At 49.4% G+C, this 141,701-nt stretch overlaps 2 protein-coding genes across 9 annotated transcripts; one reads left to right on the forward strand and one right to left on the reverse strand.

Annotated features, from left to right (window-relative positions):
• Positions 1-20,426: 20,426 nt before the first annotated feature.
• SCMH1 (Scm polycomb group protein homolog 1) lies at positions 20,427-93,966 on the forward strand. Of its 8 annotated transcripts, XM_084497468.1 has the most exons (16): positions 20,498-20,562; positions 36,000-36,061; positions 38,668-38,752; positions 41,647-41,715; positions 47,054-47,124; positions 47,813-48,047; positions 51,309-51,397; positions 52,367-52,610; positions 72,925-73,157; positions 73,730-73,856; positions 74,906-75,106; positions 75,772-75,957; positions 82,732-82,863; positions 88,249-88,452; positions 89,619-89,761; positions 91,965-93,966. In XM_084497468.1, the coding sequence occupies exons 3-16, from the start codon at positions 38,728-38,730 to the stop codon at positions 92,088-92,090; spliced, it is 2,085 nt and encodes a 694-aa protein (XP_084353594.1). In that variant the 5' UTR covers positions 20,498-20,562; positions 36,000-36,061; positions 38,668-38,727; the 3' UTR covers positions 92,091-93,966. The 8 variants fall into 8 exon arrangements, 6 of the variants coding, with proteins under 6 accessions (XP_084353595.1, XP_084353597.1, XP_084353594.1 ...); XM_084497469.1 differs by lacking the exon at positions 36,000-36,061 and having other exon boundaries at positions 20,427-20,562; XR_014685721.1 differs by lacking the exon at positions 82,732-82,863 and having other exon boundaries at positions 20,491-20,562; positions 88,249-88,574.
• Positions 93,967-96,795: 2,829 nt separating this feature from the next.
• Positions 96,796-116,348, reverse strand: CTPS1 (CTP synthase 1). The gene is made up of 19 exons (XM_084496830.1): positions 116,195-116,348; positions 115,680-115,857; positions 115,152-115,322; positions 114,289-114,389; positions 112,960-113,076; positions 111,521-111,604; positions 111,196-111,276; positions 109,305-109,456; positions 107,905-108,037; positions 106,993-107,081; positions 105,496-105,590; positions 104,845-104,907; positions 103,947-103,990; positions 102,943-103,039; positions 102,613-102,668; positions 102,432-102,528; positions 101,970-102,114; positions 99,900-99,990; positions 96,796-98,498 (listed from the first exon to the last, which is right to left on the reverse strand). The coding sequence occupies exons 2-18, from the start codon at positions 115,843-115,845 to the stop codon at positions 99,906-99,908; spliced, it is 1,776 nt and encodes a 591-aa protein (XP_084352956.1). The 5' UTR covers positions 115,846-115,857; positions 116,195-116,348; the 3' UTR covers positions 96,796-98,498; positions 99,900-99,905.
• Positions 116,349-141,701: the final 25,353 nt, after the last annotated feature.

The following is a 141,701-nucleotide window of genomic DNA, read 5'->3' on the forward strand; positions in this document are numbered from 1 at the left end:
GCTCACCAGTTGCCAGTGTTTAAAACAAGCCCAGATCTAGCCCGATGCCTTGCCTCGCCAGCCACACCAACAGCACCCTGCTACACTGCTGCTTGTGCACCACAGCCTTGCGTGGCTGGAGCCCAGCTGCAGGACTTTGGAGCCCGCTGCTCCCCAGGCACCAGCCCCATCCCTGCTGGCTCCCCGCAGTCTGCTGACACCCAAATTTGTCCCTAAGCAACAGGGGGACCCTGCCAGCTGGGCGTTCACCCCAAACCCTCCAGCAGCAAGGATGATGTGTTTGAGGGTTGTGTTTTCTTGCAGTGTTAAGAAACCATCCTCACTTCCCTGCCTGCTCCAGGGGAGAAGATGAATGGTGGCTCTAAGGGATGCATTACCCTGACCAGGCCCCCCAAAACCAGGAAATTGCCTTATGATAAGAAAGATGTTGGTGCCTTTGCTTTGTCTGTTTGTATTCACAGCTTTCTTCCCCTTCATAGAATCAGAACACTGCTTTTATCCAGCAAGGAAAGCTGAGATCCTCCCATCACTTCCAAGAGCTGGGGTTTTCAACAAAATCCCCAGGACTGCAGAGTCTGGCAAGCAAGGCAGAGCCCTGGCCAAGCCTGGCCAGAGAAAGGAGCAGGGCACGGTCTGCCTGCGCTGCGCGAGCCCTGGCACAGAGCAGGTGGATACCTGGTCTCCAGCAGTGCCACGCTGCACTAGGACAGCAGCCAGCAGAGGAGGAAAAAGGAAGAGGAGAGATAATTATTAGTGATTGAAACTGATTGCATGAAAGAAGGACAGATGTTTCTTGTTGTGCTTGTGTGCCTGAGGCTACAGAGCCATGCAAGGGACCGGGGAAAACTCCTTCTCAGCCTGGGAATGCTGGGGCACTGATCTGCATTCAAATGAGGACTGAAATCTGTACACACTTTCCCTCTGACTCTTGCAAATGCACACAGGATCTGGATAAAACACCCATCACCAAGTTTCCCCATTCAGGCAGACCATGTCCATGGATGACAAGGTGCTGCAGAGACGCCCCAGCTTCCACCATGCCCCCAAACATGTCACCATCCCAGGACGTAGGCACTGGGAGCCGATGGGACTGGAGATGGTGCAGCCAGTCCTGACAAAGCAGGCAGGGGTAGAAAGTTTGAGCACAACATCATATAAAGGCTCAGGACCAAAAGCAGGAAAAGCTTCTGGCCATTCTGCTGTTAAGGCAAAGCAGGCCTCCCTGGGAGCAGGGGGATCCACCACTCATCAGCCATCCTTGTAGCACCCAGGGTGGGGGATCCCACTGGTGATCCTTTGGAGAGGCTGGGTCACCCAGGGGAGAGCCAGCTGAGGCCCTGCCAAGCTGAGGAGTTGCTGCTGAGGGGACAGAAAGCCCCTGTGGTGCGGTGTGTGGGCTGCGGTGCATGTTTAATGCTATAAAATATGTAAATAAAGGGCTTGTCTTAGCGATGTGACTGATGGTGGTGATGTGCATTTGGCACCAGTTCAGATGGCTTCAGTGCCAAGGCGGATGGGGCTGGAGAGGCATTAGGGGAGCCGAAAGGGGGCTTTGCCCCACGACGGGAGGAACTGGCCCTGCTCCAACGGCCCGAGCAGCACCCCTGGGAGCACAACCAGCAGGAACGAGCACCCCGGGCAGAGCGGGGCCATCCAGGCTCAGGCTGAACCCGTTTCTCTTGAAATAAACGCTCCAGCGCCCTACAGGGGGCTTTAAAGAAGGCCCGCGGGGGGCAGCAGGGCTCGAGGTCTGGGTGTCACTGCGGGGGGTCGAGGGGCAGTCGGTCCAGCCGGCCGGGAGGGGGCGGCTCAGCCCCGGACGCCCCCGGCCCCGGCGGCGGAGAACGGCCCCGGGCGAGCCGGGTGCGTGCCCACCGGCAGCAGGGGGGCACCCACCGCGGAGCCCCTTCCCACCGCCGGCTGCAAAGGGCCGGGGGCGAGGGCTGTCCCCCCGGGCTGAGCCCCCCCCCGGCCGAACCCTCCCGGCCGAGCCCCGCCGCCCCCCGGCCCCGGCGCATCCACGGGCGCCCACTGCCCTCTGCTGGGGACGCCGCCGCCGGCGGGAGCCGCTCGGTTGCCACGGAAACGGGGCCGTTCCGCACCTCCGGAGCTGGGGGGGCCGGAGGGGGCTCGGGGGGAGCCGGGGCCGGGGCGCGGTCCCGACCCGTCCCCCCTGGCAGCCTCCAGCCTCCCCGTCCCCCCCCTCGGCCGTGGGCAGGGGGCGCCCAGCGCTCTGCGGGACCCCCTCCGGCCCCAGCCACATTCCTGGGGCACGGACGAGCCCTGGAGAAGGGGTTGGCCCCCGGGGCTGCGGATCCCCCTGGGCACCCCCAGGCCCGGCCCCATCCCCTGGGTACCCCCCGGTCGCACCTTGCTCGCACTGCCCCGACCCAGCCCCGTGCCCAGCGAGGGGCTGGGGGTGCTGAGGGCAGCTACAGGGGGTCGGTGCCACCCCTCCCGCATGGCCCAGGACCCACTGCTGCCACGACCCCAGCTTCAGGAGCAAATGTGAAGTGGATGGGTGCAGCCACGAGAGGGGTGGGAGGGCAGGGGGAGCAGTCGGAGAGGGGGAAAGGGGAGATGTCTTGCCCCTGCCAAGTGTTTCTTGTTCACCCTCCCCTCCCAGTGGCCACCAGTCCGGTGCCTGGGCTGGACTGGCAGGAGGAGGCAGCAGGCGCAGGTGACATGAGCCACCAAGCCCTCCCTTCCCCAAACCTCCCGTGGGTGCTGAGAGCCACAAGATGGGGGCCCAGCACCCTGGTGCCCGGGACAGCCCCGATTCTGTCCTGCTGTGTCCACTGCTGGCTCCAGCCCTCTCGCCTTCTTAGAAATAAAATCCTGGGTGAAGAGTACCCAAAGTGCAGGAACTGGGCTCCCTGTTTTTTTGCCAAATATCACCCCAGGGGAAGGGGCTACTGGCTCCTGGTACAAGCATGCTTGGGCACTTGCACGTCTCTTCCCTGCACCCCAGCCCAAGGATGATCCTCCCACTACATGCTTCTTTTACCCTGTGCTGTCTCCTGTGACGCGTGACCAGCTGGGAAGGGGGGAGAGGGAGGAGGGATCCTGTGCCCACATCTTGCCTCCCCCAGCTGCTGCCCCACAGATCCAGAGCAGTGGGGTGGGGGGAGCAGCCCTGCTGGCCTCATTCTGGGCTGGCACCAGCTGCATCCTGCCCGTGCATCCTCCATGGCACAGGCACTGGGTCCAGGCAGGGAGAGCCTGGCTGCCTCTGGCAGCTGCTCAGTGGGAGCCAAGCTCAGTCCCCAGCTCTCTCTAGGTCTCACTGATGGCACAGGGGGGCTGGTGGGCAGCAGCTGGGGGGCTGGAGAATACAATGGCAGCAAAGGCTTGGATCATCCCCAGGGCATCCCTGGGATATTCACCTCCTCTGCTCTTGGCTCGGAAGCAGGAACTGCAGCTCTGCACGCCAGCAGCACCATGCACACCATATGCAAGGTGCTGGGGAGGTCTTGGTGTAGATGTCCCACGTGCTGGGCATGGAGAAGAAGTGCTGTGAGCCACACTTGCTTCCCTCTTTCCCCACCCTTGTACCCTGTAGGACAGCTGGGCTGGCACTGCCCGCACAGCCCCACACCAGCACCATGGGTCCTGCCCAGGGCAGCCTCAGGGAAGGCTCAGCCCATCACACTGCGTCCCCACACAGGCTGACACCGCAACAAGAGCCTGAGCTGAGCTTTGTGTGTTGCCAGTTTGTGTTTTTTTTTTCCTGCCAAATCACAAACCATTGGCAGAACCACAGAAAGGCTGACACTGGAAGCAACCTCTGGAGACCTCTGGCTCCAGCCCCTGCTCAGAGCCGCGGTGTGTGAGCGCTTGTGTCGCCGAGCGCCCGCCTGTGCGTGCGTGGCTGGCCATGGCGTGTGCCTCCATGTGAGCGCCTCTCCCCCTGCAGCTCTGCCCGGCGTTGCAGCTCTCAGCACAGTGAAGGCAGCCAGAGAAGTTCTGTAATTTGAAAGAGCTGCGTCTCCAGACATCAGTGCTGCCTTTGAAAGCACATGAAAGGCAGGCAGCTCGTGAGCAACCAAAGCCTAGCTCAGGGAGACAAACGTCCTTCTGCGCACCCCCAGCCTTTCCCCGCGATGTGTGTGATCTTCCCCGCTCTCCTGGGCACGGGGCTTTGAAAGGCGGCATTGTACCGGCGGCTGGGAGCGCCGGAGAGGATCAGTGCTGGGAAGGGGCCCGCCGTGTGTCAGGACGCGACGTCTGCCGTGCAGCCCAGACGGGGACGGCAGCCACGCGCCTGCAGCGGCTCGTGTGTGGGCATGGGGGGGACGAGAAGCCCCCTGCAGTGGGTGAAGGCAGGGCTGTGCCCTCCCCAGGGTGGGGGGCACACACCGCTCTCCCTCCTGAACCTCCAGCAGACGAGGCTGTACCCACAGCACCTACCCAAAACCACGGCCCCAGCCCCTCAAACCCTGCAAGTTCCCAGACACAACCAGCGCCTGCTCCAACCTTGGCTAAGGCCCTCTGCAGTTTCTTGGGACCACAAATCATACCCTGGACCAGCGGGAAGCTCCTGGAAATGGTTTAATCACAACTGAAACTTCTTTTGCAGGAAGTTTGGGCTTTGGGAAATCGCTGCTCAACCTTTGTCCTGGTGTAACTTGGTGTTCCCGGCTCATCTCAAAAAGCCTCTTGTTCTTTCATCACTTCTCCCCTCACACTGGAGAATAATATTTTCACTCACGCTGAAATTAGATCCTGATGTTTCTGCCAGCAAAGCTTTTCAATAACTTGCTTATGTTCCTGGATGTAATTGCCTGGCAGACTTTCGGCCCCTGTGCTTTCGGGGGCGAGGGTGTGCGTGGAAAGAGACCCATTAATCTCCTCGAGCAGCCCCAGACCAGGCCTGTCCCTGCTGCTGGAGCCCAGAGGCACGGCAGGCGGGGGAGCCTGGAGAACCCTCATGCAACCAGAGGATGAATGGGGGGACCATGCTCCCAGCCACGGAGATGGGAGAGCTCTGGAGGAGACAGGGCACCCATCAGGAGCTTGGCACAGAGCCGCAGAGCCTCCCAAACCCCCTCCCCATGTTCCCTCCCTGGGGGGCTCCTCTGGAAGAGGACAGCAGCGTCCCTGCCTCAGTGGCACGGGGAGCAGGGGGAGAGCCAGGAGCCACCAGGCACTGAGTGCCACAGATGGGATTTCACTGATGGGGCTCCCAGCACTCGCTGCCATCCTGCTGTACAGCCGCCGGCCAGGCAGGCGTGGGGGTCCTGGTGGTCCCAGCTGCTGAGCACCCCTCCAGGGCACCGCAGCCTCGGGCCAGGGCTCCCCGGGGTTTGGGCACGACAGCCCGGCAGGCGGGCGGCGAGGGGCAGGCGGTTCCTGCCAGCCCGGCGGTGCGGCTGGCGAGCTGCGGAGCAGCTTGGCAATCCCCGCTCTGCAGCAGCCCGCGTGGCAAGCTGCTGAGGACGCAGCGAGCCTGGAAGCCGCGGGTGCCCATCTGCCGGCCTGGCAAGCACTGGGCAGCGGAGGAGCCCAGGCTCCCAGCGCCAGCTCGGTGGAGCTGGAGACAGGCAGAGCATCCCGCAGGTCGCTGCCAGGAGTTTCAGCAGCTTGGCAGGAGCCGCAGAGCCCCAAACGCTGCCTGAGCCGCTCTCGTATTTCAGGAAACCAATTGAGAGAGGAACCTTTTTTGCCCATCAGGAAAACACAGTTCTCCAGGCTGTAATTGCAGCACATCTCCAGCACGGCCAGAGCAGCTCTGTGCCATACCGGACTTGCAGCCCCGTGGCTGTGCACCCTCTCAGGGACCATCCCTGCAAGATCCCAGCTTTCCATCAGTGTCCTGGCTGCACCAGTGGCACTGCGCTCACCCTCCCCAGGCACAGGTCACCGTGCCACCTCCATGGCCCTGGTTTCACAGGGCCTTCCGATTTCACAGCTGTCACCTACCCAAAGGGTGAACTCCAGGTGTCAGTGCAGAGCTGCAGAGCTGCTGGGAGAACCAAGCCCCTGGCCATGCTGAGCCCATCAGCACAGCCCACGAAGCGCCCTGGTGCCAAGCTATCCATGGCCCTGCAGAGAGGATGGCATCACTGATGACCTCCAGCATCCCCCCGTGCGCTTTTCCAGCTGTGGAGCTGAATTTTTTTTTGTTTTGTTTTGTTTAAAGCACAAAAAGTTGTTTATAAACAGTGGGGAAATAATACCTTCCTCCTCGTAGCCTCAGAAGTATCATGGTAATTTTCCTTTGGTTTTTCCAAAACAGCTCATCCTCTGGCACAGGCAGCACATGGGAATCTCAGCTGGATGTTTCAGACAGTTACGAACATACAAAAAAATGGATGTCAGTGGTCTCCGGCATTAGCTGCAGCAGTTTCTTAAACTGCTGATGGTTTACTTATATGCATCAGGACGGTAGCAGCTATAAAGCAGATCCTATTGATCTCCTACACCCAATTAACCTGAAGGGGGGGGGGGGGGAGGGGCACTCATCTGGGCACAGAGGTGCCCTCCAGCTTGGGGCTAGCAGGGTGCAGGTTTACCCCCCAGCGGTGCTTGAAGTTGAGGATGGAGCCTGAGCCAGATCAGGCTCTGCTGCTCCAGTTCAGAGAAAGCTTTCCACGATCTCCAACGAGGTTTGCAGAGCCGGGGCTGGCTGCAGCCCTCCCCTCCCGCGCAGCCAAGGCGCGCTGTGGGCACTGACCCCGGGTCCCTGCTGCATGTCACAGAGGTCAGTCTGTCTGTCTGTCTGTCAGTCTTCCTCCTGCCCTGTCCCCTCCGCCGTGCAGTGAGTAATGAAAGACAAAGCTGGCATGGCAGTTAGTCCTTCTTCTGGTTCTGAAAGAACAGACATTGCAAGCTTTTTTTTTTTTTTTTTGTATCAGCTCTTGGAAGCTGTTTCTCTTTCCACCTCCAACAGCCTGAATTCCTGTCCATGTTTCTTGTGGTTTCAGCTGGCTGTAAAAATGCCTGCACTGGGGAGAAGAAGCCGTTCGCTCTTCTCCCATGAACAACACTTTCCAACAATGGTCACAAATAATTTGTGCCACGATCAAGCGTGTGCAACTTGGAGACATCTCACCTTGCGGGTGAGCGCTGCAGGGGAAGAGGCCCCCATGGATGGCCAGAGGAAGGATCAGGCCCCTCACCCAGTCCCACACAGGAGCTCTCAAGGGCAGGGCTGTGGTGCACAGCAGGCTCTGGCAGCCCCAAAAGCCCTCATTCAGGTGCCCTGAAGGACAGCCTGCCCTCGAGGCAGTGCGTGGATGCTGCTGTTGGCATGGGCTGCAGTAGCAGGGGCATTTACACACAGGTGTCCATTCTGGTTGTCCCAACCAGTGTTTCTGCCATAAAATGTGCAAATCAAGAAGCAACAGCACTGCTCAGAGCTTGGAGTGGATCCAGAGAGCCTTGGCACCTGGTGGGACTGATGGGCAGGATAGCAGGGATCTGCCCAAATCCTCATGCTGCCTCAGTTTCCCTCTCTTGGGCACTGAAAATCATCCAGCACCAAAAACTCAAACAAACTGCTTTGTTTCCTAAAAAACAACCTTATCGTCGTGTCAGAATAAGCCTTCCAAACCCTTTCCTTTCTCTGGCTTTTAATATGGCCCGTGTCCTAGGCTCTGCAGTCAAAATCAGCCTCAGCTTCACACAGCCCTCACAGCCAGCACAGCCCCCTCCCCAGGCTGTTGCACCTGAGGAGGGAGGCGGAGGCCCACCAGAGCCCTGCTCTCACCACCAGCAGCAGCACGAGGCTATCGCTGCTGCTCGGTGTGCCTGGCCAGGGAGGAGCACAGGCACCAAGGAGCCGAGGGGACTAAAACAGAGCTAAGGGAAAATGCAGCTTTAAGAAAAGCTACCTCAGACATGAAAGGGATGGAGCGCACCTTGAAAAATGCAGGAAAACAGCAGGTTGGGTTTTTATTTCCTCCAAGATTAAAAGAAAGCACCTTGTGAAACAAGGTCAGCAAGCGTGGCACCGCTGCAGCCATGGGAGCTGGCGCACCTGAGCACAGTGTGCAGGGTCTGGGGGGCTCCGGTCGAACCCCGCTGTCTGCAGGGGCTCTGCCACCGCCACACAGCACCAAGGGGCCTGGGGCGCTGGCAACGGTAAGGACAGGCATGGAATGACCTCGCTGGGGTTAGGTTTTACAGCACCCAGTTGTGCCAGGTCAGCACCCACCTGGGTGTCAGCGCGCTGCCAGGGCTGGTCCCAGCTGTGTGCTTTGGAGCTGTGGGGGGGTGGCAGCGACCGTCACTAGAGCCTTGGAGCCTTGCTGCCTCTACCAGAGCTGCCAAACCGTTGTTCTCTGTTTATGCCCAAAAAGCGCCCTGGGATGCTTCATCACACTCCAGACCCAAAGTGCAATGAACCCCGCTGGCTTACAGAAGCCCCACATCTGTGCAGCCCCTGGCCCCTACCTGGGCACCTGGCACAGGGAAGCAGAGGCCCGCAAACACCCCGCGGTGCTGCTGTGACGGGGGGGCAGAGCCAGCTGCTGCCCCGCGGGGGGCTCGGGCTGACCACGGCACCCCGCAGCCTCTCCTTGCCTCCGGGTGCCTGGTGGGAGTGGGCTCAGCCAGGTGGCATCGCCCATGGCAGGGCTGTGTCCTGGGTGCCACCGTGAGGGCAGCCCCGGGCCGGCGCTGTCCCACCATGCGCGGCCACCTGCACAGCGGGACAGGGCATGGCATCAAGCCCTCGGCATCCCTTGGACCATCCCTGAACCCCGAGGCCGGGCACCAGGTGGGCACAGCCGGACACAGCTGGCCCCTTACCCAGCCCTGCACCCCCAGGTTTCCTCTGTCTGCTCTCCACCCGCTTCTGTCTGCCTTTCCTTCACTGGGACTAAGAGGGCAAGGCCAGGCCTTTGAAGGATGCTTTAGCTGTAAGGGAAAATAGTGATCCTTTTTAAAACTTTGATACCACTAATTTAATTGGTTTGAAAATACACGGGGTTTTCCTACCCAATGTTTCATACATTGTTTTCCCTTTCCCTTCTAAGCATTTTCTCCTCCTTTTCCCCATTCTGTGCCTTGCCACTGAAACACAGCACACTGAAGCAGATAAAAGCAAGACCCCAAAATTCTCCTCTTTATTTCCAATATCTTCAAAATGGAAACATAAAAACCTGAGATTCTCCAGGCTCTTTGACCTCCTCCTGCAACAGGCTGCCAGGGGAGCCTTTGTTTGAGCCGCTGTGCTTCCAAGCCATGTCCCCACCTTGGAAAGCAGATGAAGAACCACAGCACCTGGCACCTATGAGGCTTCCATCTTGTGCCTGTTTTCCCCTCTCTCTTTCTCTCTCTCTTGAGTACCGTGTTTCTTTCATCTTTTAGACTTGCGTGTCTCACTGGAGTTGTCCCATGCGTCACTGTATCTCAGTTCTGCCTCATAGATATCTTTCCCACATGCCTTCAGCATCCTGGTACGAGCTTACACAACTGTAGATCACTTTGTCTAGGATATTTGATGGGTTTGTTGCTCCTCTCTTGCTAAAATTCCCCCAGGTTGTCTCCTCAGCACTCAGACAGGCTCTCGTATCTCTTGCCATGCTCAATTTGCAGCTCTCAGAAAAGCTCTCCCCAGCTCTGCACCCGCCAGCAGGGGACGGTCCCTGCCCTGAGCTGCCACACGCTGGTGAGGTTGTGCTTCCTTCACACCAGGGCACCCTCACTTCCTCTCCATTAGGCTTATTATGCCAAATAATTGGAGAACAAGAGCAGGAGCTTAAGGTGCAGGCACTGCCCGGCCTCCATCCTCCTGCATGCCAGCCCAGGCCGTGAGGCTCTGTGCTTGCAGCCCGCAGCTCCCACGCCTGCTGCACAGTTGGTGACACGGCAATAAGCAGTGAAGCCAATTGCAGGTATGTCTGAGTTATAGTTGGTTCCCTACGAAATGTTAACAAAGAAAATCCTGTAGCACATTGCCAGGAAACCCTTTTCTAGCTTATTTCCGGAATCCTCTAACATCAGTGCATATCTGCAATTCAATTAACTTTCTGGGAGAGGCAAATTAGCATGCCCAGCTCCCCGTGAGCTCAGGAAAGCCAGTTCCTGCTGAGGGAGAAAGTCTTTGGCTGCATTTTTCAAAGGCTCAGAGGAGCTCAGGATAATCACAGAGCTGGGGGAGGACCTCGGATGCCTCGAAGCGCCCCTCGCATCACGCTGCCCTCGGCTGCCCCTGGGACACGGGGTGCAGCCTGGCACTCCCTCCCCAGACCCATTTGCTACCAAAGGCAGCGTGCCTGGGCTCTGTGAATTAGATCAGATGACATTACGCAGCTGTACTCATGGCCTGTGGGTTGCATGCTCACAGAAGCAGTAGGATGCTGTAATTACACAGCCTAACGAGGGAGCTGGTCTTAAAAGGCACCCAGGGCCCCGGGCAGAGCACAGCCTCCTGCTCCCGCTGGGCTGATGTGTGCCAGCACCAGGGCTCTCATTCAGCGGTGCTTCAGCAGCACCCAGCCTGGCCACCAGTGCCAGCACAAAGCACAGGAGGGCTGATATCCAGTATTTTCTGACAGATACCAGCTTTTCAGGAAAAAGGTGAAGCTCTTCACTCCCAACGCCTGCAAGTCATGATTCTTGATTTGCAAATCAAGATGCAGAGATGGTGTTTTCCTTGCAGCCCATGCTCGTGCCAAAATGCCCCTGCATCCAAGGATCCCAGCTCCCTGCAGAACATCTCCAGCAGAACAGGAGGGCTGAGCACCCAAATGCAGGGAGCAAAGGGCAAAAGCAGGGCAAAGCAGGGCATGGCATGGAAAGGGGGGCATGGTACAGAGCTCAGCATGCCGCTGCAGGCAATGGATGGTGCAAGCAGCACACGGTGCAGAGTGCTGCATGGAGCTGCAGGCAGTGCCTGATGCAGGCAGTGATGATGCAGGGCGGCACATGGAGCAGAGCCATGCCAGTGCTGCAGGCAGCACATGGCACACAGGGTGACAGACACGGGACAGTGCGTGGTGCAGGCAGTGCATGTGTTACAGGGTGGTTCACAGCCAGGATGGTGCCAGCTAAGGCATGGTACAGAAGTCTGGTGCCTGGTGCTGCAGGTGCTGCACGACACAGCTGGAGCACAGGGCTGCAAGTGACGCTCAGGGCACGCAGTGCACAGTAAAGACAGTCCATGGCACTGCAGGCGGTGCACAGAATAAGAGGTACACAGCACAGAGGCAGTACAGGATGCTGTAGGTAGTGCGTGATGCTCCAGGCAGCACACAGAGCATGGTATGCATGGCCCTGCAGGTGGTGCAGTCTCCCGTGGGCAGTGCAAGAGGCTGCAGGCAGCATGGGGTGCAGGCCATGTGTGACACTGTGGGTGGTGCACAGTGCAGGTGGTGCACTGCTACCAACCGTGCACAGTGCAAGATGCAGGAGTGCAGGATAAGGTGGTGCAGAGAACAAGCACTGCACAGTGCTGCAGGTGGTCCATGTCGCTGTAGGAAGTGCAGGGTATGAAGGGAGGTGGTTCATGGTGCTGTGGGCAATGCACAGTGCTGCAGCAGCGCACAGCACCACGGGCAGTATGCAGTGCACCAGGCGATGCGCCATGCAGGCGCTGCATGGTGCTGCAGGTGGCACACGGCACTGGCAGTGCAGGGCACAAAGCAGCAGGTTGTGAGGTGCTGCTGGTGGTGCAGGGCGCAGCACAAGCAGTGCACAGGGCTGGCAGCGGGCAGTGCAGAATGTGGGCAGTGCAGGGTGCTGCTGGCAGTGCACGAGGCAGGCGATGAACTGTGCTGCAGTCAGGGAATGCTGGAGGAGGCACAGGGCACTGTGGGCCCTGCGCAGGGAAGGCAGCACAGGGTGGTGCAGGCAGGGTGGGTGCAGGCAGCGCCTGGTGCTGCAGGAGGCGCACAGGGGGTACACAGCAGGCAGCAGCCAGGGCAGGCGGTCCACTTATAAAGGCAAAACTGCTCCATCGCCACACTGCACAGCCTGATTCACGAGTTCATGTCCTGAACCCTTCCTGTACACCATTTGCAAGCAGCATTGCAGAGGAACACACCCCCCCCCCCCCCCCCCCTTAACGTAATCTCTGCATCCTAATAAATATAGATGGGCAGGAAATAAGCACGTAGCATTTCTTGCAGAAAATGATGTGGTGCCCTGGAAAACACCCCTACGAGCCTGGCCCAGGAGCCCCCACGCCCCTGGCTGCCAGCCCAGAGCTGTGTCCCCGCAGAGCCCAGCCGCCTGGCAGTAACCCGAATGAACAAATTGCACAAATTAACTCACTGAAGCAATTTTTCCTAACCAGCTACAAGTGGAGCACACATCTGAGGATCTGTCACAAGCGGTGACAAGGAAAAGGCAGACTTGGGCTAGAAGAGGTTACCAGATATCGATGCAGTGTGGGGGCAGGCTCAGCGGTGCACTGCTGCCGCACCACTGGTGCTGCAGGAGCAAGGTGCATGCAGGCAGGGCTTCCCAGCACGGGGAGGGCAGTGCTGGTAGTCCCGCAGGACTGGCCCCTGCTTTTCCATCATCATCAGTTATGGAATTTACCCACAGCAGGACCCAGCACTGCTGCAGCAAAGCAGGAAAAGTGGCTGAGATCTGCCAGCCTGGGTGACACACTCCATGAAAACGGCAAACCATTTTATTTAATTAGAGGGACTTAGAGGTAAATGGCTGAGCAGCTATTCCACCCACCAAGGGACTGCAAACCTTAAAGTCAGCATAGCTATTAGAGACCAGTTATTGCAACTTCTATCTGACAAAGGTCATGGTCTCACCCCAATATGCTCCACTAAGCCCAAAGACAGCGGCGAGGCTCAACATTTCATAAATCATAGAAAGGTTTGGCTTGGAAGGGACCTTAAATATCACCTGGTTCCAACCCCCCTGCCACGGGCAGGGACCAGTAGAAAGGGACCAGCAAAAAGGGACCATCAGGGCCACCAGATCGGGTGGGATCTACAAAGATGACCCCCCGGGCATGATAGGTCTTTCTGCAGATAAAAGCAGAAGCTCAGAGCAAGGTGTTTAAATACAATTGCTGCTATAGTGCAAGAATTTCCGCTTTCCACCAGGGTCAGCAATGAAGTGGTAAGCCCCCAAACATCACTCAGACCACTGCAATAGGGAGATGCCTGGCTCCAGGCCCTGGCCAGGCCACCCTGGGCACCGGTGGCTGTTCCTGCTCTGCATCGCCCTGCTCCTATTGCAGCCCCCGCATCACACCGCACCAGCCAGCTGCTCGCCAGTGAGAGGGGCACCTCACGGTGAAGATCCTTCAGCTTGCTGTGTCGTGTGAAGAGCTCCTTGACCTTGAGTCAGAAGGATGTTTTTCAGCCCCTGGAAGACTTTTGTAGATTTCTTCCATCCCTTTTTTTTGCTCCTGCAAGCTTCGTCAGAGGCTGACAGCAGAGCTGCTGCGGTGTTCCTGTAATAGCTTTTCCGATGCGGTGTGAAGGATCTAGGTCACTCCTGACTTCTTGCTACTCCCCTTTCATACATCCAACATCACGTGGATGCACACAATGACTCTCAATCCGTTCTGAATGATGCTTTGTGAGACAGGATCTCCTGCTCCAAGGAGCATGCGCTCCTGGCTCCCAGGTGTGGTCCTGCGGATGCCTCTTCAAACACAGCAGCTGGGCTGTGACTGTTTAAACCAACAAACCTGATCATTTAGTAGCAGTGACCCGTCCTGCTTGGTCCTAGTGTCATCTGCAGACATTACCATAGATTTTGTGGTTGTCCTCTTCATCTTTAATAAAATGACCACATTGCTCTCTGCTTCCAGTTTCCAGTCCAGCAGGAGCAGCATCACCCTTCATCTCAAGGAGCTGGTGATGGTGAGGAGACCTATCACGAAGCCAGAGACAGCTAACATAGCCTGTTATCCCTCGCTTACATTGCCAGTTCGAAGCATTTACTGATTTTCTTGGTGGGACTGTTTCACATTGACTTGTACTCTGCCAGTCTGCATGGTGCTGCCAAGGCTCCTGCTGAAAACTGCATGGGCCTGCACGGATGCTTTGACCAGCCCCAGTCTCTCACAGCAAAGACCAGGAGTTTGTCTAGCAAGGCTGACTTTCCATGCCAAAAGCCATTAATTACAGTGTTTAGCCAACACTTAGCCATAGAAACTCAAATTATTCTTCCCGCTGTTTGATCTGGGTTCGTGGCTTTCCTTTCTCAAACCATCACGATGATTTTGTAATCCCCCAGTGTCTTGGGATTCTCCAAGTTTTCGAGACTTGCTAAATCTCACCATTCATGACTCAGCCAGCTTCCCAGCTAATTCCCCTGAGAGCCCCAGGCTGAGGCTTTCCAGCACATTGATTCAAAAACATTCAGTGTTATCAGACACCGCGCCTGCGCCCCGCTCACTGCAAAGTGACAGCGTCTCCAAGGACACCCAGCGGGGCTGGGGCAGGACGTGGGTGAACGCTGCCAGATTTACAAAGAAAAGCTTCCCAAAAAGGCACGCAAAACCTTCAGCCACTGCGGAGCCTACATTCTGGTTTGTTGGTCCTGTATTCTTTAGATTAATGTAAAATAATGAACAAACTCCTATATTCTGAAGGGAATACTCTATTGTGTGGAGAGCAGGAAGGCACCAACACAAATGCTGTGCTCAGAACAGGACGGGGCTGCTGGTTATCGGCTGTCGGCTGTCACCATTCCCTGGCTGGAGCTAAAGGCACAAGGGGTGACCCCAGCCAGCACTGCTGGGGCTTGTGGCTTTGAAGGAGCTGCAAGCTACTGGCTGAGTGCCAGGGGAGGAAAAACCTGGCCAGAAAATTGTACGGAGATGGGGGCTTCCTGGAGGGACTTTCCTGAGATACTTGGGGTGATATCAATTCTGGGAGCAGAGCAACAGCAGGAATCCTATCCCATCCCATGGGAAGAGTGGGGGAAATAAATAAATAATAAACAAATAAAAACCAGCAAATTGATGATCTCAAATCAATAGGTATGTGTCAAATAGCAGTAATGGCAAACAAACACAAAAAAATATGAAGTCATAGCATCATAGATCCATTGCAGTTGGAAAAGGTGCATAATATCATCGAGTCCAACCATCAGCTAAGATGACCAAGTCCAGCAGAAAGCCACATCCCTAAGCACTACATCCACACATTTCTTAAATATCCCCAGGAATGGCGACTCCGCCACTGCCCTGAGCAGCCTGTTCCAATGCCTACCCACCCTTTCCATGAAGAAATTCTTCCCAACATGTAATCTAAACATCCTCTCCAGGTTAAATGAGTGCAAGATGGCCCTAAATTTAAGACATGCTATAAATATGAAGAGCAGTTAAAGAAAAGATGGATTAAATTGAATCAACAACCTGAACTGTTTCCTCATTCCCATAGATAGTTACAATTCTGAAAAGAAGAATCTTTTGCTTGAAATTTTCCACGACAACTTGAAAAGCAAAGCAAGCATTGTTTGGGGGAAAATGACAGACGGGAAAAAATGGGAGAAAATGCCCTGCCTTCCTCCCGGCCCTGCCCCAATGCAAGCTGGCAGCTGCCCCGCTGAGCACGGCCCCCGCAGCTGGGTGCGTCATGGGGCAGAGCATCGCTCTCCTGTGTGTGGGGCAAAGACGATGCTCGAGTCCCAGTGGGAGGGTGCGGGGTTTGCTCGGGTTAAGACATGCAGTAATTTGTGAAGGGTGCAAACAGGGTATTAAATGGAGTGTTTGTGGCTGGTGGGATTAAAGAGCAACAGTAGGAAGTGTTTAAAATAAGGCCGGAACAAGGGAATTCAAACGCATATGAGTTCCTTAATAGATGCAGAATTTATTAATAGAGGTAGCAGATCAGGTGTTCAATAACTTTCAAAGTTCTGCTTATGCAGAAACCGGATCTTTTTTTCTTGTAATATGTAAGGCTGGTGAGGTACTTGCAAGCCTGCTATTAGCCGAAAGGTTTAAACAACATATGCTCAAAACAGACTTATCTTTACACTTAGTCCTGGAGTGCCCAAACAGAATAACTCCCAAAGAGGTGAGAGAGGTACACAGAGGGCTTTTGAACTACTCTTTTTTTGAGATCAGAAGGGTGCTGATGCGGAGCCACTGCAAAAGCAGGAAATCAAATAATTTTGGGCTGGCTAGTTTGATATCACAGTAACGACAGGTACAAACCAGGCAAGCCCCAAGCACAGGGTGCAAGGCATGGGCACTGTGCCAGCAAGGAGCGGGTGGGAAGAGGAGGTGTGAGCCCCGAGCGTGGCGCGGTGACACGGACCTTGGCACCCAGGCTCAGTGTCCACCTTTTTTAAAGGCTGTGGGCAAGGCAGGAAAGGAGACATCAGAAATGGGAGAAAGAGAAATGTGCCATAATAAGGAAATTCACTGTTTTGCCTCAGAAGGAGATCGAAAGGGGTGGGTTTGCAGTGTGCAGCCTTCTTGTAAAGGTCTCTCTGTAATCTGGCAAGGAGAGGCAGAACTGCCCACAGACGCCTGAACAGGATGCCAGGCAATTTCACACCACCAGATGAGTTTCCTTGTGATCGCAAAGATGATTCCTTGTCCCGTGATGCCTTCAGAGCAAACCCAGACCCTTTTGGGAAAATTTAACCCTAGTGAAATTCAATGGCTGCTCTCAGTATGAGCCTGCTTTGGGAAGGAGGATGCACAGGAGGTGCTGCAGGGTGACCTGCTGCTGCCTGTTGCTCTGTAAATAACCTCTCCTTCTGCCCTTCTGAGGCCTGGGGGATCTCCTCCCCTCCTGGAGGGAGCTGTCAGGTTGAGCAATGAATCAGGACAGCCAGGATAGCACTGCACATGTTTCCTTAGATTTCCTTCCCTGTGCCCTGTATTCAACTTTTTATTAAATACCAGATTCCGGAAAATAAGGTCATGAACCACGAGACACCAACATTTGTTTGTTTGTTTTTTTCTAGCAGAATATGGTCTATATTTTTATCATCCATGCCAGACTCAAGTTCAGCAGAGTGGAACCAGCCTGTTAGGAAAGTTGGTCCCAGAGAGCTGAGAGGCACTAATGAGGGAGGAGGAGAGGGGAGAAGCGCAGACAGCAGATGTATTTCTTCTTCTTTATTGTGCTACATTAACATACATCCTCTCTCTCAGAAGCTGCTGCCACCAGCGAGTCCAGCACCACAGGCACTAGGACATCAGTGCCCATCCTCAGTTGTTGGTGATGCTGGCAGCCTCCAGGAGCTGGCCCAAAGCAGACTGCAAATGTGCTGGAGCTTTTTTGGCAACACTTCATAATAAATGGCAAACCGTTTCTGCAGCTCATTTCCATTGTAATATTAATCAAACTGAATTCCTGTGGTGCTCATATGGATGTCATATGTAAATCCTTCAGAACTCTGCTGCTGCTAATTCCAAATTAAAGTCAATGGGGAAATTTCTCTCCTGCCTCCATCTTGCAGCCCTTAGCTCTTGCGCATTTATTCCATTCATGAAATCCTGTTTATTGTAGAAATGAGGAAATACCAGAGCTGATGAAACCCATGAGGAGCACTGATACTTCTGATTTTATACGGAAGGTGCTCAGATGCCATGTTGACAGGGAGCACCGTGAAGCCCGATATGGAAAGGAACATATCCCTGTGCTGTACTGCCGTGACACAGTACTCTGTGTATTGGTTAAAACAAAAACACTCACCAGCATTTCCAAGTGCCCATTCCCTCAGTGGGAAAATTTTAGGAACAGGCTTTTCAGTCCACTGCTCATCTTCAGCAGTTGTGGAAAAGGCTTCAGAAAAGAGCATGAGAAACTTCCCAACAGCAGTTCTGGAACAACTCTCTCTAGAAGAGTTTTCTCCCCTGACCTTAGAAATCCTGCCCTGTTTGGAGAAGTGTATATCCTTATTTGCCATTTTTTTGTGGGGGGAGAAGCAGGCAAATACAGGTTGTATTTTGTTATGGGGATACCAGCCCTTTTTTTTTTTTTTTTTTTTTTTCCTTTCTTTCTTTGAGAAGGGGATAGAAGAGCTGTGAATTAGTTGCAGGACCCCAGGAGTTAGCTACTGGCCAGCCAGAAGCTCTTTTGGCCTTGGGCAGGATCCTAAACCTTGCAGAGGCTGGATCGAGCCAGCATTTGAGACAGGACAGCATTAGCACCTCCGTTGTGTTGTCTCTTGCCTCCACTAGTTGGAGGTCAGCCATCCAGTTCTACCTGCTGCCTTCACAAGGCAGGGAATGGCATTAGCTGCCTCAAAGGAAAAGAGAAGAGCACAACGAGTGGGCCAAGACAGTTCACACCTTCCTGCAAGGGTGCCCCCGGGGGCAGCGGTGTGACGATTCCCCCTCACTCTGCACCACCACAGACCCTGGCTTTTTACTGGGTTCCTCTCTGCTCAGCATCAGCGTGGCTTCCAGACCAGGACAAAGAGCATCACAGATTTGACAGAAAGCAGTAAATGGCTTCATCTTCCCTTTGCTGCACATGATAAAGCTACCAGCAGGAAGCCTTTGGGGCTGCCAGGACTAGTGCCTGGGTGAGGAGCAGGTTGCTGACACTGCACTGCAGCAGGGCAGAGGTCATACTGCCTGGCAGAAGGTTTGGCCAAATCCTTTGGCTGAAAATGCACGCTGACAACCGCACATTCCCAGGGGCACTCACATCCCTGCTGCCAACGTAGCAGCAACCTGCTTCCCATCCCATCCCATCCCATCCCATCCCATCCCATCCCATCCCATCCCATCCCATCCCAGTAGGCTGCAGAGCACTTGCTGTGGTTCAGGCGATGATGAACCTACCCTCTGCCTTAGTCTCACTTTCTCCTAGTGTGCTGGCTCCAGCTGTGTCTCAGCTGTTTCAAGTGTTAACTGGCCTTAAGCTGTGGGACATGATACCTGACAGACAGGGGTGGGTAATTCTAGTCTCAGGCACAAGAGAGCTCTCCCTGAGGACAGTGTCTCCTCACTGGGCAGAGCTCTATCAGGCACAACCTTTCCAAACACAGCCAGGCCCCGTCTACACCAAGGGTGCTTCCTTCTGATCTTTTGCTTTGGTTTTGAGCTAAAATTCATGAGTTTCCATGTAATCCCACAGCACAAGAGAACAGTCAGGGAGAGACTCAGATGTTCGTCATGTCACTACATGTCACTTTGGAAAGCATTCAGGTGCTTTTTTCCTGAGAAGGCTTGTCACATATGTCCATGAGTCACTCCAAAGTGATGTCTCCATATTCTCAGTGAAATATCTGTATTGTGAGAAGTCACAATTACCCAGCAGCAGTCCTTTACACTCACTGACCATTGACTCGAGCAGCTCTGAAGATAACTGGATCTCCAGAATGCAATATAGGTGTTGGTATTTTTCAGGCAAGCCAGCACACAGAGAGAGGACACAATCTCTTGCTCTGTAACTAGCTGCAGCACGATCTAGTTGATAATTAAGATGAATGGCTTTGTTCAGTTGCAGTATCTTGCAATGGAAGCAGGGTCCTCAGCATGGCCAACCCAGCAGCCAGAACATTTGTGCAGAACAAGGGGGAAATGGCACCCTCAGCTGGGAACCTGGCTCCAGGACCACCGTGTGCTGCTGACTTCTGGCTGCACCGGGGCTTCTGCTGCCTGCCCACCCTGTGGGGCACGGAGACCTGGGGACAGGACAGAGGCAGGGGTGAGCGGGTGGGGGGCTCTGCTGTGGGTAGAGGTGGCTGTGGCTGTGTTGGTGCACAGGGGGAAAGAGGACAAAGGTGGCCCTTAGAATAGCCGTGTGTCGGACTGAGTTTTCTCTAGCTGAGGGATGCTAGGGGATGGTTCAGGGTACGCTGTGTAGGCTCTGCTTGCACTGCAGGACAGGGCACGTCCACCTCTGGTGGGGGTTGGCTTGCACAAGGGTTGGTCTGCAAGCCGTGAAGGATGCCATGAAGGTGCTGAGCACCTTCCGTACCATATTCTGCGCTCTCTGCACTGAGTACAGCGGTGGCTTGAGGTGCCCTCTGGCTGGGGGCAGGGAGGTTTGGGGCACTGGGATCCCTCTGTGGTGTCCCCACCTGCAACGAGAGCCTGGTCGGGACAGGAGGCCAGGGGGCATCTGGGGGCCCAGCGAGAAAGTTTGAGGGTGTGGGGGGAACAGGATGCCCCTTATCCAACGGCACCACTGTCCGGGTGTGAGCTATGTGCGGGACACATCTCCAAGCACCGCCACGAAGCAGCAGCAGGCTGGACAGAAGCATGGCTCCAGCTGGCGAAGGGGAGCGCGGCGGCCCTGGGGCCCCTCTCCCGCTCGTCCCACGGCCGGGTTAGGACGCGAGGTCCCCGCGGGTGCCCCGCAGCCCCCCACAGCCGCGGCGTGTCCGCGGGGGGCCGAGGGGAGAGCCGGGGGTCAGGCCCCGGGCCCGGCCAACACCTGCGTGCAGCGGGCCCGGGGCCCGGGGAGCGGGGGAGAGGCAGCGGAGGCCGCGCAGGGCCGGGCCCCGCCGGGGGCCTCCCCTCCGTGCGGGCCGGGCCGGGCCGGGCCCCCCGCGGCCCCGCAGCCCCCGCGCGGCGCTGTCCCGGCGGCAGGGGGCGGCGCTGGGCCGGGCCGGGCCGGCGGCCGCCGCGCTCCCTCCCCCGCTCCCCGCCTTCACTGCGCATCGGAAACATGGCGGCGGCGAGGGACTGAGCAGCAGCGCCCGGCGGCCGCGCAGGTGAGGGGGGCGGCGGGGGACGGGTACGGCGCGGCCCGGCCCGGCTCGGCTCGGCCCGGCCCGGCCGGGAGGCGCGGCGCTGGGCACGGCCCGGCCGGCACCGCCCGCGGGGCTCCGGGCACGGCGCTGCCCGCGGGGTGGGCGAAGGCAGCGCGGCCCCAACGCCGCCCGCGGGGGCAGCCCGGGAGGCGCGGCCCGGCCCGGCGCGGAGCAGCGCGGAGCGGAGCCCGGCTGTCAGCGCGGCCCGGCCGCCGCCTGGCCCGCAGCGCCCCGGGCTGGCAGCGCTCCGGCCCGGCCCGCCCCGCGCTGCCCGGCCCGGCCCGGCCCTGCCCGGCCCCGCCGCCACCTGTTGGTGCCCTTGGGGGCCCGGCCCCGCTCCTGCCCCGGGCCGCGGGGGCTGCGGTGCCCTTGTCGGGCCCGGGGCCGGCTGCCCGCGGAGCAGCCCCGGGAGCTCGGGGCTTTGTTGCGCCCCCTGAGCTGGCTCCGGGCAGGGCTGGGCGAGGGGGCCCCGTTAAGTGCAGGGGGATTCGGGTCCCGAGCTGTTCCCGCAGCGCTTTGCGATGCCTCGCGTCGGCCCCCGACGGCCCGTGAGTGCTTTCAGCAGGCTGCCCGAGCCCCTGGCCCGCCCTGGTGCTGTATGCTGCCCGCTGACACCCCGGGTATGAAAAGGGAGCGGGGACACGGGAACGTGCTGCCGGAGGTGCCGCAGGCTCCCGCTGCCAGCCCGCGGTGCTGCCTGACCCTGGCCGCAAGCCCTGGACGACAGCAGCGAGCCCATGGTGCGGGGATGGACAAGGACAGAGCTGGGAGCAGGAGTGGGCATCGTGCACAAACCTGCCCCTGGGACGCTGCTGGCGAGGGCTGAAGGGCAGTCCCAGGGATTGGCCAGAGATATCCCACAATTACTGTCCCCGGGGGAGCATCTGCTTCTCCTTCGTAGCCCCTCTGAACCAAGGGTTTGAGCGGAGCTGGAATTCGAGCAAAATCGAGCTTTTCATGCATAGTAAGATGTTTAAAAATAAATACAGTGGCAGGCTGGCTTCTACCGCACGTTGCTCAGGTTCAATCCACACGCTCTTTGAAGCACCGGTGTAAAACCGTGGCAGCAGTTTGGAGTCTTGATGACTGAAGGTAGAGATAATAAATCCAAGTCCGTGGCCTGTATTTTGGGTATGCTCAGTAACATCGGCTTTGGCCTTGGCCGTTTTAGGTTCAGCAGCTCTATACTGAACTTAATTATCTCCGTGGATAAAATAAGAAAGCAGAGACCCAGCTCCAGGGTACCCAGCTTTGATTTTTGGCTCCATTTCTGTTTACTGTTGTTGTTTATAGTAAACACTGTGCTCTGAGTGGCTGAGAACAGCCATGTGGCAGCTCCTCTCCAGCAGCCAGTAATATTGGGGAAAACGCTCTCCCGTATCACTTCAATTGCTGGAGTAACGGCGTGCGGCTGCCTGTGCCGAGCTGCTGGCAGAGGGACAGCTGCCTCCTCGCCTCCTCTCTGCTGGCCTCTTCCCTTTCAGGTGTTGCTCTCGGACGTTAGCTGGCCAGGGTGAGGTGTCCCAGCACACATTCTGGAAATATTTGGCATACAGGGTGATAGTTTCATACCTCCCTTGTGCTTCAGAGCTGTCACCAGCAGCAGCTGGTGACTCGGCGCTGCTGTAGGGAACGGAGCCCAGCCTGTGGGCAGCCGGCGCTTGGGACGAGCTGCTGTGAGGGTCTGTGCTGCGTGGTCGGGTAGTTCAGGGTCTGCCCAGTAGATGGTATGAAAATGCAGACAGAAATAGGAAGAGACTTTTACAGTGGGCGAGATGGAAATACACACGGCTGTGCTATTTCAGATCTTTATTTTAGTAAAGGTTGAAGTGTGATTTGTTTTGAGAGACAGACGTTGACCCAAGGTGCTCCTGCTTTAGCATTTACATCTTAGGAAATGACAGATCTGTGTCTTGATAATCCACTTTTTAGTCAAATATTTGGTATTAAATAAATCAGGTGATTAGCTAATTAAGAGAAAGTAGATGTAGAATCTAGAGCAGGCATGTGAGTGGCATCCCTGCAAGTTTTGAGCCTCAGTTCAGGTCAGTCTGTCTCCTCTACCTTGTTTTTCCTGTGTATAAAATTTTAGCAATATTTAACTCTGAGTCACTTGCCTGGAACCTTGATGAATTTTGCAGCACATTTGGTGTCTTTAAATGAAAGGTGATGTTAGGGTGTAAAATGCTGATATTATTCATCAACTGGCAGTATTTCAAACTAGGGTGTCAGTGCTCCAGGGGTTGTGTCCTTGCCTTATATTTAATTTAAAGGAATCCATAACGCTTTGTGTCATAGCCTCAGGCACAGTGTGCCCAGAGAGAACCTCAGGGGATCACGTAGTTCTTTCCCAATTCAGAGTAAGATCAGGTACAGATCTAAAACCCCTCCTGGTTAACGTTTCTTCCTTTAAGGCTTTTCCTGCTGGCCGTCGCGCATCCTGTACAGGTGCAACGCTCAAGCATCCTTGCTATTAGAGAGATTTTGATGCTGTTTAAGATAAATCTCCGTATTGTACTTTAAGCCTGTTCCTGCTTTTATGGTCAGCAGGGCACGTGGAGAACACTGTACTCCCAACATCTCTGCAGCTATATTCGAAGTATTCAAAGACTTTGCTCTCTCTTCCTAAGCTGATGTAGCTCCCTTTCTATTCTCTTTTCATATGGACTTGTTTTCTGCTCTGCTGATCTCTGCCTTTCTCTGCGCTCCGCTGTCGATCCGTGCTTTTCATGTGATGCTGTGGTCAGGCTGGGCTAAGCAGGACTGTATTAGCTGAGCTTCTGTGGAGCAGTAATAATGAGTGGGCCCAAACTATCGCATTTCAGGTATGTCTAAGTACCATTACGTGCAAAAGGAAGGCAGATCAGATGTTTGCATATTTGCACGCTGAACTGTGCTGTTTGTGGCAAAAGACTTGGCTTGCTCTGCAAACTCCTATTTGCAAAATCTGGAGTAGCATGTTAGCAGTGTGGGCTCACTGCTGGTGTAAGTTAAAACGCGGCATGTTTGGTTCCCTTAAAGCCATTATGCTTGCATCTAGCCCCCTGTCTCTCTTTTTTCTTGACTGAAACTGAAATTGAAATTCAGTTTGCAATGGGACAAGCGGATTTTGAGTTGTTGAGTTGCCCGTTTCTGTTTAAAAGCTTTCCCCATAAGATGACCAGGAGAGGTCCATGGGAAATGAAGCAAGATGCGCTGAGGACAGAGCAGTAGCTGCAGCTCCCACCTTCTTTTGCAAGGTTGTTAATCTCCTACATAAGTCAGAAACATCTCAAGGTAAAAAACATCCCCACAAGAAGTCTCTGGGTGCAATGAGACTGTAACTCCGAACCTCCTTCACCCCTGCCGTACACCCTGGTGCAGCATGTGCACTCCAAGCCATGGGACGTGAGCAATGTTTTATCCCAAAGATGGCAGGACCTAGTTCTAAAGGCAAGGTGTTGTGTGTTTTTTAATGTATTCATAAAGAACTCCTTTATTTCCAAGCTTAAAAAATATCTCACTGTGAAGACTTCCCTAAATTCTTGCTCAGTGTTTGAAGTGATAATGCAAATCTGAAAGTAGTGGGAAGCACGTGAGGTCTTCTGTCTCTTTATCACCAGTTTTTGCTAGGCTTGTTCATGGATCAAAGGAGACTCATTCGTGTCTAGTGGCCTGAGCTGGCAGTGTCAAGCCACTGAAGTGCCACCAAGCTGAAGGAGAGTTCAGAGCAGAGGCATCGCTGCTGCCTGCCTTGTGCTGAAAACTTTAATTCCTAGCAATCTCTCTCTGCCTTAAATTACTTTAAAAGAACAGCACAGTGCTGAGCTCTTTTACAAAGGTTTCTGACAGATGACCTCTGGCAGATTTAGATGCCGTGATATATGGCATTGCAGCCAGCAGGGTTCCTTCAGACACCTACCAAATGTTTCTGTGGCTGTAACAGGGATTTGAGCAGAATATATGCCTCAGCTTTCCTTTTGCATAGTCTTGTGGTTTAATGCAGACTCATCCTGAGCAAAAGTTCAAGGATTTGGCCGTGAATGGAAGGAAAAGATGACCATCCTGTTCTGCTGCCGCTGCTATTTGCATGGCAGCCTCATCCCAGAGGCCATGCAGGTCGGTGATGTCCTACAGTGCTGCAGATGAGCCCACCAGATCTTTTCTTCCTGAGATCTGACTTCATCGGGAGTGGGAAGTTGTCCTTGCGGCTCCCCTGTCTGGCTGGAAGCTGCTCGGTGGTGGTGAGGAGGCTGGAGCTGAGTCAAAATGGCCATTGCCAGCACGAGGGAGCTGGTGTGAGAGTTCAGCACAGGGCTCGTTGTTTTCCCTGGCACTGTGCTTGTGCCTCTGAAATACATACACCGTGCTCCATTTCTCGCTCAGAATTTTTTTGTGTGTGTGTGCTGTAAATCAAACAGTATTAGCACCAGCCAGAAGCCCACCTCCTCCTGGAGATACCTCCCCCAGCCGATGTGCTCCCAGTTACCCAGCTGCAGCTGTGTGTTCCAGGCTGACACAATGCGAACAGCCCAGAAACCTCCCCGCAGCTTGGTTTTGTTTTTAACAACGGAAACCGTAGGAGTAGATGCCAGTGGAAATTTGTGAAACGCCGCTTTTGCCCATTGAGAAAAAGACAACTTCTACCCCGCCTCGGCTCTGCCAGCGTTGTGCCAGAGGCTGCGTCGGGTCCCTTCCTCGTCAGGGGAGCGAGGTTGGTCCAGGTGCTGCGGGAGCTATGCTTCGTGCAGTTTGGTCAGGCATGCTGAGGGTGGACGTGGAGCAACGCCTCTGGCTTCCCCCTGTGTGCTGCTGACGTTTGGCTCTGGGGAAAGGTCCTGCTATGAAGAACAGCTGCTTTCCAGCAAGGACTGCATCCCTGCAGGAGCTGCAGCAGGAGGCTTGTGCTGTTTCTCTCAGTTTGGTTTTCGTGGGGTGCCGTGCAGGTCAGAAAACTGGCATCACTCCAGCCCACCACGGATGGGCACGGTGTAAGCGGTGCTGTTTGTCACATCTCCCAGCTGCCTTGTACACTGCCTGCATGAGGGAGTCCCACGGTGCCTCTGCAAGTGCCAGCAGGGCGCCGGCTTTTGTCCTTCCTGACCTCTCCATGCGCGACAGCCGCACCTTATCCCCTCTTTCTGGGCCTCTCCTTTCCTCCCCTGCTCCAAATAAGCCTCTGCCTCCTCCCCCAGCACTAACCCTGCGTTCAAGGCAGCGGGACGCGCATCCAGCTGCGTCTCCGCAGGCGGGGGCCGCGTGTTCCCCGGCCGCTACCTCCTGGCCGCTGGCAGCCGCGACGGCGCAGAGCCTCCCGGGCTGCCTGCCAGCGCCGGCCCTGCGGCCTGCAGCCCGAGGGAGAGGCCGAGGGGGAGCCCGAGGGAGGCCAGCGAGCGGCCTCCACGGGAGGCTTGTCCGGGAGGCACATGGGCAGCAAGGGATGGGGACACACAGAGCTGCTCCTAGGCCAGAGGCTGGGCTCTTCTCTGGCTCCCGGTGCTGTGCAGCAGATCCTGCGCAGCCAGGTGTCTGCCAAACCTCTCTCAAACGGCCGTCCCTCCCTCTGGCCTTGCCCGTGCTGAGCACAGGAGGCAGGAGAAGGTTCTGGCTGGTACGCGAGGAGCGTTACCCACGGGGAGGCACAGCGAGCAGGCAGAAAAGCTGATGAATTCTGATGTGGACAGAGGAGGAAGTTGCACCAATTCCACTTTCTAAAAATAAGTCGAGTTAATGTTCCCGCAGCCCAGAGGCTGCCGCTTTTTACATGCTGAGTTGTGTTTTTTTTGTCTTGTTGTGGCAAATTTAAAAAAAAAGACGTTACAGTCCATCAAAATGCTGCACTGCTTGTGCAATCAGATGTACACGCCAATAACAGGCTTGGTTATTCCAGTGTTTCTAGAAGTGACCTTGAAGGATTACCCACACGTAGTGTTTCCTAGAGGTTTCTCTAAGCTGTTCTTAAAGATTTTCAATACTGGTGATTCAGACTTGCTTCAGCAATCCACTCCAATGCCTGACTATTCAATGATTAAGAAGCCTTGCTTGGTGTCAGACCACTAAGGCTGTCTTTTGACCTCTTTGTTTTGGCATTTCACCTTCTCCCTGCCAGGCTGCCAAAGGGAAGAAAGATTCTCTAAATTCAAAAGCGATCATATGTCTAGGGCTTGGTCCTTCTTTCTGCCTTTTGCAGCAGTGTTCGAGTGCCTGCTGGCTCTTGTGTGCTGCTCTGTGTTTAACTACATGTGTGTGACACTCGGGGAGCCCTGGTCCTGACTCCTGTGCCGTGTTGGCCATGACTTGCAGACCATCATCGGTGCTGGTGTCAGTGGGAAAGCGGTGCTTGAGGTGAAAAATGTTTTACTGAAATTGTGCATCATGAATTCCCCAGTTGTCTCTTACTTCTATAGAAAAATGCACATCTCAAACACCATACAAAGTTTTTTGTTAGTAATACATTTCATAAAAACCAACAGGATGGCATTAAAAGCTGCTGATAAAACTGTTGCTGAGAAGGAAAGAGCGGAATATTGTTATCTGTCACAGGGCTGGGTTTTGTCTCCTTTGCCTGTGGTTGAGCATTTTATGAAATACGCATTTGCTATAGAAGTTCATGATCTGCAGCTAATTTCCTATTGCTTTCCATGCTAAGATGGGTGTTTGCAGTATCTTCAAGGCATTACCATAACTTTTTCATTTCATTTGTTGATAAAATCGTTATAATGCATTTCAGGGAGAGGTCTACAATTGCAATAGGCTGTGATTTATTCAGAAAGGGAGGAAAAGGACTGAGGCACCCAGGATGAGAATTTCTGCCTTGCAAAGCCTGGCTGGGCTGGCCTGGGCTCCCAGGTTCCTTCCAGCTCAGAATATTCTGTGGTTCTGTAAGATTTCTGTACCTCAGTTATCCTGCTTCCTTGCTGTGTTTTCTGCCATCAGTTATCTCTGGGGCTCATGTCTTTACCCAGGTGTTGTTTTTGTGCTGGGAACGTGTGACTGCTCCTGCACTCCTATAAGGAGAGGCAACAGACACGTGCAACTCCTTTACGGTGCCCTCACCTTGCAATCTGCCAGCTCCTGGAAAGAGTCAGCGCTGTAGTATTCAGTCTCGTGTATTAAAACTCCAATTTACTTTCCATTTCACAGAATCCCTTGGGGAAACTGTTCACTGTTGCATGGACCTAGAGCAAGTTTGCTACTGCCTGACCAGCAACGCCTGTCTGTGCGTGCGTACGCTTGCTCTGCATGTCCGGGGCTGTGGTGAGAGCTCGGTGCCGGTGGCCTTTCCATGGCAGGGGTGGCTGCCTGCTCTGTGCCAGCAGCTGGCCCTGAAGTGCCCGGCACTGCTGTAGAGCAGCTAATGCAGCATGTGTGCTCTGCCCCCAGACATTAGTTTTTTTGTTAATTTAGTCTTAGTGGCTCTTACCAGCTCGGAAACAGTGTAATGCTTGGCTCCTACCTTGCTCCCTAGAGAACAAAGCTCACAGTGCCCTTCAGGTTCTTGGTGCCCTGCTCTGTGTTTCTGTCCTTGTGCACAGGTAACTCAGCATTCTGCCCTGTAGTAGGGTTTCTTCTGCAGGTTCTGTCGCATGCAGTTGGTGTGGTACAACCCAGAAGGTGTTGGTGACTGATGGCCAGTAGGTGCCAACTCCAGCCAGGTAGGTCCCAGCTCACTGCCCGCCTGCAGCCTGTCTCCCTCCCCAGAGAGCAGTAAGCCGCAGCAGGTGAGCAGTTCTGCTGCCTTGTCACACATCCCTGGAGGTGAGCATCACGTTGTCAGTTCAGCAGTCCCTGACAGGGTTTTGGGCTGACCACATGGTGCCGCGTGTCCCCAGCACGGCAGGAGCCCGCTGGCCGATGCCGGGGTCGCAGCTCTCTGGTGCTCGGCGGTGCAGCAGGGACGGGCTCTGCTCTGGCATCGCCCAAGCCCCCGCAGCGTACGGCTGGGCCGTCCTGCTATTGTTCAGGGATTACAGCAAGGCTGAGGGATGGCTTTGTTGTCTTGGCTCGCTTTCCATTACTCTGAGCTTCGCTCTCATCTTGTGTGCTGCTGGCACGATTTCTGTTTGTGGCCGTATACACTCACTGCTATCCACTGCGCCTCACCAGAGGACTCGGTCTGGGTCTGTTCAGTTATTTCATATTGTTGTCAGCTGGAAAATCTGTAAATGCCCTGTGATATTTTATGGCTTTATAAGCTGTACAAAATGTCCAGCAGGTAGTTTAATGTCTAGCAGATACTCTGTAAGAGTGCGTTTTTTTCATTAGCTGTTTGGCAGACTCTGAACATACTTTCATAGCTGCAGGATGGACTTTTGGTTCCTTGTGGTCATGATTTTTTTTTTTTACATTGGCGTCTACCGTATGTACATGTTATTGCCAAAATAAGAGATTTAATGGTGTCTTGTACAGAGGACAGTGGAAGGCCTTGCAATATACTTGTTGTTTTCCAAACTCTTGGCCGTTCAGGAATGTAGCAACTTTTTCTTTACATAATCAAAAGCAATCTGTTCAGGGTTTCTTGCAGGAACCGGCTAGTGAATTTTCCTCTCTGGGCGTAATTCTCTGGGGATAACATTTCTCTGTACTGCTAGATTGCTCTTTCTTTTCTTATTAAAATTTACAGAAGTTTTGATGAGGATTTGTTAGAATTCCTTTATTTCCAGAGTTTGCAGCTTGTAGAGGATATTTCACCTATTTCAGTAGATTTACAGTTTTGACTCCTGGGATTTTAGCTCCTTCAGTCACAGATGAGACCGGAGTTATACACAGGATAAAAATAGAAAGCAGTAATTAATACACATCCTCAGTGAGCCTGGCTCTTCTGGTCTCTCTTGACATGTTGCACTGCTGCAATTTCCTCTCCTTTTCCTATGAAATAGATGAATTAATCTCTCTCTACACGAGCGAGAAATAAAACAAAGAGGCTCGCTTCCTGCCCTTGTGCGCTGCTGCCTCGGGTCGCGGCGCGTTTCTGCAAGCTTCCCACACTCCGTGGCCCTGCTGCTGGGCAGGGGGAGCAGTGGCACGGCCTTGGCCTCTCCCTCTGTCCACTGTCTGTCTGTCCATCCATCTGCCCAGGGCTGGCTGACCTGCGCTGACTCCCTTCTGCAGGAGCACACCTGGATTTGTGCAGCAGTGCTCTGCACCGTGAGGATGCGGGAGGGTTTTTCTCTCGCCTTTTGCAGGCAGGGCTGAGCAGTTGGAGCTTGTTCAATCCTGCTGCCCATTCGCACAGAAGGATTAGGGCTGCAGGGGCTAGGGGGAAGAGCTGGGCTCATCATCTCGCTCTCCAGCTTGATGTGGAGACCTTGGGGCATTTCTGAGCCCTAGGGAATGGCACTGCCTAGGGCTGGGTGAGGGATGAGAGCACCTGAGAGGCTGCTGTGGTGCCGAGCCGTGCTTACAGGAACAGGTTTTCAGCGTGTGCTTTTTCCCAAGGGTTATTGCTAAGCACTCAATTTAACTATTAGCATCAGTTACAAAAGTAAAGCAGATGACAGGAAAAGGCAGCTCTAGGTTTATGTAAGCATTGTCTTCCCACATGCCTGCAGTACCTCAGCTCCCTAGAGAGACCAGTGGTTTTACCCCTTCCCATCAGGGCTGGTTGGCTTTCGTCTGCTCCCTGAGCTCCCATTTCCCTCTCTGCAGTTTTGGTGGAAACACCTGGCCCTGTGTACCTAGCCCTGGGGAGCGTCCTCCTCTGGGCCGGAGTACTTGGAAGTTGGAAGCTGATGTGGGGATTGGGTCATTTGCTTCCCCTCTCCTTCCAAGGCTCTCCTCACTTCCACTTCTGTTGTCCCCCACTTTCATCCTTTTCATATTTTTTTAATTCCCCCTCAATCTTCCTTTTCCGGCTTACTGTTTCCTGAGAATATTATGCTGAGACTTTATCAAACTTGCGTTATGAGAATTAGTTAGTGCAAAATCTTCATCCAAGAATTTTCGTATCCAGCTTGCAGTATCATTGCACAATCAATGGTGACGCTTCCAGCAGAGACACGACTGGAAGTCAGACCTTTCTGCTTCTGCTTGCTAGGGGCATGGGCATCTATTGTCTCTATGGAGCTAAGGTACATTCATTTCATTAATTAGTATTACAAATCATGGATGTATTTATCCACCTGATCCTTTCTTCCTGTTTCTCCCATCCCATAAGGAGCTTAGTTTTTAAGTAAGATATGACCCAGGATAGAATAAGAATAAGGCTAATCATCAGGGTTTTGTAGAGTATATGTAATGTGTGATAAACATAGGCTTATGAAGAGAGTGCGTGGTGGGGCACGTTTCTGCTGCCACCTGCATTCTGAGCATAACTGCTCTCTGGAAAAGCTGCCACAATTCTCTACAGGACAGGCTGCTTGAGCCTGGTGAGAGAAGTTTGTGCCCGTGTTACAGCCAGATGACAGTGATATGGAAACGCTGCACTTCTTTTCTACGTGCTCCTGTTTAAAGTCTTATTTAAAGACCCTGAAGCATCCTGTTGTATGCTTTTGTAGGGGGTGACTTTGTAATGGTCATGGGCAGAATCCCATCTGAAGGTCTTCTGTAAGCCATCTGCTTTCATTAATAGCTTTTGGATTTGGCACACAGCACAGTGCAGATTAAAATAGCCACATTGCTGCAAAACTTTCTGTACTGAGTTCAGCCCCTGTGCCTGTGCCACAGAGCGTGTCGGTGTGCGCCCTGCTCTGCACCGCTCCCAGGTGGGGCTCCCTGCCTCTAGGGTGTCAGGATGTGTCCATAACACGGCTAGGGTCGGGGACTGCAGAGCACACACATGCCTGGTAACTTCTCTTGTCTGCTTCGAGGTGACCCCAGGGGCTGGGCTGGGTGTGCTGGCACGCTGCTCAAGGCAGTTCCCGCTGCTGTCGCCCAGCCAGCACTCTCCTAGGGGCAGATGAGTGACTTGGGGCTGTGTGAGCCCTACTGACACCAAATAATTACAGCCCAGATGGCTCAGTCGCAGAAACATTAGCCTAGGGCACGCGGGGCAGGTTCAGTTCCCTGCTTTGGCACGTTCTCCCGTGCAGCACGTTTTAAGTCCTTCGGTGCTCTGTGTGTGAAAGGGGCCTCACCACTCCAAAAGGCCTGCCCCCAGCGATGGCTTCTGTCACAGCACATCTGGGAGAGATGCTGCAGGAATGGTGGCGGTGTGGCTCGGAAATCTCCACTTAACACCAAGAAACAGAGACCTCCAGTTTTCCCAAAGCTCCTTAGGGAAATTTATGGTGAGCCGTGCTCTCGATGGCCTTGCTGACTGCTGTGCCTGAAGCCTTCCCCGTCCAAGGAGGAACAGTGGTGAGGCAGAGGCTGAAAGCCAGCAGCAGGACCAGCAACAAAGGCATCTGCTGGAGTAACTCAGGAACATAATGAAGCTTCGTTAACCCAGCCCTAATGAGAGGGATTGGTTCTGTATGATTAGCCTAAGTCTGCTCCGTACAGCCACCTTTGTGGTGGGCCATCCCCGGCCTCCTCAGCCCAGGGCTTTGCTGCAGGCCTCAGGCCGCGCTGACTTTGCTGGGCCTGGGGGGGGGATGCTTAGGTCTTGCACCATTTTGTTGTGTTTGTTTTCTTTAAGAAGCAAAGCAAAACCCAGCTTAAAGCAAAAGAGTTCTAATTTTTCTAGGTTTAATGTGTGCATTTCTTGCAGTGGTCGGATCCTGCACCCGTTCTCAGGAGGATTTGAAGGGCCAGCTTTCTCACTCCCATTTCCATCGAAATGGCAGATGCGCAGCAGGCCGGCTTTAACTCCCAACTCATCAGCAGAAAAGTGTGTGAGAAGATGAAACGTGGTTTATAGGGGCTTCCTATTAGCAGTCTCAAGCCAGACTTTCTAAACTGGCTGTTTGTTGGTGTTTTTTTGTTTGTTTGTTTGGTTGGTTGGTTGTTTTTGTTTGTTTGTTTAAGTTCTTTTCTCCCTCTGCTTCGCAGCCTGGATATCCGGTTCCTAGAGTGTACAGAAAGTGTAGATTTTATTGCAACCTTTTGAAACTTCATGGAGAGCAAGGTCTGTTCACAGTGACACAAGGCAAGATGTTTCTATTTTGAGCCAAGGCCCACACTGTTGGGTCTTTTTTTTTTTGAGAGAGAGAAATAGAACAGTATTGGAATCCTGCAAGGTTTTATTTAATTTCCTTCACAGTCTTGAGAGGTGGTAACTCCTGCAGCCTCCCTCGTGGTGGTGAGTGATTCCTTCCAGCGGTCTCTGGCTTTCACCCCCATCCTGAGCTGTTGGCTTTCCCTTGAACTTGCCTCAGCAGTGTCTGATGATCTAGCTGTCATTTTCCAGGAGGCTGACCCATCTCCTCTCCCCTCCAACCTGAAGGTGTTCAGGAGGAAGTCATAAAGTTGATATTTTCATTGTAGAGACACGGCCTATCCAAGTTTTTTACATGTTCTTTTCTCTCTTAAAACATGTTCTCCCCTGAGACTTGGCTCGGGGCTAGAGAAGTGTATTGCTTGTGATCACATCTTCGAGACACCTCAGTATCTTAACATCTTTCACAAGAATGTGTTTCTGAAGAGCCAGTCGTGAGGTCTGGAGTTTATCAGTCCACTTCTTACATGGTAGAAAGATAAAATTAGTTCCAGAGAGAGAGAGAGATGTTGGAAATGACACAAAATCCTCCTGGTAAAAAGAGAAGTAATGGTTTGCAGCCATCGGGTATTTCAGATCACACGAAGGGATCAGTACTCCAGATGGAAATACTGACATTCATTGTTACAGTGTTTCTTTGAGAAATTTCCTAGCATGAAGCATAAGGACCCTTGAGACTTAACAAGGGGAGATGCTCCCAGAGGTACTGTCACTCCATCAGCCTGCGCTCACTGCTGCCAAAAGGCAGCTTTGCACAGACAAGAAGAAATAAAACTCCAGGCTTGTCCAGGAGGACGATGATAAGGAGGTGGAAGGAGATAAATTCTGGCTCACCTCTTCAAAATTTGCAGCTATTCCCTCTTGAGAGCTTTCCTTCCTGGTCCAGCACAAGCATGTTCGTGTTGCTGCATTTCAGTACCCATTACTGGCTGTTGCTGGCTCCTTGGAGGCTGGTGTTCATGGGCTGGGAGCTGTCTGCTCCATGATGGTTTTAGACCAGCAAAACTTGTGGTGTCTGCAGGTCAGGCAGAAACCTGAGGAGCTAAGTCTGGTGGGAAACTGGAAGAGGAAAGAAGTGCTATAGATCGCATGCTCTCTTTTTCCAAGGAGGCTGGATGTGCTTTTCTCCACTTAGAAATTAAAATTGGTTTAAAAAAAAAAAGTGATAGTAATGGAGCAGGCTGGCATGGTTATATACATGGTTGTACACGTCTACTGATCAGGTCTCCGTGCCTGGTTTCCTGCTCAGGTTTGGAGGAATCTGGCCGCAGTGTGCATGCGGGGCAGCTGGGCTGGAGCAGGAGCCGGTGCCACGGGGAGCATTGCCCTGGCACCGCCGCGGGAGCTCCTCGGTGATAGCCCCTCGCTGTGGGCACGTAGATAATGTTTGATGGAAGGATTCCCCTGCAGAACAATCAGTGGAGGCAGAGGTTGTGAGGAGGGGGTTTTTACCAGCTGGGCCTGTCGTGGTGCTCAAGAGCCGTGCTTTTGGCAGGGGGGATCAGTGACTGCAGGCATTTTGCATTATGAGAAGCCCTCGGGACTCTCTTGTAGCTGTCCCATGGGATCTCCAAGAAGCGTCATTCTCACAGTCCTCTGGCAATACGCAGAGTTTTCTTTTCTTCATGACCTTAAGCTGTGGGGTATGTATCCACCCTACTAAAACCATTTTTCAGCTTCACTGTTGGTAGTTTTCTTCCTCTTCTCTCTGAAAACATCTTGCCTGCTGGCAACTTCATTGTCCAGAGAGGTCTGAAGCTTGGCACGCTGTCAACAAGCCTTCAGTTACCCATTCAATCAAACATGGTAGCACTGTGAACTGACTTGGCTTCCATCCCAAGGTTCACCATAATCTTCCTCATATAATAGGAAGTCCAAACAACCCTAGGAAATAATTCAGATGCAAGTGGTGCGTTTAGTAGAATAAAGAAGTGCCTAGAAGAGGCACTAAGAATCTCAGCTATAACTCCTTTCATAATTATGCACTCTAAAGGAACAGAGGCTTTGTAGATAAAGAGTTTACATGCATTTTATGAGGTCTGTATAGCTGTGACAGTACCTTCCATCCACATTTTTTTTACTTCTTGTTTTATTGACATCACAATTGCAACGTTTAGTGCAAGAATATCACAGAGCAGGCTGCCCACAGCCCTTGAGGTCCCTTGCAATCTGGCACAGGTAAATTGAATCATCCTCCCCTTAGGGATGATCAGATTTTTTGGTAAGAGCAGTGGTTGGGGGGGGGGCAGAACTTAATTAGATTAAGGAGCTGTTCAACAACGCTTAGGATGAGGACTGCACAGTGTGTGTGCTGAGCAAGCGACAGCCTGAACCAGAGCCCTGGGATATCCTTCCCAGCTTCCTAGCTGCTGCCTTTATTTTTACACATCTTTCCCAAACACTGACATAGAGAAGAACAGGAAAAAGAAAAGTAAAATACACCTGAGGTGTACATCTTGATGCAAACAATTCCGGGGGCAGCGGGAAGGTGGCAGAGCTGCGCCTGGTGTGCTGCCTGTGGCCAGGTGTCAGCAGCCAGGTGGGAAGGCACGGGCACAGCTTCTCCTTGCGAAGGGCAGCAGGTAATGCAGTGGTGTGCTGGGCAGGATTTGACTGATCAGCTTTGGAGTGAAGCGTGAGTACCAACAGCCTGTGCGGTTCAGACTTTCACATAGTTAGAAGTGCTTTTTTGCTTTGAATGTCTGGGCCCTTTTTTAATGTTACTGATTTCCTTGTCTTGATAACATTCTCCATGATGAAGCTGTATGTCTGTTAGTTTCCAATAAACAACAATTCCTTCTCCCGGGTACATACTTGTTATTTTTTTATAGATTATAGATTTGCCCTGCCGCAATGTGGAGAGGATAACTTGGAGTCCCCAATTCACTATTTTCATGCCGTTCATTATTTTATGTGCCTCTCTGGAGGTCTCTCTCCTTTTTATTACTAATCAGATGTAGTCTTTTAAATCCTTCTTTGTGTGATAGCTCCATTTTACAAAAGCTGAACTAGTTTATATCAACTCAGTTGATGTGATCTTACTGATATCAAAGGTGTTTAACAGCTGCGGTCCTGTGTACTCGTTGCAAGCTGAACTTAAATTGTGTCAAGCTCTACGCTGCTTTGCTATGGCAAGTGGGAATGTTTGTTGCAGCTGTCTTTAAATTTAAATTTGGATGTCTTAAATGAATTAAATATGAACATGAATAATGCAGCTGGTAACCTAGCCTTTCTGCAATTAAATGCAAAGTTTTTCATTTTGTCTCTATGCTTCCAGGTTTTGATATGCTGCAGTATTTGTACTGACTTTGCTGTCTTGTAGGAATGATGGGGAACTAGAGCTCATGACAGTTCAGTGGAGCCGTTCGCACTTTTGATATCTTGGTGAGTGGAAGTTGTTTGGAACTGTGAAAAAGGCACCTTATCTACTACAAAAGACAGCAAATAAGTTGGTCTACTAAAGTTTTAAGGTAGCATCCCATTTAAACGAGTTTGTACTTTGATATGTCCTTTCAGGGCGTGAATTCTGGAAACCAGCACCACATAAAACTGTGATCTGTGGTTGCAATATTACCTTGATAGCCACAAGTATGAGAAATACAGGTTTTGACAATGAAGGGAGTTTTAATTCTGATATGCATTTTTGTAGAAGTGGCAGGGTCTGGAGACGAAGTGTTACAGCATGTGCTGGGCTGTCTAAATCTCAGCTGCTTCACCTGATTCAAAAGTGGGATTGTCCCCTCAGTGACACTGACCCAGCCAACAGGTTCTCCTCAGGTGTCTGTTTTGTCTAATGCCTTTAAGAAAACTCCTGTCTGTGTGAATGGCCAAGTTTTCCCCTTTGGATACTGAGTTGTAGCTTCTGCTGTTTATTACTGTAGGATTTTCTCAGTCTTGGATTCCTGAACAGTGTAAAAGACCACATACATGTACATCCGTACCACGTTTCTTCCTGCCCTGCCCATTAACTTGCCCATTCTGACATTCACTTTCTTCTGTCTCAGCTGAAGTCTGTTTTCTTCACAGGGGTGTTTCAGGCTTGCTAAAGACTGTGGGGTGATTCTACCTCTCTTCTGACTAGGTATCGGCAAAATAAGATTATAGCCTATTTCAGGTTGGAAAAAACTTCGGGAGTTTGCCTTGATTTTTCCCCAACTCAACATTTACATCTCATTCTCTTCCACGACATGAGATCTTACTAGGAAGCTGCGTATGGTGTCTGCTGAGGGTCTCGGCAGTTGTCTTCATGCTTTACAAATTGTTGGGTCTCTCTCCTTACTGTCTGAGCAAGGACCAAGTGTGGAGTTATTTCATCTTGCCTGCTGAGCTTTGGTCTTCCACAAATGGTGTCTGAACATCTTGCACACACTCATGAATTTCTCCTGCAAGTGTTCCTGCAGGGAAGGGTTACACATCCCTGCCGGGTAGGGCTCTGAAGTACTGAGGCTGAAGCAGCTTTTCAAAAACTGTATGAGTGGTGCAGAATGGGTGGTCCAGCGCCAAGTGGGTGAGATTTATGGGCAGCATTAGGTGCTGCAGAAAGTCCAGGTCCACAGGAGCCAAGCAGACATCAGTGGTGCAGAGCCAGAGATGGGGAATGCTTGTCTGCTGCCTTTATGTAACACCTCGCGCCCTGGGGTTTATGGCTGGAGGACTTTTCCTGCCGTGACTGCTAGCTTTTAATAAAAAAGATAGATTAAAATTATGAAAAAAAAAAAAAAGCATTAAGTTGTAAATAAGCTTTCACATGTTGATTGCTTTCAGGCATTAGAAGGGAAAGAAACTTTACTCTTTTCATAAGTATGCAGAAACACACACACTATTTATGAGAGAGGCAATAAGAGACTACTGTGTACCTTTTGCTTTAGATTAAAAATCAGCTATTCACTTTTTTTTTTTCCTTTAGTCTTATTTCAGAGTTTTGCTCAATGTTGCCAGCACCGCACCTAAAGACCGTAGTTTGCAACGTTTGTAGAGAAATGAAGAGTTTAGCTTTCTATTAGATGTGGGAAAAGGCTGTTTTTCAAAATCAAAACTTGTAGTCTGTCTGGATCTGTAAAAAGCCCTGTAAGCAGGAAACTCAGCATAGCGTCCTGGTACGGCTTCCTCTTACATCCTTCAGCCTGACTGCCCCACTGTGAACAAAATGGAATTATATTGACACAATTAATCTTTAATTAGTTAGTGTAGTGTCAAAACATGCTTTTACTAGCTTTCCTAAGGGCTTGTTTGTGGCTTAGCCATTCAATTAGATATTTTCTGGTGGGGTTTGCCAGGGCTGGGGCTTGCTGTATTTGGGAGGCGCTGCCCTGCGCAGTGGCTGTGTGGGAGCAGTGGCCTCCATGTGTGTCCAGAGCACACCTAACGGCTCCCATCTCCAGTAACACTTGCTTTTAACAAGAATGCAAATGTGTTTTTTTTTTTTGTCGGGGACAGTCTGGCCAGTTTTCCTCCAATCAGGAAAAAAATACAATGCAACTTGGACAATCGTTGCAGTAGTAATAGCAAAAATATTTCCTGGGTCATTGTCCAATTTCTCATCCTTATTACCCAGAACTGCTGTGAGCAATTTGAATTGCAAGTGGCGAGCTGGGGATTGCGGTGCTGCTTTGCCAGAGTTAATGTTATGTTTCCATGTGTTTTCTTTCATAAATTCCAGCTTTGCCTCCCTTTGTTAGTGAGCAAGAGCAGCCCCCCTTCCATGTGCACACTTGGGACCTGCTGTATAGTTAGCACAGAGACTGGCATATGCTCTTCTTGCTTATTTATGCTGCTCCCACTACCATAAATTTGAAGCTCTCCATGTATTGGAGAAAGGCTTTTAGTTTCAGTGGGCTTGAAATGAATTGTCTGTATTCAGTAGGAGGTGTTTGTGCAACCTGGGGTGAAAGAGCATCTATTTTCTCCCCGCTGTGTAATTAGTTAATGTTGCAGATGATTGTATGCTCCAGAAATGGGGAATTTTCTCATGTTTATTTCTTTTATCCTAGACATCTTCAGTTATCTAAAATCAAGCCAGTCCCAGGATAAGGACAGCAGCAGGTGATATAATGCGGAAACCAGGCCCTCAAAAAGGTGAGCGGTGATGCTTGGCACAGACAAAGGCCCGTTAGCGAGCTGCTCAGACCAGAGGACGGAGCACAGCAGACCAGGTGGCCAGCCTTGGGGAGGGTGGGGGGACGTGCTGGTTGTAGGTGCAAACAAAGCTCTGACGAGGGAGTTTCTCATCTCTGGCAGTGTGCAGGGAATGCTTCCATCAGTTCCCCACCGGGAGCCGGTGTGCCTGCGGCAGCCCCCAGGATGCCCGGGCTGGCCCCAGGGGTCCCTGCAGTGGTGGAGCCCACCCGGCAGCCCCACCGGCCTCTTCCTTCCTCATCTTCCTGCAGCAGCGGTTGGGGAGCGGAGGGTTGGGCACTGGGGGAGCCCTGGTGGCCCTGCACACCCCTGCAGTGCTGGGGCACGATGGCAGGCGGGACGCTGCTCGCGGAGCTGCTGCACGCACCATCTGCTCGTGCTCCCAGCGTGAGGCAAACTGCTGCTCTGCTGGCACAAGCCTCCCCCTTTCTAATGAGGCATGAAACCAAAGACCAGCCTACCTCGTGGAGATGAAATTCATTACAGGCACTTACCTCTCGCAGCCTCGGTCTCTCGTCCCCTTGCCCGCAGCTGCGGCGAGGTGCTCAGGACAGCCACACGCCCACTCCCCGTGTCCCGCTCCCCCGGATGAGAAGGGCCCTGTCAAGCAGGCTGCCTGCAGCTGAGCCGCCTGGACCTCGTGGTTAAAAAATAATATTGATTTCCTTTAGTGTTGTTCCATACATGTGCATTTGACAGGAGTGATCTCATCACATGCGCTTCAGAGCGTGGGGGAAGGGAGCGCAGCAGAGGAGAGTGCATCCTCCGCAGTCCTTTGTTCACATCTGCTGCATGCACACAAGGCTTATCACAGGAGATTTCTATGCTCAATTTCTCTCCTTCCTTTATTTTTTTTTAAACGTCTCCTTTGCTTCTCTGGTGGTTCATCTTACAGAAGCATTATCCTCTTCCTAACGCTGCTTGTCCTTTAATGAAGTGAAAATAAATGAAGGAAAGCGGGGAATGGGGAGAGCATGCTGCGAGGCAGCTGGAGGGCTTGGCAATAGAAGAGGCAGGTTGATTAGTCAGCAGCACGGCCGCGGACCTGGCTGCCTGAATTTAGCCCCACACACAGCTTGTCCTCTCTGCCTCGTGGAGCAGGGTGCCGCCAGGCAGCGTGACCTGTGCTGCGAGCGCTCTGCCATGCACTGCAGAAGCAACACCTGTATTGTGTGCAGATGGGCTGCTGTCCTACTTACCTGCTTTTCCAGTAAGGCACTGAACTTTTTGCCTTTTTTTTTTTTGATTTGCCTCCAGAAATTCTTGCATTTTTCCTCTTTTTCTGCTTTTGCTGTCTGCTTAATGAGGATTTTGCGTGGTAAAGGTTAACAATAAAACATAACTTCACCTGCAGAACATGGCAATAGGCAGCTCCAAGCATACAGAGGCTGCTACAGAGCTATCCTGAGCAGAGTGTTTCTCATCATGGAGGCTTTTCTGTTTGTTGCATGTATACCTTGTGTCCTTTTTCTTTGTTCTCATCAGGAGATAAGCAGGATACTGTCTTGGAAGGGAATGCAGTTTTAGGAAGGGTTTCCTTCCAGCTTTTTCATTTATTTGCCTCTCTCTGAGGAGACTCTGGCTGGTCCTGTGGCCATACTGCATATGACCCTCTTGATCCTTTAAGGGATGAAATCTATATTAAGTCTTGCTGTGCATTTTACTGAAAAGAACATGTCATGAAGAGAAGACTGCTAAAATAATGGTCCAAAAGCAATTTTAAACACCTTAAGATTATCCACTTAGCAGCAGCTCATGGCCTGCCTCTTTCAGCTGCTTCTCCAAGATTTCAAAACTTTTTCTGTGCTTTTTCTGTTTTCTTTTTTGTTCTTTCACAAGTAGTTGCTTTTCACGGGGACAAATTTTCTAGGGCACTACCAAATTCTTTTTTTTTTTTGGTTGGTTGGTTTTGCTTATAGTAGCCTACCAAATGCCTTGTAAAATAAATGAGCAGGACTGTAGCAGCTAAAAGTGCTTGTGGGTGCACATCCATCAGCCAGCAGCACACAGAGGAGCCCACGACGGGCCGCTCACTCGGTGCAGGCTCTGCCATGGCACGCTGCTCTGACATCCCTCTGTCTGGCTGAGGGCTGCCAGAGGGGATGAGCATCGCCTGTTTCTGGCTGAATCTGTCTTCCAGAGCAGTCTTGAGAACTTCTTTTGCCCAAAGCTCTCATGATGAAGACAGTTCTGACGAGATGTCCATCAGAGCCAGGGCTACGTTGCTGCTCTGGCCTGTGAGGAGGATGCTGTGGAGCCTGATGCTGTCCCTGTCGGGGCACTGTGCAGACGCTGGGAGAAGTGCTGATGAGCCCCAACACTGGAGAGTGCCGAGGCTTTCGCTCCCTGTGTGTCTTTGTGCACTCGTGGCTGGCCGCAGCAACCCAGAGGCAATGAGTGAGCTGCGATTCAGGCTCCCCGTTGGGGTGCATGGCATGCATGCCAGTCGCTTTTAGTGACTCTGGCTTTTGTTTCTCTGGAGCCTTGATAGCTCTTCATATACTTTAAATGATGAAGATCTATCAGTTTGCTGTTTTTCACCTTTTTGCTTGCCGTGGCAGAAGAATATTGGTTGGTGAGGACTAGGCAGAGGCTGCAGTGCAGAGGCCTGGTGTCAGGTCTTCTAAGCTGTGTGGAGGAAGGAGATTTGGACAAAATCTCCCTGCTCTGGGCATAACCTGTGTTACCTGGGTGTGTGTCAGCAAGAACAGGGAGGTCATTTCTCTCCTTTGAGGTGGCCCATGCCTGCAAAGCAGATGATGCGAGCTGCTAGTGTTGAAGAGAGCATTAGCTGGCTTCCCTCACTGACATGAATGCTTTATTTTTTGTCTCAGCCATAGACTGGAAAGATGGTAAAAAGCACAAGTACAGCCGCCCGTCAGAGTCTCCCTCCCAGTACCAAGGTAAGACAGCATGCTTCCCTTTCCCTTCCTTTTCTTTCTAAAAGCTTATGGAGTTGGCTTGGATCTGGGAAACTACGGTGTGCCAAGTTAGTTTACAGATTAAAAACTGCTTTTGGGCAGTCCTAATGTGTTTAACTCTGACCACAGTCAGCAATTGCTGAGAAGATGTCAGGGCAAGCACTCGGCTAAGGCAGCTCATTCTGAAATCAGGCAGGATCGAATAGCTGTTTCTTCCTGCCCAGCCGTGCATGCCAAATGGGTGGCTCTGCCACGTTTTTACACGTGTCCAGGATGTAGAGAGCTTCTTACTTCTGCATGAACTTCTCTTGGCATTCACGGCAGCGGCTGATGCCTGTGGTCAGGAGCGCAGCGAGGCAGTCTGGCACAGAGGCAGCGGGGTGTCCCTTTGGGCAGGGCCGATGTGCTCCCATGCAGGGCACCTGCGGGTTGTTCAGGAAACTGCCAGCTCCTGCTGTCTGCTGGTAGGGATGCAGGTAACTTCCAGTTTTATGGAGCGTATGAAAGACTTGTATTTTACTTATATTTATCTTAGGAAGGTGATGTCCATATTTCCCACCAAGTACAGAGCAACAAGAAGCTAAATGGTTTCCTGAGCTGAACAGCTGAACCACTTCTAACAGGAAGCTTGTGTTTGCCTTCATGGAAGGCAATCCTGTGTTTCTGAGAGCCCCTGTGAGGACCAGAGTGGTTGCAGTGCCTTGGGGCTTGGCTGTCCCAGACCCTGATTCAGGGTGGTGGCTGCCCTCACCATTCTCCTTTGGGGCATCTGACCTGTCCTTACCTACCTTGTACTGAAGTCCCACATATCACAGTTTGGGAAGGTCCTTTTCCAAGGGGAGGCAGTTCTTTAACATCTCAGATAAAGTCCTGGGCCCTGTGTCACCCCGCGCAGAGCTCCAGGTTACATTACAGGGTGCTGTCACAGCTCCCACGCACTCTGCATAGTGTCCCCACAGGGCATTAGGTGCTGCACTACTTTTTCCTTTTTGCTGCACTGTTTGCAGATGCCGGAGGACTGGCTGCTGTTCAGAGGCAAGTGGAACTTGAGATGGAGCTTTCTGTGAAATTCAGGGGTGTACACTCCCATCAGTACTCATGCACAGCAGTCTCCACACCTCACTGCATCTCAGGGTTTCAGAGCTAAGGAGGAACTACTGCAGACATGCTTCTGTGTGTGCGTGCGCTCAGTGGGCACATGGCATAACAGCAGAGATCAGACATCAGCTCCCTTTAAGAAACTCTGATCAGAGAATCACTTACCACCTGCACGGAGCTTGGCTGCACGGCAAGGGGTGTGAAACTGCAGCAGCTCTCTGGCACGAAGCACCCTGCCGTCCAGGCTGGAGGGATTTCTGCTCAAAGCTAAAATTGAATGGGAACACCTCTGAGAAGCAGCAAAGCAGACAACATGTTGGTGTTTGAAATCTATTAGTTTTGGCTCACACATTCTTGCATTTCTTGTGAGCAAGGCAGTGAGTAAGCAGTATCGTGTTATCAGCTGTAGCTGTTACTGATGGAGACCGTGCGGCCAGACTGCCAGCGGAGCAGAGTGCCTGGAAAGTAATGCGGGTAGGAGGTGCAGGAGCTGTGCCATCACACTGGGAGAGCTGGCCCCTCAGAAAGCTGCAGCCTGTTGTTGGGGACAGCCACTGTCACCTTTGGATCTGCGAGCACAGCCGATGCTCTGCTACTTTTTGTTCTGAGTTGGCTCCGACTGTGCTGCTTTCATGTGCTGCCTTGATGCTAGTTAGCAGACACACATATGGGCTGCAGACCTTAATGGGATGCCTTGATCTGGGTAGGGCACGCTCTCCTTCACAGATGTGACCTGAAACACACATGTATCATTTCAGTGGGATTGATGACCCCTTGGGAGCTGAAATGCTAATGGAGCCCAAACCAGACTCGGTTAAAGATATAAACAGAAACTCCATTTAAATTCTGGGCAACAGATCAACATTAAATGCAACATGATGAGAATACAAACACAAGGGTGCAGAGTTGCATTGTTCACAACTACTGTAGTTTGACCCCTTGGGTGTGTGGAGTGTTTTGTTTGTAGTAAATATTTTTAAATGTTAAGACAGCAAAGCCCCAATCTGATGCTCTGCCTGCAAGTAATATCTTTCTTTGGCATTAGCACACAGTAAGGCACTTTCCAAAGGCAAGCAAAAGTGACAGGCAGTTGTCCTTAATAGGCATTTTCACAGCCGACTTACAGGGAGCTATACAGGTTTATAATCCTTGGCTTTTGTTTAGCTCACAACTGTAATTACAGCGACGTGGTGTTTCTCATTAAGCGTCCTTCTCTTGTTTCTGCCTGAAAAGAAGATTTGATGTATGTTTTACTGAGGAACACGGTCTGGCCAAACAAATGATCCCTCCAGTCTGTAGGGGTATGGTGTGCTCTGCAGCAGAGTGGCAAAAGGGGAGGCAGAGACGAGGGAAAACAGAGGGTGATTGTTGGACCAGGAGGGCATCTTGCAGATAGTGCTGGAAGCTGGCAGCAAGCAGGGGAGCAAGCACTCCCCTTTGCTTTTCGGGGCAAGAGAGGCTGTCAGTCCCTGCAGACAGTTCTGTCCTTGGCACCCCTGCCCTGTCACCAGAATGAAATGCTGGTATTGCATGAAGCAAAGCCGCTTACTGGGAGCTGGAGAGAAGCCACCAGTGTTTTTTGACCAACACTCAGAAAATATTCTGCAGTGCTGTCTGCCCAGGCCAAATAAGAAGACAAAAACACCCTGTCTCCCCACGGCGAGACACCCGGTTTATTGATGTGTGTCAGGGCTCATTCTCTGATCCATGGTTAAAAAAGCTTGAAGAATCTCCTCCTTTTTTCTGTTTTACTGTCAGCTTTCCCTTTGTTGTAAAAGCCCAACTTTTGTTGTGTTGTGCCATTTTCCTCTTCCTGCATTGTTAGGTTGAAGTTGATCATATTTGGTTATGTTTTAAAGCACTTTGAAATTCCCAGTTGAAAAGCATTGTATCATGAGCTAAACATTTTTCCTGAAATCATCTAAAACCATTCCAGCATTCTGCGAAGGGAGCTGTGCTGAGGCAGAGGTGGTGCCCTCTAAGCTCAGTATACATTTTCTGTCCCGTTTTATGAGTAATCCTGGAACAGACGTGCAGCCTCTAATTGTGATTGTTGTGCTCTTTTTACGGAAAGAAATTACCCATTGTAAGCAGAGAAGGAAGGCGGGTTTAACTCCGCTGTATATCCTCTGTCTTTTTGTTGGGGTTCAGGGTCTTTCTGCTGCTCCTTCTTTTCTTTGCAAAAGAAGTCATCAGAAATGTGAGCTGTTAGTAGCTGCAGTTCTGCTGTGTGTGTCTTCACATGGCGGTTGAGTCCCAACAGGCTCTAGAATTAATCTCAAATAAGTTCCATGTCCAAACACTATTTTTAGAGGCACACAGCTGTCTCAGAAATTTACTGCTCCTGCAGGAATTTTACAGCATTGATCTCGACTGCAGTGTGAGCTGTTGCAAAGAGCAAATGGCCTCACTTGGTCCGGAGTAAGTGAAAAGTGGAAGGATTAAAACCAGAACTAGTTTTAATAGTGAGGGATTGAAACCAGCTGAGGGGAGGATGAGCTGTATTTTTTTTTTTTTTTTTTTTTTTTTTAAATAAAATTGTCAAAAGCAGCTGATGCTTTTTAGGAGGCTTGCTGAGGCCCTGAGGCATGCGCTCCTCATCCTGGTATGATCACTGGGTGCTCTATGGACACGGGCTCCAAAGGGCCAGGCTGGTCTGAGACAAGCCCAGATCAGGAACCAAGCTCACAGATGGAGAGCAGCACAGTGCTTCATGGCAGGACTGCTGGGCTTGGAGTCCTCCGTCTGGGTTTGCTGTGGCTGTATACTTACTAAACATTATTCATGCAAAGAGTTTCATAGAGTTAAAGATCATATCTTCAATTAAGCCCCAAAAAATCCTGTTTGTGAGAGCACCGTTCAGTGAAACTTAATTTCTTCGTTCACCCCCATGTGAGACTGCTGGCTGAAAGGAAACGCGTGCCAGCTGATGGGATGGAGAGCTGCTGTCAGAGTGTGTAAAAGCAATGCATTCAGCCACTGTGGCAGTGAAACTCTATTTTTTCTGTTCTTTACCACTGTATTTAGAAGAGTGCTAGTTATCAGCATGGAGGTGGCAAGAAAGCAGTGTTTCTTTTACTTATTTGAAGCTGGTGGATTAATATGCCCCTAAGGCTTCTGTGCACGTGAGGCAGAACTGAAGCAATGTGTGCTGACCCCAGCGCCCGGATTTTCAGAGGTGTGGTATGCTCTGCAGTAGCTGAAATGGCTCTTAATGTAGCTTTTGTTTTGAAAACAGACTGATTAAAAACTTGACATGAATAGGGGAAGCGGTAGCCGCTCTTTAATTGTGCTGCCACCAATGCTCTTGAAATGACTTGAAAACAGCGGTCTCCTGGGAGCCGTTCGGATGAATACAAGCTAATGTCATGCTGGAAGGATCCTTTCCCAGCTGCTCAGCTTAAATGGCAGAAGTCATGATTTGCTTGGATCATGGGAGCTTTTAATTCCTCATTTAATAACAGGTTTCCCTGGATGCCATATTGCTTTCACCATCGCTGCTGTACATGAGAAGCGGTGCAGGCGTGATAAAAGCAACGCTCGGGGGAAGGGGCTTTGCTGTTGGATGGGGGCTGCTCTGCTCCGCAAATCCCTGTCCTGGGAAACCCTGCTTCCATCCTGCCCAAGCCGTGGGCTTCGTGCCCATATCAGGGAATTAATCAATAAACTTACCTGTCCGCTAATTATTTCTGTAGGTTGTACCTGCTGGTACCTGCTGGGAGCTGCTGGTTGGCAGGACAGGCTGTGGGCATACTGGATGGGAGAACCACGAAGTCAGCACCTTGCAAGGTTTCTGTTGGTCTGGGCTGCTTTTAGCTCTTTGCCCATAGTGACTGTGCTTAATCCCCAGGCAGAGCAGTGTCTAATGAATGATTCTTAAGGGACAGTTGTCTAGTGGACTCCACAGATTCCCATCTGTGCTGGGTGTTTTATGTGACGATGTGGGCTGTTATCCTTGCTTTCTGAGACCCTCCATCAGCAGCACAGAGGCAGCACGGTGCCGGAGGCAGTGCCATGCTTTGTTCTGCCTGTCAGCTGCAGTTGTAAATCTTCTGTGGTCACAAACATCAGAGGATCATGGTGAAAACATGTTGCCTGTGAGCACCTCCTCTGTGAGAAGTGGAGAACTGCTGGCTCTAGGACTCCAGCCATCTCTTTTCTGAGCTTTTTGTTCATCAGATCCTATTTGAATGCCCCCCCTTCTTTTTTTTTTTTTCCTTAGGTCACTTCACCTGGGAGAAATACCTGAAAGAGACATGTGCCATCCCAGCTCCTGCCCATTGCTTCAAGCAGGTAAGAGGATGAATGAAAACAAGAGATCCAAGGAAGATGGGTCATTTGCAGCCCAGGAGTTTTGTGCCTGGGATGGCCCCTTTTTTGGCAAGGAAGATGTTAAGGATAAAACAGAGCCTTAATAAAAATCATAGTGTGCTGAAGCAGAGATGAAAAAGATATGTTTAGGCACTGCAAATGTTAACATAGCACAGAAGATTTAAGTCTCAGATGTGAATGGATGGAGACACAAGAACAATTTTTTCTCTGCTGAGCACAGGCCCTTGGAGAAAATGTTTTGAGTAGGATGTGATACAGGTTCTGTTGGATCCCGTCCAGCAAGACTTCCCACAGAATTCACCAGTTCTGTAGGAATGGAATAGCAGCCCCCTGGGCATTGGGTGCTTTGAGTACAGAGGTGGTTGTGTTGAATACAGGGGATACAGGAGAGAACTTAGGTCAGAGGTTGGACTAGATGATCTTGAGGTCTCTTCCAACCTAGAAATTCTGTGATCCTGTGATTCTGTGATTCTGTGAACTGGCATGGCGCACGTCAGTCCCAGCAGAGGGGCAGCAGCACAGAGGAATATCTGCTGTCAGTCTTTGGTAGAAACAAATTTCATCATCTTCGGGCTTCAGCTTTTGGACTGAGGTGGTACCTGTATTGGAAATCCTGGCTCTAACTGGGTCCCCGTTCTTCTCTTTGCAGTCATACACGCCACCTGCAAACGAATTCAAGATCAGTATGAAACTAGAAGCCCAGGACCCCAGGAACACCACCTCCACTTGCATTGCCACGGTGGTGGGTCTGACAGGCGCTCGCCTCCGCCTGCGTCTCGATGGCAGTGATAACAAGAATGACTTCTGGCGGCTGGTGGACTCTGCCGAAATCCAGCCCATAGGAAACTGTGAGAAGAATGGAGGGATGCTGCAGCCTCCACTGGGTGAGCTGAAGTTCAACTGTCCAGCAAGCACCTACATCATCTGTGGGGAAAAACCTTTTCCTTTTTGTTTTTTAACATTTCTGTGCTTGGGACAGAGACCCGCAGACTGCCCATGCCTACCACAGTGATGTAGACTAGCCCAGTTAGCTTGGGCTGTTAATCAGATGTATTCCACACCAGGTTTGTATTTCCACGTGCACATTGTGTCATGGATGGGGAGATGTGTTGGAGTGTATATTAAAGTGTTTTTGGCACTTAGATGAGCTGATAGCTCGCTTGCAAGTGAGCAGCTTGCAGCTTAAGCATGGGCTTGGCACATGCTGACCATGCTCTCATGCCTTCTGAAACTCTCCCTGTTGCACCTCAAAGGAAAAACACATTTTCCAGCCATTTGTGTGAAAGAGTCTGAGAGACGCTTAAGGTTCCCAGAGGACACAGAAGCAAAGGAGAGGCCTCCAGAAGTTCTGATCATCCAGGGGTGTGTGCAGGAGCAGTGAAGGCAGAGCTATTGATGACCTTTCCTGAGCCAGCACACGAACATGATGTATCCAGGCTGTTGTTTTTTTCTGGGAGACACCCCACAATCAGAGGGGCAGTGCTGGCACATAGCTCTAGCCAAGGCCTGATTACAGGCTGTTGCCTGTTGCTGCAGTCTTCTGATCCTGCTTGCAATTGCTGTCATGTCAAAGCTGTGTTTAACAGAAAACAGCTGCCGTCCAGCAGCACGTCCCTAGCACCTCCCCTTAGAGCAGAGCACTGTACTGACATCCTGGTAGAGATGCTTTGCTGGGGAACTCTAAATCTTGATGTAGAGAATAACCAAGAGAGCAATTAGGGCTGAGGCATCTACTGTATCACTGCTAGTCCTGACACTGTGATTTCAAAAGCATTTAAATTTTCATTCTTGCTGTCTAAGTGTATTTGTGCCCAGGTGCCTTAGAAGCAATAGCAGGTTAGCTGGAGACCATCAGATGGGAAAACATGATGATGTCTGAAAAGGCTGCCAGTGATTTAAGTCCTGTGTAGAATGAAGGGACAGTTGCAATATTTCATCTGTTTGTTTATTTAATTTTACTCAGCTACAGCTTTATAAATAACCTGAATAGTCGAATAGTTCTGCCAGTGTCATCTCCAGTTAAACACGCATCTTTTTTTTTGACAATGCTGAATAACGAGTTGATTTGCTGGTTCTTTCTTAATTAAACAACAGGATTAACCTGCTTTTGCATTCTGCTGCCAATTATTATTGAAGCGTCTTCATAAAACACTTTCTGAATTAGCACACCCCCAGATAATATCAAGCCGATCTATAGTGATGGAAGAAGCCTTCAATAGAATACCTTGAGTTAGAAGTATTTTTATTTTTTTCTGGAGCATCATTTGTGAGCTTTGGTGGAAGTAGAGTATAAATTGCAATGGGACACTTGGGACTGACCTTTCTGAAGGAAAAAACACCAGTAAGTGCACATTTTGCCTTGTCACTCCAGACAATGCCACGTGTATGCAAGTTGCACTACACTCTTTCCCTTCATATTTACTACAGACAGAACCTGCTGCAGCTATTAACATTAAAGCTGCAGTTTTTCATGTCACCTTAATGCATGCTGCTGTCCTTTTTCAGATGTCTCTTTGAAACCCTGGTCCCAGGGTGCCATTCACACCTCTGGTGCGGTCTGCCCAGCAAACACAGGTGCCTGTCCTCCCTGAGAGGGGTGGATTCCTCCTGTGCCTTTTTTGAGTTTTGCCGGCAGATGGCAATAAACATAATTGAGTCGCAGAACAAAACTGATTTCTGTCCGTGCCAGAGGAGCAGGTTAGGTTAGTACTCAGTGGAAGAAGTCTGTGTCCAGCTCTGTTTTGTGTCACCTGCTTAACCCTGGTCCAGATGAGAGTACTTCTCTTGTGCCCAGCATGAACACCAGTAACAAGTAGCTAGCAATGCAGTTGTCCTTTTTGCCTGCGGAGTACAAGATCCGAGAAAACAAGGTGAGGAACTTATATGTTCCTTGTGGTGTTTTCTGTGTGCATACATAAGCTGCTGCTCTCCTGTACATGGATAATTCATACTACCCCAAAGGTAGTAGTAACTCCATTACCCAAAGGTCATTTTTGCCCCCCCCAGAGCTTAGCTCTCTCAACCAGAGTGGTTTTTACTGAGCTGGTTGTGTTCTGGTGTTTGAGCTCTTGCAAAACTTTGCCACATTTATCATTGTGGGATGCTTTCCCTGTAGGTCCAGTCCCAGCATTACCTTCAAAATACCACAAATACAGAAAGTGCAATGCCATGTTCAGCTGAACAGCAGAAACTGCCAATGCAGGAAGGTACAGCCTTGCATTTAGCAAAGATTGTGTTGTGTGATATCTGGAGATGATCTTTGTGCTCATACTTTCCAGGTCTGTGTTTTCTGTACATTCAGGTATCTCCTTGTCATCTTCAGTGGGACACTACATGCACAGGGCTCCTGCATGCGAGATTCTGCGATGGTTTTCATCATTCGCTTCTGCTTTCTCACTGATCTTTTTTTTTGTGTGTGCACTTTTTCAAAGAAGACAGCGTGTTGGGCTCTGTCACCTCTGGGATTAATACCACAAGCCTTTCTAGAGAGCAGGTCTTATAACAAAGGGTGTAGAAAGAACAGAGCTGAACAGTGGACACAGAGCTGTTGTGCAGTTGTGTTCAGTCCATTGACTCAGAGCATGAGAATTTGCTTTTTTCTTCCCATATGCCTCTTCCTGTTGCTTCTTTCACAGCAGGTATTGAGCCAAAAGTTGCCATCCTTTCTGTTTGGTTAAATGGTTAAGTCCGTTTCCTAGCCAAGTCACAGCCTCTTTATTTCTTCAGGTCAGCTTGCTGGCAGCTCACTCCTGAAAGGTGGAGGGGGCCACCCAGAAGCTGAGATTCCCTCCTGAGGCAGACATTTCATAGCCTGAGCACTTGCTGATTCATGTCTCCCCCGTAGCAGGATCACTGAAGCTGCCAGCACCAGTGCTACGCACAATGCCTGTATGGTCAATGTACAGACTTTTGTTATGATAAGTGAAAATTGCAGTCAAACATCCATTTCCAGATGTTTCTTTTCAGCAACATAATGTTTTGCATTTGGAGTATCTGGAAAAGGTCAAGCCTGACTCCTGCTTTCAGAGGAGGGTGGTGTGGGATCACAACATGTGCCCGCTGCAAAGCTCCCGTCAGGACAGGCATGTGTGGCTGGATCCAGTGACCTCCCAGCCTTACGCCCATCTCTGCTCCCTTCTCTGCAGGCTTCCGGCTGAATGCCTCCTCTTGGCCCATGTTCCTTCTGAAGACTCTGAATGGAGCAGAGATGGCTCCTGTCCGGATTTTTCACAAGGTATCTTACTGTTTGTGAAGACGTCTTTCTGGTGTGTCCCCTCTACTGCAGAGCATCAGAATCACAGACAGCTTCTCATGGTCCATCGGTCCCAGAGGAGCTGAACACATGGCCCGGTGCTGCCACATGTTGCTTCCCTAGGGACACATCCATACCCTCTGCTGCTGCATTGAGCAGGGGTCAGGGTGCAGACTGTGGTCTACTGGGAAGGTGGGCTGCAACGCTGGGGCTTGAGAGATGTGCTTGTTTTCACCTGGGCAGCGGGTGCTTCTCCAATTCTCTATATAAAAGTCAGCACCTCTCCCTGAAGCTTTTTAATGTACCAGAGCTTGCAAGGGATGCAACTACCTTGTGTTGCTTGTGAAGCAACAGTGCAAGTATGATTTCTCAGTTTGTATTCTCATCCCTTTAGTGAAGAGAGAGGGACGGAGACCAGTCTGGGAGGCGTATGCCATCATATGGGGTGGTTGGGGTGGTTTTACTGTATCTCTTTGTAAAAGACCAGGCAGAGCAAGCCCCAGATAAGGATGGCTGACAGGCTTCTCATATATCTAGCAAAGCTGAAGGTGGAGAAAGAATGATGGAAAGAGACTGTCACATCTCAGCTTTTCCTGCTCTGGTTGAGATACAAAGTGAGAGTATCCTGCAGAGGCTCTTTTCTTCAGAGCTTTGTTTTCTGTCATGCATGACAGAGTTGTCACAGGGTGCAGTGTTAATGTAGCGCTGTCTGGATTTGGTCCAGCCGCCTGGTGATGATAGAGCAGTCAGTAATAGACTTTGTTGTCTTATGAATGTAAAGGCACATGGCTGCATAGCTAGGCCAACTCATGCACATCTAATCGGGGTTCAGATCTGTCCCACTAGCTCCCTTCTCCATCTGCTTGTGGAGGTGAGTGCTGATGGAGAAGGCAGCCCTGATCTGGGGGGGCACTGGCACTCGCTGAGAATATTTTCAACTTTTCCTTGTAGGAACCACCATCTCCATCCCAAAACTTCTTCAAGACAGGTATGAAGCTGGAGGCAGTGGACAGGAAGAACCCTCACTTCATCTGCCCGGCCACCATTGGGGAGGTGAGAGGTTCTGAGGTCCTCATAACATTTGATGGCTGGAGAGGTGCCTTCGATTACTGGTGCCGATATGATTCCCGGGACATCTTTCCCGTAGGCTGGTGCTCGCTGACTGGAGATAATCTGCAGCCTCCTGGAACAAAAGGTAAGGTCCATGTTGTTGTTTTGCTGTCTTCCTCATCCACTCAGCTCTCCAAGGGCAGCAAAACAGGCAGAAGCTAGCGGCAAGGACATCTGGGTGCCGTCTCAGGCTTTCTTATCGCAATTTCATGTGTGGTGAAGGTACAGATGATCATATCTGTTGGCAGTGTAACAAGCAGCCTGGCATCAAGGTGCTAGGCAGCAGCCATCTGGAAAGACGGGCAGCATGGTGGCTGTTTGGAGGGAAGGCAATGCTCTATCATGTTCTGTTCCTCTTCAGGAATTTCCTCAGTCTTTCCTGTGTCCCTAGAACACACAGAGACCTTTTCCCACAGGAACTGGGATATTTGGAGATATAATAAGGAAATAATGAGAGAATTATCTGTCTTTAAGTAGCCGGACTATGCCAGTTCATACTTCTGACAGTGCTATCTTGCTGTGCCATTTGCTGCAGTCTCTGCTGGAAAAAGCGGGTCTGGGTCAGGCAGTACCTGCCATGTTCCGAGAGCTGTGATGGTTGGTTAGGGATGGTACTGGGGAGCTTTCTGCCTTGCTGATGCCTGAACACTGGCTGTTGAGAGTTTCAGCCATGTGTCTAGCTTGCAAGTGTGAGAGTTATTTGGCAACACAGGAGCTGGCACTGTCCCCGTGCAGGTCCCTCTAGCATTTGCTGGCTGGCAAGTCCAGCGCATGCCTGGCAGTGAAATTAAAAGCAGGAGAGGAACCTCCCTGCCCGAGCTGAAGGATTACTTAGGAAAGGCGTTTCTCTGATGAGACAGTTCCTCTTGAAAATCCAGGGTTTGTGCCAGTCCACCAGGCTGGTGCTGTCCTGCGGCCCTGTGGTGGTGCCAGGCCTGTTGGTGCTGCAGGGCCAGTGTCTGGGCACATGGCCTGGGCTCACCTCGCATGGTGGCCTGTGGGCTGTGCTGTGAGCTCCCCCCAGCCAGGAATGGTTTCTGTTAGGCTGGGAGGCACTTATTGTGCTAAGGCTGCTTATCTTGGATGCCCGTGTCCAGCCGTGGTGTTCCCAGCCTCTCCCTCGCTCCTGACCTGGGGCTGGGGGCTCCTGCCCGGTGTCCCCGAGGTGCTCCTCAGGCACCACACCAGGGGCAGGGACGTGTTGGTGGCAGGTAGGAGCTTTTGTGCAGCCAGGGGTGGAGAGCTCTGCCTCACCCCTCTCTGTGCCAGGGAAGAGTGCCCAGGACCCCCCAGCCGTGGAGCAGCACGGTGGTGGCTGGGTGCCCTCTAAGAAGCGCTTATTCCCCCTTGCCAGCCTGTCACAGTTTTCCCTCGTGTATTTGCTCAACCTGCAGGGACTCTGTGGTTCCTGCTCACGTACAAAAACAGTGAGCAGAAGGCACATCTCCACGCTTCCAGCCAGAACACTTGCTTTCAGGCAGATCTCTGCTGTCTTTGACAGGTATTTCAGTTGCTGCGGCAGCAGCAGGGACTGGCAGAGGTTGTGTGAGCCATGCAAAAGCATCATAAAGTCGGGATCGGCATTGGCTTTGTGGAGTTCACTATTCTTGGCGAGGCCAGGAAGGGGACCAGTAAAACCGCTGTATTGGACTTTCGGAGGGCTGACTTTGAGCTGCTCAGGACATTGGTTGGTGGAGTCCCTTGGGAGGCGGTTCTGAAGGGCAGAGGGGTCCAGGAAGGCTGGGCGCTCTTCAAGAGGGAAGTCTTAATGGCGCAGGAACGGTCTGTTCCCACGTGCCCAAAGACGAGCTGGCGGGGAAGAAGACCGGCCTGGCTCAACAGAGAATTGTGGCTTGATCTTAGGAGGAAAAAGAGGGTTTATAAGCTTTGGAAAAGTGGGCAGGCCACTAAGGAGGACTTTAAAGAAGTAGCGAGGCTGTGCAGGGACAAAATTAGGAAGGCCAAAGCTCATCTGGAGCTCAATCTGGCTACTGCCGTTAAAGATAACAAAAAACGTTTCTATAAATACATCAACACAAAAAGGAGGACTAAGGAGAATCTCCATCCTTTACTGGATGCGGGGGGAAACTTAGTTACAAGAGATGAGGAAAAGGCGGAGGTGCTCAATGCCTTCTTTGCCTCAGTCTTTAGCGGCAATACCGGATGTTCTCTGGATACCCAGTACCCTGAGCTGGTGGAAGGGGATGGGGAGCAGGATGTGGGCCTCATTATCCATGAAGAACTGGTTGGTGACCTACTACGGCACTTAGATGTGCACAAGTCGATGGGGCCAGATGGGATCCACCCAAGGGTACTGAGGGAACTGGCAGAGGAGCTGGCCAAGCCGCTGTCCATCATTTATCAACAGTCCTGGCTATCGGGGGAGGTCCCAGTCGACTGGCGGCTAGCAAACGTGACGCCCATCTACAAGAAGGGCCGGAGGGCAGACCCAGGAAACTACAGGCCTGTCAGTTTGACCTCAGTGCCAGGAAAGCTCATGGAGCAGATCCTCCTGAGAGTCATCATGCAGCACTTGAAGGGGAAGCAGGCGATCAGGCCCAGTCAGCATGGCTTTATGAAAGGCAGGTCATGCCTGACGAACCTGATCTCCTTCTATGACAGAGTGACGCGCTGGGTGGATGAGGGAAAGGCTGTGGATGTGGTCTACCTTGACTTCAGCAAGGCTTTTGACACCGTCTCCCACAGCATTCTCCTCAAGAAACTGGCTGCTCTTGGCTTGGACTGGCGCACGCTTCGTTGGGTTAGAAACTGGCTGGATAGCCGGGCCCAAAGAGTCGTGGTGAATGGAGCCAAGTCCAGTTGGAGGCCAGTCACTAGTGGCGTCCCCCAGGGCTCGGTGCTGGGGCCGGTCCTCTTTAATATCTTCATCGATGATCTGGACGAGGGCATCGAGTGCACCCTCAGTAAGTTCGCAGATGACACCAAGTTAGGTGCGTGTGTCGATCTGCTTGAGGGTAGGAAAGCTCTGCAGGAGGATCTGGATAGGCTGCACCGATGGGCTGAGGTCAACTGCATGAAGTTTAACAAGGCCAAGTGCCGGGTCCTGCACCTGGGGCGCAATAACCCCAAGCAGAGCTACAGGCTGGGAGAGGAATGGTTGGAAAGCTGCCAAGCAGAGAAGGACCTGGGAGTGATGGTGGATAGTCGGCTGAATATGAGCCAGCAGTGTGCTCAGGTGGCCAAGAAGGCCAACGGCATCCTGGCTTGTATCAGGAACAGCGTGACCAGCAGGGCTAGGGAGGTGATCGTCCCCCTGTACTCGGCTCTGGTGAGGCCGCACCTCGAGTACTGTGTTCAGTTTTGGGCCCCTCGCTACAAGAAGGACATCGAGGTGCTTGAGCGGGTGCAGAGAAGGGCGACGAAGCTGGTGAGGGGCCTGGAGAACAAGTCCTACGAGGAGCGGCTGAGGGAGCTGGGCTTGTTCAGCCTGGAGAAGAGGAGGCTCAGGGGTGACCTTATCGCTCTTTTTAGGTACCTCAAGGGAGGCTGTAGCGAGGTGGGGGTTGGTCTGTTCTCCCACGTGCCTGGTGACAGGACGAGGGGGAATGGGCTTAAGTTGAGCCAGGGGAGTTTTAGGTTAGATGTTAGGAAGAACTTCTTTACAGAAAGGGTTGTGAGGCATTGGAACAGGCTGCCCAGGGAAGTGGTGGAGTCACCATCCCTGGAAGTCTTCAAAAGACGCTTAGATGTAGAGCTTAGGGATATGGTTTAGTGGAGGGCTGTTAGCGTTAGCGTTAGGTTGGAGGTTGGACTCGATGACCTTGAGGTCTCTTCCAACCTAGAAAATTCTGTGATTCTGTGATTCTGTGGTATTTTACTTTCCTCTCTGTGGCAAGATTTTCCTTTATTCCCATCCTTTCCTGTCCCAAACTTTCCAATTTCCGCTTTGTGGGATTAAACCAAAAGAAGGGACTTCTGGGAACTTTCTTCCTTTTTCCCAATCTCAATTCCTCCCTTGTTCATTTTCCCCTCCGCCCAGCCTTGCAGGAGGGCTGAGCTCAGCTCCCCCGGGGCCTGTGAGTGCTGCTCTTGGCAGGCCTGGAGGAGGCTTCACCGCAGAGGTATCCCCGTTTCCTTTAGCTCCAGGAACCGTTGCGGTAAAGCTTCCTGCTGAACCGAGGGGGGGCCCTTCCCAGCAGGGAGAGCCACGGCCAGGACCCTCGGTATGACTGCGCCTACACCGGGCTCTGCTCCCACAAGGGCCCGGCCGTCTCGATGGGTGTGAGCGGGGCGAGATGCAGTGCTTGGCAGAGCTGAGGAGCCCTGCAAAGAGTTAAGTCCATCGGAGCTCGTGGCTTCCTAGGGCTGAACAAAGAGAAATGAGCTCATGTTAAAGGGAAGCAGAACTTCAAAGAGAACAGGCATGTTTGTTTAATGCTGGCAACTTAATTCAGCTCTAATCTGTCTCTTCTGGTGGTTGCCAGCAGAGGTGGAGGAGAGCGGGCTTTCTCCTAGGCACATCCCTCCTCCTCCAGGCCTCCCACTCCCACCCGTGTTTGCTCAGTGGGGCGGCTTCGAGGGCTCTGGTGCTTCTGGGGCTGGGCCAGCCGCTCCCAGGGAGCTTTCCAGAGGGCATGGGTGTGCGGAGGGAGGGAGCAAAGGGAGCCCAGGCAGTGCGGAGGAACGGCCCTCACCTCGCCAGCCTGGTAGTTGCAGCATTGGCAATAGCAGCGCCGTCAGGACGTGCTGGCAGACCACTGGGAGCGCTTGGCCATGCCCAGGCAGCCAAGTGCCTGCAGTGCCCAGCTTCAGGCTGCCTCTGTACAGCACAGCCCAGGGACGGGGCTCTGCCAGACACGCTGTGGGTGATCCACAGCCATGAGGTACTGACACAGGGCAGCCGGAGCGGGGTAAGGGTGGAGGTGGGGTCTTTTTGGATGGAGGGGCAAGGCAAAGCACAGCAGAGCTCGTCCCGTACACCTTGGGCCCTCCGTGACAGCAGCCGGGGAAGTCAGGTCCCCCTGCCCGTCCCAAAGGGACCTCCCCACCCGCCAAGCAGGCACCCAAAGTTGTCTCTTGGGCAGGAATCCCCAGTCTGCCCCATCACCCCTCACACTTGGTGCATGGCACCTTCAGTGGATTTTCGTGTTACACACGTGCTCGTTCGCCCTTACCTGCCCAGCCTGGGCTGTTAGGAACGTAAGGTGTGGGTGGGCTCGCTGTCAGATGCAGTGCTGGTTTGACCTCTGTTCTCAGGGCAGACTGTGTTAACGGCATTTTCTGCACCCACCTTGCACAGGGGATAATGGTGACTTGTAAGTTCACCTCACAGGTTTATAAGTTTTTTGGGTTTTTTTTGGCTGTCTATGGAAGAACTGTTTGTACATCCATTCATAAAGAATGAAGCACTCATTGTAGAGAAATATTAATCTGTCATGGGGCATGTACATAAAGCAGCTGACTTAAAGTTGCATGGGGCGTTTAACCCAAACTTATTGCAAAGGCTTTGGACTTTCCTGTTTCATGGTGGCACCAGAGTTCCAGGGTGAAACAGAGGTAAAATGATTGTTTCTCCAGCTTTAAGGTTAACAGCACACAAAAGCATGGCCAAAATCCACTACATGCAGATCATTTCAGTAGAAGTCAAGATGTAGAATTTTTCAGTAGAAGATCCTGAAGGTTTGTTGAGTAGAGAAGGAATAATTCAAATATGAGTCACATAGAGACTTGACAAATATTGTGGCAGATAAGAGGCAGGAGATAGCATGTTTCTCAAGCCATGAGCTTGGAGGTTTAAGTTACACTGTGACGCCAGGCTGTGGACTGCTGGAATGTCAGGTGGCAATGTAAACTGGGAAGAAGCAGAGACTGAAGAAGCAAAATATGTACACCACATAATACTTTCGGAAAAACTTTTGGTATGCACTTTCCATTTTCTGAACTTCGTACTCCTCGGGGAGTCTGCGAGTAACAAGCTTTTGCTGCTCTTCAGCAGGGCAAAGAAACAATTCTGCTCTCAGGTCAGTGGCATCAGTAGAGTGCAGATTTGGAAAGCTGATTTGGAGAGTTCCTCTTCATTATAAACAGGACAGAAAATCGATACTCAAGATCAACCTAAAGAATGAGGGTTGTTGCTTAGTTACTTTAAGTCATGTCTGGGGAGAAAGAGAATGGGAGAGACGCTCACAAACCGCGGTGCAGCTGCTAAGGATCAGGGCAAAGCAGATTGAAGAGGGAAATACCAGGCTGTGATAAAAATCTCTGGAAGAAAGAAGAATGAGATAAGAGGCTGCCTAATGACTGTCGTTTCCAGGGCACCTGCCCTCAACAGGGAGGTGGGTATAGGGGAAATCCCCCATCAGCCAAAGCATGGTCTGGCAGAGAGGTGTCTGCTGCTTTCATCTATGGGAAAATTGGCTTTTCACAACTGATCAGACTAGAGGAAAGTTCAGTGCTTTGTAGTCAGTGAAGCACACATGGGAAGAGGTTCCACGAGGAGTCGTTCTCCTTTCTGAAGTGGTTTGTGAAATGGAGGGTTGTAAACCCCTGAAGAAAGCAAAACCAAGCAGGGGTCTTGCCAGGTCCTCTATCAGGAAGCTTCTACCTCTGAGCTATTCACCCAAGCAGGTGATGCTCCTTCCTCTGCCTCATGTCAAAGGAGGAGGCCGGGTAGCAGGCTGGGAAGAGGGGACTGGACAGATGGGATCGGGATTTGCTTTCTGTACACGCTGATTGTGGGAGCAGGAATCTATGAGATTTTCTGCAAGATTTGGGTCGTTGCATAAGGAAACATACAGAACTCTTGTATTCGTTAGTGCTAGCTTTACATTTCAAGGAAATGCATGTGTTGTTGTGGTTCTCATGCTGCGGTGTTGGGAATTGTAACTGTGATTCACTTCAGACAGCATGAGGCACGCACAGGACCCCCAGGAGCCCTGGTGGTAGCTGAGCACTGGGAGCTATACACATTAGCCCAAGCAGCACCACTGCGGGAAGGGGCCAGGGCAGGGACAGTCTTGAGAAAGTTTTGAAAACTTGAAAAGTTTTCTTGAAAAGCATCTAACGTGCCAGGTCCTGAGAAATCCAGGTGTGAGCTGTACCTGGACTGGGACCTTCCCCACACACCCGTGCACACACACCCCTCCTCTCTGGTAACAGCACCCCTGAAGTCTGCTCATCCTTTTATGCAGTGGCACATCCCTGCTGGAGGGCAGGGAAATACTGTAACCCTCGCAGCAGGATGCAGGGCACCACTGCCTGCAGCATCCTGCCCACAGCCATGAGCATTGCTGTTAAATTCGAAACTCGGAAGGTCTGTGTGCCTCTCCTCCCTGTGGGTAATGTCTCCTTCAGCTGCCAGACACCTCTGGAGCTGCCTGGTGGGGGCTGCACTTGGTGCAGGTGGGTCCCTTACACCTCCTTGCGCCCTCCCGGATCCCCGTAGGAGAGGCGATGCTGTGCTGGGCGCCGGAGGCAGCAGCAGTGAAAGCGTTAAGGCCAGGCGGGCAGGAGCTGGAGCAGCCTGGGCTGGAATTCGGAGGAGTGGAGCCGCTGCCTTGGCAGGAGCCCAGCTGGCAGCGGGGCCTCGGGCTCGGGGAGCGCCGCTGCGGGGCTCAGCCAGCCGGCGGGGAGCTGCAGAGAGAGCACCGGGCCCTGCCGCAGGCGCTCGCCTGCCCTGTCTGGGTCTCTGCTGCTCACTGTCGGCACGCGGCTCCCTCCCCATGGGTTTGTCTGGCTTGCGAGCGCTTCCAAGCAAAAGTTAATAGTTTTACCTAGCTGCCACGGGAGTATTTTGAAGCAAAGCTCACGGACGCTCCTGGATTTGCCGCGTGCTGCATCCCACCATGCTCGCAGCAGTGCGAGGCTGGAGGCACAACACACGGAGCTCATGACATCCTTCTCTAGCCACCCTTGCTGCCATGTGATTTACTTATTAACTGCTTGGTGTCTTCAAAGGAAGGTGATCATCAGATGCTAGATTTTCTGCCCACAGGCAAAGGTAATATTTGTTTTATGACTTCTCTTTATTTTTGATGTTGCTTGGTTTCTCTTCCTCCTTTGGGAAGGGAGCACGCAGGTGGGTGGCAGTGCCTGTCGGGAGCAGCCGGCAGGGTGACGCTCGGGTCAGCTCCTCTGCTTTGCTGCTGGGAGGAGATGCAAGGATGCCGACTGCTGTCACTCTGGGGTCTGGAGCTTATACCTCAGGCTGGTGTGAAGCCAGGCTCAGGAAGCTGGTGCAGAGAACGGCAGGGCAAGGGGCCTCCAGTCGGTGGGGTGGCTGGGGCCTCACTCTGGTGCCGGCATCCAGAGGGGTTGCGCACAGAAGCTCAGCATTCGCCCCTGCAGCCGCAAGCCTTGTGGACACACAGCCGGGTACCTGCAGATGCTGCCTTCGAGACCACTGTTGGGAACTGCCAAGCACCACCCTTGACCTGTTAGGAGCACAAAATCATGGGGTTTATCCATAAACCCAGCTGGGCTGGGCCATGTGTGCTGGAATCCGTGCTGGGCGCTCATCAGGAGGGTGAGCTGCGCTCTCGTCCTGCTGCACGAAGCTGCAGGTCTGTGGCTCAGGGGGAGCATGGAGCCACAGCATCGGACGCCTGGTGTTACCGTGTGATGTGCTGGGACTTGCAAGAGCTGACCTGAGTTTCCACTGCCCCCTAGTCTGTCCTTAATATCAATGTCACAGCATGAATTTTCCTCGTGCATTTTATTCTAAAATTCTTCGTAACCCACAGAGTTTGGATGCTCTTTAGGATGTTTCCTTCCCCTTTCCTTCCTGCCTTTTGGCCTAAACCAGACCTCTAAAATCTCCAGGAGTCTCTGCGTCACCACAGGATGGTTCTGTGGGAGCATCACTGCTGGAAACCTTCCTCTTCTGGGACAAATGAAGCTGGGCTTGTCGCTCCCCTCCTGCAGGGACTTTGTAACACTACTTGTGCGGGTGGGATGTGGTGTTGGGCTGTGCATGGTGCTTGTGTAGGCTGGAGGTCTGCACGTTTTGGGGAGGGAGCCAGACAAATTTGAGGGCTTTTACATTTGCTGGTCTAAATGCAGGGCCTGGCTCAGGAGCTGCTGATGTCTTTGCCTAACCGTCGTCACTGACAGGTTTGGAAGCGGAGTTAAACAGGCCACAAGTGTGCTCAGTTCAGTAGGTTTTACGCCTTCAGGAGGGCAGCAAGGAGAGCCCCATTTCCCATTGAGCTCCCTGCAGTGCTTCAGCTTCTGCAGAGCCTGGTCTGACCTGGGACACACCGAGCTCGTGTCCTCTCACTCACCTTTGGTACTGTACGATGAAAGAGACCTCCTGTAGCCTCTGTTTGGTGCAAATGCTCTGCCCAAACCCTCCGGATTGTGTCACCCAGGGCCAGAAGACTTCAGGGCCTGAGGAAGCGATGCTGCATCGTCCTGAAGCCGGTCAGCGGTGCTGGTACTGGAACTGAAAGGTGCTGGTGTGTACTGTGAGATCAGGGCAGTGGGATCTTCGAACAGGAGTAGTGAAGCAATCTTGGTCTGCTCCTGGTGCTTTTTTACAGGGTCCTGAAAAACTGGTGATGGCACAGAGCAGGGAATCGGAAGAGGACCGAGGCCTTTTACTGCTCAGGTATCTGTTCAAGTTCAGATTTAAGCCTGTTAAAAATTAAGTCGCGCAGCCTGAATGCACAGTCATGGCCAAACATGTCAGGATGGCTCCTGGAGCCCGTCATTCTGGATTTGCTTCAACCCCAGGGCTTCCAGCGCACGTGCTCTGTGATGATTCAGGACGGGAAGAAAGCAAAGCACAGCTGGTGTGAGTGGGGACACTCATCTCCATGCACACTCCTGCTCCCCCACAGGTGGGCCAGGCGCACCCTGAGCTGCCTCACTTTCCCCCGGCAGGGCCAGGAGTCCAGCGTTCCTGGAGCAGCAGCCACAGAAGAGTTTGAGTTTGAGTTAAGCTCTGTACTGGGACATGGAAGATGCTGAGCTTGGATGCCCTTTGAGGCTTCACGTTGAGGATTTAGTGCTCCGAGTCTATTTTCTGCCTGTCACCAGCCCACAGGTGCCAGCTGTTGGTGACCGTAGCTTGGTCCCCAATAGAGGTGCTGTTTCTGTTGCAGACAAGTGCTGGAGGAAGCAGCATGATCTAACCAGATTTTTCTCCCAAAGGCTTGTAGAGGCTGCACGCAGTTGGTGGTACAGTTGTGAACGGAGCAGCCCATGTGCATGCAGGAGAAATGGGCCTGATCCAAAGATACCTGAATCTTGGTAGGATTTTTCGCAGTGACACAATGGGAGCAGGAGCATTACGTTACCTCATGACCTACTGAGTAGTTTCTTCTCTTTGTTTCCTCCTGATTATTCGGAGAAGTTGGAAATGTTGAGCGCAGATCAGGCTTTGGTAAACAGGGCTACATTGCCACAGCGTGCATTTTTATTGAATCCGGGAGCTTCATACTGAATATACAGCCCAACTTGTTAAAAAGATTAGACCTTTTGCAGCCTGTCAGTTCTCCTCTTGATCTTGGTATTTTTATGACTTCTGAGCAGCTTTAATAAAGAACAAAAGGTGGAATAAACTGCACCCACTAGCAGTCTCCTTGTTCTTTGTGCTCTGAGATGTTGAAGGTGTTCTGCTAATATTTAACCAGGAAGCCAAAGCTAAAAAAAGAGCCTCAGAGAAGATCAGAACAAGCAGAAACCCCAGGAACAGTTCTCAATAGCCTGAATACTCTAAGAGACTCTAAAAGAACAGAAGCGTTTTGATTCTCAACATGGGGTTTTGGAAACGAGATGATAATCAACTCCCAGAGGCAAAAGACACAATCAGTTAGTAGACTGACTGTGGTGGCTTCTCATGCCACCTATTTTAACTCAAGGAATGTCCTTGAGCTCATTGGATATTAATAGCAGCATAGCCACGCTGCTGCAAGCTTCCTGCAGGCTGTAAATCTGGGACTGGTGACCTCTGTCCTGCTCAGGCTGGCGTTGCTGTGCTTGCACGTGCTGAAGCCTTACTTGTCTGCAGGTTGGTTGCATCCTAAGACCGTGGCTCTGTGACTTCCTTGAGGACTGCTGCGTGGACCAGACATGGGTCAGTCATCCCCGATGCTTTTGGCAGCCTGCTCTGGGTACGTACTGAGAAGGCTGCTGGCCGTCCTCAGGGCATTCAGCCCGGTGGCACTGCACTGTGATGGTTCTCCCGGGGTGTGGAAGTGAGGTTGTTTGGTGTGTCAGGACTGAAAGTGCCAGCTGCTCTCATGCACCATCCACTGAGCAACTCCAGTGGCTCCAGCTGAGCTCTTGCAGTTGCTGCTGGAGTACTCACCGTGGACCTGTGGGTGCTGTCAGGAAAGAAACGATCTCCACTGGCTGAACTGGTTTCAGGGTAATCAAATTAAGCTTGAGTATTGAAGTTCAGATTTTGACTTGGTTTTGGTCTCGTTTTGACAATAAATAAATGGCATTGATGTTTCTCCTGGAGCATCCTGGTTGATCCTGAGTGTTGTCCCTTACCTGCTAGTGCCTCCCTTCGATCAGGAGTCCGAGGGTCAACTCTGCTGATGTTTTCTCATACTGGAGCTGGCTTGGTTCCCTTCACCCTTTTATAGTTCAGACTCTTTCTGTTTTAATTCCGTTGTTGCTGATTAAAGGAACTCACCGTTACAAGAGGTTTCTTTTTGCCGTGGGCTGGAGAAGGTAAGGCTATTTAAGGGCTTATAACAAGGAAGAGTCCATGCTGTGTTGCAGCCACTTTATTTGTGGTAAGAGGTACCAGGATGGAGCTTGGGGGAAAACTTCTGACTTCAGTTATGAAGAGGGTGGTTGTAGACAAATGTGGCATTTGCTTGTCCTTTGCATTTGAACCATATTCCCTGTGGGGTCCTTGTTCTCTGACCTGGTGGTTGGTGGTTGGGCTTGAAGGAGAACCTGTGCTCCAGACTGACTGAGTTTGGTGGCCCCTGTGCTCTGGGCTGTGCCAGCCAAGCAGCAGCTTCTGATTGTCCTTGCAGAATGGGGCCCAGAGTTAAGCGGTGTGAGCACTGGAGAAATAAAACCCGATGCCAGCACAAAGAGTGCAAGCCAAGGCCAACAGCTTTGTGAGCTCTTTGCAGGGGCTGCACATCTTGCCGGACACTGGCTTGTACAAATGAGCATTTTTCCAAGGTTGACAAGGGTACTCTCTATAGTGTAAATTACAGTGCTGTCCCAGAGAGGGCTGTAATTTTGTTGAGGACTTCCTGTGCAATCCAAATCTACAAGATAAATCCCTTGAGCCAATGGGAAGTCTAGCCCTGCTGTCCAAACCTACCATTTTTCTCTGCAGTGTAAATCCCTGGGCTGGTTCTGTTCCCAGCACGGTCTTTCTGCTCCTTCACTGTGCCTTCAGGGAGCAAGAAGAGGGGATGGCAGGGAGAAGAGGGGCTGAAGGAGTATTGCGCTGCTCCTACAAGCTGCAGCCGTGTAACTGGCAGCGAGAGATGTCTGTTATCGATTGTGCAGATGCTCCACAGCTAACGTGCCCAGAGCTTAGGAGCTCACGAGATGCTCTTTGGGGAGAAGCTTGCGTGGCTTCATCAGTGGTGGCAGGCATGATGCCTTTTTTTCCTTACCTGAATGCTAGCCTTTGCGGTTTATTTTTAAAAAATAGTAATGCATGACTCAGTTTACCCATTTGTTTTATAAAGCTACCCAGTTGGATGCAAAACAGTTCATTTCTTTCCTGTACTGGGGAGAAATGGAGACCTGGCTTTTGGAACTAACCCGTGTGCTCAGCACTAAACTGAAAATGACTTTTGCTGAGGACAACAATTTGGACATCCTCACCCTTCACAGCGCTGTCACTGTCTTTGTGTCTGATCATGAGCCAGTCGCTTATCTCTGTTTATTTTACCATCAGCAGAACGGGGACCGTGCTGGCCCCCAGGGCATCTTGATGAATAAGTCTATTATGCTGCGCATCCGTAACACTTGTTGTGCCAGCTCTCAAAGCACCGCACCCCCATGTTCAGGAATATCTGCACATGTATGTTTATGTTGTTTAAAAGCACCAGGAACTGCTACATGACTAGCTGCTACCAGGGGATCCAGGAAAATGGGGAAGTGGGAGAGCATCGCTGACCGATGTCCCTGCCTCAGCCCGCTTCTGGGTTCTTGGTGCACGAAGCAGCAGCTGTGAAGCCCACGTCCCTGCCTGCGGGGTACACACTGCTCCCTCCTGGTTGGTTTGTCTGTCCCACCCTTGCGAGTGAGCTCCGTGGTCCTCAAGCTTTGTCCTTTGCTCAACCTCGTGAGTCTGCCTGCCAGGTAGAGCTGACATCTCAGCCAGCTTCTTCCAGCCAGCAAGAGAGGACCTTGCCTTGCAGAGCAGGCAGGCAGCGCTCCCACCAGACTGCCTGTATGGGCTCCAGGAGGGGATCTGTGCTGTACCCAGAGGTGTAATTGTAAGTCACCACTCAGTGCCATGGTGTTTGAAAGGCCCTGGATAGACTAAAAATGTGTAATCATGTAGTTGCGTAGCAGAGAAGGAATTGGGATGTGTATTAAAAATCACTGTCTCTGAAAAGTTACTAGGAACCGATTACAAACATTAAAAGATGTCTTCGTATGCTTAGCGGGGAAGTCCCTAAGATGGGACTCTTCAAAACGCTCCGTCTGATGGGGGTTTGCTTACCCACATCTTACCCGCATCTTACCCAGGGCAGGCTCGGGGTGCCCTGGCAGGGACAAGGCAGAGCTGAGCCCTGGCTGAGGACATCCCCAGAGCAGCTGAAATATTGGAAAAGAGAATCCAGGGATCATCGGCAGGTTTGGTGGCTTTTTGCCTTTTTTTTTTTTTTTTTTTTTATAAGCATAATAAGGATTTTTATTCAGTTGGTTTCTACCATGACATCCAGCAGTCCTGATCTGCTGTCTGCCACTCAAAGCTGAGTCTTTGTCCTGTCTCTTTTTAGCTGCTGCTGTGCCCAAAGCTGATGTTCTTGTGTGATGGGTCCTGCAGCCCAAGTTCTCTCTCCTGAGTGAGCACCACGCACCTCAGAGCCCATCATTTTGTACCTGAAAGGAGTGGTTTTCCCCTCGCTCACTGCTTTGTACCTGTTGTCACCAAGGTCACCTGCCGCTCTGTTGCCCTGGCTCTCAGTGTCCTGGGCTGTCTGGAGCTTGCTCATGAGCTGCAGTGTCCTGCCTGCCCTGGAAAGCATGAACTGTTAGAAAACTTCCTCGCCTCCCTTGCCTGGTGAGAATAACCATTTGCCCCTGCCTCTTCTAAGCAGTGATTTAGCCCTACAGAAACCTTCCCTCTTATCCCATGGCTCTTTATCTCTTATAAATCCTTTGGTGAATAATGTGGCTTTGTGGAAAGGGAGGCAGGCTGTGTCACATCCATCCATGTGCTTGCTCTCCCTTTCACACCTTCCCAGGTTTGTGAGCCTAGGTTTCTGGTACAGACGCTGTACTGACTGCCCAGGTTGATTGGACTCATCTTGAGGGCTGTGTTTTCAGATAAAACCTCCGTTTTCTTTTGGGAAAATGTTTTAGCCCAATGAACTTCATGCTTCATTAAAGCTGCCTCCTTGGGTTTGGCAAGTGTTAGGGTGAAAGGAGCCGACTGTGGTGCACAGAGGGGAAGCCTTGGTGCAGAGTTGGGTTGTGAGCTCTGGGTTTGGATTTGCATAAGCAGACCCTGTGGGTCCAGAACAGGGGTTTTCTGCTCTTTAGTTCCAGAAGAGCCAACTGCAGTCTTGAGTTGTTCTTTTTCATATATCCATGCGTGGTTTTACTTAGGGGTAGGGCACTTGGGATGTTCTGCAGTACTAATACTGGTCTGGCACTCGAGGAGTGCCTATCCCTCCAGCTGTCAGTGTTACCCAGCACGTCTGAGATGCATCACAAGGCGCAGTGACTGCTGCTGAGGGGTTTGTAAATCCCTCACCACAGTGCCTTGGGAAGGTGCTGCGAGTAATTACCAGAGTGGTTGGAGACGCACAGGAATGCTGCTTTGAGAGCTGTAAATGCAAGGCTTGTGCAAAAAGCAAATAGTTAATACCAGCATCACTGTGACTTGTGTGACTTTTTTGTAGATGTCTTTACAAAAATAAAGCAACCATAAAAATGCCACAGCTTGCACCAGTGGGATGTGTGGTGGCATCCACAGTGCACAGTGCTCATCGAAGCACATGCAGACAATTAAAATAAGAAAACTGCAGCTCTGGCAGAACTTGTAGATTTCGAAGCCTTTAAGAAATGGGACACTGTCGTGGTGAGTGTTCATAGCCCGTCTTGGGTACAGCAAATGTATATAAGGCATTGCTTTGGTTTTTAGTAACCACTCTTCTTCGTGTGCTTGCCCTGCCCAAAAATACATGTGAGAGTGACAAATGTCCTGATCATCAGGGCTAATAGCACAGAGACAGATTTAGGGTGAATGGTTTTCCGTTTTTGTGCATGCTGCCATGTCACCACTGGCAAGTCAGATCCGGGAGGGGGACATTGAATAAAGCACTTCATAGCTCCCAGCAAGCCTCAGTAGTCAAAAACTAGACAAATTTTGTGGTTTAGGGGATATATAAAAAAAAAAAAAAGCATCTTTGAGAATTAAGGTAACTGATCATGAGAACATCTAGAACATGCTGAATCATGCAGCGCTTGGATCCTCTTGTACTGTTGTATTAGGTACATCCTCTGGTCTCTCAGCCTTAGGTCAAACAGCCATTTCAAGCTGGAGTCCCTGCAGGAAATATTAGATCATGCGAATAATTGGATTCTGACTTCTAAATTCCAGGATGTGGAGGACAGTGCACGTTTGCTGTGCTCCAGGGCACCTGCATCTCCCAGCTGCGCTCTGCCCCTTGCCCCTCTGCTCTGGCTGCCCAGCTGCTGAGAGCTGGGGACGCGTCAAACCTGGATCCCTCCTGGAGCCCGGGTTTAGCTCCTGCATGCGCTTGTGGTGGACAATAATAACAGCCTCTGCTTCAAGAAGAATCACAGAGGTTTGAAGTTTGCACATCTTGCTCTCAGATGGGCACTGAGTGCTGGTTCTTGTCAGGAAGTCTGGGTTTGGATGGCTGCATCCAGAGGATTCAGCCAATTCTCAGCAGGGTGTTGGCAATTACGCTTACCTTAAATGTGTCTCTGTAACCCGTATCTTTGCTTCGTGCTTCTGACCACACAGTGCTGAAGCTGGAGCACAAAAAAAAAACAGCAGTTGGGTGTGCCCTACAGGGTGTTCCTCATAGATGCTTTACAATGGATACAAATGTCATTTTCAGTCTTCTCGTAAACTGCCTGCTTTACACCTCAGTGGTCACTACTGCAATACCCAGAGGGAGGGTACATGACCTACAGCTGCATCCGAGTTCAGGAGCCCTTAGCACATAAAATGGAGATGTCAGGTTTTGTGGTCCAGCGGCTGTTAGTAAAATGCAAACTGGTAATTAGCTGGTGTAATGGACAGAAAGGTAGGGAACTCTTCTCCATCCTAAACCCTTCTGTTCCACATTTTATTACATGTGTTGGCTTTGTTATTCTTACCACAAGGACATAAATTTGTCGTCTTCAAGCTCAGACAAGCCTGAGAAGCTGATGAGTGACAAATGCTGCTTTCTAGTATGATTAGCAAAACCTCAAAGTGTGGGCAGCAACTTATGTTTTATAGAGTGTCCAGTAAATAACAGTTTGAGTAACAGTGTGGTGTGTAGCTGCAGGTACTGCTGCAGCCATGTGCTGACTGGCAGGGGATATTTTGGCATTAGGAAATAGTCTTGAATTCTCTGTCAAGTCTCTTTGTTTCTGCAGGAAGCTTGGGACTTCTTTTTAAACTAATCCTTTGATGATTAATAAACCAATTAGTGATGTCAGTCTTTTCTTTGCCTCCGAGTTCAGCAGTCTTTGATCCTGCATCTGCAGGGCGATGATCCTCATTGCAGGCAAATTGCTCCCATACCAGCCCCAAAGGAGCGGTTCCATCCCTCCAGGTCCTGGTGCCTGTACAACCCAAAGCAAGACAGCTCAGCGAGCTGAAGCAGCAGAAAAATTGCTCTCTTTAGTTCTCCGTTCCAGTAACGGGCTGAAATGATTAACCATGAGTTCAGAGAAAGATGCAGGTTGGAAGGGACCATAGGAGGCCTGGGTCCATGCCTAAAGCAAGGCCAGCTTTGGAGCTTTGCTCGGTTACTCAGAGCCCATATGAGCACCAAAGCCCAGAGGCAGAGGTTGCATTTCTCAGTGACAGCAAACTTGATTTTTGAAGAGGGCCTCAAGTAACTTTAAGAAAATTTGGCTCTCCTGATGGTGCAACACAGGGCGAAGGTGAGCATGAGGGACAAGGGACATGAGATGGGGATGGCCCTGGCAGCTGCTTATGTTTGGGCTGGCACCACCACCGGCTGAATGAGACCCAAAAACTGCAGCTTCTGGCAGGTAAGGGTATGTGGGCAGTGGTTTGCAGTTGCAGGACAAGCAGCTCCCGCCTGCATCCTCACCCCATCCTTGTACCATCGGGGGCTGAAATCCTGGAGGAAAGTTTGCAGGCACATACTGAAAAACCTTAGGCTCCCTTAGGAGACAGCTGGTCACCGCAAGGGCTCAAGCAGCGCGAGCAGCCGGAGCCCTGTGGTTTTTGGTACAGCACAGATCTCCCCGAGTGGCTGCTGTCTCCTTCTTCAAAAGCTGATGGTCTGTGGCTCAGTACGTCTGGCAGGGACAAGAGACGTGAATTAGCACAGGCTGGTGTTTTTTTATGAAATGAATTAGCACAGGGCGGTGGCAAGGATGGGCTGTCATGGCAGCAGCCTCAGTGCAATCTCCTCTGCTGTGGCTGAAAGAAATTGCCGTGTGCTCTGCACGTACCGTGTAAGGGGCTTTTATTTCCCTAAAAAGAAAGCAGTGAGTGGTAAAGCTTAACATTAAATTAATGTTACTTTTAATATCTTTGTGACTGAAGTGGACAATGGAACTTTCTAGCATTTATTCTACCCCCCAGAAATGACTTTTTATTACAAAATTCTGTAGTGAAAGCATGCAAACTGGGAATCCGCCTGACGTCAGTTGCATTTTCCCTGGCACTGGGGTTTCTCTGAGATGCGGTTCAAGCTGGGGAGGGTGCAGTTCAGCAGTTGTTCATGGCATCCTAACTTTCCAAATTTACTGTTTCTGTTTTTGTGGTGTGTTTTTTGTTTTTCTTCTTTTTTTTTTTTTTTACTGGTAACTCAGGTTGCTTCACAGCTCGTCTGTAGAACCCTCGATTTCTCTTGAAACTTAGCGAAACCTCGCTATGGCACAGCTTTGTTCGGACACTTAGTGCTGCTGCAGAGTGCAAACAAAATGCCTCCCACTTTGTTTTACACATCGCTTTGATGTTTGGAAGTTTCTTTAAAGTACTGAGTTCTTTACCCATGTTTATCCGTGCTCTATCAACTGACAGGGTTCTAGTAAATCCCTTTACACAAACACTCGTTGGCTGAAGTCAGCTGTGCAGATGTAAGGCTGGAGGCACAGCGATTTGGCCGAGGATACCTGGCCCTGCTGCTCCTCTCTGCTCACGGAGCTCGGTGGGTGACACAGTAACGAGCATTTGTGTATTGCATTCCTTTTCTTGCCAGAGAAGTAGCACTGTTGTTGGTGTTATTATCTTAGACACAGAGCAGCAAAATCCCTCGACTCTGTTTCTGCCACCACTCTCTGTATCCACCTGGCACAAGAAGATGTTAGTTCGGAAATGAGGTAAATCTTAGGTAAATCACTCAATGACTGCGAGCTTATCAGCAGAATCCAACACACAGCCCTAGTGCATGTAGTGCACAAAGGCAAGGAGATAAAGATTTAAAAAAAAAATAAAAGAATTTGAGGGCATTGTAACTCTTGCCCTGCTCACCTGAAGAGCAGAGTGGGGCTAGTTTCTGGAGGCTGGTGTCCTGGTGGCAGCATGGACTGGAGACATGCCTGGCATGTGGGAGGTCTCCTGGTCCTGCCCAGCGAGGCAGCAAAATGCCCTGTTTTTGAGCTGAATGTACAGTTTGTGGGTGTCCGGGAGCTGGCAGCCAGGCACAGGTCTGCTCTCAGGGGAGGCCTCCAGCGTGGAAGCTGGTGAATGAAGCACAGTCAGACCGGAGGAGCAGAGCAGGATCCTCCACTTCCAGGGGCTCATTTGTGTAAGGCCAAAGCAAGCAGCTGCTGATGGAGCCGTACGCAGACCCTCCCCAGCAGCCATGCCGCAGCGAAGCAGTTAACAGCTCCCTGCCCTGGGGCTGCGGGGCTCCTGTTCCTGCCTTGCCGCTGCCACCCCGCAGCCCAGGGATCCTCTCCAGACCCCTGAAACCTGGGACGCAGCTGTTAGCTGCTACCAAGCTGTCGACAGGAAGGGCTTTCTTTGTCCTTGCTTAGAGTGATTGCTTGTAAAGCTCTCATTTGAGAACCTTACATTCTCCTTATGCGCCCACAGTTGTCACTGCTGGTGCCGCTTGCCATCCTGGTATCACTCTTCTATGAATCTCTGCTTTCCTTGCCAAGGTTTTCTTCTTATCTATAACGCACCCCACGTCAAAAGGTGGAAGTTGTTGTTGTGTTTTTTTTGAAGTCACAGCCCCCATGTTGAACACACAGTGAGGTTTCCAGGTCTGAGAAATGAGACATCATAAATGTCGCCGTGCAGTTTTCAAAATATAGGAGGGCTGTGTTGTTTTCTTGTAGCAGAAGTTTAAAGAGGCATTGGTCTGCTGAACTGGGCCAGCTCATCTCCAGCCTTTAGTGGGGCTTGGGAAAGATGAATGACCAAATGCAGGGGATTTGGGGGAAATACTCCAGAAAAACCTGGTTTTGTCGTGGAAAGCTTGAGAAGTTAAGAAGGATCGGACCATGTGCTGTCTGCAGCCAGATACTATCTCATCTCTCACCTCTGGCAGTACATGAGAGGAGCTGAAGTAACTGAGATAGGAGCTGTTGCTTTGGGCTGGGAGCAGTCGTCCTTGCAGGAATCAAGGACATAGTGGTGCCTTCCCCTGCTGTTCACTGGTAATTTAGGGACAGAGCAAATCTGACCTCAGCCTCTCGAGAAAGGGGATTTCCAGCACAGCCCTGGCTCTGTACTGTCAGGCAGGTCTTGACTGATCCTTCCCCTAGGAATGCTTTCAGAGCATCTTACCTGATCTCTGGCAGGTCTCCACTTGCAGATGGAAGAGCTGTAAGTGCCAGTTGTTTTCAGGAAGAAGGTATGGCTGGAAGTGCGATCCTTCCAGAGCTCAGCCTGCCCAGGCTAAGCCACAGCGCCCCACAGCTCAGGTGCTGAACCCCGGATCAGTGCATTTGGTTTTTACTCTGGCATGGAGAGCAGTAGCCTCCACTCAGGGGACTGTGACTACTCCAGGTTTTTCCATATGACACTGTTTAAAGATGGAGGCTGCTCTTGTTTTCATTCTCGCCTGATTTAATTATATTTGCTTTTTCTCTTTTTATTTCAGTTGTGATTCCAAAGAGCCCTTTACCTGCCTCCGAAGTAAACTCGGAGAAACCTAGCATGCACAGTAGCACAAAGACTGTTTTGGGGCATCAACAAGGGCAAAGGCGTCGCAAAACAGGGAAGAAGCGTGGTCGAACGACCAAAGCGCTAATCCATCACCCCATGCCTACACCCTCCAAGTCAGTGGAGCCTTTGAAATTCCCCAGAAAGAGAGGCCCAAAGCCTGGCAGTAAGGTAAAAGCTGATGCTGATGCAGGCGGGTGAAAAGCAGGTGCTGCAAGTTCTGCCATGGGATGGTGCATGCGTGTATTTGTGCACGTTTGTCTCAGCCTCTGGCTGTGTGACTGCAGCAAGTAGGAGACCAGAGGGGTGTGTGGGGCTGGGAATATCCCTCCGAGTCCAGCCTCAGAGTTGTAGAGAATGTCTGTGTCCTAAAGATCATTTCCATCAAGAAACCGTGTCTTTGGAACTGCATTAGCTGTGAAGTAGCACGGCAAATGCTATGATCATGACAGGTTGGCCAAATGGTGGAATAAGCTCTTCTGTCCATCATGTGTAGCTAGTCAAGCAGAGTCAAGTCAAGCAGAGGTGGCGGATCTCAGGCTTGTTATTTTTTCGAGGATCGTGGTTTCTAGAATGTACACATATTGATTAAGTAGGTTCTTGAAACTTCCCGTCATCGCCATCAGAAGTATGTCATGTTCCACAGTGCCTTGTTTGTTGGATGCAGAGAAGAGAGTGTAGTGATCATGGGTGGTGTAGGAGAGCAGGGATAAAAGGAGAAATATCCTCATCTTTTTCTGCAGAGGAAACCTAGGACATTGCTGAACCCAGCACCCACCTCTCCAACAACCAGTACCCCAGAACCAGACACAAGCACTGTGCCCCAGGACGCTGCTACAATCCCCAGCTCTGCCATGCAGGCTCCCACAGGTAAGGGTCTCAAACTGCATCCTCGAAAAGATTGCACAGTTAGGAGCTGCAGCAGTCAGGAGGTGGCACGCCACAGCACTCCCATTTCTTCACAAACACACAAACCAGCAAACCTTAAGATTCCACAAACAAAGGCTGGCCTAACTCAGAGTGTGTCAGGAGGAAAAGAGGCACGTGAGCTCAGACCAGCTGTTCATTTATCCATACTGGAAATATGAAGCCATAGGAGGATTGCAAGTCCATCTGACAAATGCAGAGTTCCCTTTCCCTGAGTTGTCACCTGCATGTTAGTGACTCCAAAGCCCTCAAAGTGCACTTCGTGTGGCCCATACAGCCTAGAGGCAGTACTGTGAGCAGCTGCACTCAGGAGTTCATAGTATGGGCTCTCCAAAACTGTGCCAGGCACAGCTGCTGAAGAGAGCAAGGTGCAGAACAGCTCCTGCTGAGCAGCAGTGGCCATGGGCTGTTCAGCTTCAGCCAGACAAGCAGGGACAAGAGAGAGAAGGGGAGGAATAGAAGCAGCCAGTGCAAAGCATGTGCTCTGCTACGACTGAGATACAGCCAAAGGTGAACCTGGGCAGGAAAGTCTAATGCAAAGATGGGTTTTATATGTTCAGACACTGGATATGGGTAGAGCCCTCTGTTTCCCCAGAACGCAATTTTCAGAGGAACCCAAAGAACCCAGTTTCCCCCCGGAGTTGGGGCTGCATTCCTTCATTTCCTTTGAACATCTCAGCCACTTTACCTTTCTGGCCCAGGAACCACACTGCAGCCTGCCTTTGGGAGCCTGAGCACTGGGGAAAGCATAGGTGTAATAGCAGCAGTGTGAAAGGTGAGCATGATGAGGCAGGAAGGTGTGAGAGGTGATTCCCCCCAAAAGTGTCTCTGTCGTTAGGTTGCAGGCAGGCAGGTGATGGATTCGCTCACACTTTGTGAGTGATTTTACAGTCTTAAAACTTGGGCATCTCTATCCCTCAGGCTGGATTTTAGGCATCTGTTTCTTGATTTCTTGAGTGGGTTAATGGCAAACACGTTTCTCATCTTGGCAGTTTGCATTTACTTGAACAAGAACGGCAGCACTGGGCCCCACCTAGACAAGAAGAAAGTTCAGCAGCTGCCGGATCATTTTGGACCAGCTCGAGCTTCTGTTGTCCTGCAGCAAGCAGTGCAGGCCTGCATTGATTGCGCTTATCATCAGAAAACTGTCTTCTCCTTCTTAAAACAAGGCCACGGGGGAGAGGTCATCTCAGGTGAGAACTGGCCTGCAGCACTTTGCCTTCAGAGATGTCATTGCAAGAATTCAGTCGCTGGAAGATGTCTCTCCTGAAGCTTGGTACAGTCATGGGCCAGGGGCAGACAGAAGATTTCTGTCTTCTCTTTCTTGCCAGACATCTGTGTCAGTGAAGCAACAGCTAGCAGCTGATGCAGAGCAGAGCAGTAGCTTGTCCTCCAGGCCCAGCTGCTGCTGCGAGCCTGGGGAGCGCTGTGCGTCACCTCCGGCACTGCCTGGACCCCAGCAGGGGACGGAACGGGGGGCCTTGCACAACTCCTAGTGGAAGGAAAAGCGGTACCGCGAAGCTTCTCTTCCCCTACCCCCGAGTTTTAGTTTTACTCTTAAGCCCCGGCTGACCCGGATGGCGGGAGTGCAGGCCCCTCCTTGAGCACCTTTCTGCTCCTGGTACCGCGGCTTCGCAGCCGTGCAGCCTGGTCCTGACAGCGGGTGCAGCAGGCTGGTTTTAGCCTGTCCCAGGGAGGCGAGCTCGCCAGCGCCCAGCCAGCGGAAGGCAGTGGCTTTTGTTTGCTCTAGTCTAGACCAGTGATGCTGAGATACAGAAGCTGGCTGTGCAGCCCTGGGCGTAGTCTCCTGCCTTTGCTGGGGGTTTACGTGTTGGGCTCTGTTTGTTTCTGTCTCCAGCTGTGTTTGATCGGGAACAGCACACTCTGAACCTGCCAGCAGTAAACAGTATCACCTACGTCCTCCGCTTCCTGGAGAAGCTCTGCCACAATCTCCGCAGTGACAACCTCTTTGGGAACCAGCCTTTCACTCAGAACAGCCACATGCAGCGCTCACACGAGTACGACCACGACAGGTATCTACCAGGTAGGAGTTGGGGCGGGGGCGGCACTGTAGGGACCCCAGGTGCTCCGCGCCTTAACCCAGATTTTATCATTAACTCAGGAGGCAGGAGCGTGTTTCCGAGCCCTCTCTGCAGGGTTCATCGCATCGCAGCAGTGTCATTCACATGCCCACAGGGCTCTTTTTCGCTTAGCATTCAAGTTGCCTTATTTTCTGCCTGTCAGTCCGATTTCCATCTCTGCCTGTAGGTTTCCGTTCATCCGTGCTGTCTCCCTGTCTTCCCTCCTCTCCTCGTTCCCCGGTCCTTCCCGCTTCCTGTAATCTGATTAGAGTGACTTCATCCAGCTAGGAATTAGTGAAAGCCTTTGCATAAGAAATGGAAGAGTGATAACAAGTAGTAGGTAAACTGTAATTAGGAATTTAATTAAATCCTACCTGAGCAGTTTCCAGCGTGGCTACAAATCTGCTGCCAGCAGTCCAGCCCTCAGCGGAAGCTCAGCCTGCTCAGGGATGGAAACACGCTGCAGCTATCCGAGGCAAAGGTGGCTTTGTTTTTGTTGGCGAGGCTAATGCTCCACTGCGTTGAAGCAGCACACCCCTGGCAAGATAGCTCATGCCACGATGCAAATCATCAGGCTGCAAAACTGCTTTTAAATGAAAGCACTGGGAAACAAGAAAAGCAGTAGTTTTCCCTACAAGTGCTATGTGGTGGCAGCAACCCCGGGGCGACAGCTGCCTCCCAGGGCTGGCTGTGGGGCTCTGGGGGAGCTAATCCTGTAGGAGCTCTGCTCGTGAAGAGGATAGATGCTATCTACACCCTCGGTACATGGTTGACAAATGTCTCGTGCTGATCTGCTCTCCTGTTACGCATCCTTCACTCTCCAAGCCAGTGAATAACTGTTGTACCATTTGAGGTCTTTCAGAGTTAATCCTTTGGATAATTATGGCTCTTACATAAAGAGCAAGAAGAATTTCTAATGGAAAAGGATAAGGTCTTAGGAAAAACTACTTAAGGGAAGACTGAAAAGTGTGAGGCTTAGGCACCTGGTGCTTTAGTGCTTCGTGCATTGTGCTCTGCTCTCTGTGCTCTGCTCCCCTGCCTCTCTGCTCTCTCCTGCTGCCCTCTCACTCCTGTGCTTCCAGGAGCCATCAGTGAGGATGGTGAAACCAGCTGGGAGGCATGGCCAGGCTGGTGTTCAAAGCACACGTGTCTGGGGAGGGGAATGGCAACAGTGCTAAGAGCATGAGGGTCTCAGGTGAGTGTCCTCTGCTTCCTCTGGCGCTGAGCGGCTGCCTACAAGTTGGAGCTGTGCAGGGCCAGGAGCAGGGATTCTTGCTGTGGTGTAAGGAGAGCTGTAGGAGGCTGGTTGGCTGCTGTGGCAGGTAGTGGAGCGGCTGGACTAGTTGCTGGAACTAGAGGTTACCGCTGTAGCTGACCCCCAATTAGAAGAAATGTTTCCATGTTTCTGTGTGGATCCACCTTCTCATCATGAAATAGAGCACAGCCAGAATGTGAGGAAGAGGGTCCTGTGTCTGGGCATGGCAGCAGGTGTGGGTGGAGAGGGTCCTGTAGCCCGCATGGGGCTCGTAGCTGATGTGGGATGTCACGGGTGTCTTGCACCAAGGGCAGGGCTGCCTGGCAGGGCAGGAAGGTAGGAGGAAAAGCGGGGGAAGCACAGGCAAGCACCAAACGTGGCACAGTCCTGAGATCTGCCCACTGGGAGCTCTTTGTTAGAGTGTTTGCAGGGATTAAAGATTAACCACAGTCTAGAGAGGTGATAACCCCTAGTCCTCTAGTTCACAGTGATGTCTCAGGGATCTAACATCTCTCTTAAGCGCCTGAAAGATGATAAACATCTGTGCATTACAGTGATTTCTGGTGAGGGCAAAAAAACAGTACCAATAATGTTTAGAGCTTAGTGCTGGTCATGGAAGAATGAGGATGTGGTTTTATATTTGCTTAAATGAAACCGAGTGAGAAGGCTGCCGTGGACTCACCTCCAGCTCCGTGTGTCTTGCTTTGTTTCCTGTGTGGCTCAGGCACTCACGTGCCTGAGCAGGCCAGTTCTTCCAGAAAACAGTCACTGGTGGGAACTGGTCTCGGTTCCCAGAACAAATGCCCTTAACCGTGACACGAGCACCACCGTCGGTGTGCTGGGGGGGCTCGTGGGTGTGCTTGGGGCAAAAGAAGCCTGCAGCAGCTGTAGGTCAGGCTGTGTTGCCATGGAGTTGCGACGTGGCACGCAGTCTCTGTAGGTCCTAGCCACAGAAGGCAGCAGGAATGGATCGAGTTACACATCAGGAAACTGTGGATTTGCAAGAAAATGGAAAGTTGATTATTGTTGATAGGAATAGAAGTGGGCTGGGAAATACTGTGAGCAGGTAGGTCTGATCTGGAGCTATCCGAAAACATGGACGGGATGAACCCTCTGAACCACTGAGTTGGGATCCTGTTATTATGGACACTACAGCATTGCTTCGATTAACTCTGGAGCTCTGTTTTTAATTAGTTGGGAATTAGTTTCTAGTCCAAATTTATTCTTGGGCTACTTGGTAACTGTGTCGTCTCGTCTTAACATCGTCTTTTAGCTTAACTTAGTTCCCCTCCTTCTGGAGGCCATTAGAAAGCAGTTGTATCCTGCAGGGGAGCTCGCCTTCCATCTGTGCTAGTAAGAAACGCTCTCTGCTCTCCTCACGTAGTGTTGCTTGGGGTCAGACTTCAGTGAGGTGACCAGGGTGCTACCCAGCACTCTGGGGAAGATCTGGTGAGGGCCTGGTGCCACAGCACTGGCACCACCGTCTTCACAAGAAGCCACTTTTCATTGCTGCGTCCTTGTAGCAGGTGACAAGTGTCCCATGCTGGTCATGTACCCTGTTCTTCCCATCCGTCATTGTCAGCTGCAAGTTCACAGCTTGCAGGTTAATGTGTCACATACATATCTGCGTTTTGCATCTGAACTTACTTCCTGTCTGGTACTCTGTTCTTTATATTTTTTTCTCTAATCAAATACTGTCTTGTCTGGCCCAACTTAGGAAGACATCAGCAGATTTCATCAGCGAATTTCTAAGATCTGTGCCAAAGCTACTATAAAATATTGAATGTTGGTCTTCTATGACCAATGCCTTGCTGAATTCTAGGTAAATGAGATTGACCATGCTTCCGTTGTCTGATAAATGAGATATTTTTCAATGATACAGAAGCTGTTGGGTTAGTCACCTCTGATGAGTGCCTACTGCTGTATGTGCTGTGTGTAAGTGCAATGTTATACTTACCCTCCCTTCTGAACCTCTGAGAAGCCTTGCAGTACTGCTGAGGTCATACATAAGCATTCAGTTGCCTATATTGTTTTTCCCCTTCCTTTTTAAATGCTAGCACTGTATTTCCAGTCCTGCTGAGCAGTCCATCACTGAGTTTTGTTTGAAGTCACTGCTGCAGACCCACTGATGCAGACCCATGCACCTTCTTGCTTGTTTTATTTCTGCTTCCTCCTGCACCCTTATGCCCCCCCCCCCCCAGCTTGAGTAAATTTGGTTATTTGATTTTTCCTTCTTAGTCAATGGTGTGTGTTTTCATTCCTGTCCCATTTCTGTTAGCCTTTGGGCTTTGTCCCAGTGTTCAACATTGCTGCAATTGGAAGCAAAGCAGAAGGTGGCTTTGGTATGTCTGGATTCAGGTGGATGTCCCAAGCACATCTCCACTGAGGCTCGTTGCGTAGCCATGCTCTGCAGACAGGGAGGAAGCAGCAGTGCAGCCAGGGCAAGTTACAGTGTCCTGAAGGGGCCACTTTGATGGGACGAGCTGAGCAGAGCCTGACTGCAACAGAGCCCCTCCTAGCAGCACAAATGCTGGCATGGTCAACTTTCCAAGTTAGGGAGGTGAAATATTCCCCAAAGCTGATCCATAATTTGCAGACAAGGACAAGCTTTTTTCCCAGTCTTTACCTTTCTGCATGACATCCTCTAGCTCTGTACCCACACACTTGTTACTTTTGCAGTGGAGGACATAGTGCTGTCTTTTCCTTTGCGTTGTCAGAAGACAGAGTTCAAAGTTCACATCGTCCCTGTACGTGCTGTCCTCTGAGGCGTACATCTCCTGGCTGAGCAGGTCCCTTTCATTTCCTGTAAATGATCACAGAATCACAGAATTTTCTAGGTTGGAAGAGACCTCAAGATCATCGAGTCCAACCTCTGACCTAACGCTAGCAGTCCCCACTAAACCATTTCCCTAAGCTCTACATCTAAACGTCTTTTAAAGACCTCCAGGGATGGTGACTCCACCACTTCCCTGGGCAGCCTGTTCCAGTGCCTCACAACCCTTTCAGTAAAGAAGTTCTTCTTAACATCTAACCTAAAACTCCCCTGGCGCAACTTAAGCCCATTCCCCCTCGTCCTGTCACCAGGCACGTGGGAGAACAGGCCAACCCCCACCTCTCTACAGCCTCCCTTGAGGTACCTATAGAGAGCGATAAGGTCGCCCCTGAGCCTCCTCTTCTCCAGGCTGAACAAGCCCAGCTCCCTCAGCCGCTCCTCGTAGGACTTGTTCTCCAGGCCCCTCACCAGCTTCGTCGCCCTTCTCTGCACCCGCTCAAGCACCTCGATGTCCTTCTTGTAGCGAGGGGCCCAAAACTGAACACAGTACTCGAGGTGCGGCCTCACCAGAGCCGAGTACAGGGGGACGATCACCTCCCTAGCCCTGCTGGTCACACTGTTCCTGATACAAGCCAGAATGCCGTTGGCCTTCTTGGCCACCTGAGCACACTGCTGGCTCATATTCAGCCGACTATCCACCATCACTCCCAGGTCCTTCTCTGCCTGGCAGCTCTCCAACCATTCCTCTCCCAGCCTGTAGCTCTGCTTGGGGTTATTGCGCCCCAGGTGCAGGACCCGGCACTTGGCCTTGTTGAACTTCATGCAGTTGACCTCAGCCCATCGGTGCAGCCTATCCAGATCCTCCTGCAGAGCCTTCCTACCCTCAAGCAGATCGACACACGCACCTAACTTGGTGTCATCTGCGAACTTACTGAGGGTGCACTCGATGCCCTCGTCCAGATCATCGATGAAGATATTAAAGAGGACCGGCCCCAGCACCGAGCCCTGGGGGACGCCACTAGTGACTGGCGTCCAACTGGACTTGGCTCCATTCACCACGACTCACCATGATCTGCATGTTCTCAGCATCCTTCTCTAAGTGATCCCTCTCCAGTTAGATGTGGGGTCCTTTCCTGCCAGCTCTTTCCCTCACTGATAATACACATTCAAGAGGTTTAAGGCATCCTTTGAACTAAGGGCATTTTCTTTTTCTCCTGATGATCCACAGCATGCAGCTGTGTGTGCATATCTATTTCCGTATTTTCTTAAAAACGGCCATTTAAACTGAGAAACCCTGACTGCAGACCTGCTTTGGTTTATCCTTCCTTTAATTTGCATTGACTTACTTTCTAATTCCCTGGATTATTTTCAACAACCTGACCTTCTGTGTACTTGTATTACTTTTACAATCAAAAATTTTTAAAAATACCTGCCCCCCCCCCCAAAAAAAAAATATAAAAGATAAAATCTTTAAAAAAATCACCTTTTGTTGTGGTTCTGTGACTGTTTGGTGAAGAAATGCATCCTATTCTACATTTAAAAATATCCAAAGACATTACTAAGAGCATTTGTTTCTCATCTCTGTCTGGGCAGTGAATGTTTCTTATGGGGAACTGTCCTGAGGACAATGCTAATCTTTCTAATAATATTTTGGTGGTTTTTGACCATAGTTGTAGGGAGTCCAGGGGCCTCAGTAAAAGCAGCTTCTTTCCTTTCCCAAAAGGATTTTGATAAAACAAGTGCTTTTATCTACCTTCGTGTTTCTCGTTAGCCAACTAAGCTGTGACTGCCTGGTGCTTCCCACCCATCCTTTCCTTTGTGTCTTCGTTTGGTGTGACACATCTCCGTTGGTGTCTGGTCCTACCCACTCCTCGCCGTATTTGTCACCCCTCCAGTCCCCTCCCATCCCACACCAGTGGCTCGAGCTGCTGCAGGCTCTCATCTGGCTCCTGGCATTCATCTCCCAGCATTTCACCCCTTGGTGCAGGGTCCCCGCTGCAGGCTGGCACGCATCGCCTCGTGCTGGCTGTACCCCACACTGTGCCCGCACGGGGCAAGGTTGCCACCAGCCGTGCCGCTGTCATTGCTGCTGTCCTGTCCGTGTGAGCAGTCCCATTCTCTGTGTCCATCCGTGCAGTGACGTTGTGTGCTCAGCATTTTCCATCTGTGAGGGATGCCTCGCGGCCTGGCCCGGTGCCTGCGGTGCCGGGTGGCTGCGACTTGGCGCCCTGTAACCCCACCGCTGGGGTAGAAGAGTGGCAGTGACAGCTGTGACGCTGGGGGTGCCGTTCAGGGAAAGACTGAAAATTCAAGTACAGTTTTATCAAATGGTGCCTGTGGCATAGAGTGTCTGCAAATTGTCTGAGGGCTGCAAGTGCCCAAAAGGTGAGGAGACTGGGGTGGAGGAGGAATCATGTGGGAGATGAGCCAGAAGGAGAAAAAATTAAATGAAGCTGATCAAAGGTGCCATTTGGGGTGAAGCATGGCAAAAAATGGCTATAGATCCTTGTTAGGTTCATCCCCACCCTTTTTCTCTGTGAAACTCACAAAGCAAAGTACGAAACGGTAAGCGCTGACAGCTGTAGCTGGGTTGCAGTTTCAGCAGGCTGTTACCAGACTGGCGGTGCACAAGAGTTGCAAGTGACTCTGGCAGGGCTGAATTTCCCAGAAAATCTCCACTCCTAAATAGGGCTTGTTCTCTTTTCCTAGACAGAAGCAGTTCGTTAGACGGCACTCTGCAGGGACCAGGCCGGGGTACAAAGCGATATTCCCAAGATTCCCCTCCATACAGTGCTCCTCTCTCCCCCAAGTTACCAAAGAATGACCGTCACCCTTTGGAAGGTGAGCACAGTGTCTCTTCCCAAAGCTGGCTGTTTATAGCAACTTGTAACAGATGCAGCAGAACCTCACTGCAATGCCAGCCCAAGCTGTGGGCTTAGGAAGTCTGCTTTGCTTTGTCTCTTTTGTCATGGGTCGGTGCTTGGTGTTTCAGAGAGAAGAAGAAACTGTTGTACACTGAGGCAGGTAGCCCAAGCAGTTGTGCAAGACGTGGAATGCAGGCAGAATTCCTTCTAACCCTGATAGCAATCAGCTAATACCATAAAACCTGGGGTTTAATTACCTATATTTTAGCTTCCATTGCTATATATGGTATTAAAGGTCATAAAACTGTCCAGTTGCTTCAATCTCCCCCTGATTTTTTTCCATGATGGCTTGCTGCAGTGTTTTCTACAGATGCTGATGTCTAGCTGTCTGGCTGGGAGCTAGTGCCCTTTCCCAGGATCCCATCGTGTTCCTCACAACCCTCACTAAATAACACGGCATGTTTCACTACCGTGTCCTTCACCAGCTAAACCAAACCTCCTGCAGCACTGCTGCTGCCTGCACCATCAGCCAAATAACTGATGCAGATGTGCTCTGCCACGTTCTCAAAAGTAATTGCAGAAATAACCTCTTTGGTACGTGGTCGATAGGTTTCACTTGCATGTGCAGGTCGTGGGCTTCCAGTGGGTCTGGGTAGCTGGAGGACTGTGAGCCTGAGGAGTCCTCAGTAAATATGCTTCCACCTTCCCTTTTGTTCTGAACTATAAATGCTCCATAATGCAGAGTGGAGGTACAGCTTTCCTAAAGCCCTTTAATTGATGGCAAAATCTGTCAAGTGGTTAGTCTCAGTTCTTTGTAATAAGTTCTTGAAAAACTGCTGGAGTCTGTTAGCTGGGCTCTTAGTTCAGTTGCTTCGTGCTCTGTTGCTGTCCCGCTAGAGTCACTGTTTCCGCAGTTGTTGCTGAGTTTGCTGGGCTTGGGCTGTTGATCCCAGATTTGAGAGTCAGCAGCCTCCTGTGCACTCTGGTGCAGCTTAGTCTTCATGCCTCACCATGCTCTGTGCTCTTCCAGTCACAGCTGATCTGAACTTGCACCCTGTGATGAACAGGTTCGAATGGCCTTAGTACCTAAATCGATCAAAACTGCTGATTTGTCACATAGCTGATATGAAGAACAAGGTGACTGTGGGACTGTCCCATGTATACTGACAAGTTGAAAGTTGTTCCCTAGAACACAATCCCTCTATCACCTCTTGGTACACATTCTTCTTGGTGTCCTCTAATCCATCAGCCACTGCACACGGGTAACCATTAGCAAAGCGCGTCAGCTCCTACTGTCTGGGCAGTGCCTTGCTGTTCTTGGGGGGGCTCTAAAATTAAGGTGCCTTGCTTAGGTGGTATCGCAGACTCTCTGTATAGTCAGTCAAAGGGATTTTGTAACAAGTAATTCTGAGTAGGAACCTAGTTAGGTTGTCTGGAAGGTTGAATCTCAGTCTGCTTCAGAGTGTATTCAGGTATCTTTTGGCCTTTGAATGTGGCTTGCCATCTAGATGCCCAGATTATTGCAGCCTCTTCTGTAAAAGTAGAGACAAGTGTGCGGACTGTGTGCCTTCACGTGAAGGTGGTGATTCTCGTGGTTTGTGAACTTCCTACAGAAACTTGGTCTTGGTCCATTCTTGGTTCAAGCCAGAGATATACAGGGCAGAGAGAAACAAGGTACAATTCTAAATCCCTTTGAGAAATTCAATTTTATCCTGCAGGCAATCAACTAATGGCCCATTCCACCTCATCCACTATGAAATTTAAGCAGAAGCAGGGATACTTGCATTTCAGAGGATGTTTTTTAAGAACTTGAGCTCGAAGTACTCAGATAGGTGTATTTCCTGAGCGAGGAGGTGTCTGCTCTTGGTGTGGCACACTGCAGCACCTGAGCTATTTCCAGTTTGCCAAACTGACAGCAGTGAGTAGCAGGGGGAAGTCTCCATTCATTGTGCCCTTGGCAGGAAGGCAGAAAGACAAGAAGGGGATCTCTTCATATATTGTTTTTCTTCTTACACTCAGTGCCATTAATGTAGCTTTTTGCTAAAAAGCTGCAGTTCCAGCACAGTGGGGACCCCCTTTTGAAAGACTATCATTTGTTGGAAACAGTGGGTGTTTAGTAGTTGTGCAAATCAGATTTGTGCTTGTGGCCAAACTCTGTGTTTTAGCAGTAAAACTGCACTCTTGAATCTATAGCATTATTTGTTTAATTAAACTTTAATTATCTGCTCCCTGCCTCTCCACCACTAATTGTGGCATGTTTTTCTACAATGCTCCAAAAGCAAGCCTGTATTTAAAACTAGCAGTTCATATAAGAAAATCTGCCTAAGAATTAACCACCTCCTCCTCCCTCCAAAAACTAGTTATCAAGGGCAGAAGGATTCTGGATAGTGTGTGTGCCTGAAAGCAGTCTGTGCGCTGCCACCTGCAGAAGCATGTTGTCTTCTGCTGTAGCTGAATCACAGAGCTAGTCAAAATTTTCCCTTTGCTTTGTTTCCCTCTCCCCTCTCTGACGGTATCATTTGTGTAAGCAGCTCCCTGTGTGTTTGTATTTTTAAGAAAGTTCAAGACCTCTCTTGCACTGACCCTACCAAGAAGCCTCCAGCTCTGCTGCGGTATTTACAGCACAACCAAGCACTCACCAACCCTGAGACAGGGAACCTGAGGATGAGTGTGCAGCTTTAATTCTAGGCAAAAAAGCAGTGCTCCCAAGTTGTGTGGCTGCATGCTCTTCTTCGGATGTTTGATCATGAGCACGTGTGAGAACATGATCACATATTTGAAGAACGCATCACAGAGCATTCACATCAGAATAGTGACAGCGTGTTAATTGTTGAGTCAAATATGTTCCGAGGGTGAGTTCTGGATCCTTAGTGTTGCACCGACACGAACCTATGCATGTGGTCTTCCAGCCTCCCAAGCTGCAGCCTTCTCCAGCCGAGCTCTGAAATTCTGCTGACAAACATCCCTCTGCATGAGCTTCGGTGTCGTCATTAGCAGTTGGACACGCACTTCTGCCTGACCCAGCACATCTGGGGCTTCCTGGCAAGCTGAGGCTGTGCGTCACTCGCAGAGGGAGTCATGTTTCCCTGGAGGCTGGAGCTGAGCTGCACAGACCCCTGCCTGTGCCATATCTCTGCCGCGCCTGCCCCTGTCCTGCCACAAGGCACGCAGAGCGGTGCGGCAGGCTGTACCCCCCAGCTGCTCTCACGCCACCGCACATTCCAGGAGTCAGACGTCACCCTTTGCACAGATGTTCCAAGAAGTGTGTATGAAATGGGAAGTGATTTGTGTTTTAAGAAAAACTGTCCTGATCTTGGAGAGGAAACCCAAGGTAGCTTCTGCGAAGGAGCTCCTATGAAGAGCCAGTGGTGCAAATTGTATCCACTGTATGTCTGGGCTCAGGACAGGGAGTCTCAGTCTGCCTTGGGAGCAGGCAGCCAGCTCAGTGCTGGGTTTGCACCCAGTTTTGTGCTGAAATGAGGTGGTGGAAAAGCAGTGTGGAACAGGAGTGACGGAGGAGTGCAGAGTTATTCAGGAACAGCCATGAATCAGAACCCCTTGTCTGATTCACAGAGAGCAAGTGAAAACACATCTACCCACATGGGAAACTGCTGGCACGCCGGCCAGCAAACATCACCCAGAGAGTATCAGTCTTTACATGAGCACTGGTTCTGCTCCCTAAGGCCGTGCTGTTGGTTTCTAAGAACATCACAGTGGCCTAAGAGCAAATAAATGCAGAAGTGCCTCAAATGCAGAGTAGCAAAACTCACAAGATGGAGCATTGCATTTATGAAGGTGATAAGCTCACACCTGCTTCACTGGACTGCTGAGCAGCCAGGCAAAAAGGGGTGTTTGTATCTTACAACATAATGAGGTGCTGCCTGGCAAGCTGTGGTCTGCCCACCCCCAGCTGAGCTTGCCCCTGGGTTCTCTGCTCAAATACAGACAGCAACAGCACCAAAAACAGAGGATCCTACTTCACAGAATAGCCTTGTAGTTCATAGGAACCAAAGAAAATAAGTTGCTTCCAGGAGAAGGTTGGCAGGGCCCAGCCTCTGGAGCACTCGGGTTTGGGCTCAGGCAAGCTGCATCTCCCTTCTCTGGAGCATAAAAGCGTCAGCCTAGCAGAAATGCCTGGGCAGAACTTTTGGGTCTCATGGGCTGTGACACCAGCTCAGCACCCGCACCACCATCCCACTTCAGCACCAATTGTGCCGGATTTTCTACTGCTGGAGCAGCTCCCAAGGCTTCCCCCTCCTTGCAGCTTGCTGCAGCGTTCGGGTGGGTGCTGGTGGAGGTGCTGCAGTTTCCAGCCAGGCACAGTGGCACAGCCCAGAGGAGTGCATGTACACAGGCACCACTCCTTGTAGGAGACACTTTCCTCTCCAGCTGTGCAAACTTGCCAGGTATTTCGTGATAAGTATTTGAGGATGATTCATAAAGCACCAGCTCCACCTGGACTGAGATTAGGTTGCATTGTGCCACAGTGCCATAGTAAAACCTACAAACACGTGGTCCTAGTATGTAACCATCCCAGTATAACAGCAAAGGGAAATCTTGCCCAGAGGTTCACTTGCTGGTACGCAGATCTCAGTGGAACATCATCCAGGGCAGCTTTCTCCATTCCCCACCCTGGAAGGGCTGGTGAGGAGTCTAAGCAGGCAGTTGGACCCCTGCCTGGGGAGAGCCTTCTGTCCTGCCGCAGCGAAGGGTGCTGGTCACCAGCTTCATTGTGCACTGAAGGGCCCAGCAGCAAGGCAGGAGGGGTGCACAGCTGATCCCCAGCACCCCAATTTTGGGTGCTGCCCCATGCCACTGCTTGCCGTGATGGGGCAGGTGAGCTGCTCAGAGGAGCCTGCTGCTCCCTCCTGCTCTGTGTGTGCTGCTGTCCACTCCAAGGCATGAGTCTGGCTAAATACCCCCACAGTCCCAATGGCCCAGGCCGTTCCCTTGCACACTGATGCCCATGATGTGTGGGCCTTGAGTCTGAAATGCAGGGAGCTTCCTCTCCCAGCTCAAAGCAGTTGTGGAAGCAGTAAGAGGCTGCAGGAATGCAACCTGGAGCTGGTGGTGGCATTAGCAGAGTAGCTGTTGCTCAAATCTGGGTATCAACCATTATCGCTGCTCCCTGGTTGGACTGGAACTTGCCAGGCAAACACCAGGCCGCAGTGCTTTAGCCGTGCATATTGCAGTTTGGGTACTTTGGAGGAGCCCCTCAGTGCAGCGGTGTGACACCTGCTCCTGCAGCCGCGTGTGCGCCCTGCATGGTGCTGCCTTGCCGCGGCTCTGCTCACTGCTCTTGAGCCGTGACGTGGGGCTGCGTGGCATTCATGTGCACTGATTGCAGCTTGGTGCGTTCCAGGTGAAACCTTTGTTCTGGGAGATGGCCTCCCAGGGCCCTTGGAGCCTCGCCTGGACCCCATGGACTCTGCCTTGAACTCTGTCAATTCATCCAGCCACAGCAGGAGCTCCAGAGACTATCGCCTGCAAGGATACAGGCACCTGCACCAACCCTCTAGCCTCACTCAGGGCAGTACCTCTGCCTTGCGTAGGCTTAGCTCTGGGGGTAAGAGAGTTAAGAAGCCAGCCCTCCGATTGTAAATTTGGCAATAAAGGGCTTTTCTAACTCCAGTTACATCTTTCTAACTTCAGCAAGTACCAGAGACTGGCCTCTACACTGTTAAACAGGTAGTCTGTTAGGTTTAACAGTAGTTCTAGAGACATGGCAGATGGGTGGGCGGAAATACGGCCAGGAGGTGCTCGCAGGGTCAGCTCTGGCTTGGTGACCAGCTGGGACATGGAAGGCAGTGGGCAGGGAGGAGCAGGCAGGAGATGAATTTGTGAGCATGGGCAGGGGTTGTCAGAGCGGTAATTGGGTGTCAGCGAGGATGGCTGGGGAGTGGTCGGTGCGATGGGAACTGTCTGGTTAGGGTGGGAGCTGGCGGGGGTGGCCAGGAGGATGGGTGGATGCACAAACGGTGCTTGTGTAGACGAATAGCGTCAGGAGAGCTGTTAATTGCAGTAAACCACATATCAAATCCAGGTGTTTGCAAGAAAAAGTTGTAATTTCGTGTGCATGGTGTCAGTAAAAGATTCTAAAAAGCTCAGGCTGCTGATGCCTCGATCTGTCTGCTTCCCCCCCATCTGTGCATACAGGCACAAGAGTTGAAACAACTGGCTGTGCCAGGCCAGCGCTTTGAGAGCAGGATTGTGTTAGCTCAGGCAGTGTTTCAAGGCAACAGAATTCTGAACGTGGGCTCAGTCCAACAGAAAATGCAGCCGATGAAAATGTAGAGTAACTTTGCCGTGTTACAACTGCTAAAGGTGGTGTTTTGGGCAGTTGGGGAGGGCAGGAGCAGTGCTCGGGGAGAGGAGTGGGAGTGGAGAATTGTCTGCAAAGCAGGGAAACAGCAGCTTGGCAAAGAAGAGTGGGAATGTGGAGCAAGCCTCATCTGAAGGACAAGGGCAATGAGAAGTGGAGTTTTAGGGTGAGTAACAGGGCTAGATATAGAAGGCTACCCCAGAAGTAAGGCATAAGGAGAGAGAAAGTCCTTTGGTGCTAGCCCTGTGCCTCAGGACTCTCTCAAGTATGGTGTGGTTGTGCCCTTCACGTTGTCTCTGCCAGTGCTTTGAAAGAGGAGACTGAATGGTAGCTTAGGGTGAATGTCTGCTGCAACGCTGCTGCGGTCACACTTGGAGTAACTGCTGCTGTCTCACAAATTACACCCCCAGGTTCAGACAGATACCTTGGATCTCGGGATGTCTCGCGGCTGAACAGCCGAGACCCCTCGTCCTGGACAGTGGAGGAGGTGATGCAGTTCATTCGAGAAGCAGATCCACAGCTGGGACCCCACGCTGACCTCTTTCGAAAACATGTAAGTATGTCTGTGTGTGTGTATGCACATGTGTGTACGTGTGTATTGCATATGGGTGGGGAACATATTCCTGATGAGGAAGGTCTGTGAGAGTCAGAACAGCAGCACTTCACACTAGTTTTGTGCTGAGGAAAATATCGTATAAATCCTACTTGAATCACGTCTGGGCTTGGGATCTTCTCACTCAGAAATTGCGGAGGGGAAGACGTCTCAGCCCGGTTAAAGCTGCAGTGATGCTGCCTTTGTGCATGCAGAGAGCTCATCTTGGAGCTGGATTTGAACCGTAGCACCAAAAACACACAAAACTCTTCATCCTGGAATCCTAAAATTCACTTCATAGCAAATTTCTTCTGGCAAGAAACGTGTTCCAAGTGGAATTCACTCTGTGAATTGCAGTTAGACTCCAATAAAAAGGGGTCTTCTAAGGTTCTGATTTTTGTTCATACCTTTAAGTGCAAAATAGCTGCAGATGTACAGCATGGAATTTGTACAAAGAAATCTACAAAAATTTTGTCACCTTCATGTCTTGGTTCCTGCCAGTTCATCTGTCCTCTACCTTTTCCTTCAGTCCACTACCTGGTAGTGCCTATGAAGTCAGAAAAGCAGTGGGAGGAAGTCCTTGCTGTGAGCTGGAGGCGGTGCAGCTCATGTGCCAGCCAGGGGAAGCATCTCCCCCCCTCGCTGCTTCAGGGCTCATTGAAGGAAGGGGAGCCCACGCTTGGTGTCTCCCGAGCGTGGCTCTTTGTGCTGAGCGTGCTCACGTCTGTGTTCGTGGTGCATCTGGAGTTGGACCTCCATGCAGGTCTGTGGGGATTTTGCAAGCTGGGGCTGTACAGAGCCCTTCCCCAGGCAGGAGGAGAGGCAAGTGTGGCATGTGCTAGGCTGAGACACGCGCTCTTTGCTCTTTTTTTTTTTTTCTTAATGAGTTCTATTTTAGAATCACCAGTAATTGAAAAATATTTTAATTGTGCAAGAGAGTGCTCAGCTCTCCACTAACAGATTACAGCCCCTGGTGCTGGCAGTCCTGAGGAAGCACTTAGTTTTCACTTTAGGAAAGGAAGAACAGAACAAATCTGGTACTGGAGATCTTGCTAGATGTGAGACCTAGCTGAGTGTCAACACAGGACAGAGTTTTCTATTGTCAGAGGCTGTGATATTTACTAAAAGTAAATGCAGTAGTAAACATTTTCTTCATGGCAACTTGTCCACTGCAAAGCTCTGGGCCAAGGAAAAGAGTGCTGCAAGGGATGACAGCCTGAAAAACATCTGCTAGCAGACGCTAAGTGCAAAGCTGCTCCTCAGTTTCTTCAAGCTTCATGATCCCTTCCCTCTTGAGCCTCTGCGAGGGGCATGTCTGGCTCTGCTGTGAGGCAGGAGGTACTTCTGTAAGCCATGCTGCTGAGACCAGGCCTTCTGGAGGTGAGATGCTCCACTTCCCTGCCAGCTGCAGGGCATTTGTTTAGAGACTCCAGACAACTTTGCACATTGTGGCCTTCTCTTTGGGTTTACAGATTTCTGTCTCTTGCCTCGTTTCTCCAGCCTTGACTTCACCATGGCCATTTTTCACATGATGAAGTCTAGTTTGCAGTGTGTTGCGTGCGTGGCAGTAGGATGGCTCTCAGGGCACATCCTTTCCCAGGACATTTTCCCTGCACCAAGGCAGCAATGCCCTTGAGTGAGAGGCTGCTCCCAAGCATCGCCGCTCCGCTCAGGGGGTTCTGACCACCAGCTCAGCACAGCTCCTGTGTGTTCGCTGCCCCACAGCATGGGTCCAGCAGGTGTGCCACCACCATGTGGCATCCTGGCCGTGTCCCCTGTGCCGCAGGCAGGGCTGGGGGCAGGATGCCCACACCAGGATGCAGAGGCTACATACAAGCCGCCTCCTTTGCTGTTGAACGATGTGCTGTGCTGTTTCAGCCATCAGTGTTGTGGGCACAGCCTGGCTAACAGGCAGGGTTTGGGCAGGGACCTGCTGGCAGTACAGCTTGCTGGCCTGCTTGAGCAACGGTTCACGCTTGGCGAACGCAAACGTGAATGAGCCATGAGAACAAAATCCTGCCTGTCCTGAGGTGCCAGCAGCAGCCAGAGCCAGAAGGCACTCCTCGCTTGTCCATTGCTTTGTGAGTTTCCCTGGGCAGCTGGGATACTGGGAGGCTGGAGGGCTGAACAGGGCTCTGACAGGTGCTGTTTCTCCTCCTTGCAGGAGATTGACGGGAAAGCGCTGCTCTTGCTGCGGAGCGACATGATGATGAAGTACATGGGTCTGAAGCTGGGGCCAGCCCTAAAGCTAACCTACCACATTGACAAGCTAAAGCAAGGCAAGTTCTGAGAGGACGCTTGGCAGGACAGATCCTGGAAGCTCTGCTCCTGGCCACCCACACCCGCACTCACCTGCAGACAGGTACGCATGCACACACACCCATCCACGCTGCCGACGGACGCCTCTCCGACCCCAACCTGCTGCAGGGACCAGCCGTCCGCCCCTGCCCCCGGCAGCCACGCCCTGCAGGCCGTGGCAAGGAGGCCGGCACGCGGCTGGCCCTGGGCTCCGCACCCAGCACGTCGTGGACGTCCGAGCACCGAGCTGGTGCCACTCTGCAGGCTCCCAGTCCCACCGCCCTGGGACTGAGGAGCTGCTCTGGGCAGGAGCAGTGGCAGAGACCTCAGGACAGGGCTTGTGCTGGCTCCTCTCCCTCTCGCTGTGCTGCAGGAGCACCCAGCCAGCCCTGTTCTCCCGGCCTCGCCTGCCCTGGGCTGCCCGCGGTGCCCGGCCCCCTCGGACGCTTTGCGCTTTGCTGTGCCCCCGTGGGCAGCCTGTGAGAGGGACAGCACCTGCGACCGCACCCGGCCCTCATAGCATGGCGGCTGGCTTAGAGCAGCAACCACCCCGCTCCCCGTCTTCCACAAGAGCCCATCTGCCCCCTCCGGGGCACCCTCACGGCCCAAGCACTGCCTGCCCCTCCCCTCCTGGCCTTCCATGTGCTGGGGCCGCCAGGCTGGTGAGGAAGGCCTTCGTATTTATTTCTGACTGGGGAAGCTGGGGACGCCGTGTGGCCAAGGAGATGGAGTGAGCCACGGGAGAGCCAAGGAGTGTGTCTGGGTCTGGCATACCCATGGCAAGGACACATCTGGGTCAGCATTGAAGGCTGGCTGGATGCTGTAGGACTCGACTGATCCTTCTCTCCCGCTTTTCTTTCTCTTCTCTTTTTTTTTTTTTTAATAAGGAGTTTTCTGTTTAAAATGTTTTTTGTACCTGTTGTTGAACTTGCAGCTCTTGGTTTAGTCAGAGGTGCAAAGGTTCGTCTTCCCAGGGACCCTCCTGGTCCTCTTGTGTCTCGCTCCGTCCCAGCTCGGCATTGGCGAGAGGCTGTCAGGTCTGGCAAGGCAGAGGATCCCGGTCTGGTGACCAGCCCTTGCGTTGCTTTTCCTGTGAGGGTTTTGCCCTGCCCAGGGGCACCTGTTTGTTTCAGACAGTCTAATGTATTTATTTTTGATGGCACTTGAGTGGTAATCCTCTGTCCCAGATGCGTTACTGCAGCTGCAGGAGAAGTACCCAAGCGGCGGCCGCCTGCTTGTGCCAAAGCTGCATCCCCGGGGAGCCAGGCCCGGGGCTGCTGGGTCCCTGCTGCGTCTCCTGCCCTGGGGCAGGGCTGACCGGGGAGCGCTGCCGTGCAGCCGGCACACACGCGCTTCCTTCCTGCAATGACCAAAGGGGGGATGGGGATCTCCATTGCAAGCACTTCTCCTGCCGTTAGGTCACTCTCTTTTCATACAGAGAACGTCTCACAAACCCTTCCCTGCAACCCTCAAGGGCCCTGGGCAGCAGCAGGAAGGGTCCCCGTGGCAAGCCAGTCTCTTCTCCAGTCTCTTGCACTGGGTCAGGTTTACCCCTAAGGGGAAAGTTGCAAAAAAAAAAAAAAAAATAAGCCGCAAGCCCTAAAGTAATAAAAAGGCTTTTTGTTGTACAGCAAGGTCTCTGCTGCACTCCCTGCTCCTGCACCAGTGTCTTCAGAGGGAGGTGGGACTCTGGTCACCTCACGGAGCCCCGTCACTCCCAGCACTGGCCCTGGGATGCCCCTCGTTTGTATCCGATTCTGATCCCGCTGGCCCGCTGCTGACAGGTCCCCATGCGGGGTCAGCCAGTGCTTTCCTCTGCACTTATTTTATGTTGATTTCTTTATAAATAAAAGAATAACTAAATACGTTTCCTCGCTGCTGGTTGTGTGTGCACTGGGGGTGGAGGTGGGGGTGCATAGCTGGGCCCCTGTCAGCATTTCCACAGGTACCTGCTGTGGGGGCATGCCTGGGCGCTGTGGGAATGGGGTCAGGCAGTGGGGCAGGACAGACGGACAGATCCCTGGCTGCCCCACAGGCACTGCTGGGGGGGGAGGGGGTGCAGCAGGTCCTGCACCACTTCTGAGAGGTTGGAGGCGCTTTATGACCCCATGGGTGGCACTGCCTTTCTGGAGCCAACCCAGGGCCCTCTGGCATAGAATCACAGAGTGGCTTGGACTGGAAAGGACCTTAGAGACCAATTCCAATCCCCTGCCATGGGCAGGGACCCCTCCCAGCAGCCCAGGCTGCCCACAGCCCCATCCAACCTGGCCTTGGGCACTGCCAGGGATGGGGCACCCACAGCTCCTCTGGGCAGCCTGGGCCAGGGCCTCACCACCCTCACAACAAAGAATTTCCACCTATCTTCATTCCCCTTTGTCCTCTCACTGCATTCCCTGACAAAGAGTTTTCCTGTAGCCCCCTTTAGGTACTAGAAGGCCTCTGTGAGGTCTCCCTGGAGTTTTCTCCAAGCTGAACAACCCCAACTCCCTCAGCCTGTCTTCACATGAGAGGTGTTCCAGCCTTTGAGCAGCCCTCTGAGCATCTTTGTGGCCTCTGCTGGACTTAATCAACTAGGTCTATGATGTCCTTCCTGTGCTGGGGGCCCCCCAGCTGAACACAGGGCTCCACGTAAGGTCTCACGAGAGCAGAGCAAAGGGAAAGAATCTCCCTGCACTGCTGGCCACACTTTTTGTGCAGCCCAGGACATGGCTGGCCGCCTGGGCTGCAGGCACACGTTGCTGACTCATGTCAAGTTTTGCATCCACCATGTCCTCTGCAGGGCTGCTCTCTATCCATTGCACAGCCTGGGATCCATGTCTGGGATTGCCCCTTGCACTTGGCCTTGCTGAACCCCATGAGGTTCACACAGGCCCACCTCTCAGGCCTGCCAATGTCCCCTGGGTGTCACCCATCCCTTCCCTCCGGCATGCTGACCGCATGACACAGCTCGGTGTCATCTGCAAACCTGCTGAGGGTGCACTCAGTTTCACTGTCTGTGTCACCAACAAAGATGTTAAATAGTGCTGGTCCCAGAACTGACCCCTGAGGAGCACCACTTGTTACTGATCTACACCGGGACATGGAGCAGTTGCCCACAACCCTTTTAGTGCGACCATCCAGCCAGTTCCTTACCCACCGAGTGGTCCATCCATCAAATCCATGGCTCCCCAAGTTGTAGACAAGTATGCTGTACAGAACAGTGTCAAATGCTTTGCACAAATCCAGGTAGATGATGTCAGATCTTCCCCTATCCACCAAGGCTGTAGCCCCATCATAGAAGGCCACCAGATTTGTCAGGCATGATCTGAGTCAGTGGGAACTGCCAGTGCCATGATTTTCCAAATATGAGGGACAGTGGCTCAGCAACTACATCTGCCAAATCCCTCGTGACCCAGGGATGTACTTCACCAGGGCCCATGGATTTGTGCACCTTCCAGTCCCTCAGCTGTCTCGCACGTGACCCTCTCCTGCAGTGGGCTGTTCACCGTTCACCCAGCCCCTGCGTTTCCAGTTCCTGCTCCAGGAGCAGGTTGCTCTCAGGGATGTGTGGGCCCAGCCCTGCCTGGAGCACGTTACCTTTATCAGGGCGCTGCGCTGTTCCCCCATGAGCTGGGCACAGACCCCGTGGGCTCCCGGAGAGTCACAATCCTGCTCTGTGCTGGGAGCTCATGGGTGGGAGCACTGGGCAGGGGCCATGGAGCACTGGAGTGGACTCGGGGTCCCTTGCTCCCCAGGGTGAGGCACTGGCCAGGGTTTACTCTGCAAGAAAGAACAAACTGTCCCGCTGCCTGCTAAGCCCCATGGCAGCACCACACTCATCTCCTCTCTGCCAGACCTCCAGGGGATCCTGCTGCACTCCATAAAATGGGCACAAAACCATCCCAGAGCAAGGAGGGCCCCTGCAGGCAGGCAGCAGCCTGGGAAGGCTGCAGGGACAGCAGGAGAGGCTGCTGCAGGCCCACCTGGTGCTGAGGGTCCAGGAGCAGCATCTGGGAGGGACACGGGGTGTGCAGCATGGGCTGGGGGCTCTGCCATGGGCAACAACATTGAGGTTGCTCAAAGCTGCATCCACCCTGGCCTTGAGCACTTCCAGGGGTGGGACATCCACAGCTTCTCTGGACAGCCTGGGCCAGTGCCTCACTACGCTCACGGTGAAGAATTTTCTCATTATCTAATGGAAACCAACTCTTTTAGTTTAAAGCCATTTGCCCTTGTCCTATCACCACACCTGCTGAAAAAGAGTCCCTCCCCAGCTGTCCTGCAGCCCCTTTAGGTACTGGAAGGCTGCTGTAAGGTCTGCCCCTGAGCCGCCTTCTCTTCTCCCAGCTCCCTCAGCTTGCCTTCACAGAAGTGCTCCAGCCCCTTGATCGTCTTTGTGGCCTCCTCTGGACTTGCTCTAATAGGTCCGTGTCCTTGTGCTGGGGACCCCAGAGCTGATCACAGGGCTCCAACAACTCAAAAAAATGAAATTGCTGCTACAACTCACCCGGGCCCCAAGCCCGCAGCCGAGGTCTGAAGCTTGCACCAGGGCCTGAGCAGGCCTGGAGCAAAGACAAATGAGGAATGAAGTTCAAAAATGTATGTCTAAAAACCACTGTGAGGCTAATTAGCCAATGCAAGCTAGAAAAAAATTGTAAGGTAGACAATATTACATTTACGTCCTTTTTCTCCGAGTTAGAGAAGTAATATAGCAAGCATTTGCCTAGTTATTTTATTACAAATACTCATTTAATGACGAAGTCAGTTGCACAATTTTGGCCAAAATAAAGATATTTCAGGAAAAAGAAAAGGAAGTTGTGCTACAGATAACAAGTGACCTTACACTGCTAGAGTCAGCCATTTTATGACTGGCATTTTGCTCAGAACAGAGAGCATCTCAGTTGGTAAGAGATATTGTAAGCGACACACACAGAGAACGCTTAAAGCTTTTCTGGCTAAAAGAAGATTTACAATGTACATTTGAAATAATTAAGGAATAAAGCAAGAGGGACTTTGGAAAAGGTCACTTAAGATGACAGAACAGTGCTTAATAAAGTTTGGCACCAGATAACACAAGAGTTAGTACTCAGCCAGGCTTGAGACATACAGCTTTCCCCAAACTTTAATGAACTGAAGTTTTCTGAATACATGACACTTCAGACAACTGAGTAACTTTCTTCCTTTCTTCTAAATTACCAAAGACCAAAAACTGCGTTGCTTACACTGCAGCAAGAGGCAGGAAAAGAAAAAAAAAAGAAAAAAAAAAAAAAGAGTGCATTTCCCACCCCAAGACTGCAAAGCTGAGCTCATCATCATAGGACAGCACACTTCTACAAACTACATCAAGTAACACTGTAGGCAAGTTGCTAAACCCCTCCCTCAGGAAATAGCACTTCTGTATTGCATTGAGTGCGGGACACGTGGCTCCGCCGTATAAAAAAGGCAAAGAAAGGCTCCACTACAAATCAAAGAAAAAGCACCATGAACTGTTCAGTCCAAGGTAAACGACAACGGGAGCTTTTAAAGGCAGCATCTGAAAGTAGTTCACTTTCTGTTCTGTACCTCCCCCTTGATGCAAGGAGTTGAAGTTTCCCAGCCCAAGAAGCAGCACCAGTAAACACTGGCATAGAAAGGGCCAATAGTTATGCCTCGTTTCAAGCAATGATGGGCTTTCCTGACAGTTTTGCTTTTTTTCACATGATCCAAGTTAATTGCATCCCTGCAGAGTGACTTGTCACAGTTAGAGCAGATCATGTTCCAGATTAACTCTTCTATTCCAGGAAGATTTTCCTGGTTAAAAGTTCATTGCCGGCAATGAATGCACCAAGACCACCAGTGCCAAATATTTTTAAATACTATTGGAAAAATAAACAAAGCATCCCCCCGCCTCCCTCCCAGAAAAAGACTGCATAAAGCTTAACAGACCCATCCTCTGCAGCACAGCACAAGAACCAAGTCTCCAAATCCAGAATCATACACATTATTTCACAAGTAATAAAGACTGCTTTGGGAGCAGAAAGGCTGGAGAAAGCAACACAACCACCAGTGTCCAAGATATAAACTCATGCCAGCATTACCATGCATTAGGAAGGACGTATGCAACTAGATTCTCCCCAATACATCAAATCTCATACTCAGATTTGCTTTTTATCTCCAAGATGGTGCTAACTGAAGAAAGCCTAGAGGTGCATGTGCTGTGATGAGCTCTCTTCCAGAAATAATCAGAATATATACAGAAAAACAAGACAGAAAAGTTGAGGAAATAGACAGGATTTCATAACGGAATTGAAAAAAAAAAAAGAAAAACAAAAACAAAACCAATATAACTTAAGAAAGCCCAAAGCTTACAGTGTTCAAGCTATTGCTGTAAGAATGCCTGGAAAAAATCTAATGAGGGCTCTTCTCTTCAGTGAAGACACATCTGGAGAAGGAAAGAAAGAAATAGAAGAATTAATTAGTAACAGTTGATAGACGGAAATTGCATAGCACACTGAAATCTGAGTCTTAAAACTGCATTGCTTCAACAAATGTAACAGTTGCAACCTGACAACATTCCTTGTCTGAAAAGAGACATCTTTTAGTTCACAGGGGCATTGTGGCAGTTTTAAAACCACTAGATTATATCTCCAAGAAAGCAACCTTGGAGTTATTCCATGCCCATGGCAGGGGGGCTGGAACTAAATGATCTTTAAAGTCCTTTCCAACCTGAGCCATTCTATGATTCTAGCCATTCTATGAACTTTATTCTAGAAGTCAGCATTTAAATAAAACTTTGGGAATGAGCACTATGAGGCTAAGCATTAACCTCTCCCCCTTCCCAGCCCTGGATGAGCAGCATTGCCCACTCACTGCCTGTACCAAAAGGAAAACCTTAATTTTGTTGCAGTTATTAACAGAGTTGAGCTGAGACTTGAACCAGCAGGTCAGTCAGCTGGACAGGACATGCATCACATTGGCCAATTTGACTTTCCCTACAACTTTATTTTGGGGAAGGCCTCCAAGCTACCAGGTATCAGTTCTGCACCCAGTACTAGGCATGTCATGGAGCTTGCTTGATGCTCTCAGTGAGCCAAAGCTTCTGAACTTTAGAGAGGGGTTCTTTAGCTCGTAGTTTGCCATGGCACCAGATCTGGAACAACCCAACGCCCAAGCGACTCTAACTTTAGTACTACAAAGGCCCAGTACCACGACTGGGGATGGGGGAAGTACTTCTGTGCTAGATTTCATGGGCTAACCCTCATTTCCACTCCGTAGTTAACATTGGAAATTAAGGTTTGAAGTGTTCTAATTTATTTATTTATTTATTTGCTGCTGAAGTTTGAAAGCTAGGATTTACTGCCCCTCCTCCAAAACTTAGATTTTATTTTTATACACACATACAAATCTGATTTTAACAGAGAAATTTGCTGTCTCATGAAGTAGGGGAGAATGGATATTTCAAGTATGTTTTTTGGGCAAAGGTGAGATAGTGCTCTCAAAATATCAAGCCTTCTAAATCCAGTAACCCCTTGTTTGGCCATGCTTCCATTTTCAGCAAGGTGTGCTGTATTTGTGCTTTGTTTCTTTATTTGAAGTCATTCCTAAGTTCCCACATTTATTTTTATACTTTATTATTTGTCAGTTTGCCAGGGAAATATACACCCACATCTGTTACACAGACACGAGGTATTATGCATCCCTCCACACAGCTAGAACACGTGTAAGCACCAGCACTTTTTGCAGCATGCCAGTTTTCAACTAACTGATGTGAAACACTAGAAGGACAGATTGGGCAACGATTTTTTCTTCCATAAGGGAAGAGGTTAATATCATTAAAAGTTACCGGGAATCAGTCGTGATTGAACGATGGAAACTTCAGCTCTGTTATCTCTGAGTCAGGCGAGCTGCTGCCACTTCTGTCACTGTAAGTGTCCCTATAGAATACAGGAAGATTTTATTTTACAGAGCAAAAGTGCTTTATAAACCTAGATGTGCATCAGGAATTAGTGTGGTCTTGTACTGTTGGCTTAGGAAAAAAAGCAAAGCATGCAAAATTTCCTAGAATAACAGATATACTTATTATAGAATATTATAATATAAATGTATATATATAAAAATAAATCAAACCACATCTATCTATAGAGAGAAACATTTTAAGACCAAGCTAATCTAAATTAAATTCAATCAAGAGAAGACTGGGTAACCATCCATGATCCATTATGTTCATCTTCCCAGTAACAGTTGATTGTCTCTAATCCATTAAAGAACTTTTTCAGAATCACAAAATAATTCAGACTGGAATGGCTCTCAGGACAGACAGCAGGATCAGCTATCACACCAGAGACAATTGCTCAGGATCTATCCAGTCACATTTTGATGTTCTCCAAGAGTGGAGACTGCACAATCCTTACTGGGCAACCTGAACAAAAGCTTGAACAATCTGAAGGTGAAAAACAGATTCAAATTGCGTCGATTGTTTCTCATCTTCCCATCATGCACTTGTGTAAAAATCCCATTTTCATCTTCTTAAATACTTTCTCATAGGTACTGGTGGGCTCCTATTAGGTCCCCCATGAAGTCCCCATAAACAAAATAATTCTTCCAGACTGAACAAGCCCAGCTCCCTCAGCTTCTCCTCAACTAGCAAGCACTCCAGCCTCCTGATCTTCTTTGGTAGCCCTCCACTGAACTCCCTCCAGTCTATCAACATCTTACTTGTACTGGGGGCCCAAAACTTTATAAAGCATTCTAGGCATGGTCTAAGAAATGTTAAGTAAAGAGACAAACACTTTTGTCCATGTACTGGCTTTCTCTCTTATTTATACAGCCCAGAACACTGTTCATGTTTTCTACACTGCCGGGGCACACTGAACCCTGGTGGCTTATGTTCAGCTTGCAGTTCACCAAGACTTTGCAGCAACATGCAAGCAGAACTGCTCCCCAGATCCTCAGTCCCCAGCCTGCATTATTGCAAGGGGTTTATCCTTCCTAGATACTTTTGTCCTTGCTAAGTTTCATACAGTTCTTTTGGGCCACTCCTCCTGCCTAAGCCCACCTGAAAAGTGGGCTTACTGCCGTGTCTACGGAGCAGAACTGCAGGGCAGTCAGAAGCAACAGAATAAAGTAAATGCACAGTTGTAACCTATCCAAAACATTAGTTGTTTTGCAAACTAAAAGAAAGCTTAATGCAGCAGAAAAAAAACACAAAGCTACAACAACCTGGGACTGTTCTTTAAACCATCAATGGAAACAAGTTTCTCAAGGATCAACCTGTACCTAGGACTTGTACAAGAAACATGCAGAAAAACCTGTGAGGTCTCCAATCATCTAGAAGAGCAGGCCCAGCTGAGTTTCCTGAAAGATCTGATTCCCAACAGGACACTCCAGAATTACTCTTCCTGAAGATGGGACCTCACTGTGGGACAAGTGCAGCTCTATGGCACTACAGTCAATATTAAAATACAAGACAACAGGTTTCGACTAAGAGTGTGAAGAAGAGGTACTTCAAGCACCTCTTCCCAAACAACAAGGGATAGGACAAGAGGAAATGGCCTAAAGCTGTGCCAGGGAAGGTTTCGGTTGGATATTAGCAAAAATTTCTTCAATGAAAGGGTTGGAACAGGCTGCCCAGCAAAGTAGTTGAGTAACTATCCCTGAAGTTATTCAAAAGATGTGTAGATGCAGTGCTTAGGGACATGGTTTAGTGGTAGACTTGGCAGTGCTAGGTTAACAGTTGGACTTGATGATCTTGGAAATCTTTTCCAACCTAAATTATTCTGTGATTCTAAGCACCCCCAGCACCTCACAGACCAGCAAAGCCCTACTCTGTGTGAACAAGAGCCTCCAGTTTACCCTGTAGGAGGAAGCACTGCTGCATGAGAATCTTCCTTATGAGAATCTTCCTTTAACCTACCTGGGTGAGAGCCTGCAGCCCTTTTGCAGATAATGTGCGAGTCTTCCTGAAGATGCCAACAGGAGGCCAAAGTATGGAGGAGATGGCTTAATTGGTCTGGAGAGGAATTCAGGGTGATACTGAACACCCACAAAGAATGGATGCTCTACAAGAAAGAAACAGGAAACATTAATGAGAAGTCTCTAAGTCTATGCCTGAACTGTCACTGAAAACACTTCCTCCCCAACACCATGGCTTAAATGTGATCAGTATCTTTCTACCTCTGTCAATTGTTCCTAAATGGACAGGCCCATGGCACTGTTTGTTTGTTTTTTTTTTGTTTGTTTTTTTTTTTCCTCATGTAACTCAGCATGTCATTCTATGCACAGAATGGTTCTGAGGGAGCCTGGACTGGTCTGCTTGATTACCTTCAGTTTCCCTCAGAGATACTGAGGCTCATAGTCTCATTGCTTAAATACTCACCTTCCAACTCAACCACTTCCATTCGCTCTCCTTCCTCATCTTGGCCTACAAATTTCAAACCCTGCTCTTCAAAACAGTTTTTCAGTTCTGGATTGACCTAGAAGACCAGAAGCAAGAAAACCCATGATCTCTTGTGTCTGGATTATACAGAAAAGCTCAACACCCACAATAGCATTTTTACCTCAAACCTGTGTCTGTGTCTCTCTTCCAAGAAATCATGATCCCCATACAGCTTCCCTACACCAAAAAAAAAAAAGTCAATGTCTTAAATAAATGCCAAACAGTTCACCTGATGCCAAGTTTTGACAGGCTCACATGATTAGCATTTACTGTCATGAGCCACTTCTAGAGGGGACCAAATTGATTGATCTCCATTTCACTAATGGAAATAAGTTCAAGGAATGCTTTAACATTCCCAGATCTTACTTCCCTATACCCACTATATCCCAACTATATAGGCATCTTATTCCCAGGAAACACTTCCAAACCTGGAAGATAAAACAACCCTTACTCATGATTGAATTCTTCGTTTGGAAGAGTGTTCTTCTCTTGCCAAGCCTCATAGTTCCACCCATTTGCCCAGGATTATGTTCTGGCATGTCTATGACCTGGGAAAAGCATTCAGAGCAGGAAGTGAGACTGAGGGATGCTCAGTCCCAGGCACACTCTGAAACACTAACAGGAAAAAAGAAATCAACATCAATACAGAAAACAACTAAATCAACCCACAGAACTTGATTAATTAGCAGTTATTCTAGTAAAGGCTGTACAGAGAACATATAGAAGGCTTGGAGATATTTGGGAAGCTCTAGCATAGGAAATGGTCCAAGTCAAAGCCCACACAGATCCCACGATAATAATACTGTGCTATTTACTGAACTATATGTTAAGCAAACCAATTTCACAGAAACAAAAACCTGAAATCAGCATCACTTATACTTCATATAACTCCGTAAGCTTGTTTTTAGAAAAACCTTTCCTTCTGAGTAGCGTTTTAAAATAGCAGAAGCCAGCCTTTATGATGGGACCCTGGATGACACATATGTGGTCTGCAGTCTGAGAAACACACATTCGGAAATCTGTCTACAAATGTTCTAAGGAATTTATCTTCGCCTATGCTGATTTCTGAGATCATAATCAAATTTGGTGATATCCAAATTCGACCGGACCTGTTTACTCTTTGATTTCAGATAGCTTTTAAACTGCCCTTTAAGAAGGGCATTTTTTCCTTTCGTCTCTTAAGAAACATTTCATTTTACGAAGAAGAACAATTATATTATACACATATTTATATATCCCACTGTTGCACCATTAACAAGCACTATAATATTTTAAAAAGTGGCAACTGTCATACAGTTAACTAGGAAACACTTGTTGTTCAGATTAGGAAGTGATGAAAAGCAGACTTAAAAAAGCCATAAGACATAATAATCCAAGTCCTTATCTATATGAACAGGTGTGTACAGACAAGTCTAACACAGTAAGGATACTAGAAGCAAGTCACTACATACTCACCACTGGATGAGTGGTTTTGGGGTCAAATTCTGTTGAGTTAGCATCTGCAATGTTACATTAATTGATTAGAAACACAAAGTTCCTCTCACCATGGCATGCACCTCCCCCAGGTACAACTGCATCCCATCCCCACCCTTCTGGCAAGCAGCAGCCTTAGCTTTGCTGAGACCCTCTCCCTGCACAGAGCTGTCATTTCAGCCCCAGACAGCAAAAACACAGTACTCCGTCAGCTATGTTAGATATGAATTTCTGCCCAGAGGTAGGGCAACTAATGCTAGTGCACTCGGTGCTGAAAGCAAGGGTCATTCAGGAAAAATACAACAGTTCTGAATATTTTAAATAAAGCTACGGAGTGGGAAGGAAGAAGTACTCTGAAGAACACATCCCCATGACTGCCCCCTCCACCCCTTCACTACTACCAAGATTCAGAATCAGTCTGAGACACTACTTCCTGTCAAAACTTCTTTTAAAACAGGAACCAAGTCCACTCAAGCAGTGGAGCCCAGAAAACAATTCAAATCACTGAAGTAGGTGTAACTGCCTGGTCAGCTGAATTGTGTTCTGGTCTTCATTGCCAATGAATGGCTATAATGGGAATTAGGCTGTCCAGCACACGTGAGCACAACTCCACTTACGTGTCTTAATCAGGAGCTGAACCTCACTCCAAGCAATAGAAATTTTTCTGTTGTTAAAAGCATTTCAGCACTGAGCTTTACTTGAGTAAGATAAGGAGATTATTTATTTTTTGAGTTAGCAAAGGAGGAGGGGAATTTTTTTATAAGCCTAGAAAAAAATAAATTTTAATCTACCTACCAATGAAAAATACCGTTACAGGTATTACCCAACAAACCAACGAAAATAAAATATCCAAAGCCCAGGAAAAGCTTTGTGCAATTACCTTGCCAACCAAGAACACTGCGTGCAAACTCCACGACTGCTAACTGCATTCCCAAACAAACGCCTGCAGAAGGAAAGAAAGAATACAGATCAAGTCAGGACAAGGGACCACTGAGCCTATATTCACAGAGGCAAAAGCTTTGCTGGGCAAAGCGCACACGCCTTCACAAAGCAGTCCGGAGTCTGAGGAAAACTTGGAAGAGACACACCCCGACTGGGATTTGGATTTAAGGGGCTGTTCACCCTGTACCAGACTGTTTTGACACATTTTACCTCCACACCTCACACCCCATCCACTGCTCACATGACATCTCCAGTCTTGCACTATGCCCAGTTAGTTTAAAAGCATTCACACATTTCTTTGTTTCCAGATGCCAAGATACCACAGCCATGCTCTGAAACTCATCCCCCCCCTCATCGTGGAGATTTTGTCATCACATCCCAACCAACTCTGACTACTTCAGAGCTAACTGAAGATGATGATTCTATTACCCCATTAACCTGAGCACAGACCACCGCTTTCCTTCAGCCAATTATCTTCAAAACTGTGCATTCTGAACACTCGTGAAAATCCACAAAGTTCTTGCTGCAGTCCAGTTAAGCTTTTATTCAATTTCCTTATTTCTTCTAATGGATGAAAAATGTTTCTCACCTAAGAAGGGTTTTTTCTGTTTTCTTGCCCAAGAAATAGCTTGAATTTTGCCTTCTGTCCCACGAACACCAAATCCACCAGGAACCAGGACTCCGCTGCACGAGAGTGAGAAGATTCTTTTCACATGTGACTCACCAGCATGGTTCCCAGCAACCACGTGCCACTCTCTCCTATACATCTTGCAAGAATTCACTACTGAAAAGGGCTTTAAAGTGCCCTAAGTGGCAAAGCCTGTCTGCAGCACAGCTTCTGTCTGACTTCATATGAGGTGTCATAAAATATTTGGGGGGTAACATTTTATAAATGCACATTTTACCTTCCAAGGAATCCCAAATATAACACAGGTTGCAATACTCAAGTTGTTCACACTGGATGATTCACGCACTCCGCAACAAACACCCGTTTGCGAATGCATCATCCACCCTGGCCCATGCCAAGGAAGCCACTGGCTGCAGTCACGTTGTCCTAACCCCAGGTGCAAAGAAACTCAATTCTGCAGGAGCTTCTTTGTTCTATCAGTATAACCCAAAGCCTGCTTCCTTCAGGACTCACAAGCCCCACTGGTTCTTGTTTTCTAACAAGAGCTTCCTGGCTAACTCTTGGTATTTCTCTGCATTGTAACACTTTTTCGTAGAATCAGAATGGTTCGACTTGGAAGGGACCTTAAAGATAATCTAATTCCAACCCCTCTGCCATGGGCAGAGTCATCTCCCACCAGACCAGGTTGCCCAAAGCCCCATCTAACCTGGCCTTGAAAACCTCCAGGGATGGGGCATCTACAGCTTCTCTGAGCAACCTGTTCCAGTGCATCACCACGCACATAGTAAAGAATTTCTTCCTGATATCTAATCTAAACCTTTCCTGATTTAGTTTAGACCCATTATCCCTTGTCCTATCACCACACTCCCTGACAAAGAGCTCCTCCTCAGCTTTCCTGCAGCCCCCGTTAGGCACTGTCAGGCCACTGTGAGGTCTCCCTGGAGCCTTCTCTTCTCCAGGCTGAACAACCCCAGCTCCCTCAGTCTGTCTTCACAAGAGAGGTGCTCCAGCCTTCTGAGTCCAGAGGAAGCCACCAAGATGATCATTCTAGGTGGCTCCAGAGCTGAACACAGTACCTTTATCTTCTTCTTATAAAACTGAATACCACATTTATGTATTTCCTCTCTTTGGTTTTCCAAACCTTTGCCAGTATCTATCCCGTTCCCTCATTTCCTTTCACCCCGTTTCCCTGCTAAGTCTGTGCAAATCCTTATGTCCATAATAATTTTCCCTAATGCTGCCTTTCACAAACTCCCTCATTTTTCATTTTTATTTTTTTTCAAAGTAATTCTACTCTATCTTATCCTTAGTTTCCTTGAGAGATCTTTGGGGCAGCTTCAAGAGTGTGCTGGTACACTGCCTAAGAAAAAGGCCTATGGTGAGACATTCCATAAGTGTCAGAAGTAGCAAGTTTACCAGACACGCTCCAAAGAAATGGACAGAGTACAAGAATCTTACTGAGCACCACATAGTTTCTGCCATGCTTCATGGTATCGGACAGGTTCTTCCTGGAGGGTTGCTGGCTCCAAGTCAGCAGAGTCAATATACTGAGGAAAATAAATCCCAAAAAGGATTGAGGTACTGCCACAAAAAAATACAAACATGAAATCTTCTAGTTCTCATTAATATAAGGTCTAGATGCACAACACACACAGAATCCATTACCCTTCTGAACCATACAAATACAGTTACTAGGAACTGCCCATGGATGAACACACACAGTATTTGCCTTTCACCACTCCTGAAAAATCAGCGGAGGTGAAAGTAAGACAAATGTAGAATGGTGCTGTTGTAAAAAAAAAAAAAAAAAAAAAAAAAAAAGCAGCTATTTCCATGACTCAATGGCATCATGAATCCACTGCACCTTTAAAAAACTTTAATTAAATAAGTTCAATTTCTGACAACAGATACACATTTTAACCTTTTCAGAACATTTGGCTGTGATCAAGACTATTAGAAGCATCTGTGGAGCCAGTCCAGCATTAAAACCTCAATAAAAGAATGAGGGAGAAGCATCATAAAGGCTGTCAGTACAAGGTTAACAGCAACAACCCTAAAAAAGGATCACTTTCGAAAACTGCTAGAAATTAAAGCAAATATTGCCCTCTTTAAATACATCTAGAGCTCTGTCATAGTTCAATATGCAACACTGAGCACTCAAGAGTTCCCATCAACACTGACGCCTTGCATAACTCTCAGGATAAAAGGCTGGTTTGCTTTAAAGCTGTTTTATGCCTGACAACAGATGCTATAATCCAAGAACAGTTTTAAAGTTCACTGGCTGGACCAACTCTCCCTTTAAGCCTAACAACTAAGATGTGTAGCACTGTAAGTATGAAAGGGGAAATTTACTTGCATGCACACACACACCTTGATGTCAAGTTTATGGTTGATAGCCAGTGCAGAATGTTCCAGTGCCTTAATGACAGATGCGTAGGAATCTGAAAACTTGGTGTATTTGCCAACTAGTGCAATGGAACATGTTTCAAGGAGACGGTCATACCTAAAGAAAAATCAAAACGCTGGTGTTATTTCACCACTAAGAGGAAATGGGGCAAGAATTATTTATATTCTATTCAGCTTTTCAAGTAATTTAAAGAGCTAGGCTCTTGGGGTCTGTCAGACTAGAGATAAACCAACTGTGAAAGAGATGACCTTCCGTAACAAAGACAACCTAAAAAACATCAAAGCAAGAATGGAAGAAAAAACACCAACATGAGAGCAAAAGCTTGCATAAAGTTATGTATAAATTAACTTGTCTCTCCTTGTGGTAAAAAGCCATTTTGAACAGATACAAACTGTCTTTTCGGGAAGTTTTATTATATCCAAGAAGTCAGCAGTAAACTATCAGAAGAGAGGATCAAAGCACAATTCTGCATATGTTTATACTGTACTGCATCTTCCCACGCTGCTTCTGACTGAGTTCACTTCAGCAGCCAGAAATAAAGAAATGACTTCTAGAATCCTGAGTTGTGCTGCCTACACTTTCTGTCCCCAGCCTCTGGCAGCACGTGATTTACACAGCATTCTTGATTACAACTAAGAGATTCTGTTTAAACAGTGTATTTCAGAATTAAGTACCTTTAACCAAGTCATTTACTGAGGCCTTTCCCTGTCAAAGTGAAACGTTCTTTACATTGGTCACCCGTGTTTTAAGGAGAAGAATCTAGATCTTGCAAATTAATTTCTTATAAAGACAGCCATATATACAGCTTCAGAAAGGGCCTGAATGCTGACTGAAAAGACTCAATTCACTATTTCTAAAAGAAGATGCACTGTAGTCCCCACACGAAAAAAAAAAAGTGTTCTAGGAGTCTCAGATGGAACAGTTACAAAACAGCTGTTTGACTCGCTTGAAAGCACGCACTTTTTTTTTTTTTTAACTGACATTCCTGATGACTCCTGTGTATGCCTACAAAAGGATTTCAATGCTATGTAACAACACTGCTGTTTTTGTGGGGGAGGGCTGAGCCATTCACATTAAGTACTTCAAAATGGTTCTGACATAGGCAGTACACTAACATCACAATGTAAGGAACTCAATGTATCTTAAAGGACTCTCTAACTGAAGATTTATTTTTTTTTTCCAAATGGTTAAACATCTAGGAAGAAAATGTGCTTTTGTAGTAAAGAAAAAAAAGAGGAAAAAGCTTGAGCACTTCAGAACACTGGCTGAATATGTAGTAACATTCATAACCTAACAACCAACAATGAAGTAGAGAAACTTATTGAGATTCTTAAGTCTCACTTCACGCAGCGGTGCAGCTCACCTGTCAGCCATTTCCTTCCACTTCATAAGCATCCTCCTGGGCTGTCTCCCAATGGGAAGATCAAGCCTGTGTCTGAAGTAGTCAACAACTCCCTGCTCCTCTAACAACAGAGGAACCCGGTATATAGAAGAGACATCATGAACACAGATAACCTGTTCATAAAATATGAATGTTATTAGAACAGATTTAAGCATGCCTGTCAAATTATTTTTAGATGACTATTGAAAGAACTTCCATCTCTAGAAAAAAACCCTTTGACTACTTAAACATGCAAGAAATAACATGCATTGAATAACATACCACATAACAGCTTAATAGTAGTTTCCCTATACTTAAAAAGGCTATCCTTCACCACTTCCCAGGTATTGCGACTCACTACAGCCTGAGGAAGGGCTGTGGCATGATGACCCAGCAATATGACAGTCAGCTGCTATGGAAGTTATGCAAGTGTGTAACAGAATTCAAAAAAATAAGTCAAGAGGTGAGTTTCTCCTCCTAAGCAGAGGTCTCCAGCTCTGGGGAAGGAAGGACTTCATATTTCTAGAACTACAACCCCCAGCACGACTGGATCTGCCCACCATTGTCATTCTTAACCAGGGCTCCAAGTTTGACTAAAGTCCAGGGAACACTGTGGGCTCAATAAAGTAATCATTTTCAGTCCTTCATCAGACTTGGAATTAAACAGCTACAGAACAAAGAATTCTAAGACTGGTGAGGAATAAAGACTTCAACAGTTAAGTTCACTGAAGAAGGCTTCAGCAGAAAAGGAAAGACATCTCTAAACAATGGCCACCTGACCATCACGGAGACTGTACTTTATTAAGGATCAAAAATATGACAACTATTTTTAAATCCTCATTTCTCCCAACTCCCATGAAAGCAAAGTTCAACACTTCACCAGCAAAACTAAACTGCAATTTTCTTCCTTTGTAGGCAGTAACATCTACTTCTCAATTCAAGTGCAACTGCAGTTAGAGAAACAACTACATAAAATTGCATTAAACTTCCAAGAAAGCGGCTGACATGGGGAATTTACTTAAAATTCCTGACCAACAGCAGGTTAGAAAACAAGAGGTGGGTATCATACTGCTGACACATCAATATTATCACCAGCTAATTCTGAATGTAACACCTGAAACCTCAAGACTCCCTTTGATCTTGTATAGGAACTTAAAAAGAAGACTTGACAGAGCCTGAAAATGTGCAGTGATATCCCTTGTTTCATAAAAAGACACACTTTTTCAAGCTCTGGCTGGAACTGAAAGTGCTAATAAGCACCCTCCAGACTATCTGATTATTTTCTAAAGTCGAACTCAGACTATGCTATGCAGATTACGCTCAGCACAACAAAAATCAGGCTAACATGGAATTTTTGCATACCACATAACATTCAAGTAAACAATGCTCCTCTCAAATACCATTTAAACTTTTCTTTGTAATTTCTCCATATGCAACCACGGGCAGAAGAATACTATCACAGAAGTAGTGTACAAAAATGCACCTATCCTTTTAACGCAATTTTGGGCAACTACCCTTTTGCTTCTAAACACTGATAAAAATCTCATTCTTCTGTATTTACAGCAGGAATGTTGAAGGATAAACAAGGTATAAAAATGCTATTCAGAAAATACCTTGGATTCCACAGAATTGTCTACGCCTAAGCATATTTACCTTATAAAAAATAGATGCGGACACAAAAAGGACAATTGTAACAGTTGCTTATGCAAGGGAACGTAGGTAAGACAAAGAAGCAAATGAATTATGCAGCTATTACAGAGAGAGCTAGAACAACAGCTCTATGCTCAGGTAAAACTTCGCTCAGCATTTGACAAACAGCTACAATATTTATTGCTACTTGCAATAAACAAAGTAGACAGCAACCTTTCTTTACCTGTTCTGGTTCAACATGACAGAACATGGAAATCTTTTCTTTTACTGAGGTATCCAATGGAGTAGAGCACCTGCAAACAATCTAACAGAACAGCACCATTAAGGTTCTGAAGCAGCAGACTACTCAGACATTCACATAACAAACCTCTAACAAAAAAAAAAAAAAAAAAAAAGTCTTTCTGCAATGTCTCTGTGACTTGGAAAAAAAAAAAAAAACAAAACAGCTTAGTTACCAATATGTAAGAACTCAACTTATTTAGACTAGGTTGCTGTTGCAACGTGCCAGTACTGCATTTTCAAATTCAAAGCCATGCAGCAAACCTTACCAGGTCTGGCGAGAGACCAAGGCCTCTGAGTTCACGAACACTGTTTTGGGTGGGTTTGGTCTTCTGCTCTCCTGTAGAGCTTGGCTGGTCAAAGAACAGAATTTGTTACATTAATTTCTGACGATTTGTAGAAATTACTCACGTTACTGGGGACTCTCCACCCTTTTTGTCTCATAAAACTTTGACACAGTTTTTAGACAATTCACGAGCTTTAAATACCTTTTTGTACTAGCACTTTAATCTCAAAAACTGAAATCAACCAGCAGAAACCAGAGTTCAAGTCTGTACAGTAGGAAGACATGCATATTACTGTGGAAAAGGAGAGCACAGAGTCTCAGGTTTTTTATTCACTGTTCCCTCCAAATACCTAGCAATTCAAATTTCTGATTTTCTCTCCCTAAATCACCTAGCCCAGCCAGAAAGGGAAGGTAAGATTGAGAAGAGAGAACGAAGACTGATCTGCACCCTTGTAACGCAACTGAGTTACTCTGTCAAATCCAGATCCTAAACAATAAATACTTATGCATACTTCCATTACCATAGAAGACATTTTTTTAAGTACTGATTCTTGAAATAGAGGTTTTTGAGTGGTAACAATTGTAAATTGCATTCAGATCCAGGGCAGATAATACAGATCAGGTTGCATGGCATAAAGTACCTTCATTTGCTTTTAGTATTAACTGGAGTTTGCAGCATCTACTTGAAATATAAGGACATTTTGTTTTAATTTGTGATTTCTAATTAACTGATTCTTTTAGTAGCACTGTTTCTTAAGACCTTATTCAGTGAATTTTTGAACCAAGGGCAACTGCCACTAAGACTATCATACAGCATTTAAAAACTGTCACATCTGGCTGCTGTTAAAGATGAAAACACATAGATTGTATTTCAAATCACAGTATTATGTATTCAAACTACAAAAGTAACCCAACTTATTTCATGAACTACAGATATTGGACATATTGGGAAAAAGACATACAGTAACAAATAACAAAGTGTAGGAATAACTTGGAATATGATCATTTTAAAATGAAATGGCTATGAGATCTGGCTCTAACACTGAATTTTATGAGAGCTTTGCAGAAGTGAAAGACAACATAAATCAAGAAAATTGGGAAGTTTTCAGCACTAGACAGCAAATTTATCTGCCAAAGCTAGATGATTCCATAGAGAAAAACAGCAGTTAAAAGATGACAACTGAGTTTGCTGCAACTCCCAACTATTTATTACACATTTACACACTTTGAAAAAATTCTGTTCTGTTTTTGTGAACCTCATAAGAATATGTAACCTTATATTTTCTGCATTTCTTCCAGAAGTTTCTATATACAGAAATAGAAATACAGTGTCTTTAGATACAGCATATCAGAAACAACTATTTATAAATCAAGTTTTGGATCCAAAGAAGCAGCTGACCACCTCGCATTTTAGTTCCTTACCTGTGGAACTAGACTGACATGAATGTTACAAAAATTCTCTCTTCTGGCTTTGAACTGGAACTGACGGAAAGCTTCAATGAAAGGCATGCTTTCAATATCACCTACTGTTCCACCAAGCTAAAAAAAGACAAAGACATTTAGAATTAAAGTTAACATCAAAACTCTACTATATAGGTATGCTAAAGGGTACCAACACATAAAGGACATCTAAATACCTCCCCAGCACCTCCCTCTAATTCCCTAAGGAGCATCAACACCAAAACATCAATATGAAAAACAACAATATTTGCCAGTTGTACGTACTACTTCCTCAGTCTCCACTGTACCCCAACTATTATTCTACCTTCGTGATTTACCCCAAAGTCAAAAATCCACAGGAAAAACAGCTTCTCACATAGACAGCACATCTCTAGGGACATTAGCTTTGCCTTTACTCTCTCTTTAGGGAAAAGATTTAAGTGTTAAAACGCTGTTGGGCTACTATCACAGATCTTCTGAATTATCATTTATGAACATTAGGTGGCACAAAGAAGCAAAATTTCTGTTAGTTTAAGTGACTATACAGTGTTTTTGCACACGTGCAGATAAAGAAACACAAAGCATCCTCTGGAGCAGCAACAAACTCCTGAGCGCTGTCAGACAGTGCTTCCTAGGTACTTCAGGATCCATAGCTGCAAATCCTGTGACAGAAATTGGCACTCAAGCTGCAGGAAGAGTCCTAAGTCACCATGACCTGGGCACTCTGACAAACACTTTCTCTCCTGTATCAGCATATCCTGCCAGCCAACTCAGCGGCACCACCTCAGAGGCTTAGCCCTATTCTGTCTCCTCTGGCAGCAGGATGACACATACAGTGTGCAGGCAACAGAACAGGGTTCATCACTCATGCAATTCATTTTTCTAGGTCTATGCTGGAGGTAGTCACTCCAAGGGTCCTGTTACTGCTAAGGAGAGACAAGTACTTGTCACCAGAGGGTCACTTAACTACCCTTCCTCTATCCACCAAGTACGATGAGGGCACAGCACAGTTAACTCAAACTTCGATGTATAAAATTACGAGAGCTAAAATTCATTCCATAAACTAATTTGGATTAGTCTAGAGAGCAAAGGACTTCAAAAATATAACTGTCCATGACCTAAGCCTTCTGTATATGGATTCAGACACAGAGCAACCAGAAGATTAAAGTGAGGCTAACAAGGGAGATTTTTTAACCATCTCAACATGCAAAGTCAAATATTACTGAAAATTAAAGTTTTATTAAACAAAACATATGTATAGTTCAGTTTATTCCATACAGGAAAAAAAGCTATGTTTTAAGAGCTACAAACCTCAATCACGCAAACTTGGGGTTCAATACCATCTTCATCTACAGGAATCCGTGCCTGCCTCATTACCCATTCTTGTATAGCATCTGTGATATGGGGAACAACTGAAGAAGAAACCATGGAAAGGGTTAAAATCACAACCTATCACATTACAGACCAAATTACTGACAATAACTAGCCAGTGCTTCCCCTATCACATCAGCACCGATACATGTCTTTAAAGAAGTATGCGTTTTTGAAATGGCTATTCTTGGCTGTGATTTTCAAGAGAGGTGCTTTGGCAGGAAATGTAATCCTGCTTCGATTTAAACATATGTAAACAATGTTCCTTTTTAAGATGGAAGCTTCCAGTAAATACTGTTCTATGTACTAAGCAGAAAGTTAGCCTGTTTGAAACCAGCTATAAAAATCTTTATCCAAAGCAGCTGTGGAGGATGCTTAAAAAGAGAAGAATGATCTAATCCTCAAAGATCCTTCGGGTCTTCTAAAAACATAACAGTATTATTTAAATGAGTTATCAACAACAGTAACAGTCTTAATAAGCTAACAAATAATCCACAGATATATTGGTCTGTAGTCTGTTCATGTTTAGGACTGGCTGTTAGAAAGTTGGATCCAAGCCCAGGATATAGGTCATACAACATGCAGTATGCTCCCAAGCACTGTAAGGTTTCGAGGGGGGGTTACAGGTAAACTTTGGCACGCACCCCAAAATTTGCACCAGCGTGCCTTCTCAAATCAAAAAGTCACAAAGACAGCATAGATCAGAAAAAAAGACCTCAAATCAAGATGGAATTCAAAAGCATCTCACCAGTACAGAAATATGGAATATATATCTAAACACCAGAAACAAAGCTTCACATCACCTTGGACAGTTTTGCCGAGATAGTCTCCCTTCCTCTCCTTGTTGATGACATACTGGTAAATCTTCCCAGTAGTCAGATTGTTGTCTTTGGTGAGTCGGATATCAAGGAAGCGCTCGTAGTTACCGAGGTCCAGGTCCACCTCCCCTCCGTCATCTAGCACAAACACCTCACCTGCAGGACACAGAAAGGCACAAACACCACCATCGCATACACAGTCCGCATCAGCAACTTGCTGATTTTGCATGTGACAGCTAAAGAATTCAACACAGGGTAACACCTTCTTTGGTTGCTACAGCAAATTCAGGAGCAGCTCATAAAACTAGAAGCCTTGTCCAACAAAGAAGACTAACGCACTGACAACTGGACCCATTTACCAGCCACCAGCTTCATTCGCAGCAGTAACAGACCAGAGCCCAAAGCCACTAGGAGAACATCTTTGCTGCAGGCTGCCTCATGGCAGGGCTCTGCCAGCAGGTACCAGCCCCAGGAGCCTCCCGAAGCCCCGGGCGCCGCTCGGGGGCCGCTCACCATGCTCATAGGGGGAGAAGGTGCCCGCGTCGATGTTGATGTAGGGGTCGATCTTGATGGAGGTGACGTGCAGCCCGCTGGACTTGAGGATGGTGCCGATGCTGCTGGCGATGATCCCCTTGCCGATGCCCGAGATCACGCCGCCCGTCACCAGGATGTACTTCATCTGCCCGCCGGCCTGCGACGCCTCACAGCCTCAGCGGGGGCCGCGGTGCCCGGCGAGGCAGCGCCAGCCCCGCTGCGAGACCCCGGCCTTGTGCCCTCAGCGCCTGCAGTCCCCCGGCCCCGTCACCCCCACCCCGGCCCCGTCACCCCCATCCCGTTACCCGCTCCCCCCCCCCGCTGTCCCTCAGGCTCCCCCCCATCCCCGTTCACGCCGCAGGCCCCCCCCTCACCCCCCCCCCGCCATCCGGTCTCCCACCCCCCCGCCTCCCCCGCGCCTGCCCGCGTGGTCCCGCGTGGTCCCGCCCGCTCGCGCCTGCCGCGCGCCCCCTCCCCACCCCGCCGCCCCTCACCTGTTCCCGCCCGGCCCTCGCGGCGGCGGCGGCGGCAGGAGGTGCAGGAGCGGCGGCGCGCGGAGGGCGCGTGGCGGGGCGGGGAGCGCAGAGCGGAGCGGGCGGGGGTGCGCGCGCGCCGAGCCGCTGCCAGCCGGCGAGCTGCTGAGGCGCATGAGGCCGGCGCGCGGCGGGGCGCAAGCGCGGGCCTCCCTCGGGCGCCTGCGCAGTGAGGCGGGGGGGAGGGGGAGGGAGGTGAGGGGAGCCGCGCTTCAGCCCTGACGGGGCGGGGCCCGCTAACGGCAGCCCCAGCGCGGGGCCCGGCCCGCGGGCACGGGGCCGTTGAAGCGGGGAGCGCCGGGTCCAGGCGCCCCCTGCCACCGCCACCGGCACCAAGCCTGGCGGTGCCCGAGCAGCCCCGCGTGTTGTCCCCGGCGCGTTGTTGGCTGGCGGGTGGGGTCTCGTGGTGGATTTCTCCTGATGGTCGAGCAGAGCAGCCTGCTGTGGTGTCAAGATGCTGCTTGATATTCCACGCGTTTTTTCTGCTTCCTGCTTGCTCAATTTTATCTTCTCATAACTTATCCTAGACATTCTTAGTCATAGTTACAGAGTTGTTCTGTGTATGCCTTAATCAGTTGTCTTGTCTGTGGCAACTGTCACTGCTTACATGGAAGTACCATTGTAAGAAACAAATGACTAGATCTCTTGGTTATGTCATATTACCTAATGCTGCCTCAAGCTTTTTATCTCCTTCAGTTTTTCTCTGGCTTTCTTTTCTCTGTCATGCCCCATCCTTGCAATTAGGGTTTGGCCTCTGAAGAGCTCACTGAAAGGGTTGTGAGGCACTGGAACAGGCTGCCCAGGGAAGTGGTGGAGTCACCATCCCTGGAGGTCTTTAAAAGACGTTTAGATGTAGAGCTTAGGGAAATGGTTTAGTGGGGACTGTTAGCGTTAGGTCAGAGGTTGGACTTGATGACCTTGAGGTCTCTTCCAACCTAGAAAATTCTGTGATTCTGTGATTCTGTGACATTTTGGTGGGTGTAGTGCATATAGAGAACTTTGTGTATACAATCACACAGATAAATGTATTGCTATTGTTTGCAGTTAACATGCCCAAGTTGTAGACTTTTCCCAAAAATAATTGTGCCTAATTATACCAGATGCCAATGACAGAAAAGAGGGGAAGGAGCCATGAAGGAAAGCCAGGCAGATTCTTGTACTGTAATTGTCATTGTCTCCGTGGTTTAATTCAGGACCATCCTCAGGCTGCTGTGTGAAAGAGATGGTGTGGCTGATCTCTGGCCTTCTGGTGAAGATCCTGAGAGACGAGGCACATCACAGCATCTGGCAGTGTCACCCAGTCCCTTGCAGACTGGTGACTTTGCCTGGGGGTAGTGCCTGAGGGGATGTAGAAACAGGGTAGGGCCACTGATGGGGTGATCAGCTGGACGTGGGTAGGAATCAGAAAGGGTAGGAACATGCTGGTGATGTTTGCCTTTTGGCCATGCCATTGGAAGCTGCTAAGGAGTGTTCCTGGCCGGGGGAGGTGACTGCACAGACCCTGCTGGGAGTTTGGGGATGGTGTGGGGAGTGGTTCCAGTCTTTTCTTGCTTTCGGTTATATGTCTGCCATGGAAACGTGTGCCAGCGTACTCTGCCGTCATTGGTCTTGCACTCAAAGTCTGCATCTGGTCTGCCAGAATGTTTCCCCGTGGACATGTTCTCCTGCACATTGTCAGTTCTGTGAGCAAAGCCACCTCTTGCCTCCCCCAGGGGCAGGCTGTTTCCACTTGCTGCAGGTGGGCAGTGACAGCGCACAGTAATGCAGCCTCTGGTGCCCTTGATGGCGATTCCTCTGAGAAGCATTTGCCGTTAGAATTGCCTGACTGTGCTGTTTTGCTTCTTCATGAAGGGCTCTTGTTGCTTTCATCTGTTACTCAGCTAGCTTAAAACAAAAAGAACATTAGTTTCCAACATCTTTTTTTAAGGTGAGGCTAGTGTGATGAAGGGGTGACAGTATGCAGAAATGCAGGAAAGGATGCGTGTGTACGTATATCTGTGTGTGTGTACCACACATACATTGGCTGAGAGCATCTGGTAAGACACGGGGAGGCCAGGTTGTTCTGGGTCTGGGTCTGAGCATCTCAGGTTTTTCTATTTCTTGAGTGAGCATCAGACATCTGACTGGAGCAACTGCTTTAGGAGTAAAGGTAGGCCCTTACTTTCAGAGGTGTCTGTTACCTAAATGCAAGCTTCTACTTTTAGATGCATGAATCTTTTTATCAGTGCCTAATTAAGGCCTCAGGGGTTGGATATCCAGTGGTGCTTAAGAGCTAAGTGAACTCACTGGGAGCTATTTGTGAATGTTAAATGGTGTGGAATTGCAGCGACCCAGAAAAGTTACATCTCAAATTATGTAAGATTACCTGGACCTTTTGCAGGCAAAGTGAGGCAACAGTGGTGGTGGTATTTCACTGTTTTGGCTTTACAATGTCTTGGTCTTGAGTCTCTCCCAGTAAAATACAGATTGTGAATGCGATAAAATGGATCTACTCTGTTTAACAGGATTTGATTCACAGCAGATCAAATGAATTTGAAAGCATTTTGTTCAGATGATTGGCATAGTCCTGATGAATGCTAATGTATTGCAGTAATTATGTAAGGAAAGAATATATTAGAATCCTCAAATATTCATTTGAATGTCTTTATTATTTAGGTGTGTGTTCATGCAGGAAAAGGTTTGTTATTACAGTTGGTATAATATTATACTATAGTAATATATTATATAATATGTAATTTTATTACTTACTATTGTTATAATAATAGTATGCTATCATCCTGATTATAGGAATCAGGGTTTGTATTTCCTTTCAAAGGCACATTTAACATTTTTTCAGGTGAGGGCTTTCTTAGCAAGTTCACTGTGTTCATCTTTGTTTTTACATTTTTTTCTTTGGCTGCCTTAGAATTCCACAGAAATGTTGATTTTGCCCAATTTGTGAGATGCAAGCCCTGATCTACAAGCAAAAGGAGGCCTGTGAGGTTGCTGTGATTCTGCAGGCCCTAGTAAATCTGCTCAAAGACTATAAAACAGAATAATGAGTTGAAGAAGAGAAATGTGTACGAACATTTTTAAGCAGGTGTTGGAGTTTTATTTGCCGTGTTAGTGCAAAATGTCACATGCTGTTGACATGTGCATTCCTTTGGTGTGTGAAGTCAGCTTAGTGTGGTGAAAGAAGGTGAGTCTTTCAGGCAGCCACCTTGGCAGAGGTGCTGAGGGACAGATGTGAGCAGGTGATGTTCGTAAGGTAACCACTGTGCGTGCACCTCATGGTGTTGTCCCTGCCATCTCAAAGGTTTGTCTCCCTCGAGCTGATGGGAGTGCTGTGCCTTCTCACTGTGGCTCTGCCTTTGTAGTCTCTAATTTCTGCATTCACTAAGAAGGATCACTGTTTACGACCCATGCAGAGCTAGTTATCTTACATCTTCAGGTGTGAGCCAGTTTTCTACTAATCTGAATCCCACTGTTGCCCTGTATTCTGAGATCTTGCTGCCAAAACAATGTGTTTCAGCTGTGGCTTTGCCATATTTCTTGGTTCCAGTTCCATTCAAGAAGAGGGATGCGCCCTTCACCTACATGTATGTGGTACCATTCCTGGGTGGTGTGTGAGCAGCAGGGCTGTGTTTGAATGTGACTACTGAAACAAACTTGACTTTCATAACAACAAGCAAGCACAGATGGAATTACACGTGCCTGACATGGCATGCAGTGCCTACAGCATGGATGTTTTCCACTGTGCTAGTTGTTTATTTGTGCTCCTGTTACAGGCAGTGGAGAGGTGTGTGCCTCATGTGCAGCCCCAAGAAGGGAGGGCTGACATCCAGGTGCCTAGTTCTCTGGTAGCGTGGTTAGTGCTGTTGGGACCTCTGCAACCTGCTCTTAGTGTGGTCACTCCTGAAGATCAAAACATGATCTGTTGCGGCAAGATTTTGCCAGTGAGTTATCATCTCAGGCCAGTAACTCTTCTTTGCCATGACTGGTCAAAGCAGCAGCTAAAGGCTGCCCTGCACCAAAGTGTTCCTGGCACTGAAGGGTTATCCAAGAGCCTGGCTGAGACCCTGTTGAGGAGAGTCTGGCAGCCAATTGAGCTCACTGCCAGCCCAACACTGGCTGGCCATGCAGAGAAAACATTTTGTCTTCACTGTAATCAGTACTGGGTATTGCCCACATGTCTGGAATTCACATTTATCACCTCAGATGTATCTTGTTGGGTGGGTTTGAGGTTATGCTCCTCTGAGTGCTGCCTTCCATGTGACTAAGGAGGCAATGTGGTGGGTGAGAACACCTTATCTAGCCACCTATGGGAGAAGGGTCCAGTACAACCCTATCCAACCATAATCCTCTCTTACCCTGTTTCCACCACTCTCCTTTGGCCCCACGGAGTGACTTCATGCCCTGCTCAGCTGCCTGCCTGAGCTGAACCACCCCATCCACCACTTCCCCACCAGTGACCCCGGAGGTGCCTCCTCTTCATCCTTGGTGGCTGCTGCCAACCTGCCTGTATGCCTGCTGCTGATGGAAGGGACAGGATTAAGCCTGCCTCTGTCCTGGGTGGGAAAGGCTCAGGGCTAAGATGGAAAAGCCTGGAAATACTTGCTGCTGATGCTGCATTGTTGACAGTGCAGCTGCCTCCTGCAGCCAGAGCTGGAACCCCATCCACCCTGACCTCTTCCTTGGTGGCAGCAGAGGACTTTGCAACAGAAGTCTGGACAGAGACAGGCTGGACACTTGCTTCCTGTCCTTTCTGTCACCCCAGTACTCTGCCAGCTGCTCTGCCTGAGCTCAGAGGCAGCCCTGATCTGTCTCTAAGAGCCTGAGATACTACCTGGCGTGAGCCAAACCCTCTGAGTCATTTGAAATCAAATGCCCTTTACTTTTATTTTAAAACCTTGCTGTTTGTCCTTATTGCACATTTATAAATTTCTTGTATATATATTTTTGACCATGCCATGCAGTTTGAAAACTTTACAAAAAAAAAAAAAAAAAAAGTAAAGCATTTACCCTGGTGCACCCTCCCAGACAGGAAAGCATCGGCAGCACCCAGCCATGCACCAGAATGAAGATTTACACAGCATTAGCACACATACAGGAGGTGCACCTACTCCACCCCTTTGCTCTCCTCTGTGCTGTGCAGAGCACACCAAAGCAACGTCTGCAGAAAGCAGTAATTGGTACAGATCCAGCTGGTTTATGTGGCATGAGCACTCCTATACACTGCAAACCACAAGAAGCAATCTGAAATGCCATGCAAGAATGTTTCTAAATGCTTCCATTGGAGGCGTGCACAGTCTGTTGGCAAGATGGAGCAGCTGACATGCTGATGAAGTGCTCTGCACATCTGTAGTACCTGTGGAAACCATTCTTGTCTGTTTTTTAATGAATAATGTTGTAAGCAGCATAATACCAAGACACAGGAGTGACTGCCATGTGCCCTTCTCCAGATGCGCCCTCAGTTCTTACTCTGTGGCTGCTGAAACTGTGGTGAAATAGTTCCTACTGTGATCCAAACATCTACCAAAAGGCTTCAGTGGTGCTCACCCCTGGGTTTTATCTGATGTTTCATTGTTTGTAAACTTAGCAGGGGTTATGCTCTCATTGGAAAGTGGCAAGCAGACTGTACAGAATTTGACTTGGGTAAAAAATCTCCATTTACAAATCATCAGTTTGGCCAGCAAGGGTCTATCCCCAGTTCTCCATGTCAGGAGGTTCCCCTTGGGCCTTGTGTACCACTCCCTTAGTTTTTCATGTGCAGAATTGATACGGGCCTTGTGTAAAGTGTTCATCTTCTTTACTGAGGTGAAACTTTCTAAACTTCTGCTCTAAACTTGATCAGGTGCTCTCCAAAATGCAAAGTAACCACATCTGGTACCCTGGGTAACAAAGGAGTTTGGGCAGAGCTTACAAAGGATGTAAAATAATGTATGATTAAGAGCTGTTTGTAGAAGATCCGTGGTGTACTGCAAGAAATGTCCACTAGATGGTAGAATTGAACAGTAAAAGAGTTTCTGAAGTAACAAAGAACCAGGGCCGAGCTACCTCGGCACCAGCAGGGGCACCACGTGTGCCCTGAGAATGGCAGGCGGCACCTGCCAGCACCCTGGGGCTCAAGGGGTCTGTATGTTTCCTCCATCCTGCAGGGACTGGGGAACTGTTATCCCTTCTGGTCAGTTCCTGGTAAGATCCCTCCTCGGTTATTTCAGGTGGGGTTTCTTCACTTTCAAGCCTCTGCCTATCCAATTCTTTTTCTCCATGAAGAAGAGAAATATCCTTCCAGGAAAGCAAGGAGTGAGCCCGCTGGGGTGCTGAGTCCTCGCTAGTCCATGCTAGGAAAGAAGTGCTTTGGTTAGAGGACCATGACCTTACAAGAAGATGGCAGTGAGCAGGACTGTCTGAGAAGAGGGCAGCACACCAGCAGAGAGGGGTGTGGGTGGGATTAAACAGTTCTGTGACTGCAGAAGGCAGCATGTATTAGGGATTAAAGCTCTCAGCTCTGCACGATGAAACCTCTTCTGCCGTTGGACAGAGTGCAGAACTGAGACCAGCTCCTTGTCCTCACCCCAGTAGCAGCCTCCTGGGGTGGGAGGGGTCATGTCACCATTCTGTGCCTCAGTTTCTCCCATGTAAGACAGGGTTGAGAACTCTGACCCTTTAGAGATGATTTTTTGAGATCTACAATTAAAAGGGCATTAAAGCTGCATGTTTTCATTACTGACAGCTGGTGACTTGCTCTCTCTCTGTGAGCCTGCATCCTTCCTACATGGAGAAACAAAGAGATGAGGCTCCACCCATGAGACTGGCCAGCTGGGCGCCTGATCCTGCACTGTCTTGTTCCAATTAGGTTTGCATATCTTATATTCAGTTTGCGTATCCTATATATGCAAACTGAGATCTGCCAAAGCCAGATTGCTGTTCAAGGGGCAATGGATGCTCATTGAGCTGTTGGTCACTCTTTGGCCAGCCTGGCAAGGGCACAGTCTGCAGACTGTTGTGTTTGCAGCAGATTTAATGCACAGAGAAGTTCCACTCACAGACCCTGAATACTACACTTTCCTTTGAAAAAATGAGGTTCCCTTCTTTGAGTGGTGCTGGCGAGTGCTTTGCTGGATACTTGTGATCTGAGAGGAACCAGGTAGAACGTGTGAAGCCTAAGGGGTGTACTTGGCTCCTCAGTGTTCTGGGTTTCCAGCTCATGCACTCTAGAGAGGTAGAGAGGTAAGGCCAGCTGCCAGGCAGTCTATTCCAGAGGCATGCAAGGACAAGAGCCAGGATTATCAAGAGTTTCTTCTCTACCTGTATGACTGAGCAAAACTTAATGACGTCTGCTCCCAGGAGAGTTGCCTGGTCCTTGTACATGAACCATGCAATTTAAGTTCCCTAATAATCCAAAATGCTGTGACAGATGTGCCAGTCCTCTAGTTCAGTAAATTGCCTATTAGTGACCCGGGAAAGCTGGTACAAGAGCTTTGTAGTGAGTCATGCAAGAAAAAGAAAGGTATAGAGAAAAGAGACTTCCCACCTCCAGTCAACATGCAGGTTGCATTATGTCCCAAATCATCTGCTTTGTGTTCCACATGTGAACACAAGCCATCCCTGCAACTTGTGCATTTGCCAGTCATGAATGTCTTGCCGTTGTGGTAGAGTACAAGAAAGCTCATCTGTCCAGGTATTTGATAATGACCAGAATTTGCTTTGATGGTACCTTCTGCATGGGGACAAAAAGCTCATTGCTGGCCACAGAACACAGGGGCTCAGTGCTGCAGGAGATAATGTCATTGCTTAGTGAAGAGTCAGCTTTAGAAATCCTGAAGCATGATATCTGCATGGCAGGGCAGGAACATTCAGCAAAGCAGTGACATGCCAAGAGGCAAAACAGGCTTTGGTCTCATTGTTTGCAATGCACAATACATAAACACTGTGACTGGCGTTTATTTTAGTGTCTACTGTTTGTACTAGCCAAATGTGCCAAGCCCAAAGGAAGATTTGAGGTACTGTGCAGGCACACGCTGAAAGGTGACCTCTTTCCCAAACAGTTCATAACCCCAATAGAAAAGTCAGAGAAAAGAGTAAATGTAGTTCTCTGTAACATATTTCCTTGAATTGAGATATACCCCAGTTCATTTTCCCCCTAAGAATGTTTTAGCTACCATCATGCCCTTGTTCTTATGGGGGACTACAACGTGCAAGATTTCAACTGGGGATATCACACAGCTGAGACAAGCAGTCCAGGAGATTCTTGAAGCACCTTGATAATAACTTCTTGGTACAGGTACTAAGAGAACCAGCTAGGAAAGGTGCCCTCCTGGACCTGTTACTTGTAAGTGGGGAGGGTCTGGTAGGTGAAGTGATGATAGGTGGCTACCTTGACCACAGTGACCATGAGGTAGTAAAACTCAAAATCTTCAGTGATAGGAGGAAAACTGCCACCGAAACTCCAACCCTGGATTTGGGAGAGCAGACTTAAGACTGCTCATGGAAGTGGTTAGTAAGGTCCCTTGGGAAACTGCTTTTAAAGACATTGGGGTCCAACAGTGCTGGTCGGTTTTTAAGCACCACCTCCTAAGAGCATGGGAACAGGCAATTCCAAAGTGTTGGAAGTCAAGAAGGAGGGGCAGAAGGCTGGCTTGGCTGAGCAGGGATCTTCTTCAAGAGCTTAGGAGGAAAAAGAAAATGTATGGTCACTGGAAGGGAGGTCAGATGACATGGGAGGACTACAGGGATGCTGCTAGCCTTTTTAGGGAGAATCCATGTGGCCAAAGCTCAATAGGAGTTGAAGCTTGCCAGCAGTGTGGGATATGATAAAGAACGCTTTTTAAAGTATGTTAATGAGAAAAGGAGGACCAGAACAAACATTGGTCTGATACTTGATGAGGATGGACACCTCACAAACAGGGACACAGACGAATCAGAGACGTTTAATGTATTTTTTGCCTCTGTCTTTAACACCAGTGATGGGCTCTGGGACCCCCACTGCCCTGAGTTGGAGGACCGTGACTGCGGGAATGATAAACTCCCAGTTAACCCTGAATTTGTGTGCATTTGCTGCTCCACCTGGATGCATACAAGTCCATTGGGACTGATGGGATTCATCCCAGAATACTTGGAGAGCTGGTTGATGTCATTGCAGGACCCCTCTCAATTATTTGTCAATGGTCTTGGGAATCCAGAGGGGCCCCAGTTGACTGGATGCTAGCAAATGTGGTCCCAATTTTCAAGAAGGGCAAGAAAGAAGATCCTGGCAATTACAGGCCTGTCAGTCTCACTTCAGTGCCTGGTAGAATTATGGATAAGATTATTCTGGGAGTTATTGAAAAACACCTAAAGGACAATGCAGTCATTGGTCAGAGGCAACATGGGTTCACTAGGGGAAGGTCATGTCTAACAAACTTAATTTCCTTCTACGACAAGATCACCCAGCTAGTTGACCAAAGGAAGCCAGTTGATGTAATTTTCCTGGATTTCAGTAGAGCTTTTGATACTGTCTTTCACAGCATTCTTCTGGACAAAATGACCAGAATACAAGTAGATAAAAGCACAATAAGATGGATGAAAAATTGGCTGACGGATTGGGCCCAGAGGGTTCTTGTAAATGGGGTTATATCAGGCTGGTGACCTGTCACTAGTGGGGTTCCCCAGGGCTCTATTTTATGACCAGTCCTCTTCAATATTTTCATAAACTATTTGGATGAAGAACTCAACGGTTTTCTGAGCAAGTTTGCAGATAATACCAAATTGGGTGAAGCTGTTGACTCCGTTGAGGGTGGTGATGCCTTGCAGAGAGGTCTAGACAAATTAGAGAGCAGGGCAATCACCAACAGTGTGGAGTTTAACAAGACCAAGTGCTGGATTCTGCACCTGGGAAGGGGCAACCCTGGTTATATGTACAGACCTGAGCCTGAGATACTGTAGAGCAGCCCTGCAGAAAGGGATCTGGGGGTTTTGGTCAAGAGCAAGCTGAACATTAGCCAGCCGTGTGCCTTGGCAGCTGAGGGCCAGCCATACCCTGGGGTGCATCAAGCACAGCACTGCTAGCTGGCCACGGGAAGGGATCGTCCTGCTCTGCTCTGCACTGGTGCAGCCTCTCCTCAAGTACTGTGTGCAGTTTTGGGTGCCAAGAAAGAAAGATATAAGAGTTAGAGTATAAGAAAGATATAAGACTTAGAAAGTATCCAAAGGAGGGCTACGAAGACAGTGAAGGGTCTAGAGGGGAAGATATATGAGGAGCGGTTGAGGTCCCTTGTTGTGTTCAGCCCAGAGCAGAGCAGGCTGAGGGGAGGCCTCATGGCGGCCTGCAGCTCCCTCATGAGGGGAGCGGAGGGGCAGGCGCTGAGCTCTGCTCTTTGGGGACAGCAACAGGACAGGAGGGAACGGCATGGAGCTGGGACAGAGGAGGGTCAGGCTGGATATCAGGAAAGGGCTCTTCACCAAGAGGGTGGTTGGGCACTGGAACAGGATCCCCAGGGAAGTGGTCATGGCACCGAGCCTGCCGAAGTTCAATAAGTGTTTGGACAACACTCTCAGACATGTGGTCTGAATTTTTTTATTTTTTTTTTTTTCTTGTGTGGTCTTTTGGGGACCTAGGAGTTGGACTCGATGATCCTTGTGGGATCCATCCAACTTGGATGTTCTGTTATTCTATGATTCTATGTCTAGAATAGACACATGGCTGTGTAAGGGTCCCAGCTGACCACAGGAAACAACACACGTAGGGTTAATTTAAAGCTCTGGTGGCATATTTCATTATTTCTGTACCCATCTTTAAACTGGTACTGACAGTGTTTGCATTGTAATGATTAAATTCCCTGTCTCACTATCTGCCTGGTAGCAAAGGCGATTTTTGGATAACTGGAGAACACTGAGAGTTCCCATTCCTCTGGGAGCAGTCTCACCTCAGTGCAGGATTCAGCTCTATCCAAGGAGCTGCTTTTTCCCAACAGTGTAGGAAAAGGTTTAGAGCTGCAAACAGGTGTCAATGTATAAGAAATACTTTTCAGGGTATCAGTTAAGCAGTACTGAGAGAAAGTTGGGTTCTCCCAAAATTTTGTGGCCTGCCTCTTTGAAGATGGTGATCTAGGGATGAAGACACTCAAACTTCAGCTGAAAGCCAAGTAAGATTTCTGTCAGAGACTTTGCTGAAAGTCATATAATATTTCTGGCAGAGTTAAGGGGTGAGATCAGATGTCTATGTTTCAGTGCACAACATAAATCTGACAGGATCACTCTCTCGTGCAGAGAACAGATGACACAGATTCTTACTGAAGCGTCACTTTCCCTCAGGTTCCTTTGACTTGGAAAAAAAAAGTAGCATCCTTCTTCCATTTTAGGAGCAGAGCATATGTGACTGTCAGCAGGAGAGAATATACTACTAACACAGCAATGTGTGCGAACTGGGGACCTGACCTTGGCTGGAGGACAGCTGAGCACAGCTCAGCGCATGCACAAGGAGCTCTGCTGATAAAGTGCAAAAGAAATGGGGGAACTGGCATGAGAGGACACCAGCATGATCAGAGGGTGTGAGAATTCAAATGACAGAAGAGTTTTCATGCCAGCATGGCTGGCTGAGAAAGACCAGATCACACTGTAATGCTTTTGTAAATCTTTTCCAAGCAAGCCAGGCAGGGAGAGAATAGAGGTAAGGAGAAAGGAAAGAGGAAGGAGAAAGGAAAGAGGAAAGTAAGACTCCAGAAAGAATGAAGGAAATCATGTTGGCACTGAACTCCGAGACAGAAAGACTGCTCTTGGGAGATTCTTGAACGGACTGTTACAGGAATAAAACTAAGCTTGCAAGGAAAGCTCACAGAAGCAGCTGAGCCTGGGCTCTGCCCAGATCAACTGCAGGTTGGAGATACATCCTGCAAACAGCTGAGGTGGGAGATCCATGGGGTCAGTGTCAGCTTGGGCTTTTGTGGTCAGTGCCCAATGTCAAAGAACAAGAGGCTTTGCCTCTACCAGAATTTCTGGCTGCGTGCTGGTAACAGGAATACATGTAGGATGTGATATGAACTGCTGTGGTTGTTTAGGATCTGGATGGGGTTTGAGCTACCAGATCTAACACCTTCTCATCAATATCCTGAGTATCTGCAAACCATCTGGCTATGTTGGGTAGCAGGTATATTAGAACAGAAATTAGAACAGAGCAGAAGACCCCATGAAGAGCTTGGCACTATCAGGGTGGCATTTCTTTATCTCATGTGAAGGATGATAGCTGCTCCACAATGTAGTCATTTCAAAGACACGCCAGTCTGAAATGTCTTCCATTCTCTTACCCTGATTTTTATGGACACAAACATTTTGAGCCTAACTCTGCAAGTGGTCTCCTCTTCTTCCTCTACCCTTTAGTTTCTAATTTAGAAGAGGCAAGAAGCTGAGGAATTTCAATTCCTTTCTGAATGCATATACATGTATGCTACCTTCGTTGGTTGGTAATTAGTGTATCATGTAAGGAGTGTGAAATCTCTCAAAGTGGACTGCATGGAAAAGGATGCATCATTCCTTGTTCATATAGTCTTAAAGGGAGCAAAATCCTGCTGTAAGTGCTCAATGAGGTTTTACATGATTGGGTTATTCATCTGTATGAAAAGTGTGAGAAATAGAGTGACTTCCAGTTAATTCAGTTCTCAGATAATTTGAACTTCTATTTAATTCAGTCAAAATTCCAGAAATACAACTCTCTGCTTCCTTGAAATAAAATCATTTACACTCTATTCCTACTAGCTGATGTAGCTGTAAGTGGGTTTTTCATTTAGAGGCCACTTCACAGCTAATTTTTATACTGTTTTTGCTTAACTGTCAATGAAGAAATATTCATATACTTAAGCTTCTAACTTCTGCCTAAATTTATAACATTTCCCTGCACAAAATGAGTCATTAGAGAAGAAACCCTCAAGTTCAGTCAAAGGATTTTAGTGTGCTTTCCTGCTGAGCTGCAGTCACACTAATACTTCCAGCTCATTTTGTTAAACATTCCTGCAAACTCCACTCCATGCCTGCAGATAAGGCAGGCTGTTATGTATGAGCAGGTTATAAACTTGAATCCTTGCTGAGAAGAGTCCAACATTATGAAAGACATGAAAGAATAAAGAGCTCAAAGGAAATGAAGGTGTGAAAAGACAGACAACACCTGCATGCTGAGCTACCCACACCTCGGCACAGATACAGTGAGAACAGCTGCAAGCTATACAACCTGTGATATACTGACTGAGCGTGTAGGGGTAACAAGATTTATTTGTTTCAGCCAGGAAGAGCAGAAGAAACTGGGTCAGGAACAGAGGAAAGCTCTGCACAAGCACACCTGGGTTGTTTTCAGATATAAATGAGTGCTATTTGTCGCCTTTGTTTTAGGAGAAATGGAACAGCAAGCGGTCTTGCAAATGGCCGAGCCAGGTGGCCAGAGTATCGGGAGCGTAAACTCAGCAATATTCACCCCATGGTGGAACAGTTGGCATTTTTATTTGATCTCTCTCTCTTGATCTCTCTAGCATAAGGCTGAGCATGGTCTTAAGAGTCCAGTAGTGAGAAGGAGATGTGCCACAATAGCAGATCAGAGAGCAAGCTTTTGTCCCTGCCATCACCCCAGGGCTGCAGTCCCGCTGTGTTTGCAGAGGGGCAATCTGGATGGGCCAGAGGAATTTTAATCCTGAATGATTTCCACATTCCTTCCAGCATGGCAAAGGATTCTGCTGAGGCATCAACTGCCTTGTCCAGCTCAGCCTGTCCTACATCTGATACGTTAATTGAGGATTTAATTGAGGAATTAATTAAGGCATTCTGCTGGTTACCACAACATAATCAGTCAGCTTCCCAGAGCCAGAGCCCTCCAGTGCATTTGGACGCGGTCCTTTAAACAACTAAATACCATCAACCTCCACTGAAATCCTGAAGTGGTAGGTGCTGGAAACCTCAGAGATAGTCCTTTTTGCAAGACTTTCAGCGTCCCTTTTATCCTCACAGTGCTTGCTTAATGGCTTAACTGTGTTGTGTTGCCTGCAGCTCAAGGGAGAAAGTTCACTTAGGAAGCAGAACTGCTGAAGAGTCTTTTTTTTTTATCGTGTGCTAGTTTTGCAGCTGCAGCTGATTGTGCTTTTTATTAGATCTGATTCTGGCATTTGTCTTAGTATCCCAGGAAGATGTTTAGCTTTTGTTCTCAAAAGGATACAATACCCAAAGAGATTTCTAGCTTCGTTTAGTGTATTTGTGCAAATTGTAGCTGTAATATATAATGCAGCTGCAAGGTAATAACTGCACTTTGATTAAATTTGACTTCCTGAGCTATAACATGTAAAACCAAAAAATTGAAGGGAATATCTCAAAACCTTAGGGGCTTATTCTGGTTTCATTTAAATTGGTGTGAATGGGAAAAAGATAATGGGATAATCAGGGGTTGAGGGGGCAGAAGCAGGTCTGCACTTTCTTTCCTTTACTAGACTTTTTTAGTCTAGTAGACTATATACAACATATATATTTATATATACTTACATATATACACTTATACTCTGGTATACAACTGCAGAATGTTGTTCCAAGCAATTTTAAAATCTTTCTTTCCTTGTCTTTTGTCATCCCTAAATTATAAATAATGTACTCCAAAGAGGAGCAAACACTTGGAACTTACAAGGTCTCTGTCTTGGTAACTTGTCTGCTGACACCATGGGTGTTTTATTAGTATGGATGAAGTATGTTCCTGTCCATGTAGACTTTACATTACTCAAGTTGCTAATAGGCTTTTTGTACCCACAGTTGTGTTGTCCTACTAGCAGAACAAAGGTCTTGCTGCTCTTGCTACAGGTTCAGATACCATTCCCAACTATCTGAAAGTGAATGATCCAAAAATATTTTTTCTCCAGGAAAGTGATAAATGAATACCTGAAAAGAGTTTCTGTGAGTCTCAGCTCAGGTTTTGGCCTCGATAATTTCTAATAGAGTGACAGAGGACTTTTGCTTTTAGTTATTGAGAGTGAGACTGAACTTCTCACAAAGTGTCAAAGGTGAAGCTGTGCATCTTCATCTCCACTGTTCCATGTTGGCACAACCTCTAAGTAATGAGAACCTGAGATTGCATGAGGCCCTTAAGTATCACTGGAGCTTAATGGCAATACTGATTTTTCTGTCTCCATATTTCAAGACAAATCAGGTTGTTTCACGATTATAGGAACAGAAAAGCCTACTTTCTCCAGGTTCCTGTGCTATGGCCCTGACTAAATTTAATTGAAATAAGACCCTCTTTCTTCCATGACCACGTGGCTCTACCCATGACCCCAGACTATGCCACAGCACCCCTGTTCCTCTAGGTGCCCAAGCACAGTTCCCTTAGCTCTCTGTCCTGTCTCCTGTACCTCTGGAGGACCACCATTCCCTGTCCAGGCCCCTTGAGCCCATTGACTATGCTATGGCCACCCCTCACCTACAATAATTCATCCATTGAGTAGGTCAGTGAGCTCATGCTGTGGCTGTCCCGAGGCAACACGTGCCATACCTGACCAACGAGGGTAAGTGCACATACCCTGACATAGGACTGCACAGACAACGAGGGTAAGTATCCTGGTTGGCCTGCTGACTGTTGCACAGCAGAATGCAGTGTTCCACTACTGGTGTGCTTGTGTTCTAGACAGCTGTTGGTTTTTGTATTTACATGAAGTTAGGATTTTTGAGACCTTTACGTCTCTGACAACATTTATAGAAATTTCTTGATAGAGTAAACTGGACTGACAGACATCCCCTTGGATAGACGTTAGTGAGCTACTCCCATGACTACACATGCATCTTGGTACTGTAAATTTTTTTCTCTATTCTCTCTTTTTTTTTTTTTTTTTTTTTTTTCTCTTTCTACAAAGGGGAACACCTCTCTGTGTTCCCTGAGTAGGGAGCATGTCCTCCTTACAGCATGGACCTCTTGCAGTAATGTTTGGTCCTGGTGTGCAGTACCACACACACTGCTGTCCTCCCTGGTGGCAGGGGGGGTGCTGGTGCCCCCCTGTGCAGCAGCGGAGTCCAGGGAGGAGACTACGCTTTAGTCATTGGAGGATGAAAGGCAACCTCGGGACTGGAAAGGTGATATTCAGAGAGATGTGTGCCAGTCTCGCCTGTACTTGACAACAAGATGACTTTGATCAGCCATGATATAAACTATGCTCACTTGTGTTGGATGGTCAGCCAACAATGTTGTTCCCAAGGATCTGAACCCTTGGCTAGGCCAAATCCACATACTGTCCTTTTAACCGCCCATACATCAACATGAAGGAGTATCCTTACATCCTGCTTTGTGGGCTGCCATGGTACTTCTCTCAGCACTGGCAGGACACCTAGTTTTCCACAGCTCTTGGCTGACAAAGCCATGCACCAAGGAAGTACGTGGCTGCTACTAAGCCCATCAACATCAACCATCATTGTGTCAGCCTTCCAGCAGGAATTAATTCCCAAACATGAGATCAGTCATCTTAAATACATCACTACACAAAGATATACTGTTGTGTCTGATCGCAGCTGTTAGCTCAGTCACGCCATTGTATCAGATGTGTTTGCCAATTCAAAAATCGATCTAAAGATGAGGTGTAATGAATGATGTCCCTTCCCTGCTGAAGTACAGACACTCATCTGCCTACTGTTTCACTTCTCAAGGGGTCATTCAAAGAGTTGGCAGTAGGCCAGCAACATATTAGGGTAGATCACCAAAGAGGTGTGCAGCGCATTTCCAGTGTGGTGAGGAACTGCATTATTTAGAGGAAAAAGATAAATCTACACAAATGAGAGATGGAGTCTTGATGGACAGACAATGAACCTGAATGGAGTCCCTGAAGGAGTCCAAGAGATTCTCCAAAAGTCAATCACACATCAGGAAATTTATTCTCAGCAAATGCTGGCTGAGATGATGGATTTGCAGAAAGACAGGGCCCCAACCTCCCTATGTCTGAATTTAGTAAAAGACATTCCAGATAACTCTCACTGTCAATATTTCAATTCTTCACTTCTGACTAACATGAATGTATTTGTAACCAGTTGTAACATGTACTTGTTGGTCTGAAAACAGAAAAGCATGGCTGCACGTCTGTCTGCTCCAGGACTGTGCTCTCTCCACAGCTCACCCCCTGCACTTTCAGTGCAGACCCTACACACAAGCTGCTGGGTCCTTTGCTCCCCAGGCTTCATGCTCTATACTTTCCAGCTTTGCTGTGCAAGAACCTTGATCTGACACACAGGTTTGGGGCTTTTTCCCAACAAAAAATAATGAAAACTTTTCTGGATACCTGAAGTACAAGACTTTATGAAAAATGCAGTCCATGAAGCAAAGCCATGCAGATGATCTATTTTCAAGGAATGAGTACATCTAATTATTTACATATATTCACAGCAATGCAAAGGTTTGAAATGAAGATTTGAAACCAGAATCATGCTTTCTCAGAGGCTCTGTGCTGAGCTGGAAAGTGCTTCCTGCATTCTGCCTCTGGAGGGCAGAAATGTCTGCAAAGAGCAGAAGACAGGAGGTGCCTTCTTATACCAAGGGATGGAATGGCTGTGTTAGAAAGTGGGCTGTTGGACTGAGCCCATGGAGCTGAAAGAGGCTGGGCACGTTGCTGGCACAAACTCTTTTTCCATGTTCAGTGGTTGCTGCCTACCCTCCCTCTAGGTCTGCATCATTTCTGTTGTGGCTATGCTTTAAGCTTAACTTACCCAGCTTCCCCCCGAGGGAATGTGCATGAATGTGACCCTGTCCTCACTGTGCAGTGCATCTCTGTCCCTGAGTCCCAGATGTCACCAACTATTCCAGCTCTGGCACACAACCAGGTCCCAGATGGGTACTGTGCTACACTTATGGGTGGCCAGATAGTAACAAGGAAGAATACTCTAGAACTAGGAAAGTTGCAAAGAAGTGCAATAAAAATGATCAAAGGTCTGGGGTGTCTTCCACCTGAGGAGCCCAGAGCAGACCCAAACCTATCTTCCTTGAAAAGAGGTAATGAGAAGGATAAGAGAAATCTACAAACTCATGAGCCACTTGTGAGAAGGCACGTAGAGCATAACTGTCCAATGTTCCATGTGAAAAACAAAGTAAGGGAGATCCCATTGAATTGTGGCAGGTTCAGAGCCATTGGAAGTGGCATTTCCTTGCTATTCTGTACTTAAACTGAAGAAACTTCTCGTCAGACTGATCTGTTCCAGCCCTTTTGCAATCCTATCTCACAAGAAAATCAGACTGACAGTCTCATAAAAGCAGAGCAAAAGTAACAAAATGTATGTGACTTTGTTTCCAAGCCCAATCACTTAACATTGCAATTATGGACATCATTACTTTTACCGTGCCAAATAATAAACAATCAGATGACAAGGATGTGTCATCACAACCACCTGCTCCAGCCTAATAATTTCCTAGGAGGGTCAACTCCAAGCAGATGCAGGGATCTAGGCTGCAGACCACCATGCAGATCTGGATGCAAGGGTCCAGCTGGCCCCGAAGCCAGAATGCCTGGGGTCTGGCCTGTTTTGCCTGATGACTGTCATTTCCCTTCTCTGTCTTTCACGGTGGCAAAGCCTGTCTGTTTTTGTTGTTTGATTGGTTTGTTTTTTAAAGAGCAACAGTCTTTAAAAGACCTTGAGATCCATTGATGAAAAGCTCTGCCAGGTGAATTACTATTAATTCAGGCTGTTACTGACAGGGATATTACACATGGACCCAACCTGAGCCTACCAGGGAAGGGCAGAGCCCCTCCAGGAGGAACAGAGAGGGCCAAGGGAATGTATCAGCAGAAGTAGCCCTTGGAGCTGGCTTCAGGAGGTCTCTATTTCATCCTCCTGCTCAGAGCATGGTCAGCTACAGGATGAACAAAAAGTCCACAGATGCCTATGGATGGCAGAGAGTGGATGGCCAAGGAGCCCAGTGATCCCAGTCATGTGCTCAGCCAGCAGCTAGCAACTCTAGATTTATTGTGTCTGTTGGATGCACAAGAGCTCTCTGACCACAGTCCCCAGCTGAGCAGACTCCTTGTTATAGCTATGGAGTTGTGCTGGATCGCATCTTGCTAAGATCCTGTCTCACATAGTGAAGAACAGAAGATGCCCAGGCAGGTGTTTGAATACACACAACTCCAGAATGCTCCAGCCTTCTACAGTTCATAGTTCAGGAAGGACCCAGGACTGACAAAAGTATTAATTTTCTTTGGTAGCTATGACTTTATTCCTATTTCGGTTGAAAAGTTTAAGTGGAATATTTCTCCTTGTTATATCATCTGTCACCAGCACAAGGATTTAGCTCTGTTTTGTAACTGCCCTTCAAGTATCACCACATTGCCACTTACCCTTGCTGCTGGACTAATGCAGCCCAGCGATCGCTCTCTCCCTGTAGGTCCTGTGCCCCAAGCCCCTGACCATCCTGGTCCGCCTTTACTGCCCCTCTCCAGTTTCCCCACATCCCTTTTGATGTGGGAGCTCAGTGCCAGATGCAGAATTTCAGGTATGGCCTCAGCAGAGCTAGGGAAAGGGATAGTAACTGTCCTCCATCTGATCTACTGTCCGCATTGCCACACGGGTAGCACAGTGGCTCAAATAATTGCAGTGAGGGCACACTGCTATAGGTTGTGTTGAGCCTTTTGTCCGCTCCAACATCCAGACAGGCTGCGGCTCAGCCAGCTGGGTCCCAGACTAGTCTAATGTGTGGGATTATTCTGCCCCACGTGCTGGACTTTGCATTTCTCCATAGTCAGCTCATGAGGTTTCTGTTTGACTGGACCCTCAGTTTCCAAGGTCTCTGTGAAAAGACATTGTCTCATTTACGCATCAGCCACACACCCTAATTTTGTATTGTGTGCATTTGGTGAGGATGTTCTCTGTGTCATTTTCCAGATGTTGACTAATGTAAACCCGTGTTACCCTGGGGACACTCACTCCTCACTGCCCATCAGACAGGTATCAGTCCATCGCTGATCACCATTAAGCCTGGTGGTCTGGCCAGTTTTCAGCCACCTAAGTGTAGGTTTGCCCAGCCTGCACTGCATTACCTTCCAGATGAGACTTCAGCAGGACACAGCATCAGAAGCTTTAATGAAGTTAAGACATATTGCATCTACTATGTTCACCTTGTCTAGAGTCAGTTATTTACTCATAGAAGGCAATGAAGTTGCCTGACTACTATTTGCCCTTGGTAAACCTGTTCTGACTGTTTCTGGCTGCTTCCTCATCCTTCACTGGTCTGGATAAGGACCCCTTAGAGGATACACTCCATGACCTTTCCAGGCACCGAGGTGAGGCTGGTAGGCTGTAGCTCCCAGTTCTTGTCCCAGCTGATGCAAATTCAAAATGAATACAAAACCCTGCCTAACTTGTCTAAGTGTCTGTCCCTAGTTATTTCTTCTTGCTTCAGATGACAAAGTAATTCACCCTAGTGAATACAGGTATTACGCAGCATGAAGTTTGCAAAGCTCTTTTGGGTCGGAGGTGCTTTCCAAGATAACAGTCCTGTTGTTGTCTCTCTGTTCAGCCAGGCAGCTGCTTCAGCTGTGCTTGTTCCAAATTGCAGCATGATGTTAATTTTCTAAGATCTGCCTATCAAGGAGGATTTTATTTCAGTTGGCAAAAGACAAAGCACTGAAACAGCTACAGCTGAGACAAAGATGGAAATTAACATTTGTAAAGGGAGAAAGGGACAAAAGAAATGTTGGTGACAAGGAAGAAAGTGAAACAAAATTGAAATCATTGTTATTATCTGACTACAAAGGAGAAGGATGCTGTTCCAGAGAAGAAGACTCCTGCCACTTCCAGCCTGCTGCCTGGGACCCACTCCAGAGGAAAGCAGTTTTTCCACATCCATCTAGGAATGGGGCACAGCTGTGAGCATAAGGGACTGACTTGCTCACTGTCAGCCCTGGAGAAGTGGCTGCTTAAAAGGTCCATTCCCATGGTATTCAACAACAGAGCTGTGCATACCCTTTTGTTAGGCAGGATGTTTCAAAGTGCTCCCCCAAGAAGAAGGAGAACCCCCCAGATGACTGTCCATGTTGGGTTGCAAACTACTGACTGCCCCTTAATCTTCACTTGTTGCTGGGAGATGGTGAATTAGGCAGAAGCAGTCCTAATGCAGTGACTAGGAGAAAATTACTCGTGCCTTGTGACAATGTCCACTGGAAACATACACTCCTCCTTCTTTTCTTTCCAGGAGCTTTTAGAGTAACCTGTGCTGTCTGCCAATGACTATACAGCAACTAGCCATGATGGCACACACACACACAAAGCACTCTGTTGACATCCCAGCATGATGGATGCTCTCTTGCAAGTTGGCAGTCATGGCCCTCATATTGGTGCAGATGAGCACCTCTGTCAAGAATAAGAAATCAGTTCATTTGGGGGAGTTTTGGCAAGACCACAGACACCAAGCCTGGGAGCACATGCAGCCATAAACTTGAGTGGCTCCTGGCTGTGGGTTTGTGGGTGGACTAACTCCCCATGACAACATTGCCCTGATTGCGAAAGCTGAGGACATACAACACTTGCTGAATGCCAGCTGTGAAATAGCAAGTGCTCTTCTAGAAAGATGTGACTGTTTCTGAAATGCTTGTAAGTCTCAATTCTCACCCTCTCAGGGCAGGTACTCTCCTGTCTGCACTCTCCCTGTGCCTGGCTGGCTTGGCTGCTGCTCTACCAGTGCTGGGCATGCCCCATGCTCACAGTTTCAGTGCAAGGTCCAATTGCTCAGAAGGAGCTTCCTTAAGGTGATTTGCTTTGCGTATATGCCTCAAAATTCACCTCCATGCAGACTGAGATGAGCTCAGGGAAGCTGATCCAAGGAGTCCGGCTTTGCACTGATTTATGGCTATGGTCTCCAAGAGGTCTTAAAAATTACAGTACAGAGTGTGTGCCCTTACCCTAACTGAATCATGTTCTTCAGAAAATTAAACCAAGGCCTTCTGAGGGGAACAGGACATCAGCCACTGCGATGGTTGGAGGGGTTCGTCCTGCCTGCAGGCCTTGGTGCAGCAATGTCCTCCCCAGGGAGCAGGGACGGGGGCATCAGGTGGGGGACTGTGTCTTGGCAGGGAGCTCAAGAGACCAGGAACACGATGGGCTGGGACCTGCCCACAGCCATGGAGGTTCCCAGGACAGGAGTCTGGGACACGTGGCATAGCCTGTGGCAGTCCTGTCTCCTGCACCACGCATGAGCCACATGAGTCCTAATGAGGCCTTTGCCACTGAGAATGTGGTGGAAGGAGCTTCCTGGACACAGTTGTGGAGCTTCATCTGTTCTAGGAGGAACTCAAATTTAAGGGTTACATTGCAAACTGCAAAATTTGTTTTTCAAATCTGAAGTGGATGTGCTCTGTCTATTTCAGGCAATCACAAATCATTGCTCCTGTTCAGAGGTGATGCTTAAGTAGCCATCTGAAATGACTGTTCCCAGGGACACTATCAGGATGTCCCTGGGCACTGGTAGTGTTTGCTTGGTCAAGGGGAACTGTGTTTGGTTTGTTTGGTCAAGTTAGTTTGATCAAGGGGAACTATTTTGGGCTTGGATCTACACTGGACATGAGTGGGCTGTTGCGGAGATCGTGGGGCAATGTGGCTGCACTATCTGTCTATAGGTCTTATTTCAGTGGTCCTTGTGTAATTCTGTGCCTGGAGATGACTTGGGGCCATGCCCTGGAGCTGTTGCACATCACTTCATAGACCCAGAGTCAATAGAAACTTTTGGACCAAAAAAAAAAAAAGAAAAAGGTCTTTTTTACATGAAGATGAAACAGTTATTCAAATTGCAGCTACTACCTTCACCTCAGCAGCAGATTCCCCTGGCAGCAGCCACATGCTTTAACAGCGAAAGCTCTGCCGAAGGACAGATGTGAGGATTTCTGTGTTGCTGGGAATGAGCTTTGCTGGGGGAACCACAGGGACTCATTTACAAGTAATGAATCATGAAGCAGCAGGAAGCTAGCTAGCCAAGAAAAAGTGTGAGCTCTGCAATTAACTATGGAGTGCTTAGGTGAATAACAAAGGGATGTGATACTAAGGCATAAAGCAGGTCTCAGAGCAGTTAGAGCTGGGAGTGTTGCAAGACTAATTTCTGTAAGCCACAGTTTTCCCAAATAACTTTTAGTCAAGGAAATTGCTGGTTTCTCTTGAACCGAAACAGAACCCATGCGCATGTAGTGATCAGGCAAAACAGCTGACAACTTCTAACTCATGTTTAAATTTATGAGTGACCCAGATCAGTGAAAGCTAGGAAATTATCTAAGCTAAGCTAAGGCAGCAAGCATGAGATATGGCCAATGGAGTGAGTGAAGGAGGGATTTCCACTATATAGGAGACGATTGTTGTGGGTGATCAGTTTACAATGCAGATGAGAGTGGGACAGATCAGAAAACATGGTATTAACCCCTGGATATGGGTAGGGCTGGAGGTTTGGGTGACCAGGAGCCAGAGCTGTGTGCAGGAGCTGGCATTATTCCTGTTGTGGATGCACGGGGTTACATGCTGCCCCGGGGAAAGAGACCTCTCTTTGTAAGGAGCTAGAAGATACAAATGAAACTGCTGTTTTGGGAGTGCCCTCTGTTATTAATGTCACTCAAGTCCCAGTAATTCCTCACCCGCCTTTGTCCAAGGCACTGTGCCAGGAGCAGCTTTGTCACAGCAACTGGCTCCAATACAGTCATGGAGAACTGACAAGGAGACTTCTTCAGAAAATGTTAATTTCAGCTGAGAATACCTGTATTTTTGATCCTTGTCTCCCATTCCACATAACTCCACAGATACGAGTATAAACCATCCCAACACCTCTCCTGGGCAGGTGACTGCATCAAAACTCTCTGTTACCAGAACTGTGCCTGGGAGGAGGCACCAGAAACCATCGCACCCTGGACAAGGGGATGCAGAGCAGCTGGTGCCTCACAGCCTCAGTGGATACAATGAAGATCCAGCAGATCCTGAAGTGGATCCTGCACCCCTGCCATCAGTCCAGATGCAGCACAGTGCTTTACCTGCTGTCCCTCTCCTGCTCTGTATCCATGAGGTTTGGGTCCATCGCAGCCTTTCACATGCCTCAGTCACCCTTTTGCTGGGGAACATCAAAAGCGATTCTCTCCGATTATCTGTGTCTCTCAAGAGGAGCAACTGGAGCGGAAACAGGGACAGCAGAGATTGTTTCTCTTTGTGTCCATGATGCAACATCACCTTTGAGAGAGATGTCAATTTGCATGTGCAGCTTGGGTATTTGCTTAGGCACTGAGGATAACCTGGAGAGTGATGAATGCCATTTGCTAGAATAATTTCTTCCAAGCATGCAAAGGAGGCAAGGTACAGCCAGAGGCACAGCTCGTGCTAAAACTGAGCAGTCAAGAGAACTGAGCAGAAACCTGAGGCAGACTCAGCTCTCATGGCCTTGCTGGCCTGGGGAAAGCAGAACTGTCACACAAAGTTCATTGTGGAGGCTGCTGATGCTTGGCTGCTCTTTTACTCTCTGCTCTCAGTGATCACACTGTGCTCGCTCCTGCTCCAGTGACTCTTGCTGCTACAGGACAAGTTCTGGGTGGGAGATGCCTCTGCCCTGTTGTTTCTGGTCACGCCAAAAGCAGCATTCACTGCAAGAGGTGCCTTCCCACGTCTGGCGAAAACAGAACCTCTCCTTTCTTTGCATTTGTTTTCTCACTTTGCTTTTTCTCTGACCTCTTTGTTTTCTTTGCACCCTTTGCTGGTTTCCCAGGCCCACGAGTTGGGCAGATCAAACAGAGGGATGCACCAGGCTTGTCTCCCAAAGCTCAGGAAAGCTGAGTTAGCCAGAGTGGGGACGTTAGTGCCTGTGAGTGGAAGTCAATAAACCTTTGTGTAGATGCTGTCACTGAGAAGTAAAGCAGCCCTCGCTCCCCGTGGCTTAATCCTCTGACCTCAGCCCTGTATCATTCCAGTCGGAGCAGTAATTCTTGGTGTTTACATGGGTCAGCAGCTAGACAAGGACTTGACTTAGATTTTCCCAGCGGGTCACACAGCTATTCACTAATCAGTGATAGCATAAACACTGCCAGAATCCTCACGGGTCACTTGCTGGGGACAGGCTAAACAAACCATCACCAGATGAAAAGTAGCACGGGTGAGTGGATGAGATTTGAAACAACGGTACTGCAGTCCTGAGTCTCTACCTGGAGGGGTCTGGGGATTCATGAAGGGGTGAGGATGTGCCCAGGGGACCTGCATCTCAGCCTTGGTCCTCGCACAGATAGGACACTGCACATGGGATGGCTCCTGGTGTGCACCCATGAGCTGGAACGTGCTGGGGATGTGGAGAGAACCTCCTCTTCCCTCTGGCTGTTTTCCAGTGCTCCAGGGAGATTTGTGATAACTTTATTACTGCTCGTCTGTGTTGCCTCAGTTGTGTATATCTGTTCACCTACAAACCCCACCTCTGCATCCTTGGCCATGGGCAGCATTTTCAGAGGTGTGAACCACCAGCAGCACAGAGGGGTCAGACCGGGCTGGAAGCTGTGGGACGTGATGGCTGCAGTTCTCA

This window comes from Aythya ferina, assembly GCF_964211825.1.
Source record: "Aythya ferina genome assembly, chromosome: 24".
NCBI classification, from domain to species: Eukaryota; Metazoa; Chordata; class Aves; order Anseriformes; family Anatidae; genus Aythya; species Aythya ferina.

Coding starts and splice junctions, on each gene's coding strand:
- SCMH1 (XM_084497469.1), top strand. CDS start 38,728: ATGCGGAAACCAGGCCCTCAAAAAG. Junction 41,716..47,053: donor GTCTCCCTCCCAGTACCAAG/GTAAGACAGCAT, acceptor TTTTTTCCTTAG/GTCACTTCACCTGGGAGAAA. Junction 89,762..91,964: donor CTGACCTCTTTCGAAAACAT/GTAAGTATGTCT, acceptor TCCTCCTTGCAG/GAGATTGACGGGAAAGCGCT.
- CTPS1 (XM_084496830.1), bottom strand. CDS start 115,845: ATGAAGTACATCCTGGTGACGGGCGGCGTGATCTCGGGCATCGGCAAG. Junction 114,390..115,151: donor TCTCGGCAAAACTGTCCAAG/GTGATGTGAAGC, acceptor TTTCTTCTTCAG/TTGTTCCCCATATCACAGAT. Junction 105,591..106,992: donor CAGAAACTATGTGGTGCTCA/GTAAGATTCTTG, acceptor ACTCTCGTGCAG/CGGAGTCCTGGTTCCTGGTG.